The sequence below is a fragment of the Xiphophorus hellerii genome, chromosome 24, assembly GCF_003331165.1.
Source record: "Xiphophorus hellerii strain 12219 chromosome 24, Xiphophorus_hellerii-4.1, whole genome shotgun sequence".
Taxonomy (NCBI): Eukaryota; Metazoa; Chordata; class Actinopteri; order Cyprinodontiformes; family Poeciliidae; genus Xiphophorus; species Xiphophorus hellerii.
In genome coordinates, this window is record NC_045695.1 from 2812162 (window position 1) to 2956340 (window position 144179).

Sequence of the window (144179 nt, forward strand, 5' to 3'; positions counted from 1 at the left end):
TAGAACTTAATCAAATAGCTACTTGCAATGTCTCATTTTCCAGACATGAGAGGGTTTGGGGTACATAATGGTGGAACCAAAGCCCAGTGTTAGTCCATGCTGTGCAGTGAAAGGTTATCTAATTACCTCAGGTGAGGAACTTGAGATTATTGTTCCCTCCTTTACAATCTGGAAATTAATCCTAATGTAACACATAAACAATGATGCACATTTGCTCTGTAATGCATGAGCATGACTGAGCTGCACACATAATGAAAGTGTGGCTGTGATGATGCAAGGCAAATATGAGTTTGATCTGTTCAGCAAAGAACAATTATTTGTAAAAATAAGGACTGCTGGCGTGTTCCAAAAACGCACCGAGGTTTGGCGCTGCAAAGTGCAACACGTCCTAATCACTCTTGAGGCAGACAGAGATGGTGAAGATCAGATTACAGAAACTCCACTCCAGTTACCGAGCATTTTATTTCTTGACTCAGTTTCATTAGAGAGCAGCAGACCATCTGATAAGTTCCAAGAACTGCGTGGCACTAGATCAGCAGCCTGTGGCACCAGTGATAGGGCTGGAAGCTTCCAGGACCAGGAATTCTCTAAAGCGGACCCGAACTTGTTTCAAAGTTGAGGAACTTTGCAGAGGACTTTGAGTGGAAGCCGCGACGTCATCCAGGCCGGCTGGTGTAATTAGAAGCTTCGCCTGCGGCGCTCTTTAAACGGGCCAGACAGACGGAGAGGCCATCTGCTGTCCTGACCAGTTCTCAACCTCCTCATCTTCTGCCTCATCTCCGTGGAAGAAACAAGCTCCCAACTCTTAGTCACATTCACTACAACAGCCAGCTATTACACTCCGTTATGCTATTTTACAGTTAGTACTGAGCAGAAGTGGGAAGAAATTGTACTCAAGTAAGGCCAGCTCTACTTCAATATTCTACTGAAGTAAATAAAAGTATTTTTTCCCCACATAACTAGTTATTACTCACCTCTGGAGGGAATGAAACTGAATGTGGTAGCGTTAACCTAAACCTCAATATGGGGTAGTCTGGTTCTGCATGATGAGCACAAGCCTGTTGCAAAGGACAACTGTGCCCTCTAGTGTTCAGTTACCAGAAGCACAGAAGAGACTAACAGTAAACAGATACTTGCATAAACTAGAAAAAGAAAAAAACCCCGACAAAATATTTTTACATAACTGGTGACATCAAATTCATGTGTGGATGTGGCATAACTTTCCTCCAGCTGAACAGAATATTAAATGATTATATTTGGATCTAAAGAGGAACGATCTAGAGTCAGCACACAGCTTCAGTTGTTGCAGCTGGAAACTAGAGATCAGGTCTGAAATTTGAGTGTAATGACGAACCTGAACCTTCAGAGCCACATAGAGACGGTTACAAAGTCAGCCTTCAATCACCTGCAGAAGATTTCCAGAATAAACGGTGCTTTGTCCCAGCAAGATCTAGAGAAACTCATCCATGCTTTTCTTTTGTTGTGCTAATCAATCCAACAGTGCCTTCACAAGTCTGTCTAAAAACATCTAATCACTCAGCTGCAGCTGATCCAGAACGCTGCTGCTTGCATTTTCACTAAAACCAAAAAGACAGAGCACATCACACCACTTCTAAAGTCCTTACACTGAGAGAATAGACTTTAAAATACTGTTGCAAGTTTATAAATCACTGAACAGCTTAGCACCACAATACATTAAAGATCTGCTGTTGTTGTATCAACCTTCCAGACCTCTCAGGTCTTCTGGTTCTGCTCTGCATCCCCTGAACCAGAACCAAACAGGGAGAAGCAGCATTTAGCTTCTATGCACCACAACTCTGGAACAAACGTCCAGAAAACTGCAAAATAGCTGAAACACAGAGTTATAAGGCAATGCAACAGCTCTCTCTTTTCATCTTACCTTTCAGCCCACATTGTTTGTTTAATTTTGATGTATTTTTTCCTTCCTTCCTTTTTTATTTCTGATGTGTAAACCACACAAACTTTGCATTTCAAAACTCAGTTAAATACACTTGAGTGTGTGGTTGTTATTGAACAAAATGTGAAAAGTTTGCGTTTGTGTAATGGTGTGCGGTTCCTTTCTAGATCCAATGTCAAGAGGGAATTTGAAATATTGAAAATAATTTCAAGATCCACATTTTCTCTTAGATGGGAAGCCTTTGGATTCGGGAGCAAAGAGAACAATGAATCATTGAACAAACTGCACAATCACACGTCCATATAGTGCTAATTAGGGCCTGCCACTAGTAATGCATAAGGAGAGCAGTGACTGACTTGCGAAGCAAGCGAAAAACGAGCAAAATTTCCAACTGCCGAAATGCAGAGTATAACTGACACCAACTGCCGCTCCATTAGAGTGAGAAATGAAGCGAATTTTTGACCCCAAAACAATTTTGAAATCGCTGTCACACCCACAAATATCGCCCGATTGGTATCAAACTTGGTCATGACATTGATACGAACCTGCGCCTGTAAAATGTTTTCGAAATTTCTCTAGGGCAGGGGTGTCAAACTCCAGTCCTCGAGGGCCGCTGTCCTGCAACTTTTAGATGAGCCTCTGCTGCACCACACCTGAATAGAATAATTAGGTCATTAAGGCTCTGGAGAACTGATCTACACAAGGAGGAGGTAATTAAGCCATTTCATTCCACTGTTTTGTACCTGTGGCACATCTAAAAACTGCAGGGCAGCGGCCCTCCAGGACTGGAGTTTGACACCTGTGCTCTAGGGCTTACGGTTTTCTGTCAAGGTGCTTCAGAGCGAAATCATGCGCCAGGGTAACTGACAGATCTCACAGATTCACTTCCATGTATTTCTGAAAAATTTCAGAGCTCTGCACACACCATCTTTCTCTCATCACTGGAGTTACTGTGAGTGAGCTACAAATATGAATCGCGGTACTATGGGAGACGACAAATAGCCCTCTCATACGCTTCAAACGGTTTTCCAATACGTCTCTCGGTTCCTGAACGGCAAGGAGTTGTTCAGACTACTTTTTTCATATAAACTGACTGGGTGTCTCACAAAGATAGAATTCTTTCTCCACCTCTCTGTCTCACACACACATGACAGTTAGCAGAGGATTGATAACCATAGCAACGGAACACAGGAGGCGATTGGCTGCTGGTTAGGACTACAAAAACGCATCACTGTAGTTCAAACTAACACTCAGTTAAAACAGAGGGCTGAGCTGCCATTTAGAGTTGCTGGCTGTTTTGGCCAGTAAATAACTGATTTAACCCAAACACTGTTAGACATTTTAATTAGTGTGGTCATTTAATATGAAGCTTATGGGGTTTTTTTCAAAATAAAAGCATCCATATCCCCCTCAGGTGAGTGCAATAATATTAGCCTGCATTATCTTTTTCTCTCCGGTTCGGGGACTGCCTTGCACAGCAAGGCAGTTCATTAGCATTAGCCTTTTAGCTTAAATAAGCTATTAGCAATTGTTCTTACTTATTAGCCATGTTTAGTATACTGAATGCAGTAAGTAAAGTACAGACAACATGCTAGTGATGACCCACATCCGACTGACAGCATTCAAGCTAAAATTAGCATTTTGGCTAATTTTAGCTGATACACTTACTTTATCATACTGAATGGTGCAAGTCCATGTTAGTAAACATTCTTGTCATTCTCCTCATATGATTGCAGCTTTCTTTAGCATTGGTGCTAATTTTTAGCATCAGAACGATGGGTCCAAACCGACAGGCACACTTTGGCAGGCCCCGGTTAAATTTCTTCAGGAATTTTCTAGTTTATCTCTGTAATACATCTAATTTAGTCACAAGACGTTCACTGATTTTTAACCTCTGGTAATATTTACAAGTCCTGCTCCATTACAGAAAATAGTCCGGATCATTAAGCTTTGTTTTTCTGTTTTCCGAGCTGAGGGAGCTCAATGCATCTAACTTTATCTTCCTCTTTATCAGACATGCGTGCACTAATCTGTGGCTGATGCTGCAGCGAGACAGCTGAGCCATTTGTTTAGTTCCCAGAGGTATCAATTACACCCAGCCAGACAGCAGAACCAGGCAGGAGCTGGGAATTAATGATGGCTTCATGACTCAGGCTGGAGCAGAAACACACTGTGGGGAAAAAAACACTCTCTGAGCGAGAACTCCCCCTGGTGGACGCTAGTCAAACTGGACTGATTCAGATACTTTTTTTTTTTTAAATCAAGTGCTTTTAGAGAAGGTAAAGTCATGTATTTATGTCTATGAAAACAAACAATAATAACTTTAACCTAACCAACACCCAAATTACACAGCCGAACTCCCTTAAAAAGCTCAAAAATAGCAAAATAGACGTAGCAACTTGGAAAAAGACGAACACAAACTGAATCCAGAGAAATGACTATTATAAAATCTAACAAGAAATTCTTAATTCGAGACTCAAATTCTAAATATGCTTCAAAAGAAAAAAATCTGTATATAGAACAAGGCCACTTTAGATTTGTGCCTGGCTACTTTTCTCCCCAATTTGTTACGCAAGTCATTCATTATTACAGTTTATGGATGCCAATGATTTGATGAAAAATAAAATTTGGATGGAGGGGGGAAATTGAAAGCTCTCATGTGCATAAGAACAATCCATCTCCTGCACAAAAACGCATCGTTGCACATCTACCGATTCAGTTGAAAAGCTTTATCAATGAGAAAATGTGAAAACCAATTTAAAAGTGAAACCTTTTGAATGATTTGGGGGTTATTTTCTGAAAAGTCCAGCAGTATTTGTATGTAGACTGATTGTTGAGGGTGAAAGTAGACAAAAAGGTAGATAAATGAACAGAGGATGTTCATTTATCCTGTGTAAATTTATCATTTATCATTTATCTTGTCCCGAAACTAGGGACAAGACACCTTGTCCCTAGTTTCGTCTCAGCTGACCAGAGCAACTTCTTCCAGATTCTCTCTTTTTATCTATCACCACATTTAAGAGAGATTCTCCTACCTGAGGCGTGGATCTCTGCAGCTCCTCCAGAGTCTGTCAGGTGAGACGGTCGGCCATGTCTTTGTCCATCTTCTTGGATCTGTGTAGGACATATTTAGTTTAGACGCCGACACACTTCTAATGTTCTTATTTGTAAAAAAAATAAATAAAAGAAGAAGAAATTACTGCATCCTTATGCACAATCTGTTGTTGATCTATCAGAATTCCCAGTGAATAACATTGCAAACATTTTTAAGGTGCTGTATATGCTACAATAGCTTCTTTTTTTTAAAAAAAAAAAATCACCAAACCTTCATGTTAGACCCCCATCACAGCCCCCTCCTCCCTCAAACCCCTTTAGCTGCCTCCCTCCTCCATCTAGCCCCCAGAAACCCCTCCCCCCATGGCTCGTTGCCATGGAAGCTGATTGGAAGGATCGCTCCGTCTCCCCTGCACATCGGTGCCGGAGATGAACAGGACAAATCAGAGACCAAACCCGACAGGATTCAGCCGTTCAAACTGAAAAAACTGTTAGGCTCTGAATGAATTTAATATATCATTTGTATTTTATACTGATCTCAACACGCAACATAACAAGAACAGTTTCATCTCCTTAACAAGACCTTTTTTGCTCATTTTCATTTTACAATTGATACCTTTATTTCTGGGCTTTATTTAAAATCAAAATATGTCCTTTTTTATTTTTTATTTTTAATGAGGTTGTCAAAATGTATTTGTAAAACCATTTCCTCAGCGTCAGCACTTCACTGAAATACAAACACAGCCGTGTTCACAGCACACAAACTCAAGGCTGCGCCACTTTAATGAGAGGACATAGCATTCCGGGTCCAGCATCGCTATGGCAACAATATGTGTGGGGGCTGAGTGGTTAATCATATCATTTTCATTGACATTGTTGTGGATGTTAGTCATACGTTTGATTGATTACAGCGTTTACATTAACTTCAGATTGGACAAATAATCTGTTATAAACACAAAATAGAGGTGAATTCTGGAAAGTAAGGAAAAGGTTACAGATTTAAAAAATGTTTTACTCTGATGGTGAAACATGGGGGTGCAGGTATCATACTGTGGGATACTTTTCTTCACCAGGGAAAGGGAAGCCTGGCTTACTTAGTTTTGGAAATCTTGAGATTTTTTTTCTTCACATTTTTCTTTGTAAATTAACTCAAGCTCAGTCAGACTGGATGAAGAGACTCTGAACATCAATTCTCAAGTTCTGCCACACATGCTCAATTGGATTTACATTTGGACTTTGACTAGACCGATCTCTTAAAAAAAAAAAAAAGTTACAACTTATTGCAACTATAGTCGTAACCATCTCCTATTAAAACAGTAGCTTGCTATAATTGAATATATCAACTAACCCTCAGGTGTTTTTTTTGTTCTGTGTTTTAACTGTGGAGAAAAAAAATATTCTTTTAATCCTAAAAATTGTATTAATAAATGCATCAATATTTTTTCCAATGTACACAATAGTCATATTTTTTAAAAGATTAACTCATTAAATGCCAGTTAAAATGATAAAACAAGAGGATGTATAGTTATGAAGTACATACAGTACAGACCAAAAGTTTGGACACACAGTTGTGTCCAAACTTTTGGTCTGTACTGTATGTATTTATAGTGTAAAACGATAAGTCATAATATTGTGAAGAATAAGGTAACAAAGAAAAATGCCAATCAGAATGCAGTAATACAAAACTGCAGTTTTAATAGGAGTCAAAGGCTCACAAGATGCATAAATAAAAAAAATCTATTCACATTTATACAATCTGAATTAACAAAATCAAAGGAATGCAAAAATCAAAAGTCGAAAAGTCCAACAGATTTGATCCGGATTCTGCAGGTTCACCATTTCAAATGTAAAACATCTTAAGACATTATAGATGAAATTTAAGATACAGTATTTATCTCTACAGAATTGTACAAACTTCATCCAGGCCATTGATAAATTTGCACCTGTGATAGACAGAAAAAACCCTAGTTAGTTAGTTAGCTAGCAAGCAAGGTGGCCTCAACCGTGTAATGTAGATGTCTGAGTGCGACTCAGACTTTTGCCTGACAGAAAAATCTGATGAGAAAAGAAAAACTGTATAGAATATATGAGATTAAATAGTCCATTTTGTTTCTTTCTGTCAGGTTTTCCTTCTGCTTATTTAGTAATGCTGGACTCTGGATATTTTTCTGACCAGAGCAACATGATTGAGTTTCTTAATCATATGGCTAGAGATGCACCGATCAGATGTTAATTTCTGTATCGGTCCCGATATTGAAAAAAAATTCTAAATTGGGTACCAGTGACAGTGCTGTAATGGCAGATCTATTCAGTCTAATTCTATTCTTTGTGCTCATGCTTTATTATTTACATTATATTTAGAATTCCTAATTCCACTTTATGAACCAGTTTAAAGGAGATTTGTTACATGTTTGACCAACATAGGCAACCTATTGATTTTGTCAGTTTCGTTTTTTTTATTTATTATACATTGGCTAAGCAAATTAAAGTTTTGTTGTTTTTACATATTTGAACAAGCTCGTGAAACTATTTGTGTATTTAAGTGTGATGTACTGGGTTATCAAATACATTTTTGATTTTGGTACATTGTTGCTTGTGTTTGATAAAAAGAAAGGTTTTAAGTCAATTCAGCATTGCTTTTCTGTATCTGACCTGGTACTGGCCGACACTAAACCTGAGATATCGGTATCGGAAATGAAAAAAGCAGATCATGCATCACTAGATATAACCCGTTTCCTCTTATTTTTTTGGTTCCTGCCATTGATTTCAGCTTCAACGCAACAAGAAGAGTGATCGGACAAATAAAGCCCATCGCGTTTGCATTCTAAAAACTATTTCTCTTATTTCCCCTCCCTGCTTCACTGAGCCTCCACAGACTCTCGCATGTACTCCTTCATTGTATGATCTCGGCGAGCTTGCTTCACCTCTGTCAGGCTCGAGCGCTTCCAGCCGGCAGCGGCACCGAGCTAACAAGTCTTTGTGAGGAGCGAGGGAGAGGAAGAGGGGAAGGAGGGGTTGCGAAGCAGGAGAGAATCAGACGGCGAGGGAGCTGACAGCGTGAGCACAGAATGAGGGTGCAGCGGGAGCAGGCATAAGACAGCGACGGAGGCGGCACAATAGTGCGAGGCACTGCTGGAAAGAGAGAAATAAGGAAGAGCAGGCATCATGGCAGCGCTCACTCCATCGTCACGGCACATGGGGAATTCTGGCCGCCGCTGCTGAACATTGTGTGATGCAGAGGAGAGAGTCGGGAGGACCGCCGGGAAACCAGAAGCAAGAGATGGAAACAGGTCAGTGAAGACGGTCAGCGCAGCGGGGAGCCGAACCAGCTCGGCCTCCGGGAGGTTCGCTTACGTCACATGGTGGCACTGACTTCCATTTGTCAATGAGAAAATCTCATGTCAGTGTTTGGGAAGAGGACATGAATGAGGAGTGGGAGGCTGTGTGCGCATGGCGGCATCAGAAAGTAACGACGCTCACTCATTCAACGAGGGATTTCGGGCTAAAACGGGCGCATGGATGGGGATGGAAGGTTTTAAACATACAACACTCATCACTGATTTATCTACATGACTGATTTATCCCTTTCGTTTTCTTGTGGCTTCAAAAACGGGAAGCGCAGGGACTTTGCACTGATAAAGAAAATTGTATAACACTGTAGGAGGCGAGACAAAGCCGGTCCAAGAGGAAAACCTTGGCTCATCATTCAGCCCTGCTGCATGTGATGTAATCCTCAACCAGCCTAATGTCTCTACTGAATAACTTCTTCTGATTGGAAATGAAAAACAAACAAAAAGTCGACGAGGGTTCCCCTAAAGAGGCCCCTTTTTACGTCCAACAACTGACTGCGTCTAGAACTGCTGTTTCATTGCTCAACAACATAGAATAGGATGACATCTGGTTTGCCCAAATCTAGATAAGATCATTGCATCTTTGACATGACTTGTTTTCTATTTGCAAGGCATCACAAACAGGCAAGGTCACCCAAGAACACTCAACGTCTATTAGTGGAAGACCCATTTATAAAGTCAGTACATGAATCAACTCTGTTCTTCCGTAACTTCAACATATTTCACTGAGATTTCAAGTGGTAGACCAACATAAAGTAGAATGTTAAATTGAAGTAGAAGGACTGGTTTTCAGTCCTTTTCTGGTTCATTTGTGGATAGTGAGGTGGGGAAATAAGAGAAATCGTTTTTAGAATGCAAATGTGATGGATGTTATTTGTCTGATCGCCTCTGTGCTGTAAATTTGTGTTGCCTTAAAAGTAAAGGCAAAACGTTGCGTATTACCTTAAGCACAACATTCCCACAGTGAAACAAGGTAGTGGCTGCAACATGCTGTGTGGATCCCACATCAAAAAAGAATCGGCAAATAAATGTCAGTCTTTAAAACTTGGAAAGGTGTTAGAAGAACATGCTGCAAGACTTGATGCTGCAATTTCAGAAGTCGGTTCTGGCAGAAATAATGACTATGGGGAAATTAATACAAATATACTTTCTCTGCAATTATCAGAACTTGCCCACAACAAAATCTAAAAAAAAGTTGAAGGGTTATGAATATATTTGCAAGGTGTTGTATGGACATAATTCTTTCATGCTTAATTCAGGACATTTACCTTATTAATTACTTTTGATGGACCGGTAGTTAAGACAAAGTTTGTTTATGGTTTGGAAACGCCAAAATTTAGATGCAGAAGCATCACATGCCACATCTATATGCCACTACAGGTTTGAATTCACCACAGTTATACAACAGGTAAACAAAAAGGTGGTTTATTATTAGACTGAATTATGATACATTTCCTTTTTCTTAATTTTGAAATGTCAAAATACTTCAAATGCGAGTCAGAAGGCCAGGAAAGGTTTCTGTTATTGTCCCGGGTTAGCAGGCTAACTACTATTAGCAAAACATGCCAATAACAATGCTACAGTATATCTCAAACAAATATGCTTTTAGATGCTGAGCAAATTGTTCAGAATGTACAGTATGTGCAAATAAACATGTTAGAGCTTCAACTATCAGTGCATGGTAGCTATATTGTACTTTAAGGTCAGGGTTATAGTCAAACTTATTAACTAGAATATACAAAGCAAAATTAAGAGTTTTTATTGTCCAAAGCAAATTGTATGCTTTTTGAAAATAATGTAGTCAAATTTTCAGCATTCGTAACCACATTATGCTCTTTTGTAGCTTTATACCCGTAAAATTTGTCTCTTTTCGCAGCTAATGCTATGCTACATTTGCTAGCCTATTGCTACCTTTTGTTGACACTAAGTTGTTGGATTTTTGTGACTCAACAAAGCTGCCTTGTGACAGTGATAAAGATATAAAGTTGTGGACTAAAACAAACAAACAAAAAATAGAACAAAAGGACACAAAGTTGGTTTGCCACCATTTGCAAGCAACATGCTAGCTAGATAGATGGGTAGCTTGTTGTATGCAAAGAAATATGCTTGAATTCAAGCTAAAGGGTAAATCAAATTATTCCAGTATTCTGTCTGAAAGCTTTCAACAAATTAAAAGGTTAAATCAGTTTTTGAAAAGAGTTGTGAAGTGTCATCAAGCTGTTTTATGTCAACGTGTCTGTCGCACAGGTGTGACCAGCGGGACCTGCTCCAGGATGAGCGGGATCCTGAAGAGAAAGCTTGAAGAGGAACCCTCCTCCTATTTGTCTCTGCAGGGCTCAGAAGATGACGAGGTTTCCTGCAGCGACAGCGGCAACAGCAGCGATAGTCTTAATAATTCGGTCCCCTCCGGGATTCTAGATCGTAAGATCTCACCAACAAACCTTTCTTGTTTTATTAACCTGATTGGTAAGGGTTTTAAGAATTCAGGAGGCAAAGAGAATGAGCTTTAATAGCGCAGTACATCTGTAGGATACTGTTAAGGAAGTGAACAATTATGAAGTGGACCTAAAATAGTTTGTAAATAGTTTTTTAAAAAATTGACTACTTTCTACAAATATACTTAGCGTACATCTGCTCAAGCTCAACTTACTCGTCCTAATTATTTCTACTTAAGCTAAAATTATATCATGCTTAAATGTAACTTTTATTGAATATTTTAATTTTGAGACTTCAAACAAAAATGTAAAGTGATAGTTTGCCCATGAAGAAAAGACAACAACAAAATGATCAAAATTAAGGTAATGTTGTTTGTGATCCTTTATTTTCTAAACAATGACTGTTAATGTTTTTTTGCAACCAGACATACTTCCAATTATCAGAATTAGGTTTTTTTGTTGGTCATCTGACTGACAGCAACAAGTGGGGGAGGGAAAACGCCAACAAACTTTGTTCATTTGGTCATTTGTCTGGCATTTCATTCAAAGTATTTTAAGCTTTATCCGTGGCTTCATAGAAAATGTTTTAGTACTTCTAATATTAAAGATTTTCTGCTTTTGCTGTTTTTGCCACACATCAATGTTTGAGATTTTTCACATAATGCTTTCATTTACTGAAAGGAAAAGGCTCTCCAACCTAACATGAACAGGTGTTATGTTCGGACAATGGGGAAGAGATAGAGCCATCCTGTCAGAACGTCAGTTCCTGAAACCACAAAAAAAAACGCATGCAGGGTCCCGGTGGGACCACGCACAGGGTAAAATGATTAGACCCCAACCTTTAAAGAAATTCAGATGAGACAGATGAGAGGGTTAATGATGTCAAGCCATTTGAAAAGAAAGGCTACGAAGCAATTTCACAGAATTTGGGACTTTAGTAAACCACAGTAAGGTTCATTAGCAACAAAAAGAAAATATTTATGTACAGATATCACAGCACTATAGATACGATATATAGAGCATGTATGTGAAATACCCTTTAAGAACATGTTTTGTGTCTGCTAAATAAGCACAGCCACTGCTTCAGCTTTATCATTGGCTTGTGTCTCCCTCTTCTATTCTTTACCGTTAGCCTCTGTCCAGCGGCAGTCAAAGCGACTGCGGGGACGTAATGTGCACTTTGAGAGCGTCACTGTGTACTATTTCAGCCGGCGCCAGGGCTTCACCAGCGTGCCGACGCAGGGTGGCAGCACCCTGGGGATGTCGCCACATCACAGCGGGGTGAAGCGCTTCACCCTCAGGGAGTTTGCCATGGAGCAGAAACGGAGCCATCAGAACATGCTGAGGGATCATCTCAAAGAGGAGAAACTCAACGCCATCAAACTCAAAGTCGGTGGAGCAACCCATCGCCAGGTTTCGAATTTAAATACGTGTAACATTCTGGGTTCCATCTCTTCAGCTAACCAAGAACGGCACGGTGTCCTCCATGGAGGCCGACACTCTGACGCTCGACGACATCTCAGAAGATGACCTGGATGTGGACAATACGGAGGTGGATGACTACTTCTTCCTCCAGCCCCTCACCACCAGGAGGCGGCGCGCGCTCCTCCGTGCCTCTGGGGTCCGCCGCATCGATGTGGAGGAGAAGCACGAGCTGCGCGCCCTGAGGATGTCTAGAGAGGAATGTGGGTGTCGCTGCCGAGGGATATGTGACCCAGAGACCTGTGCTTGCAGCCTGGCCGGCATTAAGTGCCAGGTAAATGGAAATGTGGTGAGGCACATCTATAATACTAAAGTTTTGTAAATGTTTGTCTGTGTATGAAAACACATCGAATATAAAATGACCTCTTAGTATCAGGAGGATTTGTTTGTTCTTCCTTACGATTAATCACGATGCAATTATCTATGGATCAGTTATTTACAAGTTGGGAGAGAAAAAGTTAAGCAAAGATGGCTAACACTTTCTGGCAGATTGGCCAGTAGAGGATGTAGCGACATAAAATGTTACTTTATATTGAGTTGACAAAAACAGACACGGATAAAATTTTAACAATACTTTTTGGAAAACTAAGTATCCACTTTTTTATTTACCAATAAATAAAGGATTCATGAATTACAAACTGTCATAACTGGAGAGTCCCAGTGAACAACTACTGGATGAAAATACATTTAAACGAAGACTAGCTTAAATGTTTCATAGATGCTAAAGCAAAATTTGGTTTAAGTGATCAATGCTTAGATGTTTATTAAGTCAAGGACTTTCATATGTCATGTTTTCATTATAACTGCAATTACAATACTTTTTTTTTTTTTCAAAATACAAACTAAGCTGCTCCGTATCTGCCTTTGAGATTAATTTGTTAGCACTGTGTTCTGAGGGACTCGATAAAACAATGTATTTCTAGTTGGAACCTAACAATTCTTGTTACAAACTGAACTTTACCTCTGTTGATAGCAAGGTAGTGTCTTGGAATAAGATGAATTATCATTCTGTATTTGAGACTCTTATTTGGAAGTAAGTAAGGAAGTAGTATTTGAGTCAATGCTGTGCTAAATTCACACACGTGGTAAGAAACTTTGCTCTTCGGACACTAATATTTTCTCCGCTACTTTTATGTCATTTTTGTGGCAACATTTTGGATTCTTATAAATAATTCTTATAAGAAAATAAAATGAGTGACCTAAAAGATTTAAACTCGGTGACAGGCTAACCTCTCACTGCTAGGCTAACAAAGTAATATTAGCATCTTCTTCAAAGCTTCCCTTAATTGCCAAAGAGACATTTCCAAGTTTTTTCATGAGTCTGGTCTATATTTAGTCACATGGAGTTAGATATCGAAAATACTGAATAAACCTGAAATGGATAATTAAAACAGAGATCTTTTAAAGCACAGCCTGAAGGGCATTTTTAAAGCATTTATAGGACTTTCAGTTATTATCTCAAATATTGATGATAACCAAGATCACAGAAAGAGAGAGATTTGTGGAACAGACTTTATATAGATGCTTAATTTGCCATTTTAAAAAATTGGCCTATAAAATTGAGTGTCAACTGAATAAAAACCACTCCAAACATGTTTTGATGGGTTTTTTTCTGTTTAAAAAAGATTAAAATGATCCTTTCCTTCAGAACTGCTCCAAATCTAAAACGTTGGACAAATCAAGCAGATTTATAAACTCAGATCCTTGTTTAGTCCTTTAGGTTACCATAAAACTAAAGGATTATGCTTTACTATCATAGTAAAGCATAATGCAAAGTGCTCTAAATAGAACAGAGATGATACTATATTGATCCCAATCATACAAAAAAAATAGTTACAATCTCTAAAGGTGTTCTGCTTCTGAAACAAATGACGAGTAATGGGCATAATCATTTGTGCATCTTTTCCAGTAGAGCTGCAGATGAAATTCCAAATCATCCACAGCAGATTCTGAACTTCTCCCCAACTCATGACTGGCTCTGATTGGCAGCTGCCTCTCCTGTGTGTGATGTTTGCCCCCCTGTGCCCCCTCCCTTCAGGTGGACCGCATGTCCTTCCCCTGCGGCTGCACCAAGGACGGCTGCAGCAACGGCGCCGGGCGGCTGGAGTTCAACCCGGTCCGAGTGCGCACCCACTTCCTGCACACCATCATGAAGCTGGAGCTGGAGAAGAGCCGCGAGGAGCAGTACCAGCAAACGGAGCAGCAGCTTGTAACCAGTGGCAACGGTTACCACGGCAACACCACCTTGATCCAGCAGCAGCAGCAGCAGCACAACCCTCAGTCTCTAAAGATGAACAATCCCATCATGCATCTCCAGAGCACGGGTGACTCCGATTCGCATCTAGACGAGGACGAGGAGGAAGAGGAGGACGAAGACGACGACGAAGAGGAGGAGGATGAGGCTTACGACGAGGACGGCAGCAGCGTTTGCAGCGGGCTGTCGGACTGCAGCACGCACAGTCTAGAAACTCTCGACCCGGAGGACGCAGAGGAAGACGACGAGGACGAAGAGGAGGAGGAGGACGAAGAGGATGAGGAAGAGGATGAAGAAGAGGATGAGGAGGAAGACTGGGACTGCTCATTGCACGGACTGAATCCTCCCTCGTACTCCGTCCCCCTCCCCTCTGTTCTGAGTTACACCAACAGCCTCCTGGGCCTCAGCGGCCCGTTCCACAGCGCCTCCTCCCTGCAGCCCTATCAGCTGGACGTCTCGGCGAGTGACACGCCCGCCTTCCTCGGCGAGACCCTAAACGCTGCCGCGCCCATGCTCCCCTCGGTCGAATCCGCGCTGGAGTCCGAAATGGGCGCCGAGCCCCAGAACCGTTTCTCCGAGCTCGGCCCTGGCCTCCGCACAAACCCAGACCGTGCTGACTCACAGGCGGAGCAAGAGCCGCCGCCGATGTGTGGAGAAGTCAGCCGCACAGCAGCCTCAGAGAACGCCTGATGAGGAAGGACTGACATGGACTGTTGGCGTTCTTTAGAGAGGAAGTGAAAATATGTTCCACCCACTCCCTTACAGATTTTGTTAAATTTTTACTCTTTTTTTTTTGTCGCACGTACATGCTTCAAGATCAAAGTAATTAGTATCAAACCTGAGTCAATACAAAATGCAGTTCTCAATGATGACGTCATAGAAAGAAACCGTCCAATGAGTCACTAATCACTCTTGCCGAAATTACTCCAAAACACATCAGCACAGTCTGCCTTTCCATTAAAAAGGTGCGCAAATCTTTGTCTCCATTTTGCTAATGTCGAAAAGACACAACTTCACAATTGTGGTGTTTTCATTAAATAACAAATTAAATGAAAACCACGTGTAAACAAGCTCGTTTACACAATAAGTCGTGGCAGCGACAACTCCATGAGGTAAATGCATAATTCAGCAATGGCGCTAGCTGTACTGTCTGAAAAAAACTAATCCAAACATCCTCCTCCTACCACTTCCTGTTGTTTTCTTCATCGTTTCTGCCAGTAGTAACATCTGGTTGGTGATCATGTGACTCGTGTGATGAGAAAAAAGTGTTTCTGTTGCAGTTTTGCGAAATACATTTATTATATTTTGGATCTTTAAAGACATACAAGTTTTGTAAAAACAAACTAAAAAAAAAAATTCTAACTATATTTTGCATTTTAGATTTAATGAATTTTGACATGCCAGTAGTTAAATTTTACCTGGTTTGTCAAAGATTTGGACATCATTGATCTGAGACATGCAAGTCTGACAAAATTTTAAAAAACGAACCCGATAAAAACAATAAAAAGGCAAAGCCTTTTTCACAGCTCAGTACCTATAGAAGTTTGCAGTATTGTTGATAAGTGCACTTTGAGGGACCGTCACTCATTTCAACCCAGAATGCACCGGGAGTTGAGTCAATCTAGGTTGTCTTCAAACCCATTTAAGATTGTGTAATATGACAAACATGGATAATAAAACAATAGCACAGTGGTTAGGTTTGCTACTTTGTATTTGAACTCTATGTTTTACCGTTTGGGCTCCGTTTTCGACGTGTTTGCTGCATGTTTTCCGGTTGTGTCAGCATCTGTGACGAATCAGAACCGGATTTTGAGGTGCTTGCATTGGTTTGGTATTTTCTGTTGTGCTACTGTTGCTGCCAATGTTTCTGCAGCGCTTCTCTGTATCGCATGTGTTCAGTTTACTGGAGATGTTCCTCTGTGTGCGCATTCTGTACGATTAAACATCTGTTGCAGGTGAAAAACACACCTCTATTGTAAAGACACACACCAGTCAATGATCCTGTCGAGAATTTTGCAGTGCTTTGCGAACGTATTCACACAAGTTGAACTTTTTCATATTTTGTCTCAGAAAATGAAGCTAGAGACTTCTCATAAAGCCACAGTGAAATACATCAAAGTTGTGGTGTAAAGGTGACAAAATATGAAAAGGGTTCATATTATAAATACTTCTGGAAGGTACTATATCTTGAACCCATCATTAAAGTGTCCTCGTTTTCCAACAATATCGCTTTAATTTATTTTAACTAATGTTCGTCTCTCCTAAAACCCATCCAAACTGGCTTTATTCAGCCATGTCTTTTGCTTCCTGACAGGTGATTTAAAAACAGACTTAGCAGGGTGAATTTTAGGGTCATTCTTTTTATAAAATTAATTTAAAGTTCTTTTGTAGCTAATACAGTCGTTAGCACTTCCCTCCTTCATCAGTTTGTACCTTCACACCTGCCAATTCCTTCCCAACTTAGAGAAGATTGGGTTGCAGTGGTCAGGTACCAGATATGTGGATACGGCAATGAGCAGCTACAAAATGGGTGGAGGACTTAGTGAATTTGTGATTTTTTTTGGTAGGTGTTTGGTTCATCAGAATTGTGAACAGTGGACCACCTCTCAGCCCAACATGGCTCAAATCTATTTAAAGGTGATGAAAACTACAGCGCATATATGATAATTCAAGTAAAACCAAACCTTTGTCACCGATCATGGCCTAAAAAAAATAAAATAAAAAATACAACATGGCTGCCACATGTGTATAAGGTTAAAACAGTGCAGAAATTAAATCGGCATCTATTTCTGAGAATATTCTTCACATGTTTATATGTATAAAAGCTAAAAGAAATATCTTGTTGTCCACTGCTAAAATGAGTAAGCTTTGTGATTAGGCACAACATTTAGCAAATCCCAGTTTGCAACTACACAACCACTTGAACGTGAACTAATTCCAAGTTTATACTTTTAAAAATCAAGACAAAAGGGACACAAGACAGTTTAGGATTACCGTAGGCTTATTCCAATGCTCAACATCTTCTTAGGTTTGTTACCATGCTAGCATCCTTCTGTACGACGTAGCTAAGGTGCTAGTCAGCTTTTTGCTGTAAATTAGTTAAGTTACATATGAAGTGTTTGAGCAAAGTGTTTAAGCAAAGTTTATATCACACTAACTTCTACATGTTTACCAACAACAAGGTATAAATGCATACTTTTTAGGCTATCAGCATTTTGGATTTAATAGATGAGGATGAGCTGTTGCTATTCACACATCTACCTGAGATTTTCACCATATTGACAGAAGTGTAAGCAACTGTACACATATCAGTTGTGGACAGTGTGTGAATCAAAGTTGCACAAAGAAGTCATTCAAGCGATTTTTGACTTCGTTATTAATTGAAAAACAATAAACATTCAAAGATGCTGCATAAACATCTCACAGTTGATCCATATTATTAGCTCTTAACTAAAAACAGCCTTGATGTTTGCTAATATGGTTTTGCTTTTAGTTGTAGCTGATTATAAGGTGCTATAACTATAGAGAAAACTCACATTATAAAGGACGTTGTTAAAATGTATTTATTAAGACCGGTTGTTTTTGATAATAAATATGATTAATTTTTGATGCATTTAAAAACAGGTAGCCTAACTAGGAGATGCTCCTCAATGCGCAATAGCCACAGCAATAAAGGTGCTAAAAGTTGTTGACGTTGTAAAAGTTGTCAATACTAGTTTTAAAGATAGTTGTCATTTAACAAAATATATATATATTGATATTGTCAGACTCACCACTCCAGGTTATGTACTGTCGCTAACAGCTGTCCTATTCATTCCTCAAACTTTCAGTCACCCTCTGTGAGTCCGCGCGCACCAATCTTCTGTCTCCATGGTCACCTATAATCCAGATCAAGTTTTACATGAGTGAAAGACTAGAAAAATGTAACAGCATGGTTAGACAATGTGGTATAACAGCTTCAGAGGCTCTTACACTTTCTGGGGAAAGCATTTGCCCTAGGTTGTACATCCATTTTTCAGTACACAGAGCTATATCTGTCATGAAGTGCGGGTGTTGAGGTGGTGAGGCAGAGGCAGCGGACCCAGGAATGATGAGTATGGTGATTTTAATGAAAATAAGTCCAGGAACAAGCAGCAGGCACAAGGAAACACTGACGAAACATAGACGCTAACATTGACGAAAAATTGACGAGGACCCGACGAGGAACAAGGGACACAGGTGGAGTTAAATACACGGGAGGGTAATCACAGAACGAGACACACCTGGGAACAATCAAGGGGAGGACAGGACAACGAAGAGACTAAGGACACAGAAAACTCTAAATAAACACAGAAAAACACAGATCCTGACAATATCCAGATAAATAAACTATCGGCAAATAACCTGTAGAAACGTTGGCGGGACTTTTAGACTCAAAATATCTAAAAAAAAAAAAAAAAAAAAAAAAGAGAGAAGGATAACAACGGCACAGAAAGAAGCAACCAGTGTTGAGGAGCTTTGTTAGCACATTACCGTCTGAGAGGATTTCGGTCGCCAAGAGTAGCAGCAGGTGTGGAGTTTTGTTTGGTACATAATGGACCTTACCACAGGAGCCGCTTTTCATTGGCTGATGCCCGTTCTACGAGGTCACGTGCGTGGCCGTCTCACAAACACACTTAGCTTCCCGTTAGCTAAGTACAGCATAATGGCAGAACTGATACAACTTCTACACCTTGAAGCCTGTCTGCTACACAGTCTTACGTTAGCTAAACAGATCAATATGCAATGTGTCTGTATCTGACATACACTAAAGATTTTATTTTAGCAGAAAAGGCTTTGGACTAAACTGTTACTCGTGTTAGCCACGTTAGCACCAAGTACAGCTAGTCAATCAACCATCGCTGTGTTCAGGGAAGCGCTGATTAATAATCGAGAAATAAATATCAAGTCTGGAAACTTGATATCGTAATGGACTGAATGTTATGTTTTTAACTTAATCTTTGCTCATCTTGTGGGGAGCAGGCGGTTGCCACGTAACAGGTGTGCTTAAACTACAAAGAGAGAGAGAGAAAGGGTAAAAAGGTAGGAGTGGTTTTGAGTTGATCACCTGTTCGGGTTATTTTACCTTTGTTTCCCTTTGCTGTGGCTCATTACAGCCGCTGTAGTTTGTTGGACTAATTACCTCGTTCCTTTGTGAGTTTACGTCATTCACAACAAACATCAAATAGAACAAATACATTTCATAAAATTTTAACAAACAAATGGCTTCTACCGTGGTAATTATGTGAAATTAAATTAATTATATCCCAACTTCAGAAGATTTGCCTTTACCTTTACAGAGCTCTTTGGTTCCTCCTATCAGCCTGTAGCTTCTCATATTGACGTCATCAAACCAAATTTCAGATCTACCATAACTGACTGACCCCTGCTGGCCTCAGGTTTGCAACCAGCTTGTGACTGAGAAACCAGTAACCTCCTCCCAGATGATGACATGAACTTGCTAGTTCCTCTGTCCATGTAGTAGCTGATATATTGTGAAAATCCGGTAGAAATGATGCACTAATCGAGTCATGTTTACATGGAAACAACAGGCACAAGGCTTTGTTTGTGAGACTTGCGGTCACGTGGGTCAGTTGCGGGCGGAGCTTGGTAAGGTCCATTCCCACAAGTCTGAATCGGAATCGAGCCACCATATTAGTAGTCAAGCGCATGCGCAGTGCATATCGGACGCATGGCTTTGATCAACGCCATAGAGAGTTCCAACAAGAAGAATATGTGGACAGTCTTGACTAATGTCCGAGAAAGATACATGAATAAAATGGCTGCTGTCAGAATCGACCCGTATGAGTCAGAGAAGGAAACTATGTGGAAAAGCTGCTCCTGATAACATTTAGTTTACTGCTTAGTGAACATGAGTGCATTCACCATGGAGGAGCTTTCCAGCCTGAAATTCATTTACACATACAGTGAGTGTTTCCCTGGCTTTGTATAGGACGTACAAACTCTTCACATGAATAAAAAGGTTCTGGTGACTGTATATTTACATACACATAGGCTACATATATGTCCATCTTAGCTTGCAGATAAAAGCTACATTCGCTAAGCTACATTTGCTAGTCTGGCAGTAAGAACTGCAGTAAATATCCCTGATTTTTTTCTTAGTATCACAAAGAGGTGAATACAATATTGCGTACATTCCTCATGTAAGTTTAAATTTCACTTTGAAAGAATTCAAGTTTTAAATGGGGAAAAATGTAACTAGAAAAGGATTATTTCTGCCTGAATTTGGTACATAAGTTAACGGGTTTTTTAAAATTATTATTATAGTTTTTAAACTACCAGAATTTGCACTATACCTTTATATCTTTTTCTGTTATTTAATTCTTGGATGGGTACTTCACTTGTACTTGAATTACAATTAAGCGCAATTCGCAAAGTGCTCATTTTTGGCTGGATACAAAACTTGGCAACGTCGAGATAAACTGAATAACCAATGTAGCTACTTTGCTGCATTTGATTGCACCTCCAACAAACCAAATACTGCACCATTGCGCCGGTTCCCATGAGTGCGCATGAGTGTTTAGATCGACATATTCCCAACAGTTACTGAAATAATATTTAACTGGTTGCTTTGGTGTTAATTATACCTGACAAAATGGAAGTTTGCTCTAAAAGGTATCAAGTATTGTTCATGGGATGAACAAACAACGTGATTTTCTCATTTTCATCCAGCAGATGGCGTCTCACTCCTAAAGAACCTACTTCCTGGTGGAAGTTTCCTGGTGCCCTCGTGTTTAATGACGTCATTAAACACGAGGGCAGCCAAGTCATTCTTCTTGACTTAGGTGTATTTCTTCATTGCACTGTTTCTAAGTTACATTTTCAAGAATCTTCAACTGACTGTCACACAAACACAGAGACACACCGCAGGATTCTTGTAGTGGTGTTTTTGTGTGAACGAAACATGGTGCCTGTGATTGGATGTTGTTACGCCTAGGAACCTCTAGGGTGCACTGCTGAGCTAACCACAGTCATATGGACCCTATGGGTGAGGCTTGTTTGACCAGCTTGTTTTTAAAGCACTTTATTTATTTATGGCTCATTGTATAAATCACACAATAATAAGAGCTAACAGCAGGCGGTCTGCACAATATGAGCAAATAACGTAAAGCAAATACAGCTATATGATCCTCCAACAATGGCATAGCTTACAATGGATTTCGTTAGAAACACGAAGCCACCATCTGACCGCATATAATGCACGTCCGGTAAGGTATGCTGTGAGTTTGGAAGGGGAAGAAGGGAGCGCCTGTTTGCCTTTTTGTTTGCAGGCTGCTGATCAATCACAGGCAGCAGAGCTGTGATGTTGGGTCGCTAGGCAACAGGAAGGGAGAAGAAGCAGAAGCGTTTGAAGGGAGCTTCAGGGTGGGGGGATGTCTCAGCTTTTTGTCCCCGTCTCCTTCCTGCCTGTTACACCAAGCAGGTTCTCCTTCATCTCTTGTCAGACGGAGAACATCTGTACGAGCCTTCTTGAGATGATTTATCTACCTAGAAATCTCCTCATTCTAATAAACAGAGATGAAGATCGAGGTAACATCTCCATCTTAATCTAAATCCCTGATTTGATTAAAGAATCTCACAAAAGTATGCACCCGTTTCACCCCCTGGCAGGGGTGATTGACCTACTTTCACACTCCCAGGACGTCTACACCCTCCACAATATCTTCATGCTGAAAATGCAGTCACATAATAACCCATAGTGCCTTGCAAAAGTACTCAAGCAACAAATATTCTCACCTTTTGTCAAGTTAAAATCACATGGAGGCGTTTTATTAGAAGCAAAGCAAAATTGTGACATAGAAGTCTCACCTCTCAGTTTGTTACACCTAAATTTTGTTGGCCTATCACAAAATGACAAAACGCCTCTTACCTCCTTCCGCCACCGCTCTCTCCATCAAATGAATGCGTCTGGCATGCACAATAGGTTTTCCAAAATAGGTTTTATTTTGGAATTCTAGATTTTGTGTTTTGTTGCCACATCTTTGGTTATAACAAAAAAATAAATAAATAAAAATAAAAATAGTCACTTGTCACATTTTGCAAATCGATACATAGGTGTAACATGAGATTGAATCACATGAATGACCCTGACTGACCTCTAAAGCAATCGCATTTCATCACACTCCGGGACGTCGATGAACTCAAACGTGATGTGGGAAATTAAAAAAGGAAGGAGAAAATAAATAAATAAATAAATAAATAAAACAAGGATTTACAAAAAAATATGTTCTTTATTCTTTTGGCTTGAAAATGATATCATCATGTGAGCGGAGAGTAGTCACTTCCTGCATGCAGTTCACTAAAACACTAAAAGCGCAATGAGAGATGGCTACGGATTGCTTCATGGTTCCTATCTACAGACATGGGGGCTTAACATGTGTTTTCATCAGGTGTTACAGTGCAGGAAAAGAAAAAAATCAGAAATTAAATGCGAAGACGTGAAAATGCACTCATATCTACATGAAAAATGTTATTTATAATCGGCAGAACAGAGGCGACCATCAGAGCCCAGTGGCACACAAACACACTCGCTCAAATAAGACATGGACGGTGACATTCTTGCCGAGTCTCGCGCAGATACCAACATGTACGACAGCCACACGTGGAATTACATAGCAGTGGGGATAAAAAGTGCTCTTACATCAAATGTAAGTGTGATGCATACTGTGGGCCCAAATAGCTATAATATTTACAAACCGAACCACTACATTAAAAACCACTCGCTTCTCAATTGAAACAACATGAATGGCATACAAACATTTTGTGATATTACAGCTTTTAATTGTGATATATTGTCATGTTCTAGCTTGAAAGCAGGTAGAAAGACATCCTTTTTTTCCCCTTCTTTGTATAGTTTGTTTCTTAAAGACATTTTGTTTACAGGAGCTCTGTGGGATGTAGAGAGCAGGGGGCGTGGAGGATAAACGGGAGCACAGTGAATGCAACACGACAGCGGGTGAACAAGTAGGTCGGAGTGCTGCCTTAAAAGACAGATTTTTGGGGAAATTCGCTCAACTTTGCTGCCAAGAGATAGATGAGGATATTAATACCACTCCTGCAATGGCACACAGTGGAACCTTCTGTAGGGAAAACAACTAAATACGTTCTACTTCGAAGTACTTAGAAAACTACTATTATCCATCAAGGTCTGGTCAACGTATCTGGCACGAGTTGCATCCACCTATTGCTGAGAGGTCTAGTTTCAGTATTTCTTGCCAACATATGAGATGGTGCCAAAAAAAAAGCCAAATCTCTGTCAACAAGATGTGCAAACTAAATTAGGAAGACCCATTTTTTAATGAACAGAAAATTGCATCTCAGCTGCCTCAGGTGCTGGGCCGTTTTCACGAGTTTGCCATTTTGTACCCAACCTTTTTCCAGGTACGAAACGAGCCGTGAAAGAGCGGGTGTCTCACACCAATTGTGTTTTAATACTCGGCAGCTTTGACAACCGAGTATTTAAAGAAACTTTTTATAATTTACATACATATCATTTACAGAGTCGACTGTCAGGAAATCAGGACTGTTTTGGTTTATATTCTCTTATATTTTCTAAGAGTAGGCAAAGAGTCTCCAAAACCAAAATCAACGGAAGAGTGATATAAAATCTTGATAAACTAATATACATTTGAAATAAATTAGTTGTCGTATTTGTACTTTATCATTATTATAATTTGTAATTATTCAAAAATATCTAAGCAGACAGAAAAATATATGATTACACAATGGATTAAGCATATTTGTTGAAGGGTACAAAATGGATGGCATGGTTCTGAAATAGCATAACAAGGAATTGACCACGTTCCTAGCTAACTCTAGCAACTTTAACCAAGGTCAATGCTTGAAATAAGCAAGACATTTTTACCAAGTTGATCTTTGGAAAACACAGCTCAGCTGCTATTGGTCAGTTTGCCATTAATTATTTTGCACCATTGGTCTTTAACCACAGGACATTTAATATGTAATATCAATCCGTGCCCACCAGGGGTACGTTCCGTGTCCACTTGAACAACCAAGAATCTATAGCTATTTGACTCCAGTAAATAATATCACGACCGATTTAATGTGGTCCAAACGAATCCAAAAATGTTCACACACATTTAGTCATCCATGCATGTTGTGTGATTGACATATTCTCCATTTCTCCCATTTATCTTTAAACCGCATTCACACTTTGCTTAGTCAGAAGACAAAATGATCTTTTCCATGTGTTTTTGATGAAATTTAGTTTGGATGGTAATATAAACAACAAGATATGCACTTATGCTAATGACAATAGCAACATTTGTCAGGGTACCTGCCACTCATTAAAAATATATCCACAAGTGGTCGAACCTTATATTTGACAAAATTCTTGATTGTAGCCACAATCTGAAACACGAATACTAAACAACGCCACAAAACATTTATCAGCAGTACCTTACTGCCGATAAGGTAGCTAGTACTAGGAACTAGCTTGCTATTTAGCAATCTAGTTAGCTTGCTAAATAGCAAGTTCTTAGCAGTTCTTAGAAAGTACCTTTTTACTGTTTAAAAAAGTGGATGGTGGTCTTCTTCTTTTCTCTACACAACTACAACAACAAGACCGATGATGAGAAGTGTTAAACATTCAGCACTGAACCTTTTGACAATCTCAAAGTATGAAAATATGATTCAACTGACAGTTTCCACAAAGCAGATATGCTAATGAAGGGAATCCATTATTGCGGTGAGTTTAGAATGGCTCAAAACAATCCATAGTTTAAACCATTACAAAACTAAAGGACACAAAAAGAAAAAAAAATTCTTTTGGTGTATGAATATCAACACCTACTGTTAAGGACAGACACATAGTTTGACATAAAGACTTGTTTAGGTTTTTTACATTTAGATTAAAAACAGGCACTCTGATCAGATCAACAGTCTGATTTAGGTTGGATTCTGCCAGACAGACGTCAGATGGGAACACTCCTGGACATAGCTTACCTAGAAACAGAGTCTAGCCTAGGCACAAGAGTGGTGCCAATTGTGTCATCGAAATCTTGGCAAAAAAGCAACCAAGAATATTTCCCAAGTTTCTTTAATTGTGTCTTTTTCCTCCAGATTGCATACATTCAGCTCCTCTGTTTTTAGAGGGATTTTTCTACTGAAACTGGAACATGGCATTAGACAGTGATTTTAGCAGTCACCAATGGGACACCAGTGGTTACAAGTTATTCACTCATTCCACTTCATCGGTATGTTCCAGTTTCACATACTGTGTGAACCACGAGCATTTTGGTACTGACCCTGCACTGTGCGAGTTTCAGACAGTTGTAGTTTCCAGCATTGACTTTTTCTGCCCTTGGTGATTGTACGTGAGTGAAAGCAGTGGAGACATTCTCAAAAATAAAGTAGAAAACATTCTTTTTCATTAAAAAAAAAACCCTGAACCGAAACAAAAGACAATGCAGAGAACTTGATAAGTGATACAGCAATTTTTCAATTCAAGACACTGGATTTATAGAAGTAGCAGCAGCACTAGCTACAGACAAATTAACAGTACACTCAAGTGTCAGATAGTAACAACAACCAAAAGGAAAATCACAAGCGTTTTGCAGAGAGGCTTCACTATGTTCCACTCAACCTCTGGCAGTGTCTGCTGGATAACTTGCTTCCATTTTCCTTCTCTGGGAAGAACCCACATTTTTGTATTTATTATAACAGCGCTCCCATTTTAGGCCTCCCTGGCACAGCAATCCTCATCTCCAAACAATCAAAGCACACATCTATCTACCTCCTCTAGAAGCTGTAAACAAATTTCCCCCATATAAACTGATGCATTGTTTGTTCCGTTTTGTAGAAGTCTATTTTTTTCTGTCTTTCAAGTCTTTCCCTTTGTTTTCCTTTTCCCTGTTTTCTTTTTCGTATTTGTCTTTGTCCGACTTTGTCACGCTGTTGTAGGAGGGTGGGGAGGCGGTAGACGGAGTCATGTCTGTTTTGTCTGAGGTGGAGTTCTCGTTGAACTTGCTGATGACCATTACATCCTTGTCTGGGTCACGGACGCCCTCCTTTAGCTGCTCTTTGTAGAGAGCGGAGGCCTTTTTCATGGCCTGTTGGATCATGTAGCGCCGGAAAGCTCTCTGGATAACTATGGCCGACATTTCCTCCTGCTTGCGGCGCAAGGTTGTGGTAATTGGCTCATAGGACACTTTAGAGGGGTTGGAGGCCATGAAACGCTCCTCCATCTGTCCACGCAACATGTCCATCTCCCCACCTTCGCCCAAAACTCGTTTGGTGAAAGCGAACAAGATGTCTAGGCAGTGGATGCGTTCGCCACTCACCATTGGCAGATCCATGGCTATGAGCTGGATCATGTTGGGTTTGGCAATGCGAAGCGGTGGATCGAGGGCATCCGCAAAGTCAGAGAGCTTGTTGTACTCCACAAACTGAGTGGCATCAGGATCAAAGCGCTCCCACACTTCGTAGAACATCTCAAAATCATCCTCGCTTAGTGGTTCGGCGCTCTCCTCAGTGGCCACGCTGAAGTTCTCCAGGATGACGGCGATATACATGTTGACCACAATCAGAAAGCAAATGATGATGTAGCTGACAAAGAAAAAGATGCCTACTGAAGGGTTACCACAGTTGCCTTTGTAGGAGTTCCCAGGGTGCTCTATCTTGCTGTCACAGTCTGGCTCTCTTTTGTTCAGGATGGGCGCCAACAGGCCGTCCCACCCAGCTGATGTTGTGATCTGGAACAAGCAGATCATGCTGTTCCCGAAGGTCTCAAAGTTGAACATGTCGTCGATCCCTGACTCTCTCTTGACATATGCAAAGTTGGACATTGCGAAGATAGCATAGATAAACATAACCAAGAAAAGAAGAAGGCCGATGTTGAACAAGGCAGGGAGTGACATCATCAAGGCAAAGAGGAGCGTCCGGATGCCCTTGGCACCTTTTATAAGGCGGAGGATGCGGCCTATCCGGGCGAGTCGGATCACTCGGAACAACGTTGGGGATACAAAGTACTTCTCGATAACTTCGGATAAAAACATACCTGCAAAAGGAAAAATGATCAGAATGATTCAAGCGATTTAAAAAGAAAGAAAATGTATGAAAAAATCAAATAAATCTGAATATTCTCTTACCTACAATTGAAAGAATCACTACCACAAAGTCAAATATGTTCCAGCCAACAGTGAAGTAAAAGTGTCGCAGAGAAATCATTTTGAGCGCACACTCCCCAGTGAATAGCACAATAAAAACCAGGTTGATCCAGTAAAGGATTTTGTCCATTTCCTTTGTTTGGTCATCCGTCTCCACCATCATCGTCACCATGTTAAGGCAGATGAGGATCATGATTACAATGTCGAATGCCTGCTTTGTGACACAGTCAAACACAAAGCCTTGAAATGCATTCTGAAAGAAGACGGACAAAGAAAACAAAAGCGTTAATTTTTCACATCAACATTTTCAGTCCTTTCATACTAACTGAGCAAAGTATAGCCTTACCGTTGGCCGAGGAATCGGCTTTTGTGGCTTCTTTGAACCCAACTTCTTCATGGCATTGTAGTATTTCTTTTGTTCTTCTGTCATGAAGATATCTTGACCTCCAAAGTGAATGAGAAACAAAAAAACTGGTTATAACCTCACTCTGCAATGTTTCCCATTACGAAGTAGAAAAGGGACAAACATATAAGTGTGCTAAAAGTAAATGCATTAAAAAGGTGTTGTATTTTCTAATGAATTTTCAGAAAGTCCACCATCTGGAAGATCATTCACCATGCTCAGTGATCACCCCATCTGCTAATCCTCTGTTTTGCCTTTCAAAAGTATTTGTACACTTTGAAATGTTTCACATTTTCTCTGGCTACAACCACACAGTTTGATGTGTTTTCTTTTAATTTTATGTGAGAGGCCGACACGAAGAAGGAAGGAAAAACATGGTTTTCAATTTTTCCTTCAAATAAATAACCAGAAGTGTGTGGATTGTGCCCAGTTTAGTTAAAATCATGTGCTAATCATAGTCTTCAGAAATACAAAACAGTGTCAAACAAACTATGTTACAAGTATTAACGGTTTAGCATTAGCTAAGATATGTTTAGATCCTAAGCAGGCTGATTGGTGCACATTGAGGGATTTCCAGGAGAACATGTTTACACGGCCAGTTCAGAAAATCAGCTCACCACAAGCCAACTCATGCTTTCTAATCCACAGCTATGCCTGCTTCTTGCCAAGCAACAGAGCATGTTGCTTGGCTGTATAAATAATGAAATGAAGCATGAATAATTTAGTAGTGTTGACTATATGAAGGTAATAATGATGTTTTAGGATGAGATTAACAAAGGAAGTGTAAAAGTCAAGATGAAGCTGGCTCACATATCAACAGAAAATGATGATTATAACACATTTTTGTTTTTATCCACACCGACCAAATCCAAATAGAAAATATGTTGAATTTCTAGGACTTTGGGACTCCACTTTGTATCTACTCCTGTTTTCTTGATCCAAGGGGCAGCATTATGTTTTTACCAGGCACATAGTGCCATTTTATAGCATAATGAAGTAACTATACTACCTTTGTTTCTTATGAAAAATAAAATACTATACATATAGTACATATATACATATCAAATATGATTTAAAGAAATGTAATTTTAAATTGGATGCCTGTCTCTTTAAAAACTCTTGCTCTGACTCATGAAGACATCACAATATGGCTCCTCTTTTAACAATGTTTTTATCAGTGTAGCACTGAGAATAGTTTCTATAATGAACTCAGCAGTTGCCCAATTCCCCCTGGTGTTTGCTAATTGCTGCTGTCTAGTCTGAAGGAGTTGAGTTGGGCAGTTGAGGGGGAAGGTTGCTCTCTGAAGTGGAAGCTTGGAAACTGCAGCTCTGAGGAGGAGCTGTGTCCAAAGGCAGGCGGTGTTAGGTTCACCCAAACATTTTGCACAGCTGTATGGTTGCCACGGGAGATTTAAAGATTTGTCAAACATGCATTAAAGAATAAAAGAAGCAACACTCCAGGTACTTTTTTGATGCGTGAACAACATCATAACACAATGAAAAGCCCAAAAAAGTCGATTTCACATAATACTGCCCCTTCATAACACATAAGCATGAAAGAAAAAAAGGAAATACTTTATCATTATATTCATTTGGCGTACATTTCAGCCAGCGCAGTAACTGAGCTGTCACTAATGCAGTTCACCGAGTGCATGTCTGCAGGGAAGACTGGTGTCAACCATCTGTGTGAAGTTGTGTCTGTGGGGTTGGATGCTCCACTCTGACTGATCCTGACTCTGTTAAGTCATCAGGCCAGCCTGCAGCAGACACAGAGCAAGCCCTCCACCCGTCTCTCTCCTCACCTCCCCCACCACTTGGGCGTCGCCAGTCCTTCTCGTTAGATCCTGGCTGAATGAGAAGACATAATGCCAGACTGCATTTGCTGTTGGCGCTGCATGTTTTGAGGGCACAGCTGTGTTCAAGAAAGACACAAACTAATGATCGGCTGCTGCAGGTCCTTCTCTGTGCAGCAGCCGATCATTAGTTTGTGTCTTTCTTGAACACAGCTGTGAGACTGTGAGCTAAATTTGGGGCTCGGGCTGCTCTGTGTGGAGGCTGCTGCCTGTGTTTGGCCCTGTGTGACGCAGCACCAGTACCTGCTGCTGTTCTGTTTCGAAAATGGCAACACCGCGGAGCGAAATGAAAGGCGCCCGTGTTGACGTTAATAGCAGCCAGCACTGTAAGGTAAGCAACAATTTGCTCTTCAGCTTCTTGTCAGAAATGCCAGACTTTTCAAAAATATTGCTGCCTCTGCCACTGATGTGGGGAACAAAAAGCAGTTTTACTATTTCACTGAAATGTAAGGAGTAGAGATGAAGAGATCAGGAATGATTAAACTTGTGGCATCAGATTTTAACTACACTGCAAAAACACAAAATCTTACCAAGAATTTTGTAAGATTCTTGGTAAGAATCTTACAAAATTCTTGTTGTTCAGTAACAATATCCACTCTAGATGTCTTTATCCACTCTAGATATCTAGTGCAAATATCTTAGTAAACTTAAATTAAGACAAAACTAACTTAAAGTAACTTAGCGAGCTTGTGTTGGTCTATTCTATTCTATTCTATTCTATTCTATAATAACTCCTTGATATTCATAAAAAAAAGAGTTGCAATAGTAGATTATTTTACTTATAACAATGCATTTTCCCTTGCTGTTAGTGAAATAATCTGCTTTTCCATCAATATTAAAGAATTATTGACATAACTCAAACACCTGTATTTTTCAAAAAGTCTCTTGTCTTAATTCAAGTGAACTCAGATATTTGCACTGGAAACTAGACAAAAACACTTGGTAAGATTTTGCGTTTTTGCGTTGTATTTTAACACAACAATCAAACAATGATATTTTTTTTTGTATTTTTACAAAGTAAATTTTCAAATTCCTTTAAACCTTGAACTGAAATATTAACCAATTTGAAATCTGTAGTTGTATCTATGCCAAATGAAATTAATTTGTGTTCTCATTCTCAATAAACTAATATGGAAATGTTCAGATTTACAGATAAAATTCAGTTCCGTTTCTATTTAAATCAACTTTCCCATCTATGACTGTTAGGAAATGCAACTTATCTTTTTTTTCTGCTGGTTGAAGTTGTCGATGATGACACCAATAAACAGATTTAAAGTGAAGAAGGAGCCAAAGATGATGAAGATGACAAAGTAGAGGTACATATACAGGTTCACTTCGTAGTCAGGCTGCTCCTCCAACTACAAAGGAAGAACAAATGAGAAATGATATTTAGAAATAGTGGGATGTGAGTACCATAACAAGCAGACTTACATTTCTAGAGTCCACAGCAGCATACATGATGTCCATCCAACCTTTAAATGTCGCCTAAGAGCAGAAAAAGGAGAAGTCTAGTAATTTTTGGTTTTATTGTGAGAACAAGACAAGGTAACTTTCATTGTTTTAACATTGTTACCTTCTTAGGGAGCAGTCTCACTCTATGTTTTAAAGCGATTGTGTGTACTTTCCAACAAATTTAGTACATGTAATTTAATATTATGCTTATAAGTAACACAATAAGTATATTCTTATCTGATTTAATGAGTCAAAAAGAAACAGAAAACTTTTTTGTTACATTAATTCCACCGACAGTTTTTTTCTACAAGGGAAGAGGTTTCTGAATAAAAACAAAATCTAAGACTTTTTGAACTCTAAGGAGTTTAAAGAAAGAACTCATAAACTAATTTTAGAGTTAACATAAAGGTAATATGAAAAAAGGAAGTAGGTATTCAAAGTAAAGCATCTAAGACATCTGGGTATAATCTGGTTTGAGCTTCTCTTGTTGGTACATCCAACAAGAGAGATCGAACATGTAGGCATGTAGAAATGAAAACTTTGCAGGAACTTCTCTCAAATGTGACAAAAGTGACTAAGCTTGCAGTGCACAAAAATTGATTGCTACCAAAGTCTTTAAAAGGGTTATTAGTCTGGGTTCTGAATAGTAAGACGGGTGGAACATCTGGGAGAGGAGACGTCACCAGTTTTGCTCAGCCAATCAGACGTGGAATTTAAGAAACATCCTAACCACATTGCAATACACAGAAAATAATATTTTCCTTCTACATTTCTTTAAATCCAGAGAGGAGAATGGAAGATAAGACAGACGTTAAAGACAAAAGTAAGGTCATTTATATGCAAAGGACACTTTGACATAAATTTACAGGCAACCAAAACAGCTCTTAATCATAAATCAAACTTGCCACTTGCAGCAGAGCCAGATAACCAGCTCCGACGTTGTCAAAGTTGATTTTGACGTTCTTCCAGCGGGCGCTGTTGTTAACCAAATTCAGGCACTCTGTCCTGTTGTTGACGACGCTGATGGGGAAGAGCTCGTCTGTGGTGGTGTTGATGCAGTGGTAGTACTTCCCCGCAAAGAGGTTGACGCCCATGATGCTGAAGATCAGCCAGAAGATGAGGCAAACCAAGAGCACGTTCATGATGGAGGGGATGGCGCCAAGTAGAGCGTTCACCACAACCTGAAGGCGATCAAGTACATGCCTGGATTTAGTCGTCTGTAGTGGCTCAGTTAAAACTGGTCTGATTTTAAAACTTTACTGCTTGATTTCATAGAGCCACAGAGGTTATACTTTACTTACAAACATCAAAATTATGTGAAGATTTAACAAACTATCAAAAGCTATTTGTCATCTATTTTGTATAGACACATAAAGCACTTAACCCCACACACAGATATTTACAAAGAAAATTATAGGTGACAATTTGAACGAAGAAGGTGAGCAGGTGAAAAATCTTAACATTTGATAGGTAAAAGAGCAAAACAGAAAAAACCTTAGAGAGGCGGGATGAAGTCACAACATTTTGTCTGACTGTAAATGAAAAAAAGACACACAACAAAGAAAAAAATTACAGGTTAAAGGCACAACACAAGCAACATCAGAAACCAACGGCCGAGGACAGCAATAAACAGTAATCCATTGAGACAGAGTGAGCAAAGTCATGCATACAGAAGAGTTGAGTTGAATTGCAAGGAGAGGAAATGTATAGCAGAAGTAGCAGTAGGCATGCAGTCTTACAGGCAGGCGCCCTAACCAGCCATTTAAAAACATTCTGTCTGGAAAACAAGATGCCACAACGGAGATCAAATTATGAGAATGAGAACAGAAATTATACAGTGTCATCGTCCCTTTGGCGCACAGTTTTTGTGGATGACAAACAATTGCTAAGAAACCGGATCGAAAGCTTTGCGACATGGAAACAGAATGATGTGATAGGAATGCTTTGTTTCGTGTTAAAATGGTGGGCGAACTAAAACAAAAAAACAGCAACAAGCAGTCTGGCAAACAGGTTAATGGGTTGAAAAGTTACATTTTTATAAACGTATTCAACAAATTAAAATACTGTGGAGATTATTATGATTGTGGGCAGAAGCTGTTGTGATACTAGCTTAGCTTAACACTCAAGACTTAGCCTAGCTAACAGGAAATACATATTATGTATAAAACCAAGATTTTTGACATTTTTACTGAGTTAGACAGACTGTTTGCCCTCATCTGATTTACGGGTTAAACTAAACTACAATTACAACTGTTTATTTTTTTATTTCAATTGAGTTTGTTTCAGCTAAGACACAACAAATGCTTTCTTAAGGCGGCCGTTGGTCATTTTGCCCCTTGGTCTATTTGTACTCTTTTTTTTTTTTTGGAGTGGTTTTCACAGCCACAGTGGTTTTCATACCAACCATGCATCAATTCCTTCCCACATCGAAAACTTATTTTTCAGTAATTGCCTTTTGTTGTTTTTTTCTATTTCAAATGTATGTCTTGTCATCTTAAATGCAAAATGTAAATCTGTTTTGTGTAGTTGTGACTTGATCACTGCTCTTGTGTGTTGTTCTGTTAGTAAATGTCATGTTTTAGAGTCTGTCAAGAATTATTCGGTTACTAAGTTAGTTGACAATTATTTCAATAATTGATTAATCACGATTAAAAGTCACTAGAAATTGTCAAAACCTCACTGATTATGTAATTTTAAAACCTGTCAAATCCACCCTGGGTGTCTGGAAAGGATTGTAGTTGATTTAAAAACTGCTTTTCCTACAACCTTTGAAAGAAATTGTGGCTAGTTTTATTGGTCCGTGGTTTGAGAGAACCCAAAGAGTCATTTTGAAGTAAATGGGTTTGAAATGGTTTGTTTTAGAAAATAGAAGCTGAAGAAATGTCAATAAAGGGTACAAATTGGAGAAAGGGCAAATTGACCCACAGTCTCTAAAGGTTGAGTTTTATATCTGATAAAAGACATTTTAGTGGAAATTTATGAGTCAGTCTGACTCAATACCGTCACCACTCATTTAGTACAAAGTAAATGACAGTGGACTGTATATTAGAAAAGAAGAGACATAAATAGAAGAGAAACATATTTTCAGTTTGCCCACTGACAATCGTTACAGAAATACGGTTCTGTGCCGCTGTAGTCCCTCCTGTTCTTACCCTCATGCCCTCAAACCGAGACAGGGCCCTCAGGGGCCGGAGGGCTCGCAGTGTCCTCAGAGTTTTGATGGCGCTGAGCTCAGAGTAGCCCAGAGCATTTGCTACGAGGCTCACCAAGGACACCTGGGAGACGATAATGTCACAGACAAGCAGGGTGAGGGATCAAAGGGAGCCGTTCGCACACCACACCGGCGTAGAGATTTCAAGAAGATGCGTTAGAGTTAAGAGAGTAAGTACAGATTTTTTTCCTAAGCATTTTTCTGAAATTAAGGAATAATAAGATCCTGTTGAACATCAGGTTTTAACACAACACCAGATTTTAGATTCATCCACATTAAGTCTAATATACTTACATCTACAATGAGGAAGTCAAGCCAGCACCATGCGTTGGTGAAGTACTTAACGAAGCCGTATGCCACCCACTTCAGCAGCATTTCCAGGATGAAGATGTAAGTGAAGACCTTGTCTGCGTACTCCAGCACTGTTTTGATGGTCCGCCGCTGCTCAATGTAAACATCTTCAAAAGCCTGAAAGATTAAAACTCTGGGATGTAAGCTTTGATCTAAAACACATGCCAAATAACTGCCCAGAATAGAGAGTTCAACACTCACCAGCGCTCCACTGCTGAGAAGGATCATAAAGATGATGAAGGACTCAAACCAGTTGTGCTCCACAATGATAAAGCAGGTTTTCCTGAGCGTCCACCAGCTCTTGAACCAGCCAACTTCCTCGCTGACCTGGCAGCACTGGAATCTGCTCACACAGCCTGCAGACAAGTAGGAGAAATTAGATGACAGGCATTTGAAAAGGTGCAAGTTGACCTAGCTGACTAAAGCCATCTAAAAATCCCCTCATTTCATGTTATATTTCCCTCACTCAGCAGCAATCTGCTAAAGACAGTTGTATAAATCTTGAGCGACAGTGAAAAGCTACCTGCTATCCAAACATTCCTCCAGCCATGTGAAGAGGCTTCTGCTGGGATTTACGTGGGTGTGTGTGTGTGTGTAAGGTGAGTGATCTTTTACGTAGATTGCTGTATGAAGAAAACAACTGTGAAATCACAGCCTTTGGGATTCACCATGCTGCTTGTGGTTATGATACAACCACAGAGATAAATTGGGGGTAAACACTTTTTCGCACCACTGTATTCCATGAGAAATCTTCACATGGGAGTGAGTGTTAACAGAGCTCTGTGACCTGTGAACTTCTGTCCCCAAATGAATCCAAATCATCATATGAAAATAGTTTTATGTGCTTATTCTTTGTCCGATATCAAAACCTACTTGATTAAGTGAAACATTCAAGTGCGGCCAATCAGCAAAAAATAAAAACAGAAGAGATCTGGGAAGCAGCAAGTGATATTTGTAACACAAAGCGAATTCACTGCAGGTGTTTTAGACAAAATGTCATCTTCTGTTCCATCCCGGTGACTATTTCTTGCCTGTCTCGCTGAGCATTTGTGTTCACTGTCACTCAGCTACAACAGGCTGCAGCTAAGCTAAAGCAGTTATAACGATTTCCTCTTTGACATAAAATGCGCTCACCTATCCCAGTCTAGAATCCCCCGACATCCTCACCTTCTGTAAAGCAGGCCTCAGGGTCCAACGACTCCTCTGGCTCCAGCTCCACAGATTCGGCCCCGTCTCCAGGGGGTCGAATATCCACTGTGCTCCCCTCTGACGAACTAAGGTGTTGGGGCTCTATGTCGAGCTTCTGCATGGACGGAGCAGAAGGCGGTAGGACACAGTCACACGATGCTGTTTGGGAGCATTGATGTTCATTGGTTTTAGGAGCCAACCGTCTGAGCTGCTAATCATGGTCATTCTCCGTTCATGTGCTCTCCACTGCGTACCTTTACTGAGAAGACTCTTATAGCTCACAGAGTTGGGCTCTTCTGAAACTAGCATCGTCATCGTCGCATGCAGCATCGATCAAATGTACCGACAGGCTTTGGCGTTAGCTTTGCCAGATGGCTTCGAATTAGATTATGCGGTGAGGCGGAAGGTTGGGTTTACAGAAATGCACTGTGGGTACGTTTGATGTGACCTCGCTTCGAGGACGAGTGCATGCAGTATTCCAGTGCATCATCAATCAAAGCCTGAAATAGTACCAAGCAGAACGTGGGGTCAAGTATTTTCATGTCCACTGAAAAAGGGATCCCAAATATTATCTGGTTGCTACACCATTTCCAAAGGTTTCTGTGGCTTACATGATGGAATGTTTTACCAAGTCTCTTTTATAAATCTAAAGCCACTCCAATAATGAGGAGACAGAACCCTTTCCTCAGTGACATGAAAACACATCATTTCCATTCCTTGAAAGCAGTGTAAAAAAGCTTCTTCTGTTTGAGTTGAAGTAGACGGATAACCACATTAGCTTACCAGCAAAAACCAGTACTGTGCACTGTTTGAAACACAGCATGTGCTGTGCAGTTGGTTTTGTGTTTCCTGTTTGGAAGACCTACCGAATTAGCACCGGTACATACCCAGAAAACACGCAGAACCTAATAGAGGACTCAAGCACTCTTTGGTGGTAGTAAAAGTAACACATAAAAGGACAACAGTGGCTCCTATTTTCAGGATTTTAAAAAAGTTATTTTAAATCCTAAAATGTTTTAGTTATTAACTAATGTACAATCTAATATCATCTGCATATTGTGAGACATTTTGGTGACACGAGGCCCCCTGTCTGTTTTCTTTGGGTGTTTTTTGGCCTCATGTCGGGGGTCTCTGAAGTTGGGGGTATTGGAACATGTAAACCTAGACAGTGCAGCAGCCCTGATTGCCGTGGGACCCAGCTAATACGGCATGGGAATGATGGAAGCATGCTGCTTGCAAGTGCATTGTTTTTATGGAAGGGTGTTTCCCTCCATCTCTCCGCTTCTCCTTCGCCACAGACAAATCTGTTTTAGCTGTTAGCCTCACATTTACAGCTTAAAACTGGCAGAATTTTTTAAATGTTTTTTTATTTTATTTTTTTTAGGAAAGTTTACCTTTTTTAACATGATGTAATCACAGTGAGACAAAAGTGGATAACACAAGCACCAAAGCCAAATGCTAATTAATTGTGTTTACATATTCTGTTTGGTTGTCTTTTTGTTTGTTTGAGATTTTTCATGATACTCGTCTAAAATATTATAACAATCAGCAATGTGTTATCTCTTTTGAAACTCTGCAAAACGTTTTGTTTTTTTTTAATTCATGTTTATGAAAATTAACTTGAATCTTTCATCATTCCACTATCGTTCAGGTTAAACAGGTAAATACATACAGATTTTCAATGTGTGTATGCATGGGGTCTGAGCCAGACAAATGAATTTTGTCTAACCACAGCAAAATTCATTCCTCCATTCCTTCTTGTCTACTGCACATTCTCCTCCGCCTCCTCTCTTCCTTCATTCTCAAGCTCAGAGTGTTGGATGCCAATCAAGTCCCAAAACCAAGTCAAAAACCAAGCAATGAAACCAAAAGCAAACATTATGCTTGATGAGTTTGTCTATCAATGGATATAAAAAGGTGCTCATTCATTAAATGGTTTGTAACTGCAATACAGCCTGATGCCTTGAGGTTAATTATGAGAGGGGAAAGGGGATTAAGGGAAAAGAAAATGATCACAGCATTGGGTGTGCTGCTGAATGGGGCAGGGAGGGGTAATAAAGCAAAGACGGTGGGGGTGGGGTGGTGGCTGGGGGTGGTAGGGGTGGGGGGGGCGGAGGGCAGACCAGGCAAAGAACGAAAATGGGCAATCCATTGAAGGTATGAGAAAAATATGTTTGTCTGTAAATGGCATAGGCAGTCCTCATGGTTAGTGCAATAAAGTGATCTTACAATTCTCTTCTCACTGAAAACCTTGAGAGCGTCTGTGAAACAGCTGGAATAACAAACGGGGGGGTTAAACAGAGTGAGTTACACACACCAACGCCAGCACATAACCTCATGCCACTGGCCATTCCATAAGGTCACAGTTAGAAGACTTAATCATCTCAGAGACACAAATAGAAACAAAATCTATTCACTGGTTATACTCAGTAAACACATGCTGGTGTCACTAAGCAAATATACATCTGCTAAAACATGAATATGTCCTTTTTTTCTTTGTTTTTAGCATATACAATGTAAAGAGCAGCAGTGATGTCAGGCAAATGATCCATATATGGAGCGTGTGGTGTCATGGACAGAAATAGACTCCTGGGTTGTTTTGAATCACAGGGAACTGGCACCACACCCACAGTGACAGATTCCCGTCACCAGGGAACTCAGTCCCGATGCTCTGTCAGCCAGACAGCAAATCAGGCTTTTAGCTCCAGCACAAAGGGCAAGCAGTTGCAAAAAAGGTTAAGTGGAAAATGTGTCATATCCTCCTGAAGTTTTATCTCCAGTACAGTCACAAATTTCTATGTATCTTCAAGTTTTGTGGGATAGATTGACATAAAGCAGTTCAGAATTGTGAAAACCATCTGTTTTTACCTCATGTGATCAGCTTAACTTTTCACAATTATTCTCTACTCTGTGATGGTCTGTCACATAAAATCCTTATGGGAAACAGGGAAATTTGTGGTCATATCGAGACAAATGTGAGAAAATGTATTTAAACACAAAGGCATAAATCACTAATTATGCCGTTAGATAAGACTTAGATGTGTGTTTACAAAGCTTACTGGTAAGGCAGCCCTCTCCAAAACAGTGAGTCATGCAGCTTGATGATAAAACATAAACCTGTTATTCTGGACAAAGACTAATTTGAGTCTCTTTTAGGCTGCCATGGCTGCCAGGATTCTAGGCTTGAGATAAGACTCCATTAACACAGCATGATGCATGTACATATGAGTCAGCACTTGTGTTATTTTCAAACTGCTTGACTCTCAGATAATTGTCTGAAAAGGCCATTTCTATGCAAACCTTTATATATTCACGCTCTCATTTGTATTGCGTGTTAAATAACGCAGACATCACGATTTAATCAAGCTTTAAGAAAAACGGCGACATGATTTTCTAAAGCTGACGGAGACGTCAGCCGCGTGGTGACCCGTCTTACCTCTTTGCTGCCCTCCACGTCAGAAGAGTCGCTGCTGAAATCCTCCGTGTTTAGGTTTTCAAAGTCCGACTCGCCCACAGCGATGGGCACGGTCACCGTAAGGCTGGGGTTGTGGATAAAGGACATGTAGTCGCATTCTTCCATTGGGTACTTGCTCGTGGTGTCCCCGCCTACCCCAACCACCAGCCCCCCTGGCTTCCCATTGCCCTCCATCATGTACACCCCACTGGGGTCTTTGGTGATCTCCAGTGGCGTGTGGTTGGAAATGCAGTTCCCCTTTCCGTTGCTTTGCAGGTCGTCCAGGGGTTTGCTCTCCTCGGCCAGGCCGGAACCCTTGCCTCCATTGAAACAGAGGCTCTGGAGGAACTGCCGCACTTTGGTTTTGACGTAGGAGATGCCCCGCTGGATGCGGCCAACGGCGATCTGGAGGTTGTTCATCTCGCTGTCGTCGTCGGTGGCCGCCAGGTTGTCTGCGCTGAACGAGCTCAGGAGGAGGGCCAGGAAAAGATTAAGGACCTGGAAGGAAAGTTATAGGTGAAGAATAATAGTATGAAAAAAAAAGAGTACAACCTACAGAAGAGGATTAAAATGATCACAAAAGATAATTTTCTGAATTCTGAGATTAAAGTAGAAATTCTAATAAAAAAATGTCAGATATCGGAGAAAAAATTTAATGTTTTTTTTTTCCCTTTGTGTTGCCCTAATCCTCTTCCGTAGAAACCAGAACTTTAAACACAGAAAACAGTTTGTACCACGAGGTTTCCGATCACCATGACCATCATGAAGACGATGATGCACATCGTCTGCCCCGCCACCTCCATGCAGTCCCACATGGTCTCGATCCACTCCCCGCACAGCACCCGGAACACGATGAGGAAGGAGTGGAAGAAGTCGTGCATGTGCCAGCGCGGCAGCTCGCAGTTATCCGAAATCTTGCACACGCACTCCTTGTAGCTCTTGCCGAACAGCTGCATGCCCACCACGGCGAAGATGAACACGATGATGGCCAGCACCAGCGTCAGGTTGCCCAGAGCGCCCACGGAGTTACCGATGATCTTGATCAGCATGTTCAGAGTGGGCCACGACTTGGCTAGCTTGAAGACCCTCAGCTGTTTAGAGACACAAATTACAGGTCATGTATGGGAGGAAGATCATAATCCAGTATGTATTTATCTGAACAGTAACGCATTATAATTAATCATCTTATTAGAAAAGAAATAAAATATAAAGCAGTTTTTCCTTTTGAATGACACCTGTACTCATATAGTGCCCTCTATAAGCATTAGTAATCATAGTAAAAAAAAGTAAATAAATTTGGCTTTCCTTATGTTTTGTGGAAGCCACTGATTGGTTGATAATCTCACACAAGAACAAAGGATATTTTGAAAAGGCAGTATTTCAGAAAGCTTGGTACTGCTGAGCACTTATCAAACAGTGCAAGTTTAATAAAACAAAAAGTGATTCACAAACAAACAGGTTTTAAAATGAACCACATCACCTCTATTTTTTTTAAGGTAGGGTAAATTGGTCTTAATCTACCTTATTTTAAACTCTCCTCAGCTGGTTTGAAACTAATTTTAGAATTTATTTAAAACAATTGCCATATGACTCATTTTACCTAAAACGCTGATAATTACACAAAGCTACTGGTCACAAGATACCATACTTATTTTAAACTTAACACAGTCCTGTTGTGACTGTGTTCTCCAACTAAACATGGGATGTGTTAATAGGTGGCTGTTCTAACAACTACTTGTTCTCGTCTCTGATACAATGTCTGCTTTTGTGATTTTCGTTTTTGTGTGTTTAGCTGGTTAAGAAGTTTGTGCACTAGCCACTATTTAGTATGTGTGGTGCCATTGTTTTTAGTATTTTTCTCAAATCTAGTCTAATATTTCTATCCAATCTGCTGTTTTTGGGCAATATTTAGTCTGAGTAAGCTTCATTAGAAAAACATGTCGAATAAAATTAGGTTGAAAAATTAAACAGGTTGTCAAAAACATTTGACTAAACCATCTAGACACAAGAAATACATTCCTCGCAGTCCCTGGAATGACAAGAATGTTCTAGGGGTTTCCCATTAACCTTTATAGATTTAAATAAATGACTAATCTTACCAATCTGAAGGATCTGAGTACAGACAGGCCTTCTACATTAGCCAAGCCAAGCTCCATAAGACTGAGACTGACAATGATGCCATCAAAGATGTTCCAGCCCTCCTGAAAGTAATAGTAGGGATCCAGGGCAATGATCTTGAAGCACATTTCGGCCGTGAAGATCCCTGTGAACACCTAAAATGGACAGAAAGAAAAAGCTGAACCCAAATTTGCATTATGAAAGGAAGGGAAAAAGATTCATAAAATTCTTTACGACATTAAGTGTAGCAAACACTCACCAGGTTTCCGATTGAAAGGAGGTTATCAAACTCTCTGGTCATGGGGTAATGCTCCATGGCCATGAAAAGAGTGTTGAGGACAATGCAGATGGTGATCGCTAGATCCACGAAGGGATCCATGACCACCATGCTGACAAACTCTTTGATTTTCAGCCATGCCGGACAACAGTCCCAAATCAGGCAGGTGTTGGCGAATCTATACCAGCAGGGTGGGCACTTCTGTCTCGACTCCTCCAGCTCTGGAAAAGGAGGAGTGTTCTTTGAAAATCAATCAACAAAAAGTGAAAAACGTAAGCTTGAAACGAGAAGCGCAGAAAGACGCTGACCTTCCATGGTGTTGGTGAGGATACTGGCTACGCTCATGGCTCTCTGGCGTCCCCCTGGTTCATCTAAATAGTCCATGGAAGGCTGGAGGAATCCTGATCGGCGCTTCTTTATCTCAGTATCTGTTGTTGTTCCCTAATAAATAAATAAGAAAATCTCAATCAGCCCAAAACTGGTTTAGCTGTTGGAAATTAGTAGAAAAAAGTTGCAGTAAACCAACGTGAACAAACCAAATGCTAAGGAGGGAAATGTTAAAATAATAACCCATAAAACAATAAAGTCACCTCAGGCAGCAGGAGACCTACAGGGGAGGTTGTTACAGGTGTCCCACTGACCAGCGACACCACGCCGTTGCAGTCTACGGAGCAGTGCATCTTTCCGTTGGCGGGCAGCACGATCCGTGGCGCCCCCAAGCTGGTCTGGCTGACGGCGCTGCAGCGCCGCTCCAGGCGCCGCGGCAGGAACAAGGACCCTCGGCGACTGTCGTTCTCCTCGAAGGTGCTGTGCTCGTCGTCGGCGAAGTCGTTCTCGGAGCCCATGTCGCGGGCTCGGCCGCGGAAGCTGAAGAGGCTGGCGCGGCTGTTCCTCCGCGGTGAGAAGAGGGAACCGCGAACGCTGAGGAGAGACTAGAGAGACGCAGGAAGCGTGGAGGTACTGGGATTTGTAGGCCAGGCAAAATCCCATTTGTGCAACAAATTGTTGTAAAAATCTTTCAAGTCAGAACACAAGCATAAATAAGAAAATATTATTTAAATATTTGCATCCTTACCCTTCAGATAGTATATTTTTAATATTCCCCATTAGCCAGTTTAACTTCAGGATGAAAGCCATTTTTCAAGCCTTTTTAACCCATTACTGCTGTAGAATCTTACCCATTTTTTGGACTTGAATGAACATTTTGTCACGTCAAATGTTTTTAACTTTACTCATCCTATTCATAAACCTTTAAAGTAATAATATGTGTCAAAATCAGAAACTGAGGACTTTGCTGTTTGCGTGTCTCAAACCAGCCATCAACTGGAAGAAGATGAGGATGTGAGACAGACTGAGACTCGTCTTAACGATTAGCGTTAGCTTCCACAATGTTTTATGTGTTTAGCTGTTTAGCGTTACCTTCTGCTGATTTTTTCTATGTGTTTCACTTTTAATGTTAGCTTCTGCAATTATTTATGTGCATGTGAAAGAAAGATTTTGCTGAAATATTCAATGATCAGTTGCAGTTCATGTCAAAGGAGGTGACACCAGGTTATCTTACAGGGAACCAGAGGAAGAGGTGAGTGAAAACAAAAGCATGCCACACTTTTCAGATTTGTTTTTGTAAATGTACCACTTTCTCTTCCCTTCACAATTCTATTGTTTACCGATCTATAACACAAAATCCCACAAAAATGAATTAAAGGTTGTGGTTGTAATATGGAAATGTTCAAGGAGTGTGAATACTTTTGCTGGGTTTTGTCTTTTCACTTGTCAAGTTTAATTAAATTAGCTTTTAAATCCATGGTCCATATGGATCTGCCATGTAAAGTTGGAACCTACTTGGTTGGGTGAGGAGCATCTTTTCTCATAAGAAAGACGGTTGGCATCGATGGAGAAGCGGAAGCTGGACCTCTTGATGCTGTCCTCGGACATGGACTTGTGGAACTTGTCGCACACGCCCCTCTCCTCCTCCTCCTCCCGCTGCTTCCTCTTCTTCCGCCTGTTGCGTCGCTCCTTGGCACTTTTCGAGCTCAGCTTGGACGTCCCCGAGGAGGACTCGGAGGTGGGGCCCCCTCTCCCGCTGTACTCGCCGCTCTCCGTGGCTGCTGCCGCGGCAACCTGCCAGCCAATCAGAGCACAGAGACAGTTGTCATGGAGACCCGGCGCCTGTCTCGGAGCGGAGGAGAGAGCCTGGCATGAAGAGCCGAATCAGCCTCAGACGCCTTTCTATAAATGGACGTCTGAATGTTTTCACCCAAACCAAAACATTTGGTACAGATGGAGGGGTACGACGGTTCCTCTTTGCTTCCGAAAAACAAGAGAGACAAAAATCTTAGGCTCTAGACAGCATTGAACAAAACGCCACACATATTTTCCTTCTGATTTACTACAAGATGGAAAGAGCCTCAACGAAATGCCAGAAGCTGCTCCCACATAAAACTGAAGCTGGAACCTTCAGCTGCTGTAAAAGTGAATGCACTGCCAAATATGTCACGCACTTCTTCAAGTATTTAAGCATTCGCTCCAAGAAATCTTTTTTTTTCCTGTCGTTTAAAACACAATGCAAACAAAGCGAAGGAACGAGGATTTAAATGTCTGCTGCCAGTGTGTGTATTACAGGTAATAACACACCACTGAATTAAAGAATGTGTGTCATCTGATGTTTTCAATACATGCTAAACTAGAGAGTCAAATAAGCAGTGACATTTTTAAAATTGATTTTCCCTGCAGCATCTTTTCCATTTTGGCTCCATCTTTGTTTTACAAATAAAGACATTTTGGAATATGTTGTGTGTTTTGTGCACTTGGGTTTAATTAAATACTTTCACAATCTGGTAAACATCAAACAATAAACCCCCGGGTCTCCAAGGCAACTCTGCCTCACGGTGAAAGAATCAGTCTGAGCACTTTGCATCTACTGAATACTAAACAAACAAATCGGAGCACTCAATAGGTTCTGCATATGTTCCGATTTTCAAACCAACAAAAACAAAATGTTTGCCTTGATGTAAAGTTGAATGTGGCAGGGGGGAAAAAAAGAAGCTTTTTACCTGTGCCTCCTCCTGCTGCCTTTTCAGCTGCTCCAGCATGGCTTGGAACTCCTCCTCTTTCTGCTGAGCCTCCTCGATGGTGGCCTGGTTCTGTTCGTCGTAAGCCATGGCTACCACAGCCAGGATCAGGTTAATGAGGTAAAAGGAGCCCAAGAAGATCACCAGCACAAAGAAGATCATGTAGGGTTTCCCTGCAGCACGCAAAGTCTGATTCCACCAAAGCAAAGCAGAAAAACTAAGTTGGCTTTTTTTCTTCTTTTACGTTTCTCTACATTATTTCAGTAGACGATAATGTAAGTGTTGATGGTGAAATGTACTTTCTGACAGACCTGCTGGTAGAGGTTTTCCCAGAAGTCCTGTGTCATGAGTCGGAAAAGGGAGAGGAAGGCCCAGCTGAAGGTGTCGAAGCTTGTGTAGCCATAGTCTGGATTACGGCCCGTTTTCAGACACATGAAGCCCTCTGGACAGAGTCTTCAAAACACAAAACAGAGTTAAAAATGACCTAATTTGAAGCAAATGCCAGCCAGATTTACAGGAAACCCAAGGAACTCAAGCAAAATAAAAATATTGACACCTTTGGTCATATTACAGCCAGTGGCAGTTTTTGATCTTGGCAGTTGCCCAGAGTGTCATTGGAAGATTGGGAGGCTCAGACAAGCGCCTAATGTTTAAACACCAAGGCATCTGTGAGGTAAGCAGCTGCTTATGCCCCCCAGACCACTAGGGGGACCCCAAAAGCATGAGGCTAGCGTGATCATTTTAATATATATATATATAACATTGAGTAATGCAGCTGTTAGTTGGGAAAATATATTAAACTTCTTAACTTGCTTAATGTAAAGTCAGTGGGGTTTTTTTGTTTGGTTTTTTAACTGATGTTACTTTCAAATAGTTAAAATAACATGGCCCACTTTAAATTCCACTGCGCATTAAAAAAATCAAAAATATAATTTTTTTGTTTTCTAAATCAATAGCCATGATGACATCAGTAAGATGTAGGTTAATTATAAATGGTGCTAAAGATAGCCAGTATGTTTTATACATACCACAAGAGTAGCTTATGAATGATGAAGCATCTGGTGGAGACATATTGGTATAGGGGGACCCAAATAAAAATATGCTTAGGACCCTAATAATGCTTAGGCCAGCCCTGCGTAAAAAATGTAACACCTGTGCCCTGAACACGTTTTCTTTTTTATTTTTGAATGACCAACTGTAACTCGCAGTACTTCTTCTCTGAAGCTAGCAGCAAAGCCATGTTTTAATCTTGAAAACAAACGCTGTCCTTCTTAGTATGAACAAACAAACCCAGTATTCAGAAGGAGTAGTTTGGAAGCTTGCTGCACTTTCTGGACTTGACTCTAACTGGGTCTGCTCCGCTTTGCTGTGCATCTAATTGACCACATAAATAAAACATGTCAAGTCTTACCCGGCACCGCTGCCGTTTCCACAGAGCAGAGCATCCCTACGGCCAGGGAGGTGATAGTAATTACCTACAGAGGAGGGCAGACAGAGGGACAACAGTCTGAGCCGCATCATACAGGATATTAAAGAGACGGAGCAGAACAGGCATCCTGTGGCTTTTGTGAGCGAGGATTAATACATATCTATGCAGAAATATTATGACTACTTCAACCCTGTTCACATGTTGTGATGTTTTGAAGAATTTTATTGTATTTCAGTTGATAGATCAACAGCTGCATAAGGCTGACTCAGAAGAAATTAGACGTGGTTTACAGTAAAATATTACAAATCTGAAATGTGCCTTTTTGTTCAGCCAATATCGCATCAATTACATTTGCTTCTGTTGGGCTGTCTCCGCCAATTTTTTTGACATCTAGGAACATTTTTTGTGTTCATATTGAAGAAAAGCATTCCCACAGCATGATTCTGCCACCACTATCTTTCAGTGTCTGGAGAATGAATTTTCCCAGAGTTGTTTGTTGCGTTTCTTGGTCTTCCTGTTTTGGTTTGTTCTCTAAAAAAACCTCTGAGGTGGATGTATACTGATACACAGAAGTGGACTCTATTTATGAAATAATTTATTACTCAAGGCAATTTGGTTGCAGTGGGTTTAATTTCAAGTTTTCAGAATTAAGGGGGCTGAAAACAAATGAATGCCACATTTTTTTAAATCATTTTTTTTGTGAAACAATTTTAAAATGATGTAGCATTTTCTCAGCTTCCTAAGATAAATGGCTTAAGTCATCTTTTGCCAAAAAAAATTTTTTTTAAAGTTTTTTATTTAAAAAAAAAATCATTTTGGCAAAAATGACTTAGAACATTATTTTAGCAAGGTGACTATTTTCCTTCCACTTCACCATCACTGACTATTTTGTGTCGGTCTGCTACATAAAATCATTACATGAAAATTGTGGAAGTAATATCAAGAAAATGGGAATAAGCTCAACAGATGTAAATAATTTTAAATGCAAGTCCACTTTTTATATCCATCTAGATTGGATTTCTTCTTAGGATTTTCTTGTTTCTCTGACTGTAAATTAAAATCTCGCGCCCGTTCCAGCGGCTGAGCTACATCCCAACAACTTGGTTCTAATCAGCTTTGTCTGCCTCTGTCGCCTTGTTTGTCTGCGACTCTGCCTCGGCTTGTCATGTAGCTGGTGCGTGTCTCCTTGGTGTCCCGCTGGCGGTCAGTGACTCACTCTCCTGCAGCACTTTAGGCTGCTCATGCCACACAGATGGGCTACGGGAGAATGACGGCTGCTGGCGAGGGGGCGAAGAATGGAGGGAGGGGGAGGCTCTCGTTGTCGGGACGATTATCCGCCCCGCAACTCGCAACTCGCAGATCGCTGCGTCCGACATAAGCTAACCCAGCTGCATGTTGGCTTACTCTCATCGCTGATGAACTCGGTCCAGTTCAGCGTGGCGTTGAACAGGCCAGTGTCGTTGCCCGTGATGCTGGAGTTGCTGCTGCTGCTGGCGTTGCTGAAGTTTGGCACGCGCACGCACTTCTGCCTCAGGTTGCCCATGAAGAGCTGCAGGCCGATCAGCGCGAAGACGCTGAGGCAGAACACGGTGAGGATCATCACGTCCGACAGCTTCTTCACCGACTGGATCAGAGCGCCAACGATGGTCTTCAGGCCTAAACCGGGAGGTGGGGCAAAGTTAATTAATCGCAGTTTGACCAGAGAAGACACAGTTATTAATAAATTACAGTAGCAGGCAGAGAAAGTTCCTGTATTAATTATCTGCTGTCATCCAGGAATCAAGGTGACAAAGTTTGTTTTTTTTTTGCTCAGTTTTGTTTTTTGAAACATATAAAAGATTCCAATAAAATCCACTGATGAATCTAAAAAATAAGTGGAGGTGTGAATACTTTTGCACTCCAGCATTGATTCATTTTCCTTCTGATAACTTCCTGTTGCTACGGCTTCTATTGTTTTCTGTTGGTTTCTTAATGTAGAAAACAAATGTGCAGGTTCTGGTTCTGTGTGCTTTGTAGTGCAGCAAAACCAAAACAAAGAGAATTTAAAGTCAGACTAAAGCAAACGTATAGGTTCATGTGATTAAATGGCCAACTGCCTTCCTAAAAATGGTGATAATCGCACTGCAAATAATTTTACTGGATTTTTAAAGGGTAGAGAAAGAGTTCAAGTAGTCCTAAATAGGCCTAACAACATGTAATCCACGAGCTGGTGGGCTAAGTTCTCTGGCTTCAGGTCGGCTGTTTAGCAGAATTTAAAGAACATATTTGCAACGTTAAACATGATATGGATCAGATTTTTGTTTTTGAGTTTTGTGGATGTTCACAGATATCGACTGTCGCAGAAATTCAGCTCTGTATACAACATCATTTTGTCCAGAACACACACCATCCCTCCTATTTATATATCCAAACCATCTGGTTACATTCTCCTCTGCTTTACTCAAACTCTAAATATTTGTTTTAACAGCTATTTAGTAGATATTTTGTTACAGTCATCTTTAAGTAAAGCGCTAACGGTGTGTTACAGTGCCATTCAAAAGGTTATACACACTCATCAAACATGAGTGTCACTGTTTTGGAGTCGTACATGATGCACTTGAGTTGCTTTTTTTCCCCCACAATTCAATGATGATGAATTATCAAATATGGCGTTAGGTGTACAACTTCTTAAACAAGTAATGAGGGTGTAGGTAGGCGTGTACTTTTCTAACCATTTAGATTAGAGATCATTTGCATTCGATTAAAACTTGCTGTAAAATCATTTCATTTATCTCAGAGAAAAAAAAGGCTGAAATGCATCATAAGACAAAACCTATCATGACACCCAATTAATGTATGAGTATGTAAACTTCTGAACCTAGCTATGTGTGTTGTGTGTTAATTTGTGATGTGAAGTACCATTTTGTACCACTCACTGTGTATTTTTACCATAAAAACACACAACATTGAACGAGACATGCACAGGAAAACAAGGTAAGGAGGAACCCTGCACACACACACACACACAGGCACACGCGCAGAGCTTGCCACAAGAAAATCGGCTTTTGCAATGTCTCATGCAAAAAAGGAAAGAAAGAAATAGTGCACAAACTCTACTTGGAAGGCTCCCAAGGCAAGAATAGATTTTAACCAAAAAGAATTCTGCCTTAAAGGATGTGTCTTAAAAGCAGAGAATCCTGTCAATCTGTGCAGATTGGAGCCAGATTCCAGCTTTTACTGGCCTTGGGACGAAGGCAGCATGAGGGACGGCGACAAGCGTCGTCAGGCTTAGCTATAGTGAGATGAGCTGAGAGGAGGGGTGGGGGGGGCGGGGCGGGCGCATGGGTTTAGATGTTAGCGAAATGTCAGTTAGCCATTAGCGTTGTATGTTAACCTTATGGGCCTTGATGGCTCTCTCACCTGGGATGACTGAAATTGTTTTCAGGGCTCGCAGAACCCTGAAGGTTCGCAGTGCTGAGACATTGCCCAGGTCCACAAACTCTGTGACATATCTGTAAGGGAATGCAGTGGAAGGGAAGGAGGGGGGGTGGGAGGGGGAGGAGGGTTTTTGGAAGGGGGGAAAGGTGTGGGACACACACCCCACATACGTACACGCATACACAAATCAGACATCCACCCACGAGGCGTTACGAGACAACAAGGAGGGTCACGGGGAAAAGAGGGGGCGGGGAGAGGAGGGGGACGGCAAACGGTCACACACAGAGGACAAATGGCAGGAGTTGCTGGCAGCAGGTGCTGGCGCCCTTACCTGGGATTACTGAGATAGTTTTCAAAGCTCGCAAAACTCTGAATGTGCGCAGAGCTGAAACATTGCCTAGGTTTACAAACTCTGTTATATACCTGCAGGATCAAATGCACAGTTACTGCAAAGCAATGCACAGGCAAACCTACTGCTCAAGACATAACACATGGGAGAAATAGTCCAGCTTCGGAAAATGTGGGATAATAAATGGGAATCTGGAGCACAACGCTAGAGATGCACCGAGGAAACAGCTGGTGATCGCTTAGAAACTCAAACGTCACGACACTACCAGGTCAAAGTAACAATATTCTTCAGAGTTCTTCTGAAAGAGGGAAGAAGACTGCTCCTCTTCCTGATATTAGTCATTACATATCTTAAAAAGTTCTCTCAAAGGAATAAGCACAAGCTGCGTTTTCATTACAAATGTGCACAAAATTTGTTGAAAAAATACAATCTTGCAATTGTGGCGTTTCCATTAAATAAGAAACACAATTAAAATCAAGTGAATAAGTTTGTTCACGTGATAAGTCACTAAAAACCATGGTCGCCCAACTACCTCCTGTCAACTACTTCTTTGTGGTTTCCTCCAGTGGTAACATCTGGTTGTCAATCACGTGACTCATGTGATGTGAAAAGTGTTTCCATTGCAGTTTTGTCAAATAAACCATTTTCAGTACAGCCAAAAAAAAAAACACATCTCATCCTAGAGCCAAAACTTTTCAAAATTTGCAGGTTCCTATTAATTAAATTTATCAGATTGTGAAGCTGTATGGTCAATGGAAATACGACTACTAGACAGAATTAGCATTAGCATGTTAACCCTTGAAAACAAACTCCCAAGAGATTTGAACTGAGCCATAAAACTCTGATCGGTGCATCTCTACATGATACAATATATAAGATACAAAATCTTTACCAACAAAAAAGCATGCACTGTAACACTCAAGGCTTTGTCTTGCACTTTAAAGACAAATAGCTGGAATCGCTGAGGCGTGATTCAAATATGGGCCAATGTGCCTGCTTTAGGGGCTCACATCCATTATGACAGAGTACATTTATGATTCCTAGCCATGCTTTCAAAAGGTACACTACTAAGCTTCAGATTACATTCTGTTCATCTTCTCACATTCAGGATGTATTAATCTTCTGGGCCGATTAGCATTAAAAACCTTTGACTCTGTAATCTGTGGCAGATAATTTCAAGATAATCCTCACAAGACTCTGTGGTCATACTTACGCCATGAGGATGACGCTGAAGTCCAGCCAGTTCCATGGATCCCGCAGGAAGGTGAACTTCCCCACACAAAAGCCCCTGGCCAGGATCTTTATTAGGGACTCGAAGGTGTAAATCCCTGTGAATGTGTACCTGGGCGGCAAGGTGAGGAGGAGAGGAAATGAAAACACACGCAGAGAGAAAAATTGGATCTGGCTGCAACCGGCAATGAGAGAGAGAAAAGCTAAGTCAAACACAGAGCAGAATTCAACCTTCATGCTACACACAGTGCATTGCAAGAGAATGCATCCCCCTTGTGACAATCACAAATTTCAATGACAAGTATTGGGAGTTCATGTCACAGACCAACACAAAGTGGTGAATAAATGTGACGTGAAAGGAAAATGATACAAGTTGTCCTAATAAAAGTCTAAAAAGTGCAGTGTGGATTAGTATCAAACCCTTGGGCTCACATTCAATCAGCACCACATGTACCTGGCAAATGATGAAGTACCATGTGTAGTTGGTCAAAAATGAATAATTTGGGTTATGTAGCCTGTCACAGGGGGAGATGGATATTTCGAAGTTGTATTTTCACCATGTAATTCATTCATTCTTCGAGTTTCAAACTAAACATTTAATTACCATGATAAATAATTTATAAGCAAAGCATTTAGCTCCAATTTAAATATTTAGTTAGCAAGCTAAATATTTAGCACTTGCTAAATATTTAGTTTGAACTAAATACTTAGTACGCAAGCTAAATATAATTGAAACAAAAGTTTTAGTTACTTAGTGAGATAATTTTTTTTGATTATAATTAATTCATTTTGTTAGCTAATTATTTGGCTTCAAAATAAATATTTTGGCAAGTTAAATATTTTGTTAGTCTCAGTAACTAAGTAGTTTACAAATGCTTGATGGTGAAAGCTAATAAATTACCAACACAATTTCATTAACAAACTCCGTATCTAGTTTACAAACTAAACACTTAGCTTGATGTGACATTTATAAATGAATGAATAACATGTTGAAAAATGGAACCCCATTTAAAATCCCAAATTAATGCTGTTCATTTTTCACTGCTTACAAATGAAACCCTATATAGAACAGGTCAGTTGGTGCTTAGTTTTGTGTTTGCATTGTGACAAACAGTGGAAAAGCTGAAAGAGAATGAACACGTCTCACTATTATTATAAATCTTAGTGGACATCTGTGCACTTACTCTACATTCTTTGCCCACTCTGGGGGGTTACTCAGGGTCATGAAAGCACAGTTGGTCAGGATGGTGAACATGATCAACATGCTGAACATCGTAGAAGCAAAGTTAAGGTGCACAAGGAAATCGACTGATTGAAAGAACAATAAAACCGGTCAAACAACATCTAGCCAGACAGCATTTAAACTAACACTGACTGCCCTCTGGTTGTATTTTAGTGATGAGTAGATCAACAAAGCATTCAGAGCCACACAGTCTTTACCAGCAGCTCCTTTAACTCCCCTTTAATCCAAATCGAGCTGCATCCACCATAAACTCTGAAAGGATATGAGTGCACTAAAACTTTAATAGCTATCCTCCTCAGAGGGTTGAAGGGGTTTAGGATGTACAAGGCAGAAGTGGCATTGAAACGGAAAATTGCCTTCCCACGATTCAATACTATGAAGGTCTGAAAGACAAAAAAAAAAGAGCCAAAAAGGTTAAGATTGCCATAGAAAACATTGTACAGAATGTGATGCACAATGACCATAAATACAGAAACTGAACATGGCTGCTCCTGAAAACGTCTCCATGAATCAAATTGTTACAAAATAAGATAAAGAAAATGGATTATTTGTTTCTCTATTAAATGTGATGCTGAATGCCAGGTACATACTTCCATAAAGAATATTAACACTTTATCTTATCTACTGCTGTGCTATGCAGGAAACAAATAACTGGTTTATCTAAATGATGCTAAATTGCCCAGTTTTTATCGGATTTATTGTAGTTATTACAATACGAAATAGTCATGCTTTAATTGAGTTTTTATCTTTACTAGAGAGAGCCATATGCCTTCAAAAATGGTCACTACAGTGTTGAGGATGTTATTGAATATGGAGTAACTTTCCTACTTCATTTTATGGATTGAATGAGTGACATGAAAGCCTTTTTGTGTGTAGGTATATGTTTGGGGTTATGTACTTTGTGCATCGTAGGATTTATTTTTGTAAGGTAAAACCATGCAGGGTTTCTTCGTGTAAATAAAACACTGTTAAAAATGCATGTGATGTCATTCCAAGATCTGAGTCTTGACGCTAAATTAACTTCATAGTAGGTAAAACTAATCATATGCTGGCTTCAAGAACATCATGTTCATGTTTACGTGTGATAAGTGTTTTAATTCAACAAGATGTTCATTACTTTACATGCTCTGATATGGAATATTAACTTAAACAATCTGAGAAGGTAATTTATTTCTGCTAATCCACTCAAGTCAAACTCATTCTGTTTTATTACACAGTAATAGCTTTGTTTGTGGCAATTTTGATGATTGGATTTTGTGCTGATGGATGGACAAAATCCAGTTTCTCTGGCAAATAAATACTAGAACTAAAACGTATAATTATGTTTCAATCTTTCCAAGTTTCACCTTCTAAATGGAATTGCTGAAATACATGAACTTTTAATAACGGTCCACTGAAATGACATGCATATGTATGTTAAGTCGGGTTATTTAAATTTTTATTTGCCCTATCACTAACTAAAGGTGTAGCTTGAAGTGGATATCATGTAAATTTCTTTGAAAGGACATGGATGAAACATGAAACTCCTGGAAATGCAGCCATTGATTTTAATGAAGCATAAAATTATTACTTTTTAAACATGACACTAACCTTGAGTTACAGATGGATTATTCTGACTTTTTTTTAATAGAAACCAACATGCTGAAAATGTTCTGTACATAGTTCATGAAACTTTCTTTGCAAATAAAAGTTTGATCACTGGAGAATAAACGTCAACCTTTCATGAAAAGCTGGAGTCTGAAGAGTTACAATCATTCAAACTTGACTGCATGAGTCATTCCTTATTCTGAAGGACAAATGAATGTTATTATGGGAATGTGTTTATGCTCCTTTGTTTCTCTTGCAGAGACTGAGTGAAACAGACCTTCTGGTTGCTGTAGAAGGGGTCCAGGTCCTCCAGAGGGGTTGACACCAGGCCTGGAGGGATGTCCCCGTAGATGAAGGGCAGTGACTTCCCCGCCTCCAGGTCGCTGTTGGGCTTGGGCCCATTTTCGTCATCGTCGTCACTGCGGCGCTCCGCCCGGGGTCGCTGGGCCTCCTCCTCGGCGATGCGCCTCTCGATGGCGGCCAGCGACTCGGGGACGAAGGGGCGGAAGCTGTCTGGTCCGGGCGGTACAAGCAGCTGCGCCATCTTGACATCCTGCTCCTTCAGAGGGCAACGAGGGGCTCAGCTATGGAAGAGAGCTGTGGAGAAATAAGTGTTGGAGGGGTGAAAAACACAGGGTGTTGTCATCACTACTCTATTAAAAGCTCTTATTTTGACATGAGAACCTGCCATCACATCTGGATAGATATTAGAAGTGAGAAACAAGGACGCAGCGAGCCTGTTTCACATGCTAATGCTTCAGAGTGACTAACACTCCGGGTTGCCTTTCTGTTGAACACAATAGTCTGAACATGTTCGGTTTTATAACGGATGATGATGTGAGCGCCACGGAACATGAACCGCTTCACATTTATCCATAGTCTTTTTCAGACAGAGCCCTGAGGAGAAATAAACTGATACAGCCCCGAGGAAAAATATTCTCACCCACTGATTGTTTCCACTCCGCTTTAAACAATGAATGTTTTCCCTCCTTCATACATTTAAGTGCGACTTTATTGAAGATTCTTCAAGAAGTTCAGAAAAATAACAGACAACCCGAGCTGGGAGTATTCTCTTTGTGACAGGGTCTTCAGTTAGAAGCTTCAACAGATTTGCTGTATTACAAACTGCTACAGGAAATCGCAGCCATCAGCATCTATAAGAACGTTGAAGAAAATGTGTAATATTATACATTAAGTTCAAGTTTATTTGTATATTGCATGTCAGAAACAAGGCAGCTCAAGACAGTTATTAATTGTTAAACAAGCAATAAACATGACATTTTGTCAAATGCCATCAGATAAATCATCAATACACATCAAATATTTTAATCAGTGTTCCATTTACTATTGACTAAAAGGTAACTCTAAACCGGTGGGGGTTAAAGCCTTGGTTTGAAGGAACTCAGTGTTTCAGCCGTTTTGCAGTTTTCTGGAAGTCAGTTCCAGATTTGTGGTGCGTCATTATAAAATGTAACTGTCCTCTTGGACTGCTAAAGCATTTTAGAGTAGAAATGAATTCCAATCTCTGTGCCAAAAACTAAAATTCCAGTTTGTGGTCATATTGTGGAAACCTTGAAGGGTTGTGAATACTTTTGCGAGGTCATGTGGACAGTGTAAGGAGACGGGTAGCTGAGGTAACCAACGTTACATGTTGTTAACTTCCTAAAATAATCAATCAATTTTTTTTATTTTTTTTTGCTAAAAGGGATTTTGGCAATAAATAAATAAAAAATAGATAAAATCACTTTGGCAAAATTTTACTTCAGCCTTTATTTTAGGAAGGTAATGATATAAGAGAGAATAGAGGTATAAATGAACTGTACAGCAGCATTAATCTAACTAGTCCTCCCTATGCAGCTCTATATCTTTGTCTTTTTATCACTGTGTTCTGCCTCTCGCTACCAGTGCTCTCTGTAGACTCAAAGGACATTTTGTCCCGCAGTAATTAACAAGTAGATGGCTTCAGATTAGAACAGGAAAAAATTAAAACCTCATCGAAAACATTTAGAATAAACTAGCGCGATGAGCTGCTGCCATTTTCTTAATCAGTAGCAGCACCAGTTCTTCCCCACTGTCCCCCCTCCCCCTGTCAACACCCAGGCCCGGTTTGCTCCCACAGGACAAGTGGTGAGAAGACACACAAACAAGTTCCTCAACAAAAGAGAAAAAAAAACCCTAGTGAGCCATTATCACCGGCTGCTTGGTGCTTCCCCTTGTGTGTGCAGTATTATTTCTAGAAATCTCCCCATCGGCCGGGACTCAAAAGAAGTGATCCCTGCTTGATTCGTCACACGCCGTCAGTCAACGGGTGTTTCTGTTTTAAAGAAAGACAGACAGTCGATACGAACAACCAAATGCAGCCAGTAAGCCTGTCACGATCAGCAATCGATCAATTAATCGCATCATAAATGAAAAAATGAAACTGAGCGCGATAATTCCCAACAATCGTCAGAGATGCTCCCTGTTAATATCGTTGAAAAGCCACCATTTTGAGAAACGGCGCAAATATTTGACAACCAATATGAAGTATTTAGTCTGCACTACCTGCCACTTGTGCCTGTTTTCCCTGTCTAAGATGAATAACTATTATTTTTTGAAATGCAATTGTGGTCACAGACACCTCGTAATCCATTTTGATTATTGTTGTTTTATTTTGGATATTTAAAATGTTTTCTGGTTTCTGCTTTAGAAAGCAGAAACTTGAGTGGGTGTACTCACATTATCATGTCATTATTACTATATTAGCTAAAAATGATCTCAAAAGGACAATATTACAGTTTATTGTAATCATTTCCAGGACAATTTTAACATCCAGCAAAATTTGTTTTCATGACAGACCTAGTAGTAACTATAGATAATGTTCAGATAGATACTAGAGATGTCTGGTAATATGGTATGAAATGATAAAAGAAATCTATTTTTCTGGGAGTATTGTGATCTGGGGCCAGAAATTCACTGACTAGAAATAGATGATCTTCTGTTTGACTAGACTAACTGGTGATTACTCAGGAAATTAGAAAAAAAGTCTGATCTTTCTCTCTATTAGTGCAGACATCTTGCCAAATAAACACTTTAAGGTTGTGATTATAACAACACTCTTCTGTGTGGAAGTGTTTACTGGAGGAAAACAAGTCACATTTAGCCATTTTGTACATCAGTCAGGGGATTTAAAATGAAGTCATAATTGTCATAGCGATTATATTGGTAAATATTGTGATGATCAGATCCAATATGTGCCTATTTTCTTTTGTCTTTCTCATCTGTGCTTTATGGGTCTGACAGAATGAGGCATCTTTTTCACACTTAAATCTGCTGCAGATTTCAAACTGTGGTCAATGAGGATCTTTGCGACAGAAGATCCATTAAACACATCCATGTGTCCTAAAATCTCCCAAAGGATCTTGTGTTGCAACGTGTGGCTTCATGGCTTGTCCAGCTGTTTGTAGACGCATTAGTCCTCATCTTCACCTCCGACCCTACACCTCTAAGCGTAGCTGTCATGGTGGCCGTCTGTGCAGTCAAATTTAACATGACAGACTGGTAACATGGACGGCCAGAAGATATTTCTGCTTATGGAAAGATTACATAGTAAGATATGATCTGACTCACACATACAAATACTAACTACAGATGTGAGCGACATACAGTCATCCATTAATTGTTATTCTTTATAGAATTAAATTATTACAACAAAAAACGTCAATGCAAATTTCAGGATAATTTGTTCAAACTACTGTAAATAGAAGCAATTTGCATTGACCTCATAAGAAAATAATAAAATGTGAAACGTGAAGTTTCAGAAAATCCACTTATCTTAATCAGTATTCCTAATTCTTCCAAAAAGAGTGATCAAGTATCCAGCTAGGTGTGTGACTTGCTAAGAAGGCTTGAATCAAATATTAGTGGTATATTTTCAATCATACATTCTTATGCGAATGAAAAATCTATTAGAAATTCAAAACTTTTCCACTCAGTTAAGTCTAAAATGACTGCAGCTGTCTATCGTTTGGTCATTCCACCCAGGAAAAAAAAAAAAAAAGGTTTGAAGAAACTTTTTTTTCGTGAGGATCAAAATCGTCAAGTTGAAAACTCTGGTTGGCTTTTTCTATGTATGAGAACACAAAAATGAATGTTTTGTGTTTTTCTTCATCCCCTTGATAACAAACAAAACAAACAAGGTTTTACTGAATTGAACAAAATTTATTTGGGGATCGTTGTACATCCAAAACACACAGTCTGCTCATTTCCTGGATGGATTTTCTCATAGCACAATTCTGCTTCTCGGTAAAAACTGCTGGATGTTTGTAGTTTTGTTTACTGTGATTTTAAGAGAAATGCAAAAACCTGCTTAATAAGAATGTGACATCTTTGTGAAAGTAATGATAGTTTAAGAACACCTAAGATTTAAGGGAAGGTGACCAGAGTCCTGCTGGATCCTCTTGAAAATAATTTATTACTGTTATAAAGGTAAAGCTACCTGAAAGTATGGTTGGCATGCTAAAAGGCTAGAGCATCATGTCAGCAGAGGACTGCTTACTTTAGACAAGTTTTACTGAATAACGAGCAGAATGCATGTTTAAAGTTAACTAAAAAATAATGCTAGCAAAACATCCTAATGTTAATAATAATCACAAGCCAGGCCGGCATTTGAAGGGTAAAACTTTCAGCACATTACTGATTATTTATTATGCATGGAGAGAACGACGTTTAATAATAGCATCTGATTTTTAAAAAAAAAATATATATACATAAATACATAATACTTGTGTGAATATTTTTCAAAAGTAACAACTTTTGAAGACAGATGGAAGCAGTTAGTCAAAAATGGTAACTACATACAGAGTCTCAGGGTAGTCTTCCTCTCTTTAACATTACGCCTCCTTTATCAGTCTTCATGCTCATGATTTTCCATGGACAGATGGTTCGCTGTCCATGGTGCTGAAGAAGAGGAAGGCAGCTGTCTCCAAAACAAACAAATGGAAACCTCGATTAAAGTCGCTTATTTTTCTGCTGAGGGTTGTCTAAAGCCTGCCGTAGAAACCCAGCAGAGATGGGCCGACATGTACAAGAAGCTGCTGCTGGCGGAAGAAAACCCGTTAGGTACTTTTAATTGGCTGAATTTCAGAGAAAGTGACCTTAGAGCAACTCTGACAACGTTTCCACGCGCTAGAACCTGACACGCAATCAGGCAGAAACTCCGCGCGCTGATTTCTTCCAGCGTACACGTGAAGGTTGACGAGAAAGAAGAAAGTCGGACGGTACCTGAGTTGTCGCGACTTCACAATGAGCCACAGCAGCAACAGCAGCAGCAGCTGTCGCCATGTTGACGACGTCTCCGTGTTCACCTCAAAAGCGTCACATTCGCCACTAACGAGAAGCACCCTCTGGATACTCCCACAGCAAATACACGATGAAACCTCCACAAGAGTAAACACTCAGGACGGTATAAAACAAAAAGCCCCGTAAGCGTGGGTATTTGCACGCGCACACAGGTGGGAGACTAACCGAGGTTGAGGGTTTCATTGGCTTTAGAGACGGAAGAGGCAGCAGACACCCTCCACTGCCACCTCCTTCTGGAAACCGGCTGAAGTTGGCTTCTGATTCAAACCACTGAATAAAGAGCTGTTCCGCATATTTTGCTGACTCCTATCCTCCTTGTTTCAAAACATAAAATGCCTGAAAAATGGCTAAGTTGTTCTGTGCCAGATTGTTTTATATTTGGCTATGTAAACAGTGCTGTTGAAAAAGTATTTCCACCTGTTCAGAGTTTTTCCTATTTCCTCTTTTGTCACTTAAAAATGACAGATGCTGCTGTCAGAAATAGATAACGGTCAACCTTTATTTATTTGTTTTAGATAAACATTAAGTCTCACCTGGTGGAGGTCATTCAGGATATTTTATTAATGCAAAGGATTTCTTAAGAGGCATAACGAAGATTGCTTAAATTATTGTGCAGCAATGTTAGCTTCTATTTAGCAGAGCATGTTTTCAGTTAGTGGTATCAGATACAAAATAAAACTTTTTTTTTTTGCTAAAACCTAGCCTGAAAAAATAAAATAAATGACACCCAACGGTAATATTTATATACTTTTAAAGATAAATACAGTTGTGGATGTTTCATTATGTGTTTAATCACACAGGCTTTTTCATTTTTCAAAATAGCTGATATATGGTCAAATACATTACGTTCTATTATAGCTATTTTGTCTGTTTGTTTCCTGTCAAGCTGTTAAGCATGGCAGTGGCAGCGTTTGTGCCAGGCAACCAATCAATGTTAATGAGCTCTAGCAATATTGCCAAAAAGAGAGGTTGTTATCCAGCCAGAATCATGTCTGAGCTATCTGCATCCATAGTTCTGAAAGTGAGTGAAATAGCCCTTTAAAGGCGTTTCGAATCGCAAGGCAACTTCACTGTCCTCTAATGACCCGATCTGGAAAGTGCAAAATGACATTATTGCCAAGCAGACAGAGGACGACCTTATTTTTGATAGTTTTAACCTAATGACACCTTATGCGTTATTGACGAGTTTAAAGATGGCGACTCTCAAGAATGACGAGCAAGGGGGAAAACGACTGGTTTGTAAATGAGTAAACTATACATGTGAAAGGTGATCTAAAAGTGACAGTCGAACAAATGGTTCTGAATGAGTCTGGGCGTGTCCTTCCCAGATGTGTGTGCACTGTTGTCATTTCCTTACACACACGCACACACACGCACCCACACACACACGCGCGCACACTGATTTTCCAAAAATAGATGGAGGAGCTTTTTTTTCTTTTTCTTTCTCCCCCTGTCACCTCACTCACACGTAGGTCTTGCCTACCTGTTCGAAACCTGGATGAATGTTGTCCGTTTCTGGGTCACACACCCTCGGGTATAATTTCAACAACAACAACAAAAAAAAGATCTCGAAAAAATTCGTTACCAGCACGCGCAGGTCGTGAAAGATTCTAGTTTTTGTCTCACACAGGTTTGTTTGTCACGACGAAAAGACAATTTGATTCGTAACAGGGGTAGATTTCCTCTTTAATGACTGGCTGGTTTTACATAGAGGAAAAAAATATACATTAACCTTTGTTTTACATTTGAAACCTCATCACTGAAGGAGAAAAATATGCAGAGGAACAACGCTGAATATGCCTGGCGAGCGCGCAATTAGCGGAGGGATATCATAGAAAAAAGATAAAAACACCACACCGAAGCATAGACCATTGATGTTACATGGATTAATTTATCACAAAAACGCTTAAAAATTACGTCACACAAAATTGGCAATTAAAATGGGAGAGAAACCACATATTACTGAGTCCCAATAAACTGTCAGGCTACATATTTTTTATGTTCAGTAAAAAAAAATATGTGAATACTTACCACCATTACGGTGCCCAGCAGGTGGGGACCCTGAAGGTAGAGCCCATATCCAAAAGAATAATCCTACAGTGATTAAATGGGTGGTCAGTCAATGCGAGATTTAAAGGCTTTTCCCCTTCTTTTGTGAAATCCCGTTAGGCGAACGTATAATCATCTAATAAGCGACTCTTTGAAGCTTTTTTCTCCCCTCCTTTTTTTATCCGCCCTTGCTTGCCGTGGAGAAATCATTCCGCGCTTCCGGTTGGTTAGCACGGCGCGGCGGTCTGGGAGCGAGTGTCGTTAACACGGGAACCGTCACAAAATGGCCCGTACGTGCAGCACTTCTAGAACATTTCAAACCACGGTTCGAGATGCGAGCAACCTGTTGTCCGTCACCAAAAGAAAAAGCCAGAATTTCTCAATATTTTAAAGTTCAGGTGATATTATATTTTATAGGTCGATTATTATTATTATTATTATTATTATTATTATTATTATTATTATTATTATTATTATAAAGTTTACTGTTGTGTTATTATTGTCTACTTTATTATTATATTATCATCAATTATTATAATATAATTTTTGATAATTATAATAATAACAATATATGTATTATTGGTAGTATTATTTATTGTTATGTTTTTCTTAACTAGCATTTTTTATTTTGCTTTCTTTTCACTCATAGTTCTTTGACCATATATATAAAAAACAACATATGAATTATGATGTATCAATGCTCATTATTTAATTTTTTTTTTCTGATCATCATAATTCACAATGGTTTAATAACGTGTTCGATACTTGTTTAGGTTTTCAGACACGTGCAACCTCACGTGGCGACCACCTTAGTGTCCACAGACCACGTATTCTGCGAACGAGGCGTTTCACTCTGTCCATCTTTTCTGGAGAAACACTGCTACCTGCCGGATAATTTGTGGAATTACACAACCTATGTTACGTAAAGGGATATGGGACGTTTATTCAATGTGGCTGACAGGAAACATGGCCTTTGTAAAGGAAGTTATGTCGTTAGAAAACAATGACGTGAACAAAAATAAATACAATTCTGTATCTGGAAAACAGATTTTGTTTTATGTATTAACACATACTGGAAGAGTTTCAAATCAGTCTGAAACTGACAAACACACAATTCTCTACATGTTTTATATTAATCAATGCATTAAAAAGCAACGCCACTCTACAGTCTACCAGCTTTTTCCAAATTATCTAAAATCCTTTAGTCCATACTATGCACAGTTTAAGAAGTATTTATGTGTTTGTCTGGTCCAGAAAGGTTTTTATTAAAACAGTGCCAAGTGAGAAAAGCCATCAGCATGACCTTTGAGAAGAAATTGTTGTTGAATAAAAGACAAATTTCAAACAAATTGAAGTCCACTACTCTAGACTGAGAAAGACTGTAAAAGTAGAAAAAAAATGTAGACAGACACTCCAAGAGTGTACACCATTGTTTCTGAAGCAATTGTTTCTGCCTATCAGTTGGAGAAGTCAAGATGGCCACTTTCAAAATATGTGACATCCATTACTCCAAACTGTGCTCAAAGACGTAATAGAAAAGATCTATCTAAAAAAAACAACCTGAAAACAGAATGCAGAAGTGTGGAAAAAGTAGCTTCACTTTTGCTGTATGACAGTAGGTACTGTGGAAACTCCTTAAAAACTTTGTATGCAAAGTTAAAATTAAAACCACAATTTTTTATTTCCTCCCAATATTGAAGAACAGTTACAGGTAATATTTTTTTTTTCAGAATTTGGCAGCAGGTCTTAGGTTTGCAAAGTTACATCTGGCATCTCCATTGAACGCTTGGATTGAGAAAAGCAACGCCATCTTCGCACATAACTGTACAGCTGCAGTTATGCATAAAGTATTGTGCCTACAATAATAATAATAATAAAACAAAAACATTCAAATATTGTCAGTTGAACAAAACCCCTGTTGTAGAAAGGGGAAAGCGTCATTCTCAGGGTGGACACACACCCTTGTGCTCAGTGAACCACGTCCTTCTCACATGGCTGAAAGGAGTTTCACTTCAGTATGGGAACATATTTGACACCTCATATAAACACACCCTTATAATCAGGCTTGATGAATGCATTTCAGTTAGTGTTTTATAACCTTAGAATTTTACAAAACATATCTCAAGTTTGCTGCCATGCTATTATATAGAGTTACAGCATGGGAGAAAGTAGACATAGTCAAAGTCTACAAAACACCATATTTCTTAGGTATTACTTTGTGTTTTTGACGCTATACAGAGAACTGTAAGCTATCAAGTTATGGCATGTGCTAAATCTTTATGTTGACTGTTCATATAGTCTTATACACACAAAGCTACAAGACTGCTACAAGGTAACATATCAAATCTACAAGGAACACGTTTATAATTCCAGTCTTCATGCTCAATGCTAGCACCTATTAGGGAATCCCAACTGAGTTAAGTCACTTAGAAATATACTATCAGATTTATGCAGGGTTGTAAAATGAGTCAATGCAAACATCTTCTAAAAAAAAAAACCCAAAACATTATGTCATGTTTTCCTTGAGCGTCGTATTTCACGGCTCTTTGTGAATTTGCAGTCTGTTTCATTAGCAGCAGAGGGAGAAATTTTGAAGCCTTGTTCGAACACTGGCTAAAAGTGGCTTGTACTTCACATGTCATCGTCCCTGTTGTCTGCTGCTTTATGTGCGTGAACATTTGAGATGCTGAAATCGGAGTAAATGTGGGAAAACACAAAGACGTGTAGGAAATCCTAATGTGTACATCACTAAAAAAATTCGTTTTACAACCTAATATTTAGAGAAAAGCTTGATTGTGGGGGAATGCTATGCTGCAGTGAAATGCAGAAATATTAAACCGCTTTGGGCCTTTTTAATATTCTATGTTTATTTGGGAGGATTTGACAAAAGAGGGTTGAATAAAGCCACATTTCACAATTTTCTGATGCATGTCTGTGTGCATTATCTATTTGTTGTGGAGTTGCTCCTTCCAAGAAACAACAGATTTCGCCGTGACACATGGAAACAGCCTGGATGGTGACTAAACAGGTTCTTTGATTACTTCACAGTCGTCAAAGAAAGCTCATTATAGCAGACAGTCACACAGTGATCTGTTTACCGCAGCCAGCCCCCGTAGAAACCCACCGAGTCTCCAGTGACAGACTTCATCATGAGATTACGAGATTACAGCAGGTGTGGACATGTGTTCCTCAGACTTGATTTGATTAAAACAGCTACTTAGATACTCACATGTTCTCAGATGAAGATCACTTTGTGTTTATGTCACAGCTGTGCGACTCCCTTTTATTTATTTTGTTCCTACTCAACCAGACTGTGTTCGATTTAATTGAACATTTTCATTATCGTTATGTCCCTACGTTTACCTTCAATATTTCCCTTCAACTCTGATGAACCTCTGTTTTCCTGTGGTCTCCACATCATGATGATGCCACCATCCGATTTGTTACATTTCTCTAATGTATTTATTTATTTTCTTTTTTTCCCCCCCATTCAGTTGCATTTTTAAGAGTATAACGGAGCTTTGCTTTACCGGGTCACCAGGAGCAGATGCATCTCACTCTCGGAATGAGGCACACACAAACACAGACATGTAAAGTGCTGTCATGTGACTGGGCAGGGCCTCATAGGTGTGGTAGCCTTAGACTGCTGAACAGGGATTAGAAGGGAATAGAAATTTCTCCATCTCCAACTCTTTCTATCACTTCACAGAGCAGAAGAGACCGCTGAAGGAGAATGAGACCAATCGGTGGGCACAGGTTAGTGAGCAGCGCATAGGTGGATTTATTAGAAGAGTTTCTGAATGTGACAGCATGGAGAGGCAGTCTTCCCGCAGCTCTAATCCCTCTGCTTTAAGAAACACAGTAAGCTTATTTAGAAGCTAGCATTACAGAGAGCTAGCCATGTTTACAAGAGTTTAGCTGAAGGTGTTGGTATTATCAAGTATTTTACTTCTTAAATTAGTACCTTCTTTACATATATAAAAACAGCACATTTCTGTGTAATCCTTTTTCTATCCATATTCCATATCATTTAAACTTTATCATATATATGTTTTTAATACAACTTCAGTCTTCAGTATTTTTAATGAAGCTTTATGTGACTAACCAAGAGCGCAATTGCGAACCTTTTGGTCTTTGTGCAAAACTAACAGATCATCACAAAGGTGGAGCATGGTGGTGGTAGGATTATGCTGTGGGGATTCTTTTCCAATTAGGTATAAGGAAGTTGGTCAGAGTTGGGAACCATGCAAATCAGAATTTTCTATGTAAAAATATCATTTAAAAACTCTTTATTTTCCTTCTTTTTCACAATTAAGTGCTATTTTGTGCTGGTCTGTCACAGAAAATCCTCTGTTTGTGGTTGTTATGCAAAATGTCGCTTAGCAGATACCTTAGGATTTGATGTATTCAGCAAAATTACAAGATGTCTTGATAATATCTAAAGGAGAAAGCAAGTCACCGCTCCACTGATTCAGAAATAGATCGATTTCTAAGGGAGGGGCAAAGGGGAAGTACGCCATTCTTGTAAGGACCGCACCTGATACAAGCTACATTATAAATTAAATAGATACTCTTTATAATATCGGCTATGTAGACAACAAAAGTAGCTGTAGGTAAAAATAAGCAGTGGTGGGTGGTCGTGTGCGCGCGCGTACCACCGCGCTGGGAGGAAAAAGAGGGCAGGCGCGTGCTGACGAGTTGACACACAGCTGTTTAGCTGGCACGCCCCACTGACCTGATGTAAAATCCAGTGAGACGGACTGCTGAGTTTAACCGAACTGGTTGACGAGGCCGAACTGCACCATACTGAGTTTAAGCTGAGCACAGAGAGCCATTAAAGAGCGACTGGCAAGGACGAAGAGTGACGAAGTAAAACTTACTGAGGCAGCCGACGGTAAGTTGCTCCGTCATTCCCTGGGAAACGCTGGAGTTAGCAGCTGTGGTTTCAACTGAGCTCTACCTTTACTTCTTTAACTTTTGAGGAACTTTACAAGGCTAAACTAGAAAAATAACATATTTTTCAGCATTTTATTTAGACTTGAATTTGATAAGCTAAGTAAAGGAATTGTTTTGGCGTACTTGAAACAGCTGCGTTGCTGCACTTTAAGTGAAGACAGGGCCGATCCTAGATTTTATGGGGTCCTATGCTTGATTTGTGTGAAGGGCCAAAGGTGCCACACTACACTATATAAATAATTAGCTTTTCTTATTGAAGTAAAATTATAAATACATAAATATAAAACATGTCTAAGTTTCTTAAATATATAAATAATTTTGGGACTTGTTATTCAAACACATTTTATGTAAAAATCATTCAATATATTTCAGGTTTTTTTTAAATTGCTCCACATTTTATGTACTATAGTCTATCTTGAAATAATTTAATCTGTCACTTTGGTTTGTCATGTGGACATCTGAACGAGCAGATCAGTTTAACTGAAGGCCTGCATCATGAAATAAACATGCTGCAAACTCAGGAGTATGAAATATTTAAAGTAAATGAATCATGTTTTGAAATATTTTCCCACAATGAAATATGTCCCCATATTTTATTAACCTCACACCCTTCCCTCTAAAAAAAAAATCTATTTTAATAAATTTCTATGTTCTGTTAAATTTTTTATGAGCTTTCATTTTTCTCCCCAAATTTTCTAAACTTATTTTCTACCAAATTTTAGTTGTACAATCTACACCCATTTTAGTCATATCTAATCACACTAGTAATATATATTAAAAAAACTACACTCAGTCAACTTTAAACATTTATTTTAAAATAAAAAAAGCTGCTCTGCACATTTCATGTAACAGTACATGAAGGTATTTTCACAAAATAAAATCCCTCGAGACAGAAACTATATTTTTCATGATGCATTTTGCTATATATTGAAGTTCTTGAAATCCTTTTGCAAATCTTACATTCCGTGTATGAACTGCTTTTTATTTGGTGTACAATCTGTGTTTCAGGAGGTTAACCTGATACTGGACGCAGTCTCCGATTCCCAGTGGACCCTGAGTGCTCTGTCTGTCCCCTGAGATGGATGAAATAAATCCGCTAGAAAGGGAACACTCGCTGTGCGTCGTTCTCCCAGCGGGGATTGAAAAGAACATTACAGTGCATGGAAGGTGAGCTTTATCGCTTTTTTTTTTTTTTTTTTAAACACATCTGCTGGAATCTGTAAAACCTTTATGTGCTACAACACATATCACAACTGCATCTTAAGTAGGGTGAGAACACTAATGAAAGTTTTTTTTCTCTCTCTCTTCAGTAAACCAGTGATGGACTTACTCGTGACACTGTGTGCAAATTACCATCTCAATCCTTCTGATTACACTGTTGAGTTCCTGTCGCCTAACAAGAACAACATCAGCTTCAAGCCAAACTCTCCTATCGGCTTGTTAGAAGCTGAGAAGATTTTGTTGAAGCCTAAATGGACTGAAGAAAAAACGAAGAAGCCGTACATGCCCGAAGTAGGAATTATTAAAAATAGGGGGGGAAGGGATTTAGAAGCAACATGTGTTATTAAAAAGTATTTTTTATTTTTTTTACATTTCAGGCAACCGTACGTCTACTGATCAACTACAATAAGTCCCATAAGACAGTGTTGCGGGTGAATCCCAGGCTGCCGCTCGAGACGGTGCTGCCGGCAGTGTGCGACAAGTGTGAGTTTAACGTGGAGACGACCGTCTTACTGAGAGACCTGCAGTCCAAAGAGCCGCTGGATTTGACCAAGACCTTGAACGACCACGGATTGAGGGAGGTGTTCGCTAAAGACACAGCAGCTCAGGACTCCGCAGACTGCCAAAACAAGACAGCTGGAAGAGGTATGTTGAATAGTAGACACACAGAGACCCTCTTTTGGCTTTTATTTAAGATATAAGGTGTGTATCGTCTTATATTTCTCCATAGATGGGGGCGGGGGGGGAAAAACTGCCAAAAGTAATTTTTTTTCCAATACTTGTCGCTTTACAGCTATAGCCTTTTTTTCTTTAATCGAATGTTATGGAATGGATAAAGAAAACCACCTAATTGCCATTGGAAAAAATCAAAATAATGACCATAAAATTGCAGTATGTACATTTTATAAAAAATATTTTTCTAAGTATTTGTTAAAGCTGTCAGCATGTCATAAAGGTTTAGCATGAGACAAAAGACCTGTAAAAAAGGCAAGCTCTTCTGCCTTCTCCCAGTGCTAACTAGAAACGACCAATTAGAGGCATAAGGAGGATCTTTGTGCTGCCAATCATGCCTGTGTTCATGCCGCTTACCTCCCACCCTCCTAAGGCTAGCTAGCATTGCCACTGATGATGGCGGATAAACGTTATTTTTTTTTCTGTAACGGTGAGTGGTCTCTCCACCATTAGCACATTTACCAGCGCATTCACGGGGTTGATTGACAGCGCTATGACCTTCCTCCTGGCTCTGATTGGTTGTTTTTTGTCGGGACCACTTCATTTCTTCAGACGGCAATAGTAACACGGGGAGGAGGTAGCGCCGCTCCATCTTTTCTCATATGAAACTGTCACAACATTGTGTTAGTTTTAACAAATATGTTTTGTTTACCAACTTGTTCTATAGGTTGACTTATGGAAGTTAGAATATGTGAGAAGGAAATTGAAAATAGCCAGAAGTTTCTCAATGAAAAGCATATTTTTCTGTTGTGTAGAAAAGATTTTTCTGTTTTCTTGTTTTAACAGCTGGCACACCAACAGAGGTCATCTCACCAACTCCATCACAAGGTAGCACACACACACAAACAGACGCATATCATGACTTAACATGCACGACCCCTAATTATGTAGTGTGTAATATGCCAGTTTTTGCTCTACTAATGTTGGTATTTCTTAGACTTGCAAAGGAAGGAAAGGAAACAAAGGAAAAGAGGCTTCTTTAGCTTTTTCAGAAGACGCAAGAAGAAAAACGAAACGGTATTTATTCTGGGTTTTCTGGAACTTGATTGAAAGTGTTTTATTTTTATAAGCTCACGTTTTACTTTTCGGTAGAATGGGTCAGTGAGTGCTCCAACGTCTCCTGGCCTGGGGAAGCAGGTGAGAGTCCGTGGGAATTCAGAGAGCGTTTTGTCAACCAACACCCTGCCGGCCGACACGCCCAAAAAACGCCCAGCGCCGCTGCCACCTGTTGCCGTGTCCCAGAGCGTCCCTAGCAACCTGAGCACCTGCTGTATCCAAGGAGCACAGGTATATCAGGAAATATGCATTCTCTTCCTCTCGTTTTAACAACTCCAAAACATTTTTTATTGTATTTTGAAATGAATTCAGGCAAATAAAAATTCATTTTGCAAAAAATGTCTTCCGTAGTCATCTGGAGAATTTACTTTAAGGAGTACGAAGAGGAGGGCTCCACCGCCTCCCTGTGCAAGCACACAATATGAGCGGAGAGAAGAAACTAATGCGGGAGGTAAGATTTTTCAGTTGTTGTCTTTATTTTGCTCCTTGGTGTTTATTAATAAATACCGCTTTAACAGTATTTAAAAAGAAATCAACGGGTTCCAAACTCTCTGAATTACCAATTTTCCCTCAAATCCTCGCAGCGTCACTCAATGCCAAAAGACATCACATTAAATCAAGATTAAATGTCACTGCAAATGGCATCAAATGGAAGATTTAGCAGCTAAATCCGTAGCTTTTTATCAGTGCTGAACAGTTTAACCCCCGTTTGGGGCAATTAAAGTAACCCTTGTTCATAGAGCGTATTGGTTCCTGCCTGTTTGGAGATAAATCCCTCTATTGTCCACGCTTTCATTCCCTCTGTATTAATCTGCCTGCTGTTTCCCTGCTGCTTCCCCTCTGGCTGCATTGCTCCCTCTCATTGATTCGCTTTTAGACACAGGAGGTTTTAGTTTACACGAGAAGCATTTGATCATGGCAGTTTTTCTAAGTGCTCCAATTAATGACCTAATTGCTTCCAACTCCAGCTTTGTTTGTGTTTGAACCCACGTGTCGCTTTGCTGAGCTGGTGTTGGTGTAAGACTGGAAAAAACAACTCCCAGCCAAGACTTTACGGTCGGCAAACATCCTCCTTGCACTGTGGAGGCCTCCCGTAATCTAGAATTCCCTCTCTGTTGATGGATTTGCTGGTTATTTGCTGCTGCTTGTTGGAGGTTTGTGAGCATCTTTATGTTCAATGTGAAAACCTTTCAGACTGAAGCTGAGCTCTTTCTCCTTCCTGCTGCAGACTCTGTTCCCTGAAGGGGGTGATTGAGGGATCTGCTCTTCCTCTTCTCCTTCCACCACCCCCCTCTTCCTCTCTCCGTCTACTTCCTGCGTTGGCTTCTTCCTACTTCCCATTCGTCTGGCTTTCATGGATATTGCCTTTACATCATAAAATCTGTTTTCAACCTTTTTGGCCTGAACATATCTGATCTTTTTTACTTCAGTTTCATTATGGGTGGTATTTTACAAATGCATCATGGTGCCTCTTAATCAACAAATTTGACAAACTATGAGAGCATTATTATTTTTAAAATGATAAATGTTCTGTTTTATTCAATTCCTTGATATAGTACATATTTACTTCTGTCATTACAACTTATAAGTCATTTTTATGTTTTGTTCTTGATTAAAAGCTTTTTTTTGTAATTTTTTAAATAAAATTTTTTGCTTTCAAAATAAAAGTAAACAGAATTTCAGTACTTGAGATAACACGAATGCCTTTGTTTTTAATTTTTCACAAGCTGTCGAATCAGCAAGCATTTCTCCTCCACTGAATTTTTTTTTTAGATTTAATTTATAAAATGAATTGCTAAAATAATGACTTAATGTGGCAGCAAGCAAAACTGAAAAAAAAAGCTTTTCTGTGTAACATTGGCGATGGAAGTTTAGGGTTTTTACAATAGATCAACACAAATTTGTGCATAATTGTTTTTGTTTTTTTTCTTAAGATTTTCTTTCAATAATGTCTTTTTTTTTCTTGCTACTTTTCCATAAATGCCAAAACGTTTTAAACACACACTGGATTCCTGTTAGGTCATAAAAATAATCCAAGGTGTGAAAGCAGTAAAAAAAAAAAAAGGTAATGCTATCTACACCACAAGTATTTGAATCATGAAGAGCTTCACGGAAACAATTTCAACCAAATTGGCTACATATTTTTTTTCTTCCAATTTTCCCTTTTCGAGAAGAGCTCATATTTCAATAAAATTCTTCAGATAATTGTTTTCTGTTTTTAACCTGTAAATAACTTGAAGAGAGCTTACTGAGAACCTTCTAAGGCAATACAAAGATAATTATTTTTCACTGGTATTCCACTTTAGAAGAGAGGAAAGTGTTCTTTCTTTCTTTTCTTTTCTTTTTATAAATTGTCGATTTTTCCCATATTCCCTATCGTCCAAAGAGTCCCTGAAGACTCTGGAAGAGCTGAGAGAGACTGATGATTCCTTGTCCTCTTCAAGCCCATCACTGACTCGTCTGCAGGAAGCGCCCGACTCATATCGCCCTTCGTTTCGAGGGAGAGACATGTCTGACGCCCGCTCGGCTCTCGCTAAAGTCCTCACGTCCTCGGTCTCCAAAGGGACGCTGGTGAGGCGTTTGAGAAACTCCGCCGCCTTCCCAAACTTCAACATGTCGTCCTGCGTGTCTACGACTTCAAAGTGTCTGGATGAGGGAGACCGTTGTGCAGAGCGTGAGTCTGTTTTCAGATCTAACCTCCCGACTGAGAGCGAGTGGACGGAGCCAGGACAGAGGACTGGATGGACTACCTTTAAAGTCATGCCCCTAAAGAAACCGGCTTTCTCTGATCACAAGATGACGCATGACACTCAGGACTGCTCTGAATTGCCTTTCATTGATTGCAAAGAAACAAACAAGAAACGGAAGGAAGAGGAAGAACCAGAAGTTCCACCAGCGCCAGTGGATGGTTGTGATGGCGAAACGGCCAATGATAACTCAGAAAATCAGAGCGAGTTTGGTCTGAGTCCTAATGCAGACATGGTTCCATGTAGTTCATGCACTGTTGAAGAGGATGTTTCACATGAAGAAATTGAAGAGGATGTTTCACATGAAGAAGATGAGGAAGCTGCCTTCCCTCCCCCTCCTCCACCTGTTGTTTTTACAGAGGACATGGAAACTGTGGAGAAAGAAGATTCCCAAGCTAGTCCTTTCTTCAATGGGCACATGAAGGCATTTAGCGTAGCTCACAACAACGCTTCCTCCACTGTATCTGACCAGACGACTGTGGCGCCGTCCAGATTTGCCCAGGCAGTAGCCCTGGCTGTGCAGAGGGCCCGCCTGAAGAGCCTGGGCCTCGGCGTGGGCTCAGGCCCTCAAGCCTGCAGCGGTCCAAACGGCACTCTTCCATCGCCTTCCAGGTCCTCATATCAGTATGGTAAGTTCCTACTCTTCAGTGCCTTGCAAAAATATAAATATCCTTTTTCAGTATAAAACAAACTTCATTATTATTTTAAGTGCAAAATGTTTGTATATTTTGTAAAGTTTTGGCTTAATTGCTGCTCTGAATATGTTGCTCTTCTAGCAAATCTCCTTTTGTGATTCTGAACACTCTAGTTAACAATTAATCGATTACAAAATTAGTTGGAGTATTTCAATAATTAATCACAATTACTCCAATTAATTGTTTCAGCCCAACATTGATCTAAAGCATAGTGTTGTAATATTGGTTGAGTGTTTAGAGTTGTCCTGTTTATTAAGGCAGTTTGTTTCATTGGATTTGAAGTAGTGGTGTCAGAATAGAAATGCAAATTTGTGCCACAATTTTTAGACTTTTGTTTTGTAACTGAATTTAAAACCACATATTTTCCTTTCCCCCCCTCACAATTACTCTATGTTCTACTTTGTTTTGGTCTGTCACAGAAAATCCCAATAAAACACATTTGAAGTTTGTGTAATGTGACAAAGTGGAAATGATGACAGGTATTAATGCTTTTGCAAGGCACTGCAGTATTACCTGTTGGTTGACTCTCCACTTCTTAAACATGTTTGTTTTTTTTTCTTTAGGTGCCTGAGCTGCGTCTGTGTCCAGCTGCATATGAGGCTCAGCTTTCAGCATGGACTAAAGACACCGGGTTTAGGGTTTGACCTAAGCTAGACTAGCTCATAGTTTTCCATAAGCTATGCTGTTTTTCTTTTTAGTTTTCATTTAATGTTCATGTGTTTAAACAGAAATGCTTTGCTCTGGAGAATGCCAAATGTACAGGTTCGAGTCGCTGATGGATTTATATATATATATATATATATATATATTTTTTTTTTTTTCTTTTCAGTCAACATGTGCCAAAGTGGATATAATGCTGATTTGAGAGCTTTTAGTTGTTTATTTAAAACAAAGAAGAAGTAACCTGTATTAATAGTCCTTTTTTGAAAAATATATTTTTTTTTAGGGTGGTTTGGTTTTCAGCCAGCAGGTGGCAGAAGAGTGTTGCTTGTAAATTTACAATCCAAACAGCATATCTTTTTTTCTTTTTTTTTTTTTTTAGTAAGATTTTCATCTAATCCATTCTAGTGGATTTATCCCTGAAAATACGCCACACAATTTTATTGCAATTTTAGTCAAAAATGATTTGTTAATTGTGTTTACCGAGTAGCCATGAAAGCAACATCGGTTTCAGGGACACGCCTAGAATAAAAAAAGTCCAACAAAAAGCTGCATGTATTATTGCATTTTTGATCATTCCCAGCAACAAAATAAGGGGGGGAGGTAAAAAAAAAAAAACCTCCAACATTCTTGTTGGAAGCATCAGTTTTATGCCAAGCATTTCATCGCCCTTGTGAGTAAACTCGGTCCACTTTGCTCACATGCACTCGCTGTTGTCTTCAGCGGACCCATACCTTGGGGGAATGCTGCGGAGCTATACTTGGGTGCCAAAAGAATCCGTGCTACTATATGTATTGATCCAGCCGTGGCCTTGGAGGAACAGCGGGGAGCTGTGTGAGCTGGAGACCCAGCCAAAACCGCCTGTGGCTAAAGCTCCCAGTTTGCCAGGCCTGGACTGAGTGGGCTCGCTTCAAGACTTCCTCTTTCTCTCTGCTTGCTCTATCTGAAGGCACAGAAAGAGAGAGAGGAGGGCCGGTTGCTAGAGGATGATGGGAGGTGACCATTGACCCTGTCGTGTTTCTGAAGTGCTCCCCCCAGAGGGGGCTCCTGGCCCTCAAGGGCACAGTTGTGTTGCACTGCCGTTGTCATGAAGAATGCCATCATGGCCCCTGAGGAGGAATGCCACACCCAGCATTTTATTTAAGATATGTGTGTAAATATACGTAGCGTGGCCTCTGGAGCCTCTTTATACTTGTATCTTGGTCTAAACGTGAAAAAGTTTCTACTTCCAGCTCAGAATTATGACGTCCAGCGTAGCTGACAACTTTGGCATTATCGTTTTATGCATGAAAAGGTTGAATCCCAACATGAGCACAACTATCCCTGATCATACAGACACAAGAAAGCCTGGTCTATAATGCAGGAGAACATTTAATGCTACCCTGTCATGGAGAATTACTGTAACAGTACTAATTGATTAACAGTACCAAGAGATTATTTAAGAAACTGGGTTAATATCAGGTGCAAAAACATAAAATCTTACAATGTTTTGTGTAGTTTCCAGTGCAAATATATTAGTTCACTTAAAGATATAGAAGCTTGTTTTAAGTCAATAAGTCTTTATTATTGATCCATTGGCAGATTATTTCACTTACAACATGGGGAAAATGTCTTGTGATAAGTGAAATGATCTTAAAACAAGCTCCTATTTCTTGCTTAAAAGTTACTTGTAAGTCAGTTTTGTCTTGTTTCAAGTCTAGTAAGATATTTGCACTAGAAACTAGACCAAACCTATTGAAGATTTTGTATTTTTGCAGTGTATGGGTGGACTATCGACATAGACGTATAACAAGGTTTTTAACTCACTGCAAACTAAATAGCCATCTAGTAGCAGCTTGTTATACTTGTTTCTTGAAAGTGTAGAAGAGACAAAAGACAGATCTATTCTCCACAATAAGTTCTTGAAAACTACTACAAAATTAATTGGTTTTCTTTCATACTTCAAAATCTAAAGGTTGAAAAAAACCAAGGTAGTGAATGTTTTAGCAACAATAGAGAAAGTGCTGCATTTATTTCATTTTAAGTGAAAGCATTTAAATCAATTTTTATTGTTTCTGTATGTACAGTTAAGCTGCCGTTCTCAAATCATAAATCTGGAATGACCCTGTTTGGAGGATGTGCATTCAGTAGTTTGACTCTGGTGCAACTAAAAACAAAAAGTGACACCAACTAAACAGTTGTTATGAACTAATCATCATTTGGTTTCTATGGGTAACAGGTATACAAATTGCAGGTAAAATTAAAAAAGAAAGATTTGGACAAAAAAAACTACTCAGTAAGATGCTTATTTGAAATAAAAAAATTGAAGACAATGTCTTTCACCCTGTAAGAAAAGCTTCATAATATTACATCAATTATTGACTTCAGTTGTTTTTTTTTACTCAAACCTGCAGATTAAACTCTACTGTTCAGTCTTTGAATGCTGTTGGATAGAAAAGTTGTATCGTCATTAACTACCAGAACTTTGAAAAGCTTTAACTGAGCAAGAGCTCTGTGAATATCTCTGTGATTCACTCTACCAGAATATTCCTTCAGAAAGAAACTGCCCCTTCAGAATTTTTTGGGTGATCCTAACAATGTCTAGAACATATTTAATATTACATTTTCATAAAACCTAACAAAAACCACAAAAATCTCTGAAAACATTTTTTCATATCCAAAGTATTTCAATAAAACTATCGACAAGGTTAAGCTGTTTTTTCAATTTCTGAGTCTTCCAAGGATAAAATAAAGGAAACAAAACAAAAATCAGCAGCACCAAATTCACACCATGAAAAACAAGGTTGAAACAATTAAGATAATTAATCATTACAGTTGAGTTTAGCTGAGTGTTTTCATCATTCATTTGGAGGAAATTCTGATCCAACCCCACAGTGACATTGACACACTGAATCAGTGACTCTAATAGAATGTGGTCATACAGGAATCTGTAAAATCTAAAGAGGCCCGAGAACGCAGCCTTGAGGAACCTCCCATGTGGGTTTTGTTCTTTTCAGTCCGCCAAGTAGGATCTGAACCAGTCACAGAAGTTTTTGATGCACAAATGTTAACAGCATCCAAATTAAACTGAGCTTCCAGAACCTTGGAAAACATGAGCAAAGAAAAAAAAAAAACCCTCAGCATCTAATGGGAGTTTTCAATTTTTTAAAGTTTTTGAAAATCAAGTAATTAGTCCAAGTGAATTAATGGAAGATTGCATGGTTGCCATCACTGGGCGACTGATTGGTGCCACACTGCACCGGAATCTCATGTTTTCATGGACAGAAAAACTTCATAAAACAGTGAAACTAACTTATTTAAGCTCGCTGTAGAAAACTTCACAAATTTTCTCTAAATTGAAAAGATTTCCTGTTGTAAAAGTTTAGAGGTTATTTTATTTTAGTAAAAAAAAAAAAGAAAAATCTGATTTGACTCACACACTGCACTGTGAGTACACTCCAAAAACTCAAACTTAAATCAATACCATAATAGCCGGCCCACACAAGTGGAGGTAATGCACATTTAGCATTTATTTATTCCTTCATCTTTTCATTCATCTCTATTTAGTTCTCCATCTGATGTATCTGGATTGTGGTTTGAGAATGCCCACGAGCTGCTAGGAGTCGGAATCTGATTATAAAACAGCAACCAGGCCCGAGGCGAGCTTCGCTGGATCCACCATGTCTGATGTGTGTCCGGGGCGCACATGTGCAATTCGCAGACTGCTAATATATGTGTGTTTACATGGCACCTTCCATGCCTGGGTAGAAATAATCAATAGATGAATCACCCAAAGCAGTGCAGCTCTCCCCAGGCAGTGTGGTGCAGCTTAATGCTATTCTTTTCATTCACCTTGGGAACGGCATCCATCAGGCCTCCCCCCAAATTGAGGCACTGTTGCCTAAAACATCACCAGCGCTTGAGGGGCTGCTTGGAAAGTGATGCAGGGAGAGCGCAGTTGACCTCTCACCTCCTCCATGTTTTCGCTTGCTTCCCTCTTCTTTGGCGGAGCGGCAAATCACAGAGTTCCAGCCTCATTGGCATTGTCAGGCGCTTACAGTAGTGTTTCTCCGTATTGTGCTGGTGGTTAACTGGTTCAAATGTTATGGAAATGATATTTACCTCTTCTCTGATCCCGTAAACTCCAAACAGGCAGGCTTCATTTCTTGTTTTTTTTTTTTTTTTTCTTTTACCCCCAGATGAGGGGGAAAGCGCTTAAAGGAGGCACTATGTGTACGATAAGAAAAAAACAAAAAAGCAAAAAAATAAATAAAACAGGCAGGGAAAAATAGAAACGGAGCAGCGTGGTGTTAAGCAAAAATCAAATAGTTTGTGAAACTGGATCTGCAGCGCCTTGCAATAGGTACTTATACCTATTTCAAGGTATGAATAACTATTCATAAATTGGAATAGTTTTTCCAATTTACGTTGTTACAACTTAAAATTATTATTTAATGCTACATGGCTCCTTTTTTTGTTTTTATAGATTAAAAATCTAAAATGTAGTATGGAGTTGTAGCCCTGAATAAAATCCAGTACAATCAACTGCCTTCAGAAATCCTTTAATTTACATAATTACACCTTATTTTAGTGCCGTAAAACAGAGAAACAGAAATTGACAATATTAATGATAAAGATAGGCTTTAAAATTCAATAATACAGGCTAGGATTGATGGCAATATGTGGGTCACCATTAATTGGAAAAACTTTAAAAAGTGAGGGAGAAATTGCAAATTGGTACTTAAACATATTTACACTCTTAAACATATGAGTATTTTTTTTCTTTGTATGGAGAGTTGAGAATTATTTATATTTTATATTATTTTCTTTTAAGAATATCCATAATGTCCCACAATGCTTAAAGGGAACTGCAAATTTTTATGGTATAAGTATATAGAAATATATATATAAATTTGTCCTTTCATTTTGTATTGAAACAGGTGCCATCTTGTTTATTTGAAACAGAACCAAAAATAATTAAAATAGAGAAACATATGTATTGATATTTATCCAATTAACTGTATTCTAGCTTGCAGAATCAGATATAGTTTTAAGCCAACTATGCTTATTTTGTCTTGAGCTCACAATTGGAATAACTGGAATAAGGTAGTGGCAGCATTATGCTGTGGGGATCCCAAAAGTCCAAACCTAAAACCAAATGAAAATCCGTTGTAAGGCCTGAAAGTCCCATCGACTGATTGAAGTTGAGACATTTTTACAAAGAGGAATTAACAAAACTCCTTCTCTGATTTGAAGTGCATGCCACACTTTTCAGATCAAAATGTTTCCTGAATATGAACTATTTGGTCTATATAGAGTCCAAATAAGGGGTATGAATGTTTTGGCTAAGCACTGGAAATTAGATTCCAGTTCTACCTGCCGGTCGTGTCAGTTTGGACCGTGAGTTTGATGGCTGCACGTCCGTGGGTCAGCCTGTGTTGTTCTGGTTAAAAAGACTTATTGCTCAGTCATTTTTCCTCATACGTCCCTTATCACTGATATCACTGACTCCTCAGAGAGGAGGAGAGGGGGGTAAACACAGCTTTCCTCTCTGATAAATGGCTCTCTGTCTCCTCTTCTACGCAGTGACAAACTGACACAATCATGGCAGTTAATTTGTCACCGGCAGCTCCTCCTTTGATCAAAACAGATGCCCCTGCCCTCTTATTCTGTACAATAAAACAAATGAGCACTCGAATGCAAAACAGTATTCCCCCCCTCCTCCCCCAAGCCTCTTTCCACTCTGATGTGCCACCAGCGCGCTGTATCTTTGATTCTAATCACTCTGTGGCCGACTCCTGAAATCATTAATCTCACTGAGAACTCGCCGGGAAGCTAGACAGGTCAGGTGCAATGCCGGTTTGCAGCCAAAAGGTGGCACACTGATCCCTGGTTGGGATTTGGTTTACGGGGACGGATGTGGGGACACACTGGATTTAGCGGGACGGTTCAAGTACAGGCCCGGGACGGCTAAATGAATAAAATGTGAAAAAAGTTGTTACGTATTTGTTTTAGATTTTAAAGAATTTCTCCCGTTATCCTCAAATTGCTTGTTTTCTGCCTTATTAAATATTATCTAACAGCCTGGTGATGGGATCTGCCCCAGTCCTTTAAAATTTTTTTAAAAAAAACACACACACACACACACACACAAGAAATCTTTATTTTGTTTGTCTGTCATCATTAATAATTCATCTCCTTTCTTGGATACTAAAACAACAACAAACAGAACAACAGCTCGGATAATGTATTCAGTCAAAAGCTCCATGTCTGGGGGAGGAGGCGAAGGGGGGGACAGCAAAAATGTGCAGCGGAGTGAGACAAGAGAGAGCACCCCGACAGGGAGAGTCTCAATGTCACTCCGCAGCATGGCGGGAAGGAAGAAAAACAAACGCCGGAGGGGGAAAAAATAATAATAATAATAATAATGGAAAAAAAAAAGAAACTAAGAGAGTGGAAGACACAGTTTGTAAGTCATAAAAGCCCAATTAGAGGCATTAGGCTCCTCAAATGGAGGATTACAGTGAATAATTTGTGGCTGCAATTTTTTCCAGACTGATTGTGCCATTAATGTGGGTGACAAAAACGCATTTATTTTTGAGGAGGGCTTGCAAGGAAAGCTTTCAAAGCAGAAGAGAGGGAACAAAAAAAAACAACCAAAACAATAATTCAAGGTTACATGTATGTGGTGCCAAATCTGCACCCCAGCTGTCCACTGACTCAGCCTCCTTACTTTAAATCTCGTCAACCTCCCCCTTCACACACACACACACCCCCCCAAGCACACGAACACACATCCAGTCACCCCTTCATTTGGAGTAGCTCGACCTTGAATGTCTCTGGTGTGAACCGGTGCCCCGGCTTTCACATTACGGCAGAATGGATCCTGACTCATTCAATTTAAACCCATCAAGAAAGCACAATACAAGGCAAATTAGCTGCCATTATTTGGACACGTTCTTAGCCCCCAACGCAAGGTTGCGTGACAATTAGTTACATTTGTCTCCGATGTCTTCTTGGCTGTCCGGTTCTTCTCTAACATCCATAAGCTGCTAAGATTATGACCAGATTTTGGATTATGCAGCGTAGAAAAGGCTTAGAGCCTAATTATCACACGTAAACCCATCTGCCTTGCTTTTTTATTTTATGTCTAAAAAAGTAATTCATAACACAATCATTCACAATCTGTGAATTTGTCATTAATTGGATCTTACAGGTGATTGACTGGTCAAACGCTGACCATGTAAAATTTCAAAAACCTGTGTTGTGCTTATAGATGTGGTATTTAACAAAAAAAAGAAGAATGAAAACTGAAGAAAAAAAACTTTGCAAATTGTTCTGTAGAAAGGAATAAAAAAAATGCAACTTTTGGTGGGCACATTGTCAACACTGCCAAAACAAAATCTTTCCAAGTTTGGTCTAGTTTCTAGTGCAAGTATCTCAGTATTCCTGAAGTAAGACAAAACTCACTCAAAAGTAACTTTTCAGCAAGATGGGAACTTGTTTAGAGTCAATAAATCCTTAATACTGATGAAAAAAAATACTTGTTTCACTGCCAGATTATTTCACGTTTAACTTGGGGAAAATGTTACAAGAAAATAATCTGTAAATGGAACTAACATCTTTTTGTCAATATTAAGGAAATGTTTACCTAAAACAAACTCCTATATTTTCCGAAAAGTTACTTGTAAGATAGTTTCGTCGTCATCCCAAGTGTACAAAGATAGAAACTAGACCAAAATTATTTGGTAAAATTTTGTATTTTGCAGTGAAGAAGTAGCCTTCATGCCCAAGGCCGGCTGTCCAAGCTAGTCTACCATGAAGGCAGACCGCAAGGTGCTAAAAGAAAAGTCTCCAAAACCCACAATATATCATCACAGTGTCTATAACAGGATCTTGCAACTGTTCTTCTGGAAGTGTCAGGGTTTGGTGACAAGTTCACCATCATAATATCCACCATGAATGAATGTGAGACCATCTGTGAAAAAAGTAAAAAAGTTGAAGCAGATCTGGAACTTGAATCATGACAGTAACCCAAAGCATCTCCATAAACCCGCCAAGAACTCATTGAGAATTAAGAAATGGAAAGTTATCTCAACTAAATTTAAACTGTAGGAGGTGCAGTGCTAGAGAATGCTGTTTTGTTGTTGTTGTTGTTTTTTAAGTATAACTAAGGTGTTTTCTTTCCCAATTGCTGAAAAAAATAAATTAGAAATTGGTATATGAAGCTTTTCTGAGTAGCATCTATACTTTTTTGCCTGACAGTATATCGCAACGACGAGTCAGTCAGTGTTTGAAATCATCCAACTTCCATTTATCAACAGGTCAAATACTGCAAGATAAGTAATTTCTAACAAAAACCACAAAATGCAGAATTTTTTTCACCAAGCAGAAAGTTCTCTGGAATATGTTTTGTTTTAGTTTTGTAAAAATCTGGCAAAGGTTAGGGACAGATGCTTTGATAAATAAATGGGATGTCCTTGGATTCCCGTTATTTGCTGCTGGATTCCACTACTACTTGATACACGTTTATTCTTTGTATGGTTTGTGTTTGCCATGTGAATTTATTTATTTCTTTTTTTGATAAAAGCCTGATTGGTGCATCCATAAATAATTGGAATATAGTTTAGTGGAGATAGAGCATAAAACAACTGCGAGAATAGCTCTCAGAATGAATCAATCAGAGATCACAAAAAATGGACAGAAAAATACTTTTTCTTTTCTTTCCTTTTTACAGGAATAAAGACATAGAACTTTATTTTTACGGTACGGTGAGTGTGTTAATCATATTAGCTAATAGTCCAGGAAAACATTTTAGCTCAACCAAAATAGTTTACTGCAAGTGTATTTCCACAGTAAGCTAAGAATCCCTTTTTAATAAATACCACTAATTTATCACCGTGACAAATTGTTCTGGATGATTTTGCGATAAACGATAATATTGTCGCTTTGGGACCATTTTCATCAAGTTCTATGATGGTAATGACGTAATAAATAAACTTGAACTTCTAATGAAAATTGGATACAGGAACTGGAAGACATTTTAAATATCCAAAACAATATTTTCAGCCACAAAATCAAGGGGCAGCATAGATAGATAGATAGATTTTATTACAGACTCAGAGTCCAGATTACATACAAAAAGCATCCATAGCTTAATTATACATCGTGAAACAACTATAATAGCCTTTTATTTTAGAGTGGCAGTCACCAGCAACAGGTGTGGGAGGGGAAATTGAGTTGAGGTGTGTGTGTGTTGTGTTTCTCTCCTTCATTTGGGTAAATAAAATTTATATATAAACCAGAAATCATGACTCTAGTTTGAGTCTCACAAACTTTTGCCTCGATTTTGACTTATTCCCTAAAAACTTCAGACTTGACTTGGACTCCTGATCTGACACTCAAGTCTTATCATTTTTTTTTTTTTTTTTTTTTAATTATTATTATTTCCGGTCCACCTTTACAACAAACACGAGGTACACCTGTTCCTTTCTTTTCTTTTCTTTAACACGCAGCTGCTTTTTTGGTTGTTGTTCTGTAGAGAAATGCTGATATAGCGCCGTGAACGCTCTCGAGTTTCGCCGAAGAAGAACCGTCAGGGGCAGCGCCATTAACAGGTGCAGCTCCGGCTCTTTTATGGAGCCTAAAGGGAGCTTTAACCTCCGCGCCGCAACACTTAGGGTAAACAAACATGAACTCCACGCAACAGCGGCGGGAGTCTGCAATTCTGACTCAAATGTACTTCCAGCACAAAATTGTTCCCCCATTATCTGCGGAAGCTTTTAGAATTCTGGCACAAAAAAGGCGCAATATGTAAAAAAAAAAAAAAAAAGGCTTCTAACAAAACAGATGCTATATGTTGAGGGGGGGGGGGGGGGGGAAAGCTGTAGTTGTTGGAACAACAAGCAGACAGTGTCTCCGTGCATCTGTCAGAAGCAGTTTGGTGGGAGTTAAATCTGTATTCATGAGTCCGAGTCCGTCCTGTTCCACACGCTTTGTTTCATCCAGGAGGAGTTAGCTCGGCCTAAACGCTTTTCCTTTCCAAAACAATTTCCAGCTTTAAGATGAAACCTCCGTTGTCTTCCCTCCTCTTAAACTTCCGCCGCGGCTCGTAATTGCCACTGGCATTTCCCCCCCCCCCCCCCCCCCCCCCCCCCCCCCCCCCCCCCCCCCTACCCCCCGTTTTTGTTTTCTGTTTTTTTTTTTTGTTTTTTGTTTTTTTTCGTCGCCGAAAAATAAAATCACATTATAGGGAGAGAAATAGTTAGCAAAGGAGCCATTAAGAGATTAGATGTTTTCAGGCGCTTGAAGGAAAATCTCTCTCTTGTGTGCCCTTCATTTGTCAGTGTCAGTAAAAAGAGATGTTTTCCCAGCCAATTGAGTGATACATGCTGGAGCCATTGATTTCAGAGACTACAAAAATAGCACCTGGCTGCGTGTGTGTGTGTGTGTGAGAGAAAGAGAGTCTCTACTTTTTGTCCTCACCGTCTATTTTCAAGGTAATAACGAAAGTTCTACATTGAAGAACACGCTTTGAACTCGTTCTTAATTGTATGTTTTTCGGATATTGTAAAGATGGAGGTGTGTTGAGAGGGGGAAGCGGCGTAGCGGGCTCTTTTTTGTCTCCGACGTAATATGAATTCATGGTATGATACCTGGAGTTTATTAATTCAGGGCCACAGAGACAGCTGAATAATGAAATTTAATGAAAATTTTAGACGGACTAAAAGTCAGAGTGCTTCTGTCATTAATTTTAAAAGCTCACATACCGTCAGGCTTCGCTCAGTAATGATAAATTCCTCCAGTGGATTTCATCCTATATCCTAACACTTACCAGTGTGTGCGCGCGCGCGGTTTTTTTTTTTATCCCCTGTATTCAAGGTTTTATTAAGATAAAATAATTTCAAGAAAATTACATATTTGAAAATGATTCACCTTAAAGTAAAGGTTAGACGAAGAAAAGTATTTGTGACGACGGAAGAATCTGCCGCTAACGCTTTGCGTGCTTCTTGAACGTCGCCTGTCGTGGAAATAAGCAGGCTCGTCTTCCGCCCGTAAGTGTCTCTTTATGTTCTATCTGGGCGAAGTTTTATCCTTCAATAAAACATATTAAACAACTTCTATGAAAGAAGCCTTCACTTTAATACCTTGTTAAGGGGAAAGGTTGCCAAAATGCCTATTGGATATTAGCTAATGCTAGGATAACGAGAGTTTTTCAACATATTCCTTAGGAGACGGCTTACATTTCCTGAATGTTTGGTAGCTACAAGCGATTTATATTCTATGAACTGGATTAAATGGTCAGCTTGGTTAAACCAGTTTTTCTACAAGGTCTTTTGCTTTTGAAGCAAATTTAATAAGCACATTTTTCATCAAAAACACAATAACCTTTGGGACTCAGAAAAAAAACTCCTTCCTAAACAATAAATCGGATTTTCGTAGTTTTTATTCTATGTCTCTGAATGTGACACCTGAAAATGATGCCCAAACATTAGCCACACACCAGAAGGTCAATTCACTTACCATCGTCCTGCTTTTTACAATATTTCCTGCAAAAGAAAGGTTTTCTCTGTGGGTGAAAACCTTTTAGTTTAAGGAAAGTGAAAACAAATGATCCCCTTAGATTTTTCTGGCTTTGCAGTCCTAACCAAACTAATCATTCCATGACACTAATATGTGCATTTTGTGTTCTATTGATCTTATTCATCATATTTTGTAACTTATTCAACCAATTTCTTTGTGTTCATAACTGTACAAAAGGTGTTGCCATGTTCATTCCTTTGTATTTAGTGTCTTAGTTTAGATTTTTGTTATTTCAAAAAAACTCTTCACTTTTCTGCCTGCATGTGGCATTTCAAAATTATTTCCTTATACAAAATTCCTACAAACTTCCATATTTATTCAGCCAAATATTTCATGTAACTCCCATTGAAGGGATATATTAAACTCAATAAAGCAAAGCAAGTAGGATCCTGAAAATATGAACAAATCAACTCATTTTGCCATCCAGTATTGTAAAAGTAGCTAACAGCCTTCAGCGTTTTAAAATTATTTGAATCTGTTTCAAAATAAAGGTGCATTCTCTGCATTGCACGCCTCTTCAGTTAATGGGGTTATCAGCTTCTTTTCACACATGTTCAATTGCGTTCTGATTGAAATTAAATACCATTATGGCTGAAGCTTCCTGCTCAGTGCCTCACAAATATCATTTCCCTTCTCTTGTATACTTTTTATTTTTTTTACCCTTTGCTAGCAGGAGATTGCAGCCTGTTAGATATTATCTAAAAGCACCACCTTCAATTTGTCTGTTTTTGCTATCCCTCTTTGTCTCATTGTTTCACGTAAGATATTGAGCCCATCGTTGACCAAAGAGGATGCTGGCAGGAGTGTAAATCCAGTCAGATCCCTGTGGTTTGATCATCCCATCTCACGTCCTGCGTATTCGCCGTTATACCTCAGCCCCAGCATGGGCCGCATTCAGCCAGGCATGGTGCTTTTGGACCGGCCACGGAAGCCCGAGGTTCTTTGACCCCAGAGGAGATTGGCTGCTCGGTAGCCCTGAAACGTATTGCTGTATGCCTATGGAGACCGCAATACGACTCCATACAGTGGGACAATGTGTTAGTTGTGGAGGCGTAACCAAATAAAAGACTCAATACGGGATAAAAGATGATCCTCTTTGCTTTTTTTTTTTACTTCTTTTTGATCAGGGCTTGTTGTGGTAGTGGATTAAATACTCACACCGGTAGTGTTGTTTCTAGAGAAACTAATTATAACATTAAATTAAATCAATTTTGCTGCAAAAAAAACCTAAGGAAATATGTTGGACCAAAAGTCTTCTTCTGTAAGATGTGCTGTTGTCTAGAAGGAAGGCTTTTAGTTTGATTTTTGATATTCAAATTAAGCTGTACTATTTATCCAGATGTGAGTTCCTCTTCACCAAGTTTTGACCATATTTTTTGGCCAAAACTGTTTTTCTTATTATTTAAAATTTTTTTTTACTTTCTACCTTAAAGTTGGCTTTACGTCGTACACATATCTCCACCTCTGTCTCGTATCAAAGATCAGAAAGTATCAGTGGCACTGGCAACAAAACTATCCTATATCATAATGTTGCCGCTGCTATCCTTAACAGTTGGTGCATTGTTGGGTGACACGAATCCCAAACACTCTCTTCTCAAATAATGTCTTGTCCTTGTGACCAAATAGTCATATGAGACAAAGACCAAATATCTTTGTCTCATATGACCATAAACATTTTCTTGAGAAGAGATTTAGATGTGTTCACATCAGGAGTTCCAAATTTCAGCCAAAGGTCTGCAACATTGGTCTTTTTTTTTATCTGTTTGTTTTCGTTGGGTTCCTCCTACTCCAGCAGATAGGTATCCCTACACTTTCTGAGTGGGTTCATGCCGCCTCTTTTGAAGGTGTTTGTCTATGGACTGTCAAATCTGTCAAACTGATGTACAAACTAGATTCCTATGGAGGATTACACTGGCGTTCCAGTAGCTTCCAGTTCATGTCTGGCTGTTGGTTCCTGTTGTGCTCCTGAACTTTTCAACCAATTTAATTTAATCTAAGTGGTGAAACATCTCATAAATTTGTGTCAGAACCTACGTTGGACTCAGAAATTGTTTAGAAATTACTCCAAAAATGTTCCCATCTCAAATTAGTTAGACTTCCTCATGGTTCTAACTTTTAATCTATTCGTTTAGTGCAAATACTTAGTTGTGTGTATGTCAGAGTTGTATTTTTGCCTTCACATTTGAATTTCATCTCCATAGATAGCGAGTTCCTCTGGTCACCCAGGCTTCTCTATCACCACCACCAACACTCACATATTCACAGTAAGTATGCCTTTTATTTTTAATATGCATGCTTGAAAACAGTCTATTAGGAAAGTGATGTTGCCTTAAAGCTTAGCCCGAATGAAAACCGAGCATTCTGGGATTTGCTGATCACTCAGAATAACAAAACCAATCTTCCCTGAAAGAGTTGCAGCAGAAGAATTTTCTAGTTTGTTTTTTTTTTTTTTTAAGCAAAAGCAGAGAGAAAAGTTGCATTCATCGTCAATGTGATGTTGAAATTTAAGTCTGATGTCCTGAAAGAAATTTTATTCAACCAGATCTTTTGAACATGACTGTTTTGTTCCCCCCTCCCAAAGATTTTCTTTGTGACAGCTGTGAAAGTTTGTCACCTCAATTTTGCCATGTTTTTGAACACGTTCAGAGCAGCTAGAAAAACTACAACGCCAAGTTAAAAGATGTAGCAGAAAAAGATAACAAGGAGATGTGTAGAGTTGAATGGAAATTATTGATGTTTAAATCTGAGGAAGACAAAAGTCGGGAACTAGAGTGAGAGAGAGCATCTTCCAGAGGTGATTATGCTTCTTTATTCCACTACATATATTTAAACAATATCTGCATTTTAAAATTTCTGATGATATTTACATTTCGACAAAGAAGAGGAAGATGGTTTGTTTTCGTGTTTTTTCTGACAATGTCACAGCATCGCACAGTTCATAAAAAGTTGCATGTCATTCCACCCACTTGAATCTGTAGCTCTTCTATAAAATTGCAGACTACAATATCCCCGAAACGCTGCTTACGTGGCCGCTCATGTAACTGTTTACATCCACTTCTGCCTTTGATGATTTTTAAAGCTTATTCACATGTGATTTTAATTGAATTTCTTATTTAATGGAAACACAGCAATTGCGAAATTGTGTTTTTTCGACATTAGCAGAATATCAACAAAAATCTGGGCATATTTGTAATGGAAAGGCAGCCAGTGAGACAGGGTGTTTACTTTGAGCCTTTCTCTTGTGTATTTATTGTAAAAAGCGATGTTAGAATGCTATATTAGAAAGTCAGTCTTACAGTAAGTTGAAGTAAATCTAATCCAAATGATGTTTGAAGTGAACTCCTCTGTTTGTTTTTTTTTAACAGAAAATTAGCCCGTCAACTTTGTGTGCATTTCGCAGCAGATAGGTATCCCTACACTTTCTGAGTGGGTTCATACCGCCTCTTTTGAAGGTGTTTGTCTATGGACTGTCAAATCTGTCAAATGATGTTGTCACATAAACGTGTCACTAGCGAGATCCAATATCTAGCCCTCCCCCCTCCTAAACCCCATCCGGTGGCTGACAGAGCGACGCCTCCTCTGTTAAATCCTCGCCTTGGCAGCACAGTATGACTCTTTATAAACAAACAAACACAGACAAAAGACGGCCCAATTTTTACATGTCGAGACGCGGCTCTTTGAACGCCGAAAAAGAAGGAAGAGCTTCCATGTAAGCGACCGGGCAACTGTCTTCCCACTTAGCTACCCGTAGCTTTTGAATCGCATTAGAATACATGAGGACTCGGAGACAGAGAGGTTCTCTCCCCTGGTTCCTAATGTATGACTATTTCATATGGACAGGAGAGGGGGGTGCTGAGAGGGGAGCTGTCTATGGGGGTGATTGACATGGGCCCACATTAGGAGCAGCTTTTGGAAATGGGTCCGCCGAGACTTGGCGGATGGGGTCTGCCGAAGGAACGGCATCTCCGCAAGGAGCCGTGCCTTCTTAACCCCACTCATTGGTATGCCGATGCGCGGGTAGCGGGCCGTGCTCCAAACGACACAGCCTTCCAGACTGCCACTACCGCACCCCTTCCCCAACCCGCACCACCTCCGCCTCATTCCCCCCTCACATCCTACACACACCGCAACTTGGACACAATCCCACCGAGAACCGGGTGACGAAACACGGTGCGGAATACTGAATCCAAACACTCGCATCTCTAATCATGGCTCATTTTTAGGCCTGCAAGTAGCAACTTTCAGCGGGGAAAAGTTTGACACACACACACACGCGCGCATGCACATGCAAGGCGTCAAACACGTCAAGTTTCAACTCGGTGCGAATAAGACGACACGGGCCCTCGAGCGCGTCCCTCCCACATGTGACAGAACAGGCAAAGTAAAAATGTTTAAATTTGGTTTCAGATCTCACTTCTGGTCTCCAGAATGAGAGGAATAACATGTCAGCATTGAGACATACTCTGCTGTCAGCTCAGAAGACAGAAGCTCACTTTACCCTATTGTGACTTTGAACTATATGACGGTAAGCAGACAGATTGTTTTTGTCAGAGAACCAACTGACCTTGAACCCGACTGTTCTCTTTTCAAACTCTTCCTCCGTACATCTAAAAATACTCCCATCAGAAGCAAACTGATAGAATTTACAAGACCTAATGTCATTGCAAAGAAGTATTACCACAAACATACAGTACATATTTTTGTCTTTATCATTCGGAGGGAGTTATCATTTAGTAAGCTCCGAGGTCCAAGGTGAGACAGGATTATTTGAGTACGCCTAATGAAAGGCAATATAAAAGGTGCCTCTTGTGTTGTTTGAAATCAGCTTGTTTTGTTTTTACGGCTATGTTACATGTGCTGGCACTAATTATACAAGCTAGGTAGTCCTCGCATATTCAAAAAAGAAAACTCGACCATTTTTGACATGTTCATTTAAAGTTACTAATCAGATGTAAATATGCAAAGCAGGTCCCGATGGGATTTCTTTGATATGCAAATAGAAAGTGCAAACAAAGGTGGAGGAGATGAAGGTTTTGTTCTTTTTTTTTTTAAAGGGGAAAAAAAATCCCTGAGATGGTTTTTTTTATTTTTTATTTTTTATTTGTATGACATTCTGCTTGGAAGAGAAAAATGTAAGATACTACAACTGATAGTATTTTGTAAGACCAAAGTCCAGTTCTGGATACATTTTGCCACGTCACAACTTTTGATTGATAAAAATTGGAAAACTGTGGTGTGTGCATATATCCCCTTCTTCGATTTGAAAACCTATTAATAAAACCCAGTGCAATGAAATGCTTTGGAAATAAACTGACATGGAGTGGAGAAAAAGAGAATTAAATGGGGTTTACAAGATAATACCAGAAAAATGTGGTGTGTAGATAAATTTAGTTTGTCTTTACTCTGATATGAAGTAAATGTGCAAGCAAATATCTGTAAGGAGTCACCTTTAATAGAATATAGAAGCAGTTGCTCTATGAAGGCCTCAGAGTTTGAAAAAAATGATGAGGGATATCCATGTCTTTGAACGGTCCAGTCAAAGTCCTAACTTCAAATAAAAATCTTTAATTGGTTAAAGAATAAGCAGAAACCCCCCAAAAGTATGGACTCAAGTCCACACCAAACAGTCCATGTGTGCATTGGCATTTTCTGAAATCAGTATCCAGTTCTGGGTACACAGGTCCAAATATTGCACTATGAAAAATTCGCCAGCAAAACATAAGACGACAGTTCATAAATCAAATGGTAGCATTTGATATGGATCTAGTCCTGTTTGCCTTCTGGCTACGGCACGACAGGCAAACAGGCATGACAGTGATCTTACCCCCCTCCTTCCATCATAGCAGCAACTTACTGGCCGGTTATCTGTTTGATGGGATGTAAATGGAAGGTCAGTGTTTCCATAATTTACTCCCGCACCATAAATCACATTATATGATCTCCTCTGCACGTGGGAGCCGGCGTGTGCCGTTGATGAATGCCGAAAAACAACCAACTCACCGAAGTATAATGGGATACTTACAGGCCCAGGTGGAGAATTTAAAGGCTTTGTTTTCTCCTTCTTGTCACTTACTGTCAGTTAGCGCGTTCAGAGTAATCGGCGAAAGCAGTCGTCATTTTCTGCATGCAGGCACGACGCCAGCCGTCCTCCTCTCTTACTGTACGCCGACAGAAGTCCCTTTGTGGTCAAGCAATGGGAAGCAGTGGAGGGAAACTGACTTTTATTGACACAAGGCTGTCAGAATGGAGACGGCACCGCTGTTCATTTCCAATTTCAGCCCGCAGATTGGAATCTGCCACTGGGCTCTCCAGTGTCTCAAGCACCATTTTCCGAACCTATGGTGTGGAAAACATGATTTAATTCCTGTTCAATGCTTTTCATCAGATTCTCCATCTCTCCAAATCGTCTTTCAGTGGCATCATTTTGAAGGAGTAATTGTGCATCACTGTGGATGGAGGAGTGCAACATCCTCTGGTAAAGCATAAGGTAAAATTACAGCTGAATGACATAAGAAAGTATAAAGATAAAGAGAAAAGTTAAGGCTTCATCTGATATTTCAGACCTTATAGTACTCTTTTCTTTGACCTAATGATATTCTTTTTCTGCTAAAAGTGACTCAGAAATGGGAAAAACAGGAGTGAGCACAACCATAACTTATGGATCATTATTGACCATGTTTTAAATGTATCTCTGCAGAATGGTGCATTAAACTCCGTCACCAATTACTTTTAGGAAGACGTTACAAGTTTAGTAAAGATGCACTTTTGTCATTCAAATATAAAACATTTTTTTACTACAGCTTCTGAACAAAATGGGATTATTTCACTGTTTTTATTTTGTTATTAAAGTTTTTATTATTTTAGAACACACATGTATACAACCCCCCCCCCCCCCCCCCCCCCATGAAATAAAAACCACAAATAGAACAGAGCAAAACAAAACAAAACCATCAGGTCAGCGCATATCTAATCAATGAAAGTTTATATATTACAATATTACATATTATATTACAAATATCCTCGATGTTAGCAGAAACAACCACAGTAAACAGGAACCATCACTCGTTAGTACTTTCCAAAACAGCAGTTCATCAAAAGAATTTACTTGTCCCAGTATTGCAGGAGAGGAAACCGTTCCAGGATTTCGTGAAGTTTTCTATGTCATTATTTAGCTTAGCCAGCATTTGACACTATTTCCAACATTAACTCCAACCAGTTTTTAATATTCGGGACAGTTGAAGATTTCCATAGTCTGAGGATTATTCTGGCAGCCGTGACCGTCCCCACCTGCATCACGGTGCTTTGGTGTTTTGACATATTAGGCATCACTATTTGGTCTCCCAATAAGCAAAGTCTTGGTGACATGGGAATCCCCACACCTATCCACTTTCCAATGTGTTGTAATACTGCTTTCCAGAATGGGGAGATGCATTTACATTATCTCACTGTTTTATAAAATTGACACTAATCTAAGAATTTAAAATTAAGAGGCTAATTGGAATTTGCCAGCTAAAAATGTGTTAATATTAACATTAATATTATTATTAACTTTAATAATAATATAATTAATATTAATGTTATTAGAATTATTAATATTTCTGTTAAATAGTGCATATTGCCTCACCCTGAAAGCTGAATGTATTATCACACCTCTAGAATGTAGCATTTTACAAGAGAAGCCAGAGAGCTAGCGGTGTTGGTATGGTAAATGAGGGGCTTTCAGGTGCTTCAATGCCCCTTTTGTGGTAGCAACTTCAATCAACACCTAAATGATAAATGTTATGCTCTGTTTTTGTCCAGTTTTTGTTCCTGGTTCAGTAAAAGCTAGCGTAACGCTGCAGGACTGCTAGCTTAACTTAGCAGCTAAAGAAAGCTATTAGTGAGCCACTTCTTCAAAGTCTTGAGGCTGTTTATGATTCATAAATTGATTTTTACCATTTACCATTGTGGCAGTGAAGAAATTATAATGTGTTATTTACAGCATAGCTGTTGCTGTGGATGTTGTTTTAGCATTGATCGTTAAAGTTTCTCCAAAAAATAGTGATAGCTTGCCTTTTTCTCAAATGAAATCAATGCAATTACAGATAATTGTGTTGTGGACCGTCTCCCCAATACCACTGGACTGGGACAAGTGTTTATTTGATTCAGTGGAAACCCATGAAAATAGTTTGATCTTCAACAGAATGTCAATTTGATGTGTAGAGGCATTTACAAATCTTGAGGGAACGCTTTCCTTCTGCAGGGAGAGGGAAGCTGGAAGAAATACATAATTTAAGAATCATCTAATATATTACTGTATTTGGATTAAAAGCCTACATCCTGAATGAAGCATGTAACTAGCATTGTGTGTCGTCCTACTTGTTGACTTACTATTGTGGCTCAGCCGGGCCTGGAAGTATAGGGAGAAAAATAGAGAGGGATTTATTATCCTGTATTGAAGTTCATCCCAAAAGAGCTAGCATTTCACAGGAGCTGCATGCTGACCTTTCCAACAGCCAAAAATGTCATTGAAGGTTTAAGGCAAAGAAATCCAGTCGTATTTAACCAAGCCTTCAAAATCTTTGACATTTCTTCTGATGTTGCCACAGGATGGCACCCTGAAGACTGAGTGCTGGCCTCCTCATAGAGAGCTATAGCTTTCTACACATACAGGCTTCACATGGAAGCTGCTCTTGTGCAAACACCAGTCTCCACTATGAAAGGAAAGGATTTAGAGATATGGCATTGTGGCTGATAGGAGATATGATTTTATTCTTTTCCTAAAGCCTCTCTTTGTCCTTTTCTTTTCTTGCCTGAATGGATTACTAATTAGAACAGACTTTGAGTGTTTTAGAGGTTTTATATTTCTGATGTCTTTTGTCTTTTCCTTTGTCACATACAGTCTGTAAACAAACTTAATATTTACCTTACAACTTTGTTTTTATTTTTGACTCTCTTAGAGTTGATCCAATATTAAATTACCCCCACTGAGTCTGTATGAGAGCCTCATATTATGTTTACCTTGGGGAACAAATACCATTGTTTCACAGCATGAAAATATTCAGACATCTAAAATAAAAGAGGACTATGTGATCTAAAAGCTTTTATTTAAAACAAAAAAGCAAAGATAACTCATACCACAGCCAGAACTGCAGTACAGCTGGATTACTACAATTATAGAAACGTTTTAAGATTAACCCAAGCAAAAATTTAACGTATACATAGATTTAAAGTCCATTTATCCATCCATTGCTGTCCACTTACCTGAGATTGGGTCATGAGAGTAACCGGTCCGTGAGGGAAACCCTGGTCTCTTTCCCTAATGATGCTCTCTAGCTCATATTGGGAGGTTCCAATGGGTTCCTTGGCAGGAAAGCAAAAATGGTCCCTCCAACTAGTCCTGGTGTTGTACTAGAGTGTCCTTCCAGTACAATGTGCCCTAAAAGCCTCTAAAGGGAGGTATCAATGTTAGATTTCTGTACCCAACTCAGTAGATTCCTTTTGATACAGTAGAGCAGCAAACTATTACTTAGAGCTCCCCCCAGATGATAGAAGACATGGTGGCAACTGATTCTATCTGGGATCTTATTCTTTCAGTGATTATCCATATCTCATGACCATAGCTGAGTGTTGAAACATTGGGAGGTGGTCAAACATGTCTGTTTTCTACTATGACAGAGTGAAGAAATGCTAGCAATACTGCAGATGGGACCCCAGTCTGTCTAACCATTTCACACTTTGTCCAACTATCACTTGAGATATTGGAACTGATCACTTGACCCAAAAGGAGCAAATAACCTTTCTTCCAGGTAAAAGACGTTGAGAAACTGACTCTCATCTAACGCCTGTGTCTATCGAAGTACCCCATGTCCCTGGAACATTTCCCATGATGTAATATTTCTTCACAACCCCAAAACACATACGTTAGATAACAAAAAATAACCCGCTTAGACAAATCTGCATTGATTCCCTATTACCTTTCCAGGACAAAAGCCACTGTGATCATTCTGAATCCGAGGTTGGGCAATCTGTTGGACACCCAGAGTAGAGGTCCCTAACCACCGAGTTGCTTACTGGTCTGTTGATCTTTCAGAGGCCTGCCGAGGAAAAGAAATAATATATGTGTCAATTTTGATAGTCATGATCATACTGTGATAGCAGCTTTTTTTTTTTTTTTTGAAAACCTGCAAGCATACGTCTATTTCCATTGGAGTGGCACGTAGGAAAATATAGAAAATAGTCAACAGGGAGCAGAAGGACATAAATGTGAGCAGAGATGGAACAGGCGGTGTGTGGCCCAGTACAGGTTGGTTATTTGTTTACTTCGATTGCCTTCGTATCTGTTTCAGTTACAATCCTATCAATGTCCAGAGCCTTCAGCGTCTCAGGGTGAATGTCCACTCCAGTGTCCCTGTCAGCTTCTTACAAACCTCTGTAACCTTTGCCATGGTGATAGTCTCACCTTCCCCCCCGAGACCTCGTGCTGCTTGCACCACCTAACATTGTCCTCAATAAGATATACCTTTCCCCCACAAACCATGCCAAGTACTAGATTGTCTTGACTTTCTTGTGTCTGTCCAGAACTTCCCTAAGGCCAACCAAAAACCCTTTTCCGTAGCTTCTCTGTACATAAGAATTAAAGATGGTTATTTAGTCAGACTATCTGTTGGGAAAAAGGACGTGCCTCTTGTAGTTGGCCAACTGTATTTAAATATCTTTGTAAATGATGGGTGGTGCTATTTTAGATTCTGAGTAATGATGTATATTTTGCAATTGGAAATATTTTCAAACCGCTAAAGTCGTCTTTCTTGTAAGACAGGGCAAAAAAAGTGTTTAAGCATTAGTTCAGCCAGCTGACCAGCATTATGCAGCAACAGGTGGGGAAGGGGCAGCTGTTCCCTGAACAATAGAAATTAAGTGATGGAAATTTCTAGCGGTTTTGAAATTGTTTTGCTTACACCTTAGTGTACCTTGATGCCTGTAACCAGGGCATACTTGTCCATGCCTTCCCACCTCAACCGCCTCCACCCAAAGAAGCACACACTTACAAAGTCTCCCACTGAATCAGTGTGGTGTCAGTCCGCATCTTCCCTGCCACTCACTAAATTGGAGAGAGAACTGCTCTGCGCTCAGGCAGAACTAAACTCGGATGTGCTAAAGCTGGAGGCAGAAACAAGGGATGGCGATGGGGGAGACAGGAGGGGAAAGGGTGGGTTGTGAAAGAGAACAGAGGGGAGGAGGTGGTGAAGGTGGAAGAAGAAGGAGTTGGGGTTGGAGCGGGGGGTGACACACACTCTCAACACCACTGGATACCTCCACGGTGGTCCCTCAACGATTCACATTCCCCTAATCTCAGTTGGCAACCTCTTGGACAGGCACACTAAACGCTGACATACACACACACGCACACCCCTCCACTCACAGACACACTCACCACCCCCACACAGTTCTAACTCTCTTTCTCTTTTAGAAAATGAAAACAATGGAGTGGATGCTCTAAGGAGAGGCAGAGCTGCAGATTGAAGTCTTTCCTCTTGTGCAGTAATCTCATAGGATTGAGAACATCTCAAAGAGACTGACAGCAAGTGACAGAACTGCTGAAGAGTTAACCCTCAATCAAAGAACACTTAGTATAAAGCTATTCATCTACTCATCTAAACACAAGCACAATACTTTTTTTCATCTTTAAATTTGTTTACACATTAACACAACTTGCTGTTGTTGACATTGTTAGTTGGATTTACCCTGTATTGTTTTTTTTTTTTGGATGTCTGGCACCAAAATCAAAAAAACATTTCTGGCAGATGAGATTTCAATAAGCTCCACCTCTTAATCCTCACCCTAACTCTCTGCATATTTTTGGTAAAACTGTCCATTCAGAATTTCTTGGGTCGAACACAGGGCTGTCGCCTGCCTGGATTGAACAGAGAGCGTGTACTCAAGCAAGAAGTTTCTTTATTGCATATGCAATGGCCATACCATCGAAGGGATTTTCCCTGCATCTTTTTCGTAACTGTGTCCTGCTTGAGTTTTCGTCCCATGCCTTTATTCTGATTGATAAATTAGAAAAGTACTGTGCCAGATGTTTTTATATTTTAGCTGTCTTCTTTGACTTCTCTGTGTCATTTTATAAGCCTGAACAAAAAAATATCACATGTGGAGTTTCTCAGGGCTCCATTCTCGGGTTACTTTTGTTTCCATTGCTCAGATTATGGAGTACTTCAACATAATGTCTGATGTGTATTGAGTTGACACGCAACTTTCTATTTCAGTTCCTAAGAGTCGCTGAAGATGAATATCCGTAACGTCAATTGGTGGCATTATGGATAAAGTTGCATTTTTTAACTGTATGACTTAGTTCAAGCACTTAGTGTATTATTCTACATTGCTGGGATTTTGTCCCATTCTTCTTGACAGGGTTGTAGGACACTTTGCTTGAATATTGACTCATCTGGACCTAAGTATTACCTTCCATGCTGATGTACTTGAGCATTTCCAAATAATGTTCTGTCCTCGTGATAGTTTGCATAGGACATCAGACCCTCCTGCAGCAAAACAGCCACAACATGATGCTGCCAGCTCCAAACTTCAGTTAGAGTGGTGTTCTCTCTTTATGTTTTATTGCAATGACTTCTTCTTTTCTGAATGGTGTTTCAGCTCATGTGGGTAAATGACTAATTTGACTCTGTAAAATGGCATTTTTCCTTTTTACCAACTTTAGGCAACATTGTATCAGCTTTTTTGCTTTTGCGTTGGGGTTGATGTGCACTTTTTACACCAAAACACTTTCACTTTCTTCTTTCTGAAAGCTATGATGACTGAATAACCCACTGTGTTTAAACTTTAGAAAATTCACTTTAAGAAAAACACTTTAAAAAATTACAAATATTTTCATGGAGTCATATGTTTTTGACACAGAACCAGTGCTGAACTTGCATATTCAGTCCAATGCTTAAAATCCCATTTATCCCATCCTAGATAATTTTTTTTTGTATAAAGATATAACATGTTAATTTTTTTCAAAACAGTATGTTGGCCCACTACTGGTATCACCAGTTTCCCAAGTGTGTCAAAAGCACAGTTAGATGCTGTAAAGGCAAATATAATCGTCGAACTGCCACAGCAGCCGTTCAGTCCAGTGGCCTTCCTAGAAAATCTATCACATAGACTTAAAAAAATTCTTGGCTTTAATCAGTTCATAGGAGGTTAAAAAAAAAAAAAATAGATCTGTTCTCTGAACTAACGGGCAGTTTGCCTTCTTCATGGTAATCAACATCTTCCAGTCATAACTTTTGCGATTTGAGCTTTTCATGTTGATTTCCTCTGAAGTTCTCCCTCATTTTGGGCAGCTTTCTGCCCCCACACCCTGCCTGTGGACTCTTGCTGATTGCCATGCCGCAGAAACCAAGCTATTGGCACTGCTCATCCAGCATCGGGATTAAAACGGTCCGTGTCCATCTGATGACTGGACATCTACAGTAGAACATATTGTTCTCCAAGCTCTCTTTTATCTCCACCAAACACTTTGGACGGTTACGTCGTCTCCATCGAGTATCCACAAACCCTTACCCTGGAGGCCTACGGGTTTTTGGCACGGGCAGACTCGTGTTGTGCTAATTAGTAGCTGTTACTGTAGCAGCAGAATCTGTGAGCCAACTGTTGCTCAATTGAGCTGTTTACTGGGAAGTGCTGGAGGCACATTTTGATATTTATGATTTCACCAGCAAAACAGCTAAAACCTCGGAACTTTTTTGCTGTGTGTCTGTCACTTTGCAACTCTGACCTTTTGTGGAAGTGCGGGAAGAAGGAGGCCTTTGCTAAAAGAAACCCACAAGGGAATAAAGTGTTCTGGTCAGATGAGAGAAGTTAAACATTTTGGAGAAGACTGCGGAGCATTGTCTAGCAAAAAACTAATGTGTGTTCATTTTGTATGAACACCCCATTACCATCCCCAAAGAAAAACATAGTGGTGGCAGAATCATGGTATGAAAAAGGGTTTTCTTCATCAGAGACAGAGGAGCTGATCAGATAAGAAGATGAATGGAGCTAAATACAGGGCAATCCATTTCCAGCCAGGGCAAAAATATTTATTCAGATTAGTATTTGTAAGGTCACCTTCCTGAAATGATGGCTTTTTGTCAAAAGTGATTCTGGCATAAAATAAAAAAATTATCACCAACTTTTTCTTTCCAAAAGATTTTCAGGCAATTTTGGCAAAAAAAAAAATTTACTTAGGCCATTATGTTAGGAAGATGATGATATGATAGAGTGGGCTAGTCAAAGTCCAGACCTAAATCTAAATTTAAATTTTTTGATACCTGAATTTTTATAAAATCCCAGTAAAATGCAGAATTTGAATAGGGTGTGAATACTTTTGCAAGGCACTGTAGAGTTTTTCTCTTCAGTTTTAAAGATATTCAGAATATCTTCTTTCCTTTGTGTCGTGCCAAGGAGAGTGGCTTCAGACTTGATAGATCCATCACACAACAAACTAGGTAAAAAGCCTGTGTTTTAGGGATTAATGTCAGGAGTGTTTTCTTAATTAAAATGGATACGAGGTCTGACAAAGTCCGACGCACACCTGCAGGCTTGGCTCCCTGTCAGGAGCGGTGACATGCGGAGACACGCCGGTCTCACCCATCTGGACGAGCTCTCGCATTTTACTTTACCTGCCGCATCTTCATTCCCGTTCAGAATCCCAAAACTTCTGTGATCGTATTCAGAACCCGACCGCCTGCACGAGATCATGCCTCGGAGCTTGAATGTGTGATACGGCGGCGCCTAGAAAGCTTCGACTTGAATACATATACATAAATAAGAGAAGGCATCATAATTGAATTTTATGCGAAGTATAGGGTGTAATTTTAACATTTTTGTCCTTTGCAGAAACAATAGCCGGACGAGAAAAAAAAAACAAAAACGGGCCAGATTGTTCCCTTTTGATATAGACAGTTCGTGGCCAGTCATTTAGGCAAAGCTGGGAAAGATTTTCTATATGAATTAATTACAAATGCTTGGAAATGTCAAGTATAGATAAAGCTTAATACCCTGTCTCCTCCCTTCTGCAACAGAGAAGCTTTTAAATGGCTCTCTGCCAGCCCCTATCTGCCAAACGACACCAAGGTTACTGGGAGAAACTGAAATATTCATAATATATGCAAAACCACCGCCGTCCATGGACAGTGTTCATTGGAATTCAAGAGCAAGCTTCAAACCTTTGACAACTGCTTAAGTAATTAGTTGCTGGGAGAGCGAACGAACCCCCACCCCCCCACAACCCCTCTTCCAGCTCCACCAACCCGGCTCCTCTCCTCCCCCTCCCTACCCATAGTGCCTGAATCTGGCAAGTAAATATTAGAGCATTTTATCTTTTCAGTTTGATAGCATAATTGAATGTGTTAAAGAAAGGTTGTTAGGCATCTTGTAATCTAAATTCATCTAAAGATTGTTTGATATGAAACAAGCTGCTGATTTAAGTCACAAAGATGGCAGATGTTTGTTTTTTTTTGTGAAGAACTTCAAAGAGACGCTCATCTGTATTCAAACTTAAATATGTGATAAAAGTAAACAATTGGAATTAGCAAATCTGCATTTTTGATTAATGGCGGCCATCTTTAAAAAAAAAAAAGAAAAAGAAAAAAAAGTGTGCCCCGGTTAGTGTTTATTTGACTTACAGATTTTAGCCAATGTATTATTAATAGAAGACAACAAAGAACAGCATGTTTTTATGCTGCAACAATAGCAGAATCCGGTGTCGAACACGGGCCCGGGCGGCTCGTCTGCTGCATCTTCACCCCCCTCCCACCCCACCTTCCTCATTCTCCTCCACCACTGCTACTCACCGGTCACTTTCGTCAAGGCTGGGGAGCCGCTGCTCGCACAATGGGAATCATGCCCGAATTGGAGCCGAGCCAGAAGCCCATTCAGAGCAACTCCCCGTGCCTAAAGCATTACCCCGGCTTATTAATCTGAAGAGATCCTGGCTTTTTTTTTTTTTTTTTGTATGTGTTTACTAAGCACGATTCGCTCCTAATTACAGTGAAATAATTATACTTCAAAGGAGCAGGGAGGCAGGATAACTGTTCAAAGACGAGAGCACCTCTCGTCATGGGGAAATTTGCTCGCCACAACAATGCAGGACAGCAAAATTAATCACATGGCTTGCCAGGGATATTAAACACTATTTAGTACAGTAACACAATCAGAGAAATTCTTGTAACAAACACCTGGACATTCTAATTATTCCACAGTCCTGCCATATAGCTATTAATAATTATTATTTTATACTAAGTTAGTATAAAATGGCCCCTGCAGATTTAGATTTAGAATTATGTTTGTTTTTGGTAGGAAATGAGACAAGAATCACTCCAAAGATAATAAAATAATGAAGTTTCCTTAAAAAATAAATAAGTAAATAAATTTCAGATTGATTAAACTCCACTCTGGCAAGGCCACTCCACTCCAACATATGAAAAGTCAGAACCAACGTGGTGGTGGAATTAAAACATTTGGCTCAACAGTTGTAGGGAACATAAACAGAAACTGGTTTGACCTTTCACATTTAGGTAACAAGAGCAGTTCTTCAGGCCACTTTATATAGTGAGCAGACCTTTTAGATGAAGCTTTTTATCCAAAGCTGATAGCTACCTTGAATCTTCAAAATGTGTTTTTATGACCTCAGTGTGTTGTGGTCATAAGAGTTTGTCTGAATTGCTTAGAAATTTAGAAAGCTCTAAGACTATCAATAAAAGACAAACTTCTACAACAGTTGGTTTTGCTATAAATAATTACAAATAATTGCTAAGGGCAATTATTAAATGATGGATCTTGTGCAAAGTTGAGATTCTTGAGCTTTATGTCATGTTATAATGTTATTCCTTCATCAAACACATAGCCAGAATGTTGCTTTGACTCATTTATGCGTGTTTAAAAAAATTTTTGAATCTCCCGTAGCAACCTTTCGGGGCTGCCTTACCGCTTGCTCATGCAAGCCACCACCTATGTACCAAAGCTCCGCCTTGGCGCTTCAGTTCCTAGCAGAACTCCTGCCCCTTTTTTCATATTACATGAGTTACATGATTGACAACTGGATATTACTTCTGGCACAAGCCACAAAGAAGAAGATGACAGGAAGTGGCGTGTTTTTTACAGAACAAGGTAATTCACGTGTGATTTTAATTGCGTTTAATTGCATTTTTTCGACATTAGTGGAATAACAAATACGTTTTGCGTGCATTTGTTATGGAGACACAGCAATTGACTGTTGCAGGCAACAACCGACTAAGGATGTAGAAGCGCGTTAAACTTAAAAAGAAGAAAATAAATCTGCTGAGTAGGAGGTGACCAATTGGGCATAACACAGACATATTAAGCCTAACTCCAAGGCTTCATTCAGCAGCCACGGCTGGTATGAAGAATCGGACCTCCCCTTTTTATGAGCACAAGTGTCCTTGTCCTTGGTGAGGCGGAGGTCGATGCATTCCCTCCTCTCTCCCCTGCTGTGGTGTTTCCACTGGCCATTCATTTGGGCCAGTGATGGCTCTAATAACATCTTCATCGCATTAAAGCCCAACCAGGCTGAGGAGATGTTAATACTCCCCTGCACTCGCTGCCGGCAAATTGGTCATGTATTACAACAAGTGCTTTTTAAGAGCTGCTGTGGCCAAGTCTGTGGTAGCGACAGATATTCACGGCTGCCTGTGTGTGAAGCTCTTAACACAGTGGATTTTCAAGTTGTGACAGTTCAAGGGAAGCGGCGCTGTTAACATATTCAGAATGGTGCCGTAGCAAGGCCATTTCTCCAATTCCTCTTTGCATCTCCTCTGCTCGTCTGACAAGGTTGCCTGGGATTTTTTTTTTTAAAAAGAAGATTACAGAGGAATGCTTTAAGCACTCAATTCAAAGGCAGGGACCTTTAACAAGCTAATACTAAGGTAAAAAGATAAAGATGGTGTCAACTTTCTTACAGCAGGTATGCTTGAAACAGTCTTTAATTAAAGGTACATTCAAAAATGTAACTTTCTGAATTAAAAAGATCGGATAAACAACATGTTGTACAATATTTTCAAAGTTTATCCTTCCATTGTTTTTGTAGGGTCACTGGAGGGAGGTGAAGGGGGCGGGCTGGTGCCTATCTCTAGTGGGCATTGGGCAGGAAGTGGGGTCCATCCTAGACAAGTTGCCAGTCCATAACAGGACACACAAAACCAAGAACTATGCACACACACTCTCACACAGTTTATAGGGACCAGTTAACTTAAGAGTCATTTTTTTAATCTTGTGGGGAGGCCGGAGTACTCAGAGTAAACCCTTGAATGCACAAAGAGAACATGAAAACTTCATGCAGAAAGATTCAAACTCTCTACAAGGCAATTGTTTGACCAACTGCATCACTGTGCGACCTCTCCTTGCACTCTGTGACTTCCTGTGTGCTTCTCTAAAATGTTTTGACTTATGAATATTTAATATATATTAGAAAATACTGGAAAATCCAAGGAATGTACATCAAAAATAGAAGTAAAACTAAAGAAAACCTTTAAACAATTTCTGCACAATCCTGTAAAAAATTGAAAAATCAATTAGGACAGTGTCACAACTCTTCCCATTTAGAAATGGCTAAAATCAGACACAGGTGTACACATGATGAAAACATTGTTAATCAGCATTTTGTTGAAGATTTGGCCTGTTTAAACCTGACACATTCACTTTGGTGAGCTCCTGATTGTTGGTCTGAGAGTCAACCCCTTGATGAGACTGAAACGACTGAAATGACTGAGACGACTGTAGCCACAGTGAGTGAACCAAAGACTACAAGATGCTAATAGAAGTCTACATAAAGTGTCTTCTTCAGCAGGATCTCGCATCTATTGACATTGAATGGCATGCTTTCAATCAGAAAAACATTGACCAAGTCTCACGTTCAACGAAGAAACCTTGTGGTCTAAAGTTTTCTAGAGAAAGTTTAAACTCCTACACTACATTATTTAGACACAAAGGTAAACATGTCCAGAGCAGAGGACATGTTTGGCATAAACAAAATGTAGTATTTCAGAAAAATAACCAGAATGCTTTTATTGTCATTGTACGGAAGCACAACAAAATTTGTTTCTAAATACTAACTGAGAAACATGGAGTGGAGGTGTTAGGGTTTGTGGATGCTTTACTAAAGTCGGACCTAGCTAGCTCACCATCATAGAATCCACCATGTGTCATGACCTGGCAACCGTGGAGTCCACTGGGACAATAAGCTCTTGTCTTGGTCAAGTAAGAGAAACAATTTAATCAGTATGAATGGTGCATTCTCCTGCTGGGAGTGGCCATCACATTGGTACACTGAGGTCATAAAGGGATGGATGGTCCGCAACATAACTCAAATAGCCAATGGCATTTTACCAATGCTCAGTTGGTAATAAGGGACCCGAAGTGTCTCCAGATAATATCCCTTACACCATTACACCATCAGCAGCAGCAGCAGCAGCTTATATTAGTGCAAATCTACGACTAGCACTGACCTTTCTTCAGTTTGTAGAGTTTATCACAGTCAAACATCTCTTCACCACCTCCAAGGTAGTCTCAGACTTTAACCCTTTAGTCATGTGCTCACTATCTCAACTTCTGATCAAGAATATGACTTTCTGATTAATTAATTTACAATGTTCATCAGTAATCCCTGTGCTTTTTCATTTAATGTACAGCCTGGTACAGAAGCCGTCTGTGAAAAGCTAAAAAGATCTTGCCATTTGCTTGTTTTTTTATTATAAAGAATTGGCTTTTTTTTGTTGTTGTTGCTTCCATTAGATTGAGGCTGCGGTCCTTGGCTAGCTGTCACTGTCGGTCACCATGGTGAGGGAGGGATTGATGGCACCCGTTTGCTAGTGAAGACGTATACATCATGTTGGTCCAGGGCTGCTGCCTCCAGATGGACCTGGGCCATCCATTGTCTGTCAGGGACACAGCTGTCTGAGGAGCGTTGTCCTCCCTTCTCCTTCTTTCTTGTGCCGCTAACGAGTCTTTCATTCGCTGCGTATGATGAAGTCATGGAGACTAGGGTTGTTTTTTTTTTTCATTTCTGTCAGTCTACAAGGCTTTTTAACATTAAGACGTGTTCCTTTGGATTTCTGACATCTCTGCACATCATCATAGCCACATTTTGTTGCAGACGCTTCAAAATCTGAGTTGTGGACGAGAGATTAACATTTATACTGTTATATTTATAACTGAAAAAGCGTTGTCACGTTCCACAACAATAAAGTCCAGCTAAGTAGTTTTTTTTAAACCTCACAGTCGTGAATGTTGGATACTCATCACTCCAGTCACCACTCGAAAATATCATCTCAAATTTTGTCCTTCAAATTTCTACGAGGGAGGGGTCTTGTTTACGTACAATGAGCCTTATTTGTTTGGGATAAATAAAAGAGAATCCATAGTGTTAAGATGATAGTGTGATGATGTGGACTCTTTAAAGACTCACTGTTTTGGTTAATCTCATTCACATAGCACAAAGTTTACAGGAAGATGAATGAAGAGAATGTAAAAGACCCAAAACTCAGGAGGAAGTTCAACTTCCAGTAGGACAGCATCTATAAACATACAGTACTACCAGAGTTGTAGTGGAATAACTTGGAGGAAACTGTATTCATATATTCCATAGTCATACATTCATCATGTATTATATTATTTTGTGTGGTCAACCAGAGTAGAAAAGACTGGGTGCTCTATGATGATTCCTTACTTTCTCTTTAGAAATAACAACAATAGCAGCACTGCCACTTCTAACCTGTAGCATGTTAGCTAATCTACTTCCTAAACCATAATATCATGGCACTACCAGTAGTCCCCTCTAATTCCTGCCAAGAAATTGAAGATCAGGCTTAAAATGTCGAACCTTTTCTTTAACAGAAGTATGTGGGATAACTGTAAACACACACCTACACACACACCCACACGCACCCACACACACCCACACCCACACACACCCACGCACACACACCCACACACACACACATTCCAGCCAGTCAGCCAGCCAGCTAGTTCATCGCTTCCCCCCATGGTGTGAGGTGGGACCAGGGAAGCATGGAGTTATTCACTGTCTGCCTCCTTGGTTCTAATAGTCTGGCACAGCGTGACTGACGCTGCCCCTCTCAGCCGTGATTGAGTGTATTGATCCTGAGCTTCTGCCGCCGGCTCGCTCCCAGGACGCCATGCGGGAGGAGACCGACAATCAGATCCTTCACTGGGGGAAAAAGCCCTCCTCATCTGCCTTAATCATCCGATCGATGATTAGCGCGCCGGCCCACTCCCATCTTCCTCTCGCTGACAAAGACATCTCCTCAGCCTCTGCTCACTGTTTATTTTTTCCTCTCTTCTTCTTCTTCGGTTTGTGTGTATATGTGGGGGTGTGCATCCTGATGTTAAATAACAATATTCTTCAATAAGACAGCCTTTTGCTGACCAGTGTATTTGTTTGAGTGAAAGTGAGGATGACAGAGAGAGAACTTGATTAGGATGGGGGGAGGATGGAGGGAAACCAGGCAGGTAACGATGAAGAAGGCTGGTTGGGGGTGTATGTGTGTGTAATGAAATTTAACAACAGGAACTGTTGAATTACCTTCTGCTTTCAGGGCCTGGGATGCTTCCAATCCCTTCTCCTCACCCTCCTCCCTGCCAACTGTAGCTACTGCCGCAATTCTCCCTCATTCCTTCGACGTCGATTGGGCGGCAAATTGCTCCCATCACCTGGCATTACTCACCAGTCAAATCTCTTAATCTGATCATTATCTAGGTACTAAGCAGTGGTGGCACAGATTGGGTTTGCTGGAGCAAGACGTTAGAAATGATTGAGCGAGGTGCGAATTCCAGCTCCATCACAGCAGAGCCGTTGAAACGTGGGGACTAGAAGACACTGGTCTCGTGAAATACCTGCTTCCAAATCAGTTTCAGCGTCGAATGTGTTTTGTTATTTCCCTCTTTCTTATATGAAGTTCTCATCTGACTCTCTAGCTTTGGGGTCTAGACAAAAGGGTCTTCGGGTTTCATTCAGAATGTCTTGGAAATTGATTTTTAGCTTGCAAAAACTGAGCTGAGACTTTATCTAGGGAAGGAAAAAGCGCAGTGTCTTTCAAAGGACTCATTCAGTTTTGATCTTTTTCACTTCTTCAACCATGTCTTTATGGGGTGTTATGTGACAGATTAACATAAAACAGTGCATAACTGTAAAGTAGAAAGAAAAGGGTATAGTTTTTAGAGCAGCACAACATAGTGAAACCCAGTCAATGTAGCTGCAGAACTGCAAGGATGCAATATTTGGTAGACTATAATATTTAATGTCCCATGCATTCAGACTCTCCTCTTCAATAACATATCCAGGCATTTTTTTCAGGCCTGGCATAGATTTGAGAGAGAAAATGGTGCATTTCAAGGAAAGTGGTGGAAAAATTTTAAAAAGAGAGAGAAATAAAAGTGTGTTAATCAGAGTTGATGTTGGTATTGTGAAAATGTCTGACAATAAAACTCCAAAAGTGTGGCATTTGGACTGCAAACATTTTTGAGGGAGTGGGTCACTTTCAGAAGCTCGGTGAGTTCCAGCATGGTACCATGATAGAATACCAAGTCACTAGCTACAGACCTTGAGATTAGCACAAGAACTTTGCCAGGACAGCTTCATGGAATGAGTTTCCATAATGGAACTGCTGCATCCACGCTTTGCATTACCCAATGCAAAGCGTGGGTAATGCAAAGAGTCAGAGGAAGTGGTGTAAAGGAAGGGCCACAGACTGGAGAACCAAATGGAAAACTTGGGCTGGTTTTCAAGAGTTTGCCTCTGCCTATTGGTTCTAGTGAAGGGAACTCAAAATGTCATAGCATACCAAGACATTTTGGGGAATTTGATACCCCCAAGTTTGCTGGAACTGTTTCAATGGAGGCCTCTTCCTGTTGCAACATGACCACAAAGGTATAGATGACCAAGTTTGATGTGGAAAAACTTGACTGACTAATACAGAATCCTGACCTCAACCCGATGGAACACCCTTGGAATAAATTAGAGCACTGTGAGCTATGGCTTCTTGTCCAACATCAGTGTCTGACTTCACAAATAGGTCATACACTGATGTTGGTTTCTGGAAGTAACACCCAGAGTTTTCCAAGCAGTTGTAGCTGTAAGGAGTGGCGAGACATCCACATTACATGTAAGGGCCATTACCCCACTACCCTGCGTGGATATATCAGGTACAGAATATGGATGATGGATGGATTTTATTTTGAGGGATCAGAATGAAAGGGCATGAGTACAAATGCATAACACTTTTAGATTTTCATTTGTAAAGAATATGAAAAATCCTGCATCAAACAGAACGTGAAAAATGTTCAAGGAGTATAAACAGTTTTACAAGGCGCTGTAGCAAGACACAGGGGAAACCAATGGAGGCATTGACAGATACAGCAAAAGTGAAAAGATAAGACAAAGAGAGTGGGAATGCTTTAGTAGAAGTGCTTTCTCTGAGACACCCACTTAAGGTGCTCCATCATCACTTTTTGTCACATTCCAGTGAAACTTTTCAAGGCTGTTGCTTTTTGCCCAGGCAGCAGAGACAAAAAAAAAAAAACTTCAGTGCTACATCTATGAAATAAAGTTGATGGAATGAGCACCTGCTTTCTTTCTTTTAACTGCTTCGTACAAATGTGGACCTGCACAATCCTCAGTACCCACTAATGAGACCTCCCATTGCATGCCGAGTATGACGGAGCACATGATTGCTGTGCCCCTTCATCGTGCGCAAGGACAACATCAACCAACGGCCTCTAAGTGCTCATTTCAATTACTTTCTATTAGAAATTCCAGCGTGTACAGGCCCCAGCAGAGAACCCACTCCTCCTGCCCACCCACTAACCTACCCACTCTCAGTTCGGCACCCGAACGGGCCAAGAGCCCGTGAAACATGCCGGCCGGCAGAACAATGTGTGATGTAAGTTTTGAGAGCATCGAGTGCCACTTCACGGAGAAAATCAGCCTGCACCGTCTCTCGAGGCGTAAGGGCCACAGGGTGGGGGGAAGACACGGGGAAACAAAATGACTGTTTTTAGAAGATCCACTTCTTCTCGATGAAGCAAAATCATTCTTTCCCTCTGCGAAAACGGCTCTTGTGGAACCAGAGGATAACTAACACTAGAGATGGGTTGTAATTGTTCAAGTGGCATTCTCTAACTTGCAAATAGCCCCTCAAATCTGGGTGGAGGGCTTTTTTCTTGAATATGAATGATGAAGTGCTCCCTCAAAGCAAATGAAGTAAAGAATTTAGAAGCAACAGTAGACAATGGAGGCATTTGCAGAGTGTGAGAAGTTAATATAACACTTGCTGGAAGCAGAAGCAACTGATGTATGTCTGTTTTATTTTTATAATGAGGCCTGAGGTGTGGAGCCCCAACAAAAAGGAAAATAAAGACGGAGCAACAGACAGAAGTGGATCTCCTTTGTAATTAAAGCACAACTGCAGTCTTCCCTAGTGTGACAAGGTCCAACCATTCTGTTGTTTTTACACGCCGCTGATTGCTACATGGTTCCAATGACAGAAAGGAGGCTGGGGAACTCATTTACTCAGATGCCTTCAATATTTCTTTAAATCACAATGAGACTCAGACTTGAACAGACTTAGCTCAAGTCTTCCATAGGGATACAGTGTTGGAAAAAGGTATTTCTTCTTAAGCTTTCTGAGAGGACTGAAGAGATGCAGTGTATAGTAAAGATCGAGGTGGCAAAGGCCAAACAAAGGGTGTATAATGACCTGTATGCTAGGAGAGACAGTAAGAATCAAGAGAATGATTTGTACAGATTGACAAGGCAGAGCGATAGAGATGGAAAGGATGTGCAGGGGGACTATGGATAGGGATGGAAATGTACTGACAGGTGCTAAGTGTGTAATGGGAAGATGGAAAGATTCCTTTGATGAGCCGATGAATGAAGAAAATGAGAGAGAGAATGTACAGCCGGAGAAATTACCGGTGTGGATAAGGAAGTACCTAATTCCTTGTATGCAAATTAGTCCTGATGACACACCAATGGAGGTGCGAATATGTCTTGGTAAGGTGCTAGTAGAGTTTTTGGCTGGATCTTGAGGAGTGAGAAGACACCTCACTGGAATAAAAGAAAAAGTATTCTGAGGCCAATATATAAAAACAAGAGAGACATAGAAAATTGTGGCAACTACGGGGGAATAGAGCTCATGAAATGAAGCCGTGGGAAAGAGATATGGAAGCTAGGCTTAGGTCAGAAGTGATGCAATTTTTACTTTAAGGACTCTGATGGAGAAGGACAGTGACATGTTTGCAGTCCTTGTAGATTTTGGTATCCTTTTAGATTTTAAAATGCGAATGGGTACCAATAGAGGTGCTGTGATTTGGAGTGGCAGAGAAGTATATTAGTCAGCAGTAAGTCAGCAGTGAGGTGTGCTGGAGGAGTGACACAGGAGCTCAAGGGGAAGGTGGGAGTACATCAAGGATCCGCTCTAAGCCTGTCCTTGTTTGCTTTGGTGATGGACATACTAACAGATGAGGTTAGTCTTCATAGACTCTTATGTTTGCAGATGACATTGTGATCTTCAATGGGAGCAGGGCAACGACAAAGGAAGAGCTGGAACCATTATCCACAAATGGAAAGACATTGAATAATGGAGAACCTGCTCAAGAATTACCGACCTACCAAAATTACTCCAAAGGCACATCGACAAATCATTCAGGAGGTCCAAAAAGAACCCATGACAACGTCTAAAAAAACTCTCCTCAGTTCAGGCCAGAGTTGATTATTGAACTGTAAGAAAGAAATTGGGGGAAAATGAGAGAAAACCTCAAAAACCTTAAGAAAGAACTGTCTCTCATTTGTCAAAAACATCTTAGTGATCCACAGGAACATATTCTGAAGTAGAAGACAAAAGGGAAACATTTTAAAAGGTCTTCGTCCCATTTCATGTGGTGTCTAACCAAAACAGTATGTAAGTAAACCTGGTGGTCAGGTCTTGAATGACTCAAGATTTGTTCAGTTCTTTGGTATCTTAAATTCCTCTTGTCCTGTTGAAATAAATTCTGGAGGATGAATAATCTACCCTCCCAATAGAAATATTCATTTAAAGAAGTAAGGAGATTCATCTACATTTCTCTGATTAAAATTTATTTTACATCAATAAATTATTAAACTAAATCAAGGATTATATAAGAAAAAAATAACACCAGAGATGATCTTTTATTGTTAGTCAAACCTCTTTCCCCAAAACTACATATCATGTAATTATTATGGATTTCTTTCAGCCCAAATATGAAACGTTTAACTGTAAAAATGTTCTGTTTTAGCTTTAAATGCTTTTTTTCCCTCTAAGAAATCATCTGCTGGGGCTGTTGCTGACTTACTGGACTTTGCTGTGAAAATGGTTCACCACATATGGCAGCTGCAAGCTCATGGGCCGACTTGCTGAATTTGATGGATAGTGAAAAGGCCTTTGGGCGCCGCTTTTTTGGCCCTCTCTGCACCGAGCATCCGCTCCCCTTCCCCGTCTCTGTCTCTACCTCTACGACTTCCCCTCTGCGCTTATTGATTATCAGAACTTCTTCCCAACAACTTCCTCCTTTCCTCAGCGTGTCTTTCCTCCGCTCCGACTGTTGGAGTTTCTCCAGCTCCCCCCGAACAGGTCTGATCCCTAACAAAGGTGAGGGATGGGGAGGGAGGGAGCGGAGGCTTGAGCTTGTTGTGTTCCAGAACGGCACAGACGAACGGAGAGAGGTCTGTGTTTCTGGCACATGATTCCTTCAGCACACTGTCATGTCTCTTCAGCTCTCCCCTCCTCTGATGTTACCTGACAGGTTAGAAAGTGTGCACAGGTGGGTGTATGTGTGGACGTTTCATGCATTCTGCAGTTGGAGGGGCTGGGAGGTGGGGGGCATCAGTGAGGAGGACTTGGGGTGAGGAAGGAAGGGAGGACAAACATCAGGATATGGACGGGGTCGAACTGGAGGGGGCACAAGAGGAACAGATACTGGGAAGGGATGAGGTGAGAAGTATGCCGAAGATAAGGAAGTGTATACGTGCAGTGAGGCTGTATGTGTAAGTGTGCGGGCTTATGTGTGTTTGTCTATTGATTTGTATACTTGCGTGTGTACCATAGGCAGGGTGGGTGTGTGATGGCAGCGCCTTCAGGCTCCTCCAGGCGTAAGAATCAGTGAGCAGGTGGAGCGCACCGGCGGTGCTGTCTTCTGACGAGTCCCCGCCGTCTCCTATTTTGTCAGGACCCCTGGAGCGAAGACCGGTGGAGTGTGTATGTGTGTGTTTTGCGTCCGCGTGTGTCTGTGTTTGCGCGTTGCGGCGCTGAGATCCGCTGTGATCATTAGGATTCGCAGTGGCTTTGACAGCAGGACTCTGGAGCGGTGGACACAGCATATGTCCAGGGAGATAACTGGTTGGCTGACTGGTTATGTTACAGACTGGCGTCTACGGTAACTGTGTCCACCAATAAATTCAAAGGCTTTGATTCAAACAGACTTCACTCTGGATGCGAGGTCAAGGCCAGGAAAAGCCCATGAGTCTGAATTATTTGCGCGTTCTCGCAGTTGTGATTCATTTTGCAGCAGCCTCGCTTCTCTTCAAGTGATTTCAAAGCTACGGACAGGAAGCACGTTTTTAATTTTGTATCATGGATATACGGAGTGGCTGCAAGAACATAAATTAGGCTTCAAGTTCATCCAAAACACTTAAAGCAAAGGATTCAGAGCTGTTTTAGCATATTGATCATATCGTTTGAGTTGTATGAGCTGGTTTTGCCTATTGCTCCTCAAATAATAATAATAAAATCCTTGAATAATGACCAACACTGAATACCACTCCCCCTCCCAGTGTTGTTAGCTGTCAGCCATCTGTGTATTGTGGTCAAACTAGGCAACCCCCCAAAAACTTTGTCTCCCTTTCAAAAAATAAAAAGTTGTATGTTTGGAAACTTTTGCTGCAGTAAAAATAACACACCTTTAATATGTATAAAAATGCAAGATGTTAATGCAAGACAGAAGGCAAAATTTCAAATACAGAAATTTTTTTTTAAATTTAGTATCACATGTGGAGCCAATGCAATGCCAAAATTAGGCTTGAATTTTATTTTATTTTTTGAAAAAAGTAATAAAAATATCAGATTCAGAACAACTTTAATTTTCTGTAATAATGTTCCAGTGGTGTATGCCCTTTTTACTTATTCCAACTCTAATAAAGAAACTCCTCAAACCATATGCAGCATTGGTTACTACTCCCCTCCTCCCAGTGGTGCTGGCTGTCAGTCAGCTGTGTATTAAAACTAAACTAGTTGCCCCCAACAAACTTTTTCCCTTTTCAAAAAATAAAAAAAAAAGCACAAAAAAAAAGAAACAGAAAAGTTGTATATTTGAGAACTTGGAGTACAGAGAAAAACACCTACACACTGTCTACAAGAAAGCTAATCCAGGAAGTAAAATGCAAATAGTTTTCAGCTGCAGGACGAAAAGTTAAATAAATAAATAAATATATCCATGTGTTCAGGTCTGTTTTGTTTGCTTATTCTCGCAGTTATGATTATCTTCCAGTAGTTTCACCTCTAATGAAATAATGGTACATCAACACACAGAAAGCATGCTGTTTATTTTGTCTCTTACATTTGGAGCCACTGTAACAAAGTAAGTAGGTATTAAGGTTTAATAAAAACGTTTAAAAACCACCAAATGAAAAAAACAACAACTTAGATTTCAGTCATACCTTTTCATAAGTGTAAGTTATTACTCAGCACTATATACAATCATGTGTGGTCCTTCTTGCTATTGCTAACCCCCTTTGTACACCTCAGGGAAAGATTGCCTAAGATCATGTGACGTTTGTGGAACATCAAGTTTTGGCACGTCCCTAAAGTATGTACAGTATGTTGCGTTTGACTTACAGTAAACCTGTTATGGAGGTCAAAGTTCAATGCTCTGTAAGAACCCTCAAGTTGTCTAATTATTATCAGCTGAAACAGTCACAAAGTAGGTTGGACTATCATCAGTTGGAGCTACTCTTGAAGTTTTGTCACCATAAGAATAATGAATCTACCACAGTGCAGATAGAGTGTCATGATTGGGCGACTCCTATAACATTTTAGTGGCACTCATTTAGATTCTGTTGCATTATAAGGCAGATCCAGATTGGCTAATCGCAGGTTGTGGATGAATTCCAGTGTTTGGGTCAGAAGTGCCGGTTTTATCCCTTTATTTATTTATTTATTTTACCGGCCAATGTGCATTTATGGCACTGGGTTGATCACGATGCGATGTACTTGGCTACCGCCGTTCCTTGGACCACGTTCGCTTTAATTGTGGTACATTGTGTTGAAAAGCAGTACCTGTTGTAATGACTGTGACCACTAGGTGGCAGAATGCTCTCGGTCAGTGGAGTTTAAAACCTGGAAAGTAGAAAGAGCAAGAATGGCGCGCAGAAGGAAAAGAGGAAAGCACGTGGAACATGAAGCTAAACGTACAAAAAATTGGCAACTTTTTCACAAAAACAAGCTGGGAAATAAAGACGATGAAACGGGGAAGGAAAACCGCTGTTCACTCAAGCCAATGAATTGTGTGGCATTGTGGCTGATAACATAACATTACGTAATTTAGATCATTTTTTGGATAGGCGCATTATTGTAGACTTAACATGTGAAATTATAAATACATGTTATTTACTTGTTATTTAAAGTAGGCGAGGCTGAGACATGAAACCCAAACTTTTATGGATACTATTTTTTTAAATTAAATTTAGATTCATTCTTTTTTTTATTGTATATGTAAGTTTGGAGTGTTCAGAATGAAATGATGATAATTAAATGTTTTTTATGAAGTAATTCTAGTTTGACTTTTCTTCTACAGCCATTCCTCGTTTGATACTAGACCAGCGTTCTTGGGAGTGAGCCCCTGCTGTTTGAGAAAGGAACTGCGTTAAATAGCCCAAAGTAAAAAAAGAAATTTCTGGACCTTTTCTATTCATCACGGTCATGTGGACCAACTTCCATTTGTGAAAAGCAGCTTATTGTATTTCTACAGTTCCACACTTATTTGGAGTTTTAAAAACCCCTCTCTGAAAGGCAAACTTTTTTTTATATCTATAATCTAAAAAATAAAATTTTCTGCTCTTTATTGAGCTACTGAAAGGATTCTTGTCGCATGGCCTTCTTGTTAAGAGCTTTTTTTTAATCATGATTTAGTCACTTCGGTTTAAAACATAATTCAGTTGCTTGCTCCTATATTTCACACAGTTGAATGAAAGCCTTGGCACTCTTCTCTAATAAGCTGATGTGATTTGAAATATTTCAAATAACTTCTCATCTTTGTGAGCCAGTCAATGTTATTTGTGCGTGGCTATGTCTCTGAACGGCAAAAACTTCTCTCTTTAGAAAGAGACTGGTCTGACTGGCAGCTCACAGCAACAGGTAGGGGAGAACTTTCTTCATCATTCCATTGAAACTGAATTACTTTATTTTACAAAAAATCAGATTTGATATATTTGAAATATTTAATTTTGTGTTTGTACCTAATTGAGACATTTTATCTGTTCTAACTGTTTTTGTAAAACATTTTCACAAGCTTCTCTTGGTCCATCTTTACCATATAGGAATAATTAATTCCTCTCAATAGAAGAGACGTATTTAATTTTGCGGTTTGGGCAAGAAGGTGACTATCTTAAGCTTGTAAGTGGCTCAGGTGGTAAGGAAAGGACATCCTAATAATAGCCCCTTGTCTCCAACTGGTCCACAGGCTGTAGCAGTATCGATCCTGCCTCTCCATCCTCAGCAGCAGCATTGTTATAGACCGGATAACCGAGGGTTTACTCTGAATCCTCTCGCAGTGCGGAGCAGCAATTTCTACGACCCGAGCGGGGGGGAAAGCCGGCCGCCCCTGGGGGGCCGGGGTGGCAAAGGGGTTGGCGGCCGCGGGGTTTTTTAATTGTTTGTACTGTTAGCCGGCCACGCTGGAAGCGAAGCTCTCTGGGGGACGAGCCTCGAGCCCGGGGTCCCGACCTCGCCACTCGCACGTAAACACCGGTGACAGCAAGGAAGCACTAATTCACACTGTGTGTTGAATAAATACGGAGGCAGGACGCGAACAAATACAAATATACATACAAGCTCATATTAGTGATCCACAAAGGTTTCAGAAGTCTTTTTTTTTAAAAGCAGAATTCAACATTTCCACCTATAGTCTGTAAAAAAAAATTTTTTAATTGTGCAAATTGTAAGCATTAACATTGATGATGTTTAAGTGCTTCTTAATAGTTCGGGGAACGGTACCGATTCGCCGTTAGAATTCAAATGGATTTCTCAGTAAAGAACATCTAAAATCTTCAATGCACTTCACTATTTTTTCCCCTCATCTGCACAAGTGGATGTTTTATCCTTTGATCTACAGTACATTAAAGTAATACTGATGGGTTGAAAAACCATTAGATGGCCTTTTGCAGGGCAGCAGGTCTCTTTTAAAAGCACAATGAACCTCTGTACAGATCGGGTTAGAAACTTAGTTACAGGCACAATAACACATAGTCTCAAATTAGTCTTAAATGGTGTTAGCCCTCAAATAAGACCATTGACTCTTGACCTGTGCTGCTGCAGTCCAATTACACCTACGGCTTTTTCCCGGGTTTTTAGCCGTTTGGAGCAAGACGGCGAGTACTCGGATTAAAATATGCACATGCGGTGTCTTTTGTCTCTTCGCCTGCCTGTCTTGCTGTCTGTCTGTCTGTCAGTGTGGCAGGTCTTGTTGAAAAGAGAGCGGGTCATCTCCCTGACAGAGCTCAACTGGTAGTTATGGCAGCCTTTCCACGGCTGGCTGGCTTCACACAGTCACCAGGAGACAGGGGGATCATCAGGTCTGTCCTCCTGCTGGATTACACACACTTCAGGGTCCATGTGCTGTCATAAATACACAACATGCACCCATAATTGTTCTAAACTCCCTATATATGCAGCAGTGTGCAAAAGTATTCGCACCCCTTGAGCTGTTCTGCAATAGCAACCATATATGAAAATTAAAGTAAGGTTGCACCAATCCACTTTTTTTCCATTTCCCATACCAATAGCTAAGGTTTAGTATCAGCCGATACGAGTCCAAAACAGAAAAACAGTGCCGACTTGACTTAAAACGTTTCTTTTAGACATAAATGTACTGAAGTGCAAAGTTTGATAACCCTGTACCAGCACAGCCCATATAAATACACCAATAGTTTCACAAGCTTGGTCAAGCAGGTGAAAACAACACAACTTTAATTTGATCAGTCAGTGCTATTAGGAGTGTAACATGTAAGACAAACAATAAAGAAAATAGAATGAGACTGAATAGATCTGCCCTTGCGGATCGGGCACATCGTCACCGATACCTGATCTAGAATTTCTTTTAAATATCAGGACCGATACAGATATTAATATCGGATCAGTGCATCTCTAAATTAAGGCTCTGCTCATCAGCCATATATGGTGGTGGAGGCATTCTCCTGGAAGCGGAGACAATTCTGGATAGAAACATGTTAAAGGCTGCAAAAATGCAGCCAAAACTACAATTTAATAGTTTGGATCAAAATAAGTGTGGAAGAATGGCCACGTCAAAGTTCAGGACTAAATCCAGAAGAAAAAAATGTTCACAAACACCCTGTCTGATCTGACAGAAGAGTAAGAAAAACGCTACACAAATGATAGTTTTGTTTGTAAAACAAATTTGAAACCTTTGTATTATGTCATAATTATACAGCACAATTTTTTGTTGTGCTCTAAATATACAATTTCAATGAGATTCATGGAGGTTTGTGGTTGTAGTAGGAACAACTTAAAAAATATTAATAATCTTTGGGGAAAAAAGCCTTCAAGTCTACAATTGCAGCTAGAAATAGCAACTCCTAATCATTTGTGTTTTATTACCTCTGGAACTGCTCTTGGGCTTTGAACTTAATATTCTCCCTCTCACACTTTATAAAATATATCTATTATTTTTTAGCATAATTTGCTTTTTATGTAGCACCAAAATTTGACTTTTTAGGCTCACAGCAGTTCCACATTTATTTCTCAACTGAAAAGAAACCATTTTGTGCACAAATCCCTGCAAAATTTCTGGTGAAAATTCAAAATGGAAAAAAAAAAAAAATCGGGAGTCCTTTAAAGACTTGATTGATTGATTTTAGTCACCAACGTCTGACAGCTGATACTAAGTAGACTCTTATATCAGTGTTTGCAGGCTAAACATGATGATGTCCTCCGTTTCACCCGCGTGTGACTTGACAGCATGTTGACAGCTGACAATTGGAAAGCATCCCCCAAGCCTCAAAAGCTGGGGAACTGAAAAAAAAAGCCTCAAAAGCCACATGGCATTATCATAATTCACATTCGCTTACATAAAAAGTGAAGAGAACTCAAATTCCAGCTTGACTTTAATATATTTTGATGCAGCAGGATACGTTTAAAAGGGAAGAAAAATCAAAGAGCCATAACTCGGCTGGCAAACGTTCCGGTTATTCCACAAAGCCAATAGTGTTTTAATATTCTTTGCCACTTAATGTCCCATTTAAACGTTCTGCAGCCCTCAAATATGAATCATGAATATCTACACCCGGAGGTTGGCCGGCACAGTCTATTAGAATACATCACTATCCTACCAGGGGACCACTTTGTGCATCCCACTAAAATGTATCATATCTCCACTGTAGAGAAGGAGACATGACTTCATGTGTCTTGTGATGTAAGTATTATTACAATTCATGAAATTCAAACACTTATTGCAGGGCCATTAATTTGAACCATAAGCCATTGGGGAGAGATTTACAGTGGAGTTAAGGGCGATCACACCATTAAAGGACCGGGGAGGAAGACTGAGAGAGATTAAAGCCGGAGTTCGGCAGCGGCAGCAGCCGCTCCAACTCCTCCGTGTGTTCGGCGGCTCACAAAGCTCAACACGTTGCTGATGAAACGGCTACATTTTGGGGATGTAAATAAGTTAGGCTGTGATAATTTAGATATTCACCCATGGCTCTAGTGCAGTTTACCTGAAGAACATATCTTCTTAAAGGAAAATTTGTAAAAAAAAAAAAAAAAGTTAAAAAAGACGTAAAACTTGGTGGCAGGTAATTGTGAGAAAACTAAAGCAACATCCTGAAAATATTCAGTTCTTTAAAAAATAAAATGTTCACATGTTGGTGTCAAATCTTTATTATTTTTCTCTGGAAAAGTAAACAATTTAATTATACTTCATCACACTGTTTTTTTTTTTTTTTTGTCACCCCAAAAATACAAAAGATATCACCAAAATGTGTGTTTTCTAGCTCTCAGGACGCATTATCCTTTGGAACCCGCTGTTAACCCCGTGACTGAAATTTTCCCATTTCTTAATTCTCAGACAGACTTTCATGGATTTATTTGTGTGTTTTGGGTCACTGTCATGTTTCATGGTCCGGATTAGCTTTAGTTGTATATTTTTATTATAGATGGTCTCACATTTTCACCAAGCACCCTCTAAATCCCAGTAGAATTGATGGTGGATTCTGTGATGGTGAGTTTGCCATGTCCTTCATCAGAGAGGAATCCCTAAACCATGACACTCCCACTGCTAGTGCGATCAAATATAAGTGATGTGACTGGTGAAGCTGAATCGGAGGGCGCTTTGAGAAGTACAGGATGTTGTGTCACATTTAATGTAGGAAAAAGTCTGGAGAATTTCTTAAAATTGTTTTAATACCAGAAAGACCTGGCATTTTAAGAGGTGCGTGCACACTTTTCAGAGCCGCCAGAAGTGCAGCAATTAGTATTTCTGTTTCACGCTCCGAGGTCACCTTTCGGGAAAATTACGGCCAGGATTAGATCGGAAATTGCTGAGTTCTGAAGCTTTCCCAGTTAAAACATGACCCCTGCCTTCTGCCTCGCCTCCCTCTCAGTGTACGTACGAGAGCGCTGAATTTTGCATGAGCGCCTGAGCATATAGCAACTGGAACCCTATAGTGTTGTTTACCGATACTTCCTCAAGGCGTCTCATTCGCGCAGTCCATTCTGATAAGAGTGCGAGCAGCTGAGACCCGTCTCCCGTCGGTGCTGCTTGATGGTCTTGTTATACAGCCGAGCATGAAGAAACAACGGGCAGAGGTCAGGACATGCAGGCGTACTCCTCTGCTTCAAAATGGCCAATCAGGAAGTGTGCTCCCAGCCAATATTTATTTCTACAGAAGTGTAACAAATTGATATGTGACTCGCAGCACAAACGGACCAGGCAGTCCTCTGTAGTGCAACAAAATTCCTACAAAACTTAAAAAAAAAAAAAAAATTATGAACAATCACATAGTCTGGCAAAGTAATTTGTTTTAAAAAGGCAAAATACAAAGAGTATGTAAAAAGATTCATTATTGGATTCAGGTCTGGACCTTGACTGGACCAGTCAAAGACATGAAGTTGATAGCAATGCTGCACAGCTAGCTCCAACAGGAAATTAGAAAACTTGTTGGATGTTGTTTTGAACCTTGAGATATTGTTGGTGTATTCAGAACTTGTAGCTGTTTAGGTAGATACAATGGTTCGTAGTGGTTTAACTTCACTAGGGACAGGGAATCTGGTCAGAATTGACAAGAAGATGGATAGAACTAAATACAGAGTCATTTCGAAAGAAAATCTGGAATAATAGTAGAAACCCAGCTGGATATCAACTATAAAACATGCATCCAAAGCACATTTATGTATCCCAATGTCAAGATTTATATCCTGTAAGAATATTTTGCAAGAGTTAAAAAAAAATTTCTCTATCCAATCAGACTTAGTTTGAGGTATTTTGCAAAAATGATTTAGGCAAAATTTCAGATATGTAATTCCACAGCATGCTTAAATCTGAAAATTAGGTATGTTTTCATGATTCTACAATTACAAACTACTTTCTATTCATCTACCACATAAAGGTCCAGTCCTTTTCTACAGGTCATTTTTGTATCAAAAGTAACCAACAGTCACTCCATGGAAATGTTTCTGTTTTCACAATGTCTGAGTCTGACTTTAATTATGGCGCTACAGTTTCTATCAAAACTCGCAAAACTATTAAAGAGGGCCAGATTGCACGAACCGTCACGAGGACATTCATTCATCTAACTTACCTTAACTTTGACAAGCAGCAGAGGGACTCCAAAGAGACTTTCTGCGCTTTTTTTTTTCTTTTGAGAGAAACAGATGTTTCAAAGCGACACAGTGCGTTTTGTGCAAATTCCCATTTCAACTATCACAAAAGCATCATTTATGGCCGCTGATGGAAAATACGTCAGCTTGAAATAAACTGAAATTATCCTTGAAGGTTACCTGACTTGATGGGTTGTTGCAGAAATACAAATAGAGTGTGGTCAGCTGAACAGGGCCTAGAATGTAATTGCAAACATGAACAGTGAACACCTCGAGCTGGAAAAAGAAAGCACCTTCACGAAGAGGGAGGAAGGGGGGAGGGCTCAGTTTGTGTCCATCTGACTATAATCTTCCTCGAATGGCTCAGGCTCTGTGTTTGCTATCATTTGTCACATGGCCACAGTGTTATGGGTTCAAACAGAAATTTGCGATGGCTCAGTGCACTCCAACAGCACAGTTTTCCATCTCCGCTCTCCTCTAGCCCACTTTCATTATCCTCAAGGTATTCAAGGAGTAATGGCTTCTTGGGGTACGAACCTACTGGCCATTCCAAGTACTTCGGCCAGACCTTCAAAGTTATTGTTCAATACCTGCGTGTAAATGTTTGGAGAGGCGGGACGGCACAGTCGGCCGTGGCTGTATATGTTGAAATTCATGGCATCCTTTTGTGTTATTTGCTGTGAAAACCCTGTGATATTTGCTTTACGTTAGTATTTCCTCCTTTATGCGTTTGATGAATGAGTCTTTTTACTACGCTGTGGAGGAATGTTGGCCCACTCATCTTTGCGGTACTATTTTAAAGCAAACACAAAGGGTTGCTTTGGAGTATGACTTGCTGGTTTAAGGTCGTCTTACTTGGCCACTTCAAGATTGAGGTTTTATTGTTATTTGTAGTTGAACTTGCCGGTATGCTTTAGTTAATTGGGTAATTGTCCTGCTGCATAACCACAGATGATCTTTTCCTGGTGTGAGGACCAGATGTAACGAGTCAAACACTTACCAGAATGTTCCACTGTTATCTCATCAGTCCACAGGATATTCCACTTCCGCTTATTGGCGAGCCAATTTGCATGTTTGCTAAATGTTTAGCTTTGCCTTAAATATTTGGCTATGAGCTAAATATTTAGATAGTAACATAAATATTTAGCTAGCAAGCTAAATTTTTAGCTTGCTAACTAAATCTTTAGTTAAATATTTAGCTAACTCTTGATAAAGAGTTGAAGATTTAGCTTGCTAACTAAATATTTAACTATTATATTTAGTTTGCACCTAAATATTGATTTACAAACTAAATATATAGCTATTAACTTAAATATTTAATTAGCAAGCTTAATAATTAGCTTGTAAACTAAATATTTAGCGTGGAAATTTAATATTTAATTTAATTTTCAACTTTGAAATGGTGAAAATATAAGTTTGAAAAATGAACACCTACATGTTTTTCTCTCAGAGACTAAATAAACCAAATTATTGCTGTTATTTATTTTATTGTTTAGGTTTATAAACAGCACCCCATGAATTTGTGTCTCATCTGTTTTTAAATTTCTTGCTTTTGCTATAAGCCAACTTCATGTTCTCAGTTGGTTTCAGTTTAAGTGCTTTCCTAACAAAAACTATACTCACCTCTCCAAAAATATGTGGCTAATCAGAGTTAAATTACCATTTGATCAAATGGATCTTGTATTTACTCAGTTTATCTTTGTCTGATATTCTAATTTGTTTTATTTGAAACATATAGGGGTGATAATAAAGCAAAAACAGACAAAAACTACACTTTTGCAGCACTATATTTATGTCTGTTTGCGTTCAATTATGCCTGTTCTTTTCTTTAGCTTCTGAGAATCGCCTTGTCATTTCCACACTAAAAAAAGAACAGCTTTGCTGTCTTACTTACCCTCCACCCACTGACATCAAGCATGCTTTTTAATTTAGAAATCTGCATAACAATAATCTGTTTACTTGTCAAAAATAACTATATTGCATCAAGATAAACAATATCTCTTTTTATGTGGTTAAAATTCAGGTCCGTGTTGTGTCTTTACATGTAAACACTGTTTGAGAACCAGCCTGTTTTCTCAGAGGAGCTGCTGTTGAGTAACTTCAGCTCCACTGAACATCACCCTTCACTGAGTCTGAGGTATCTGATTGAGTCCGTCCATGTGGAGCACTATTGAATCAAAGGAGTAAACCTCAAGGACATGGTCCGCCACACACACACACATCAGCCGTGTGTGAGCCAGAAGAAAAGTTCTCACTCATGTAAATCAGAGTCTATGAAAGACGGTGTAAAGTGAGCAAAAATAAATGCATTAAATTGGTATTCACACATGGATGTTACGTTGGGGCATCTTTGGTTAAGAGAAGGCAGAGAAGCAGAATCTTTTTTTCTTTTAAATGTATTTCACTTTGCTCATCAGCAGCATGGATAATTAAAAATGAACTGAGAGATGGTATCATCACCGCATAGTTAGGAAACATCACCAATACATAACTGCTTCACATTAGATGTTTTTGAACAGCAATAGACATTTTCAGTCCTTACTACCATTTGTGGTATATGTTGTCTCTTTTCTTGCTCTACTGCTGGAAAAGAGATACGTTCTATCACTTCTGAGGTCTTTTACGGCACTTCAGAAAAGTATTCACAACCATTTAATTTTTTTTCTTTGCTGAGACTATGATAACAAATTTTCAGTAGGATTTGGACCACTCCAAGACATAAATGTCCTTTATTTTGACTATTCTACTGCAGATAGCTAATCACGTCAAATGAAGCGTGCCCCCACTGTTCCATACTGTCGCAGACAAACAACTTTCATAATGTCATGTGATATTTGCACATCAAAGCATGTACTCTGATTGGTACGTCCCCTTGTGCATGTACTCCATCTCACTTACCAAGTAAGTAAAGGAAAAGGTTGTGCGAAATACAACCAAAAGCAAATAACGGAGCAAAGAAGGAAGGACACAGTGATGCAAGGTAGGAAAGAAAGGTGTGAAAAAGAACACAAGCAAGAAAGAAAAGTAGAACAGGATAAAAGAAGAAAATGAGGAAGTAAGAGGGGACAAATGGTAAGTCAGAAGGAAGGATACAAATAAGTATGGAAGGATACAGAGAAGGAATGGAGGAAAAATGAAAGGTGGGTTGTAGGGAAATACACAAAGGTGGTGGTAAGAAAGAGGAAGGAAAGATGGATTGAGAGCAAGGTAGGAAAAAAGGAAGGGAGGAACGACCCGAGGAAGGATAAAGGACACTTCTAGATGATAGGGTATATATATTTTAGCTTTGCCATGACGCCAAGTTTCACTTACAGTGTTTTCCTGAATTTCTTCCATTGTACAACCATCCAATTTGTTGGAAAGGTTCCCCTATTTAAAAAGTAATTATAATCCAGACATTTCTACTGTTTGATTTCTGATTCTGTTTTTCTTTTCTTCCAACTCCCCACCCCCCACCGACCCCCCAAACTGCTGCTTTTGACTTGGAAGCTGTACAACAGCCTGTGATTTATCATTTATTCCCAGCATGTGTAATCTGTTCCTGTGCCGCCGTAGTGAGATAATTTTCTGATAATTTTATTACACTTGATTGTCAGATGTTGGTTCACATTAGCGTTACGAGGGAAATATTCCCACTCCGAAGGAGATTTATCCAATTTCAAAGAGCCAATAGAGAGAATTGCAGAGACGGACTGGTCAGCAACAATCACCTCCTCTTTCCCCACTGCAGGACACAACGGAGGGCCGCTGCAGACTCTGCTACACCTCTCAAGTGGTTAATTAAATGAATCCACGCACAGAGCGCGCACACGACGCTTGGTTTACCATAAACAATGTGATTAAAGCGTCCATGGGCCAGCCAGAACACAGAGTTGGTGAAAAAAGGAATTCAGATCACCATGGAGATGTGTGAGGAAAAAGAGGTATGAATGCAGGCAGGGATGTCATTATTACTTTTTTTGTTCGTTATTTTCATAATGACTATCATTATGTGGAGGCTCTGATTGAATTCTATTTTGTTAGTCAGGTTTGTGGTGAGCAGAAATAATTATCACTTAAGTGATATTAAGATTCATGTTGAACATTTTTGTAGCCAGAGCCTGCGTGTTTGGCAAATAGGCTCTCGCTTTCATTAAAGAGACGGGGAAACTATCGGCAATGAGAAAAACCCCCCAGAAAACTCAAATGCAATATTTTTCTATTTTAATTCGATTGCTGCATTCTGACCTCATATACCAAATTTTAATACGGTATAGAACTCCTGATTACCTCATTGGGGATGGAATCGTCAGCGGACTTATTCAGCACGTGAAATATAACGATTGATTAAATCTGCGCAGCCATAAAAGAAGACAGTATGGCCTTTTAGCTGCAAAGAGACTTTGTGTATCTGACAGAACAATCCAGGGGGAAATGGTTATTGACGAACTTAGAAAATGGGAGTTTAGACTCATAATCGCTCTACATCCCTTCCCTATTCCTTAGCTTTTTCGTTTACAAAAGTAAAAGTATTTCTTGCTGTAAGAAGTCTTCTGTACTTACTTACTCGACTTAGAAATTAATTTTTTATTTAATTCAGCTGCTTATCTATTTACTGGAGTTGTGAGCACATTACTCCTGGTGTGACTTCTGTGCATTACCTTCCACTCTATCATTCAACATAAAAAGATATTACTGTGTTTTTATGAATCTTGCGGATCTTTGAGCTTTGAATAGTCAAGCTGGCAGCTTTTCTAAGTTACGAGGATCATGCTAAAAGACAAAGTGAGCAGGCCTTTTCAGCTGTAGCCCAAACTTCTAGAATAGTCTCTTTTTTTTTTTTGTCAGGTGAGATCTACCTGGGACTATGAACTCTTTGAAAAAGCTCTCAAAAACATCACTAAATTTTCTTTCTGGTACCATTGAATCAGATATGCTGGTTTTAATGGATTGGATCACTGTAATTTTATTACAGAGTCTTTGTTGTGGTACATTTGTGCCATGCACCTCTTGAAAAAGATCTCAACAACATGTTTTTATCCGTTCAAGTAAAGGTTATTGTTAATTACAGTTTGCTTGCACAGCTATGGTTGTTTTCAATTGCGCTCTATGAACAAATTGGTGAAGTTTCAAATTTTATCAATGCGTCTTAACTTCTTTGCAGTCGATACACAGATATACCGCCGCACTCAATAAGTCTGTGTGTGACTGCCGTTCCATCTTGTCCCATCTCTCTCCACCTTGAAGAGCGGCGGCAATAGCTAGCGGGGCCTGCCGCCTAACAATGCGTTCTGTTGGGTGGTGGGGGGGTGAGGATTTGGCCGGACTCTAATCAATCACTGACAGATTACCTCCAAAGCCACTTCCACGGCCATTAAAGCAGGACAAATGCAGAATTGCAACTGAACAAGTTGGAGTTTTTAAGCCAACACCAGGACTTCCTGGTTATTTGTCAAAGTCAGTGCAGCCGGGCCGCATGAGTGGCCGTGCTGGTGTGTGTGCGGGGCGGCGAGCCGAGCCAGCCAGTCGTTCACACTGGGTGTCGGGGAGAATGAGCGAGAGAGCAAGAGACAGTAACAGAGTGAGTGAGTTATTGTTAGTGTTTTTATGCTCTCAGGTGTGTGTGTGTGTGTGTGAGTGTGTAGACGCCGGCGGCTGCGTTTCTCTTGGCCCACTGGAGCTTACAGTAAATCACATTCCCTTCATTGCCAAATTTAGCAGCTTACGCTCAATAGGCTCTGCTCAAATCTACGCCGCGTCCCATCAGGGCGCTAGTCTGGGCTCATGAAAGGGGATTGGCCACACTCAAGCCTCTGAGCACAGGCGACTCATCCCTTCTTCTATTTTCCTACATTATTCTCTCTCCTTTATCTGAGCCGCTGGAAACACTGTCTGGGCTTTTCTAATCTCTCCTTTTTTTTTCTCCCCATGGATTTCCTGGCTTTGAGATACCTCCTCTATTGTCCCCCCATTCACGCGGGGCTTTGTTTACATCGGGGTATATTTGATAGAAGACACTATGAAATTGGATATCATCATTTTCATTGCCCGTATTACCAAGGGAACACATCCTGCTTCAAATGTAACATAAGAGAATAGACATTTTATCCTATAAGCTCGCCTCATTATCCAAATGGATTCTGGCATTTTTACGTCTTGGCAGGCATGACAGGTTAAGTGCTGATAATTATTGGGAAGATGAATAGAAAAGATGAAAAACAGAAGAGGTGACATCAAAGCAGTTGCAGTTTTTCTCTCCCCTCTTTCTTATATGTGGCAAAAGGTAGCACAGGCTTGATTTGTGTGACGTTCGGGGATTAGACATTTTGTTTCTGCCTCGCGTTTAAGATTATTCTCCTCGCGGTGCTGCGTTTTCGTAAATAAATCCGATCTCTGTGCTTTGCGCTCTGTTTTTGAGCGGTGTGTCTGAAGGAAATTTTGCTGGTCATGTAGCTCAAGCAGCCCCCTCCTGTTTTTGACCCCTGATCGAGGGAGAGAGATAGAAGGAGGGCGAGAAAAGAGAAGAAGAAAACATTCACCACATGAGGCAGAATTGTATCTGTAGGTGTATGTGTGCACTATTTATATATATATATATATATATATATATATATATGTAATCCCATTCATATATATAGATGTGTGTGTGTTCTTCTACCTCCTCCTTTCAATTAAGAGCTTAAGCTCATTAGTGACAGACCTACATCATTACCTCTCCAACGGTTAATGAGTTAGAATCTATTTAGATTTATGTTGTCATTAAATCAGACACACAACGCATCACAAATCACAAAACCTAAAAGTATTCTTACACAAGGCTTTTCCATACCTGTGTGGGAGCCTTTTATAGCATAACTGCATATTCAACACTCTCGAATTATACCTTTCTGCCTTCAGTATGGAAATCAGAGAGGACGTAACGCGGCGCCCGCACACCGCAATATAACACAAAGGGCTGTTTTCTCTTGCTTAAACATTACGGGCCTGACGCGCTGAATGGCGGCTAATATTTAGCAATGCGGTACAAAAAGAAAACCCCTATTCACGAAGCCATTAGAGGGCCATTAACTGAGTTTTCAATCAAATCTAACTACTGGCAAATCACTGTTTGCATTGTGGGCTGGGCTAATTTAAATATAACAGCAGAATAGACATTGAAAGAGGTTCATCAATGCGGTCGCAGACCTTCGTGAGTCCTTCAGGACAAATGGAGAGTTGTACAATAATCCATGGCATTCAATGTTGGAAGAATACAAATGGTTAAAATCAATCGCTTCCTAAAATCTGTACATTAAGTGCATAAAACAATATCTCTCTGAAGTAGGCTCTTTTAAAATCCTTGTGTTGACTTAACACTCGGTTACCAATTCTTCTGCCCATTTGATGCATGATTGGTATAAAACTTCCCACTTCCAGGTCTAAAAAAGCAGGTAGCTTTGCTTTGTACCTGAATAACAAAACAACTCCCTGTGTGTTTTAATAGATGTAGTTTCCAAGTCGGTTCAATACATCTGGATTGAGAATTTTACAACTTCATATTTCTTAATAGCTATCTTTTTAGATGTTTTAGGGAGTCTTTTCATGATTTATTTATTAAATTCATCATTAATTACATAAAGAACGTAGGCACATTTTTCTCATTTATCCAACCCTGCATTTTTGTCACGCCTTCACAATCAAAATAATGGGGAAAGAGAAGCAGGTGGAGAAATAAAAGGTGTAAGAAAGCAAATCACCCACTCGGGGTAATTCAAGGACATCATGCTGAGATGTGTTTGCACGCATGCTGACCTACGCACCGATAAACAACTAAGCCAAAAGGATACACACATATATATATATATATATATATATATATATATATATATATATATATATATATATATATATATATATATATATATACTTACATAGTTGAGAAAATTTTGTATGTTTTGCTTTGTTGTATCAACCATATACAATTTTGTCAATAAGAACTTTTCTTCTTCCTTTCCTCCACAGAACCCACACACACTCACAGGCTGTCAACCTAATGGGGGTGTCACATGTACCAATGAACTGACAGCTCTTCCATCTTTGATATCTTGTTCAAACCTGGTCTCCCTGCTGATGCTTTGATAAGCCACTAACTGGGACATTTCCATTCTAATTAGAGCCTCATTTGCTAATTCCATCTAGCCTCGCTGTAATTATCACTGGGAAATATATGATTTAGGCTGCCGCCGAATGGTTTTCTCACCTTATTCCAAGGTAAGTGCCCATGCTTGTCTTATGTAACTTTTTTTTTAATGCAAAGATTACAACACCCACATGTTATTTAAATTTAGATGAAGACTTGTTGATGTTGATGAAAAGGGTGAACCTTTGAAAACATTTATTATTACTTATGCGCCGATGATATTCAGTTATTCGTCATATGCTTTGCCAAAGTGCAGAGACTTTGTCAGTGAAAATCCTTGTTTGTTCTTGGGTAAGGAAAAGTCTTGGACCTCTGGCCTCTGATGCTAAATATTCTATAGGGAATCCTTGGGTATATCTTGATTAAGGTTTTGATTTAGATCAATTGATAAATCATGGTGTTACCATCATGAGATCCGCTTTAGTTGGTTATGAGCTTTAGAGTGCATTTTAAGCACTTTATTTAAAACAGACAGGTTATCGATGTTAAAAATTGCTATTTCAAAAGCAATAACGTTGTCCGTCATAACATTCCAACGAAAGAGCCAGGTTTTTGTCCGTTTGTTTGGTGCATAGTGGCAGTTGCTGCATACTACTGATAAGCTGGCTGAAAAAAAGTTACTCTCCAAGTATTATCCAAATCAGGTCTGGATAAGTATCGTAAGAGTGCGTCATCCGTCCACCCATCCATTATAAAAAGAATGACAAATTTAGCAGTTTCTAAGTGTTTTTTGTTGGACTTTTATAGACCAGTTCAAGGACAAGCAGGGTTATGTGTTCCAGATGTTTTCAATCTGTACGTCTCGCTGAGATTCTGTGAGCAGGTCTGGTTGACTGTTCCATGGAGAAGCCTGAACACAAAGCTCAGACAGAGCATCTGGAGCCTTATGAAATCCAGAACTCTCTCGAAATAAAATTGACATTTGTGGATTAGCCGTTTTGCTGAAATCCTGAATTATATTTTCCATATGATGTTTTTTCAGGGGTTTTTTTTGCCACCAACTACCATCTACAAGCCTTAGAAAATATTGTAAGTGTTAGAGAATCCTTTTTCTCCTTTCCTTTTATTTAATGGTAATTGGATATTTTACCAGATAACAATCGACTAGATTATTCAGTGTTTCCCCCTTTTATATCATATTTATACAAGAGACTTTTGAAAGTCAAAAACACATACATACATAAACATGCATTTCAAGCATAAACACCACTTATTGCTTTTATTTTACGAGCACTTTTCATTTTATAGATAATGAGGGAAATATTTAGCTGTACTTGATAGAGTTGGTTTTTGAGGAAACAACCACAACTCTCATGACTCTGAGGTGTTTTGGTTTTCATCTGTTTGTATTTTGATTATTTCCTTGTCTCGCCTTTCCAGTTGATTCCTTTATATTTAGTTTGTTTCTTTGTTCATAGTATTCTTCATGGTTTTTTGAGTGCTATTAGTGTTCAACCTTTTCCACTTGGTTATTGTAAACTTTCTCCTAAGCATTCTTCATGTTAGCTTTCTTCCTTCAGTCTGTGTCTCTACCATTGTTCCATGCACTAGTGTCCTTGTGTGAACTTTAGTAAGACAACTTATCGTTTGTTTTTGTTAACATGCAGTGGTCACAGAAATACCTCCTGACAAAAATGTTATGTTCGGTGTCAAAATTGTAAAAACAATCAAGAATCTTTTTGTTTCTTTTTTTTTTGTATCATAAGTAATACAGTCGGCCATCATAAGGGATTTGTTTTGCAAGTATATAAAAAAATAGAGATGACACTTTCAAACAGAACTTGGCACTTGGCAAGCATCATGATTTTTTTAATTTTTTTTTATTTTTACTTGTTTTGATCAGGGGTGAATGAAATCATTCAAAACAGCCGATCAGTTCTGACCCAAAACTTTCAAGTGTCTTCTAGACGGCTGGAGAAGAATGGAAAATTCAGTTTTCTACATTAGTTGAGGAACTGCCTAACATGGTACAATGCACAAACTTCCGCAAAAGAATCTGCACAAGAGATTATAGATGTGGGAAAATGTTAGGAATGTATATAAACTGAGGAAGAATGATTGCTGAAATGTGAATGAAGAGACGTATCAGCTAAGTCTAAGTTTAATGATGTCCAGACGTCTGCAACCAGGTTAAGCTACTTATTCCCTTTTTTTTTTTTTTTTACAGTTTAAGTTCTTGTTCAATTACATAGGATGTGTCACGCTAAAGGTTTCACAATAAAAAATTTTTTTCTCATCTTAAAAATTTCAGTATAGATGCATAGATAGCATTTCAGTAATGCTATCTATGCATTTTCGATCCATTTTGCCTAATAAGATCCCTGTTACTCTGTTATGGCTTTTGGTTTCGGTTTGACAGCTAAAGATTATTAGTTGCTCCCCTCTCTCTTCATATCTCTCTCACTCTCTCTCCTCTTACTGGCGTAAGCGCATGCGCACTGGGCAGCGCACTGGTCAGTGTGAGAAGCAGCTGTTCGGGGCTGGTGAAATTCCAACATGGCAGTGGCTGTGGTCAGTGTTTCCTGCGTTAACTTGGGATGGTTTCAGCTCGAGCGCAGCCCGGCTTAACCTCGACACCCGGCAGAAGCCCCTCCTCGGGATCGATGCGACCTCAACTCACCCCTGCGTGAGGGGTCAACCTGTCGCTGAATAAGAAAAAATATTTATAAAAAAAGGAGGAAAACACACAGGTAAGGGAGGACGGTCCGGCTGGGCATCCGCTGCGGCTGCAATTAGAGCAGCCAAGCGAGCGCGCGCGTCTATAGAAAAGCTGGAAGCGGTGTGCGCACGCGGCTTAATTCGGAATAATGCACACGCGGTTAGCTATTTAAGAAGTTTCCACTAGCCTCAGGTGCGCGAAAGGCTTATATTTCTATTTTTTCCTTCAATTATTTTATTTTATTTTTTTACTGGTCCACCTGCGCCGCGGCTAAATTAGAGGACAGACACGTCTAGACTCACTGGCCGTATTCTCTCTGTGTGTGTCGGCTGCGCAGCTCTCCCCCACTGTGGTAAAACACGGAGAAAATATCCCCAAGTTGTGGTTTGGCTACACCGTGGATAGAGCAGCGTCCAGGAGGGCTGCAGCTGCTGCGGCGCGGTCACAACAAGTTGCCCCGCTCTCCTCGCATCAAGCCTGGACATTTTGAGGGCGTCATGGGGAGATTTAACTCCAACCTGCGCCGCACCAGTTGATTTATTTTTCCTGCTCCGCTTTGCTTCGCCGCTACCTGTCACGCCGGGTTCCACTTTCTAATCATTTGCATGTAGGTTAGAGTTGCAAGGGCCCACCTTTTACATCACATACTGCTGCAGCTGAAAACAGTAATAAAATGCAGTTTTTTGGAAAAAATAAAAATATATATTTTACTATAACATGCTTTGTTGTTTTGTCTTGAAATGTATTCAAGTTTTCTCCCTTTTCTTTACAGCACGACATGATCAGCAGCAGCAGCGTCTATGGTAAGTGATCATTTACCTTTTCACTCGTGTATATAAAAAAATTAATTAAAAACAAAAGTACGACCTTGCTGGAAAAAATAGCTCCTTTTCACTCATACATAAAAAATGCATTGTGCTCAAATATGTGTTGTACATACCAACTTGGAATTAATAATCAGTGACTACAGTATGTGTGGTCCAGTTTGCTGTAATCCTATTAGATTTTTATAAAGCAACAAAATCTCTCTCAGGAAATTGGACAGTTTTTAAAGAAATCGTCAAACCTGGATCTAAAGAGGGATATTTTTCTTCTTTTATGTTATTAAACCATCCACATTTCCACTAGCAGGTGGGTTGCTTTGAATGAGGCCTTGGCTGCTGCAAAGAATTTAAAATTAATCTGTTTTATTTCACTAAACCATTGCTCACTTATCACTTCAAACATACTCACGCGAACGACCAAAGACTCAGTAGTAACGTTTACGAACAAAATCGCCGCTGCAGAAATCTGTATAATTCTAAACGGCAGGTATTTTGTGTGTGTGCATTTAAAAAGAGACGCTGCTTGGTGCACGTTCCATCCGTCAACAGCGCCCTGCTGGTAGCGAGACGGCTGTACTTTTTGGTTTGCAGCGGCTATTAGCCAAGACTCGACCTCTCACCTTTGATCTCACTTTCTCCTCCCGCACAAACATATTTATTCGCTTCTTGACACGAGCTCTCACCTGCTGCTGCGCTCCGGTTTGTATGTTGCAACCAACGCAGCAGCACTTTTTCCCCGCATTGCATGGTCACCCTCCTCCTTTTTATCATACGCCGAAAAGGTGTTGCATATTATTATTATTGTTATTATTATTATTATTATTATTTTCTTTTCCTCCTTTTAAGCGTAAACTGTAGCACAATCTTCCGGGTTTGAGAGAGCAACAGGTTAATGGTGAAGGATTAAAACTGTGCCTGCAGCTCTGACTTGTGGGCATTTATTGGGAAGACTGTGGCGGAGTGATGCAGAATTTTTAAAGAGTGAATAGTTTATATTTTTTTGCAGTCCTTTTACTGAGAAGGTGACTTCTGTGCACTGCAGGTCAGCTGGCTAAAATCACGTTGAGCTTACTTAGAAGGGAGAAAAGTTTGGCTCTAGATATGTCAAAGAAAGATGAGCGTTAGCTAAAAGCATGGAAGTGGCAGCATCATGCTCTGGGGCTTAAAGTAACAGTGTATCTAAATAGCCGATGTTCATTCTTTATTTTTGTTTCATATTAGAACTAGATTTAGGCGATATGTACTTAGAGTTTCATGATATTTTGTGGTGTTATTGTGATAAATGATGATAGTAACTATTTTATTTCTTTTTTGGTAACTATATGACTAACTGCATGAAGCAGCATTCATAGTCCTACAAAAACAAATGCTGCTCTTCAAAAACAAACTCTTTTTTTATGCGCCTCTTTAGGACACCAGTCACAGTAAGAGGTGCAATTTGTATCACTAAACTGCACGCAGTAACTGAATTTAATCATATTCTCAAATTTATTGATACTTTCATAGAGCAAACAAATTGATATTAAAGCTAGCAATTTCGACTTTGCGGACATTTGTTGGGGGGTTTTTAAAAATCATTAAATGGAATTTATCAAGACAACGATAAATTGAAATTCATTTATGATGATAAATGATAAACGATACAATAAATGCCCACCCCTAATGTTCATTTATTAAATATCTTCAACTAGTTGCTGTGTGGAAAAGGACAGCGGTCAGATGGTGTTCCAGATTTCTTATTTTTCTAAATTACTGGCCGACTGTTTTTATTTGACATTATGAGAATCACCTAGTGTGATAGAAGTGGTAGAGCGGACTTGTTTTTTTTTTTTTTTTACGTGAATAATCCGATTTGAGTTTGTTCCTTTAACTCTGACCTTCCGTAGCTTCAGATCTTACATCTGCTGCGTGCGAGTGTAGCAGTGACAGTAGCAATAATCCCCCTCATTATACACATAACGTATTGCCTCACATCTCTGGCGGACCTCCAGTACAGTTAATAGGGACAGAGGGATAATAGGGAGTGAGGAAAAAGTGCCGCCTTTATTTATCTAAATGTGGACCCTCAAACGAACACACAGAAAGAGAGAGAGAGAGAGAGAGGGTGCCTCGGCGTCTCCCAGAGGGGCCGTATAAATAAATTATCCTGACACTTTCTATCACTCCGTAATGTTTACCTTTAAAAAGCCGTTTCACCGTCCCGGAGCCATCGGCGCACGACGTGTCGCCGGCCCCCCGCGGGACTTGTGGCGGTCGTGGGGAAATATTGTGTTTTATTTTATTTTTTTACACACACGCACGCACGCCGATGGAAGGAAAACCTCGGCCGTGTCCGTATCAGCATCCTGACAAAGGGGCCCCTTCAAACGAGATCCAGGCAGGGTTGTCATCTTTTAGCAAATATGTTAAGTGTTATCTTTTGTGCTCTCGGCTTGCCGAGCTGAGCACGGACCCCCATGGGAGCCCGGCGCATGCAAATAGAACAAATCCCTCTCGGAGCTGTCTGTCTGTTTCACTCTCCTCCGTCTCCCTCCTCGCTGCCCCCATCTCTTCTTTTTCTTTCTTTTCCTTCTCTCTCCATGTTTGCTCGACAGTGCGTCAGCCTGTCTTGTCTCCTCACTGTTTCCCTCTTTGTCCACTTATTTCCCCTTCTCTCCATCCCAGAAGACAGAGCCGGGGCTTTGTGTCAGCTAACTGTAGCGAGGCTTGCCGTTAGCCCTCCCCTCTACCCCCTCGCCTCCCTCTCCTCACCGATCTAAGTTCTCCTTCCCAGAGATGGCAAGCAGCTGTCGGTAACACTGCTGCCTTCACTTCTTTCTTCGTAGCTGAGCGAACGGCAACTCCTAAAAATCCTTGACACCGTGATCCTCTCTGCTTCCTTCTCACTGTATTTTATGTAGTTTGCTGTTTTGTCATGACAGTCTCTGTTTCTCTTGTTTTGTTTTCTCCCTTCTTTTTAAACCATTTCCACACACTCCTCTCTGATTTCAATTCATTACTCTTACAACCTCTCTCTCTCTCTTCCTCTCTCTCTCTCTTTTAGTGCTGACAGGTCAAAATCTGATGGCTGTACTTAAAGCTCAGGGTATCTGCACCAGTCTGAGTCCAGGATAAAATAATGCTGTCGGCTTACCTCAGAGCTACGTGTAACCTCTGACGATTGGTGCCACGACAACGCTTTAAAACTTGAGAAATCGGGTCGTTTCTTTTTTTTTCTTTTTGTGCACAATTCCGTCTAAGTTGTACAAAAAACATTAAGGTCAGTTTCCTTAATTCCCATTGAGCGATCTAAGATCACCAGATCCCCACATTTTTCCTCCATCCCACCCAAATTTATTCCCGTGTTAATTTCCAGCATTATCTGCCTCTCTTTGAACTCCCGATTCCTTCCGGAAGGTTTTGAAGTCCCCCCATTTTAAGCAACGTGTAAATTTCGTCGGGTTTTAATCAAATCAAAGCGCTGGATAATATTTTACATATTTCTTTTTTCTCCCTCCTACCTTCTTTTGCGAAGAGCTGGCCTTTTTTTTTTTTCCTGAATTTTAAACAGACCCCGGCGCACCTCCTTTTACTCTTCAGCAGCAATCTTCACCACCCATGGCCCGGATTCTCTGGTAGATATTAAAACATTCGGCTGGTGAAAGTGTTAAATATGCTAAGGACTTATTAAAAAAGGCAAAAAAAAAAAGAGAAAGAAAAACGGAATATTTCATGCCATTAGTCCTCAATAGACATGGCGGCAAAGAGCTTTATCCTTTACATTGTGGCTTCAAATGAGAAGGTGCCATTTCTAATTAGGTTATTGCCATGCAAGTCTTAAGTTAAATTGTGCATTGATATGCGTAGACGCTCGCTAGTCATTTGGCCCGACGACGGAAGAGGCCGTCGAGAGTCTCTCTTCCTTTTTTTTTTTTTTCTTTTTAAAGGAAGACCCACAGGAAAAGACAGAAAAAGAAAGAAAGCGAGAAAAGAGATGAGTGTAATCTCTTGTTTTTTGTTCATGAACGTTGTTTTTTTTATTGTGAATTTGCTGGATTGAAGCTGAATTGCTGCTTCAGATAGGCCAGTTGTTGTGGTGTTCTCCAAAAATAAAAATGTAGTTTTGAAATTAGTTTGTTATCCAGCAATATACTTCTTGATTCTATGTTTTCTGTACATTAGAATCAATTTGTCTTTCCTACATTATGAGTATATCTGCTTTTCACCTTCCACTTCTCAGCTACATTCAGAGTGCAAAGGCGACTTTTTTTTTTTCTATTCAATTGCACCTAGATTTTTTTCAGGTCAAAGGTCATTTGAAGCATTGTCAATTTTATTGAATTTTCTGACCGCAACATCAAACAATGTTTAAATGTGACTTGTTTAACTGCTTTAAAACCTTTTTTTTTTTTTTAATAAAACCTAACTTCCGTCTCTTATTGGTGCACATCTCACCCGTCAAAACCAAAGAAATTCTCAGTATAACATTGTGTAAAAATACCTTAATATAAGGCAAACAAGAAAGAAACAAAACATCGGCAACCAGCCAAACTACTTTAGAATAATCCATTGTTATTCTAATAACACTACCTATTATTTTTTTATGCTAAGCAATAGTTTAAAAAGGTGCTAATCTTTTCCTAGAGTTCAACATGATGCTGCCTCTACCAGCTGCTTTTAATTTCACCATCTTCACTGTCCTTTTTTTTTCTTTACACGTGAAAAAATAAAAAATGTTGTTGAGTTTGCCTTGCCTGTTTGCTGTCTTTCCACCTGATGACCGGCAGAAACAAGTTGGGGGAGGGGCACTGTTTTATTGCACTACGCTCCGTGTAGTTGGAGGGAAAAAAATCCATTAAATGCTGCTCTTTCTGACTCACTGAAAGAAATCAACCAGCGTGATTGTTAAAATTTTACAGTTCTGACCCCAAAACATTTTCAAATCTTAGCATACTTTAACACCATAACCCAACCTACATGCCACAATAAGCAATAAATCAGTTAATTGCATGATAAATTAAAATGAGTGCGATAATTCCCAACAATCGTCAGAGATATTATTGGAAAGCCGCCATTTTGAGAAATGCTGCAAACATTTGACACCAGTGTTTAGTTAGTTTGCACTACCTGTCGCTTGTGCCTGTTTTCCCTGTCAAAGCTGAATGATTATTGTTTTTCAAAATACAATTTTGGTCACAGACACTTCAGAATCCATTTTAATTGTTGTTTTCTTTTATTTTGGATATTTAAAATGCTTTTGGTTCCAGTGTTAAATGTTCTTCAGAGATTGAATCTTTGAGTAGGTGTATTCGCATTATGATGTCATTGTTATTATAATTACTAGTTGACAAAATGGTTTCAAAATGACAATATTAAAATTTCTGGGACAATTTATTGTCCAGACAAATTTGTTATTGTGAGAGGCCTACATGTAGTCTCCGAAATGTCCTGCTTTGTGTTTTAATTCCAGGCTACAACAAAACAATAAAGCTTGTCATTTTTTACATTTTGCCTCCCCCAAAAATTAGAAATGTGTAACTATTTTGAAAAGGGAGAAAAACAGCTTGAAATTCTTTTTTAAAAATCTCATTTCAAATGGTTTATAATACTGAAGCCACTCCTTTTGGGAAAGGAAGGTGTTTGTATTCATACATGTGATTATGTTGTTGTTACGTGTGCATGCGTGTGGAGGTGGGTGTGTGTGTGTGTGTGTGTTGGGCAAGATTCCCCACAGGAAGCAGACGAGAGCATTAGGATGTTTCTTGTATGGCTCCGCTGGCAGGACGGACACATGTGGTACATAGCTAATGATAGCACGCCGCGCATAATGAGATCCTACTCTCCGTCTGTCTCCACTACCTGGCATCATGCATTAACCATACCAGAGGAAGAGGAGGCACGCATGGTATTGACTTTTGAGTGGGTGTCTGCTTGTCCATTGCTGGGTTTTGTTTAGCACTCGGAGGTCAGCATGGCTGCAAGCGCCGCACATTTATAACAAGTTATTTATTTATTTATTTCGGTGGTGTTTTCTGGTTTTGTTTATGCATTTTATTTCCTCCCTTTTCTCTCTTTCTCTCCTCATCCACACCTCCTGAGCTCTGTTAAATGGTTGTAAATTGATTTTGGATGCGATGCAATGTGTACACTTAACAAGCCAAATGGGTTCAGTTTGCGGGTTAGTCTGTGTGGTCGGAAGATTATGCTATTAATGTATTCCTCGCACTGTAATCCACAATATGTTGTGTGAAGGAGGGGAAGGCGCTGGCAGCGCTCCATCTTCTTACCCAGTAACATATATTTATCCTCTTCACTACACAATCCTCTAGGCTGCTCAAATCCCCCAGGGGGTCCCAATGACATGCCTACTAATGTGTGCTTTGGAAACCGAGTGCTATTGTATCCCCTAAATCTCACAAAGCACTGTATGATTTGCCCATTGTCGCTAAATCGCTTTGCTTGTGCCAAGTACTTGCATCTCACAGAGGCTTAATGCTTTGAGGGTTTCAGGGACAGTTTCGAGTTCCTCTTTTGTTGCTTTCGGGGAAAAGTGCCAAGACTGCTGCGCTGAATATTGTTTTGAGTACTGGGGGGAGGAGGGCCACTGCCAAGCGACGGCATTGAGCCTCGTGAATGGGCCATTCATATTTAGGAGAATCACCCAGATACCATATTGTTGGCTCAACAACGCTAAATATTCTCCAACAAGGATTGGATTGTAACAGGTTTCTGAATTGTGAAATTGTGGAAAAAGGATGGATGGATGGTGGGGGAGGAACTTAGAGGAACTCTGTCAGAAAAAGTAAAACAGAGAGCTTTTTTTGTGTGCAGTTGTGTTCCAGTAGTGGGAGAAAGCTTTTTGTGCAATAAATTTGTTTAAGAGGTAGTAGTAGTAAAGTATGAGATTCTCATGGTGTGATTACATCAATTAAAAACATAGTTCAAACAGGAAATTTAAATCAAAAATGACTGAATTATGTTATCAGAAACATTTATTTTGATCCTGGTACATAGACGAAGCAACAAGTGGGAGAAAACTCTGATTTTTCTGTCACTTAAATGTATTTTCAACTGCAGGAATGAGAGGGAATACATTATTTTAGTCATTGTGAAGCTTTTACTTTATAAAACTTTCTGAAACTCTGGTACCACGTACCTGCCCACGTCAAAGAAAAGGCAGGAATGTTGTCAAAATAATCCATTTCTCGATGTAATCGATACTAGAGAAATGAATTATTCATTTGCATCAAAATCGATGCAAACTGACCCATTCACATTTGCCCAAATTGTTGCACTTCTGCCAACAGGAGGAATGTAATAGCAATCAACCTTTTCCTTCACCTGATCAAAGCTAAGAGCTGCTGAACGTTTTAAACTCAGTTGGCTCCAACAAAAGAAAAAAAGTCAACTGCCCTCTTTAGCTGGCAAACAGCGTACTTTGGTTGGACTTTCTCTGTGAGGCAGACGGACTGGAAATGCTGAAGGATGCATCATGCTAACTATGCTAATGCTACAAGCTAATGTATTGACACTCATGTTTGAGAGCAGCTTAAGAAGTTAAAGTTCCTGTATCTGTAGCAGTGAAGTAGTGAATTTCCCAGTCAACTTAACTAACACTATCTGGTTTAGCATTAGCTTCACGGGTAGCCCAAACTGTCAGTTTGAGATCCCTCGTCAAGATGCGCTTCCCAGTTCTGAATCCTGCAACGCTCCGTTCTACTGTGGTACGAGTACATAAACAATTTCAAACATTGATCTTCTAAAGAAAATGTCTTGCAAAATTGCCAGAAAGACAGAAATCATACATGGCAGGTGCTCAATACATCTGTATGGACCAGATATTTGTTTGTACTGTGGAAATGGTTTTGTTTGCTCCAGATCCATGTTTGTTTGTTTTTGAAACAATTCATTTTTAGTATAAAATTATCCTTTAAAGTAAAGACAAAATTCAACAATATATGAGCAGGCAAATGATACTGTGAAGCACAGTGAAAATAAGCAATTATAATAAAATAAAATAACGGCAGAACTGAGTCAAATGTACACACTTCCTTAAAGGATATTAACATTTATGTTAACTTTTTTGGATGGATGGATATAAACTTTCTGTGGTTCAGTTCCTACAGTCACTTTGTATAACATATCAGAGAAAGTGAGTTTTCTATAATTGCCTAAAGAATGGAATGTCACTTTTCACACCTTCATGTTGTACCTTAATGTTCCAAATTTGTGAAAACATAACTGAGAATGTCATTCTAGTTCATATCTTATTTTCCAGTTTCAATATTTAGTCGTAATATTGAGCTGTTAAAGACTTTCTTCACGTGAAACAATAAAATGGAGGGCGTGCCGGCAACCTTTGTGGCCTTTGAGGTAAACAGAAGTACCAGCGACATTTCACACCCAAGTCGGCAAGTCTGGAGAATATAAAGTTTACAGTGTTTTCTTGAGGCTCTAAAGTAGCCACAATATTGTCCCCGAACCATTGTAGCGATCTTAGCAAAATGTCATTATGTTCCTTTATGTCTTGCATGCACCAGGTATTAATCACGGCTGGTTCTGCGCCTGAGAGGCTGATCAAATTTATTGTTTGGCTGCACGGGACAGTAATGGGTGTTTAATTACTCAATAAAAGCCCTTTTATAGATTCCCAGGCCTCCTGTGTGTTGAGCAAATGGTATTGATCTGTCTCCGGGCTGCAACACGATAGGCTGTGAAGGAGAATTAGAGCCGCTAGCCTGCTAGCTCCCTCATTCATTAGTTGCATTAGCCAGAGGGTGGTTAATACGCAGCATCGCCGTTAATACTGACGTCTGCCTTGTGCTACAACGTGTGCTCTTTCTCTCTCTCTCCAGCTCATTTAGGGAAATCTAAATCAGATCAAATGAGTGATAACGTCTGGAAAGAGAGTAAATAATTTCCTGGAGTCATTTTCTTTTAAACTGAGCCATCAGTAGAGGTTTGTCACTTCAGTAACTACAGTGTAATCCACGGGACTAAATGCGACAATGCCCTTTAGCTGAGCTGTGAGCTGTATTAGTCGGGCTGCCTTCTAGTCCGCATGTTTAATCCCACCACTTCCCCTCCCTCTAATCTATAATCTGACTGCTCCTCCTCCTCTCTCTCCCCATAAGCCTAATTTCGGATCTCTGTTCTCCGGCTCAACTTTCAGTCTCAACACTCATAAGAGTGATGACAACAGGCAGTGATCTTGAGTTTCCCTTCGCTTTCTTTCATCTGTGTATTTGCTAAAATTCAGGTCTGCATGGTTAAGCCTGTCACTGAAAGCAATAAAACAATTAGTCACACAATAAATTAGAATGAGCACGATAATTTCCATATCCACAACCATCGTCAAAGAGATTCTGCCCTTGAATATTGTTGAAAAGCCGCCATTTTGAGAAACGGTATGATGTAGTTAGTCGGCGCTACCTGCCACTTGTGCCTGTTTTCCCTGTCGAAGCGATTATCTTTTGAAATACAATTTTGGTTACAGAGGCTTAATAATCCTTTGTAACCAAAATTGTATTTCAAAAGATAAAAATGAGGCTTAATAATCCTTATTTTAATTATCATTGTCTTGTTTAATTTTGGATGTTTAAAATGTTTTCCCATTCCAGTGATAAATATTCTTTAGAAATTTTTTTTTCCTCCTCTTTGAGTGGCTGTACTTGCGTTGATATGCCATTATTATTATATCAGTTGAAAATGACAATATTACCTTTTGACAGGCCTATGCATGGTGCTCACTTTCTGTTTTTTAGTTGTTGTTTTTGCATAACTGCATCAGCCTTGCATCCATTGTTCTTTTATGTTCAGAGCATCTCTCTTCCTCTGTGAACCAGCTCCACTTTTCTTGATGCACGCTGAAACCACTGCAACATCTCCCTTGATGTGCCTATATCAAATGAACGTGGCCTATTACAGACGTGGCGGAGTCAGTTGGGTGGCTTTGTGGACCAAAAAAAAAAAAAGGGCCCCACCAGGGACCATGAAAGAGACATTGTCCGACACAGACCATACAGTCGCTTTGTAGATAAATGGATTTTCATGCTTCTCAAGCGGGACAGTAACATGAGTGAAAACTGTGGAGAATGTGGGATTATTCTCTCTGTTCGCTCGTACACACGGTCAGCCGGAGCATCAAGAGTGTGTGGTCTCCTTTTTGTCTCGGAGCAAGTTTTTTTGTTTTGCTCTGGCTGCTAAAAATCACACGCTGTTAATGCAGCAAACATGCATCACGAAACATCAGCTGTAAGGCACACATCGTTTTTTGATTTCTATGGGGAGCTTGTATTTCTTGAGTGTCATTGTGTAGGAAGCAAAAGTAAATAAAGCAAACAAGACGATAGACGACAGTGATGAATTTAGTGAACAGTTTAATTAAATCTGAGAAAGTATGACATAATATCAAAGAATATAAACATCTAACACCCACTGTTTTAATTTCCAAATGAAAACCAAGAACTAATTAGCGAGTCAGAGACCAGATAATTAGTTTGTTAAACTAAAGTGGGCTAGTTTAGATTTGTTTTCAAGCTCATTTTACCATAGAATACTTTAATTAGGGGTGTTTGATATTTACATACAGTGACGTCACTTTTCCTTATAACAATATTTGGCTCTAATGAATTGAATAATTACCTTCTTATAGTACAATTAAAATGATTGCGTCATTTTTACAATGCACATATGTATTATTCCTAATTTCCTTACTTTCATCACCAGCTGCAGAAAGCAGCAACAGAAAGCCTGTGACATAAACAATCTAGAAACTTTCAGCGAATTAAGACAACTGCAGTCTAACAGATGAAATTCTGTGGTAATTTATGTCAATAACTTACATTGGAAACTGTAAAAAGTTGTGAAATGAGATAAAGTTGCTTAATTTTAGGAACCTTTTGAGAAGCCAATGTGAATTGTTCAAGAAGTTATCATTAACTTTTTCTGTCGTTGTCAGCTATAATGTTGTAAAAGTCACTTTATTCAGGCAAAATATTCTTTTTAAAGTGAAATGTAATATTCTTACTATTAAGACAATAAAATATTGTACTGGTGTATAGTATTTATACCTGTATACTTATACTATAATACTTATTAAGAAAACAATAAAAGTGTGAACTT

At 39.7% G+C, this 144179-nt stretch overlaps 3 protein-coding genes and 1 long non-coding RNA gene across 10 annotated transcripts; 2 read left to right on the forward strand and 2 right to left on the reverse strand.

Moving 5' to 3' along the window:
* Positions 1–2351: 2351 nt before the first annotated feature.
* LOC116716187 (uncharacterized) lies at positions 2352–2844 on the reverse strand. The gene is made up of 2 exons (XR_004338405.1): positions 2716–2844; positions 2352–2491 (listed from the first exon to the last, which is right to left on the reverse strand). It is a non-coding gene; the product is annotated as an uncharacterized LOC116716187 (long non-coding RNA).
* Positions 2845–7776: 4932 nt separating this feature from the next.
* On the forward strand, positions 7777–16715 carry LOC116716215 (cysteine/serine-rich nuclear protein 3-like). 2 transcript variants are annotated; one of them, XM_032557115.1, is made up of 5 exons: positions 7777–8262; positions 10570–10743; positions 11890–12146; positions 12217–12528; positions 14278–16715. In XM_032557115.1, exons 1-5 carry the CDS (start codon positions 8205–8207, stop codon positions 15181–15183), a joined length of 1707 nt encoding a protein of 568 aa, XP_032413006.1. In that variant the 5' UTR covers positions 7777–8204; the 3' UTR covers positions 15184–16715. The 2 variants fall into 2 exon arrangements, with proteins under 2 accessions (XP_032413006.1, XP_032413007.1); XM_032557116.1 differs by having other exon boundaries at positions 7779–8262; positions 12217–12513.
* A 6034-nt stretch (positions 16716–22749) lies between these two features.
* Positions 22750–61954, reverse strand: LOC116716214 (sodium channel protein type 2 subunit alpha-like). 6 transcript variants are annotated; one of them, XM_032557113.1, is made up of 27 exons: positions 61664–61948; positions 54570–54889; positions 52970–53088; positions 52647–52736; positions 51446–51574; positions 49866–49957; positions 47871–48122; positions 46449–46512; positions 45349–45490; positions 45020–45226; positions 43809–44087; positions 42578–42898; positions 42275–42407; positions 41949–42187; positions 41671–41844; positions 40306–40662; positions 39554–40069; positions 36097–36232; positions 35131–35285; positions 34873–35046; positions 34520–34642; positions 32273–32548; positions 31347–31400; positions 31136–31273; positions 28006–28110; positions 27642–27912; positions 22750–27550 (listed from the first exon to the last, which is right to left on the reverse strand). In XM_032557113.1, the coding sequence occupies exons 2-27, from the start codon at positions 54834–54836 to the stop codon at positions 26358–26360; spliced, it is 6006 nt and encodes a 2001-aa protein (XP_032413004.1). In that variant the 5' UTR covers positions 54837–54889; positions 61664–61948; the 3' UTR covers positions 22750–26357. The 6 variants fall into 6 exon arrangements, with proteins under 6 accessions (XP_032413004.1, XP_032412999.1, XP_032413000.1 ...); XM_032557108.1 differs by having other exon boundaries at positions 42557–42898; positions 61664–61947; XM_032557109.1 differs by lacking the exon at positions 49866–49957 and adding an exon at positions 50215–50306 and having other exon boundaries at positions 42557–42898; positions 61664–61947.
* Positions 61955–66352: 4398 nt separating this feature from the next.
* Positions 66353–74296, forward strand: LOC116715600 (cordon-bleu protein-like 1). Its single transcript, XM_032556075.1, has 10 exons — positions 66353–66575; positions 67646–67804; positions 67948–68149; positions 68236–68503; positions 69377–69418; positions 69528–69607; positions 69683–69877; positions 69998–70097; positions 72033–73022; positions 73652–74296. The coding sequence occupies exons 2-10, from the start codon at positions 67716–67718 to the stop codon at positions 73657–73659; spliced, it is 1974 nt and encodes a 657-aa protein (XP_032411966.1). The 5' UTR covers positions 66353–66575; positions 67646–67715; the 3' UTR covers positions 73660–74296.
* The last annotated feature ends 69883 nt before the right edge of the window (positions 74297–144179 follow it).

What these genes read in the sequence shown, in the direction of transcription:
- LOC116716215 (XM_032557115.1), top strand. Translation starts at nt 8,205, where the DNA reads ATGCAGAGGAGAGAGTCGGGAGGACCGCCGGGAAACCAGAAGCAAGAG. An exon ending in GAAGCAAGAGATGGAAACAG is followed by an intron (nt 8,263 to 10,569) that starts GTCAGTGAAGAC and finishes TCTGTCGCACAG; the next exon opens with GTGTGACCAGCGGGACCTGC. An exon ending in TCAACGCCATCAAACTCAAA is followed by an intron (nt 12,147 to 12,216) that starts GTCGGTGGAGCA and finishes CCATCTCTTCAG; the next exon opens with CTAACCAAGAACGGCACGGT.
- LOC116716214 (XM_032557108.1), bottom strand. Translation starts at nt 54,836, where the DNA reads ATGGCGCAGCTGCTTGTACCGCCCGGACCAGACAGCTTCCGCCCCTTC. An exon ending in GGCAGCAGGAGGAGGCACAG is followed by an intron (nt 44,088 to 45,019) that starts GTAAAAAGCTTC and finishes ATTGGCTGGCAG; the next exon opens with GTTGCCGCGGCAGCAGCCAC. An exon ending in CTCGGTTTGAGGGCATGAGG is followed by an intron (nt 32,549 to 34,519) that starts GTAAGAACAGGA and finishes GATCGCCTTCAG; the next exon opens with GTTGTGGTGAACGCTCTACT.
- LOC116715600 (XM_032556075.1), top strand. Translation starts at nt 67,716, where the DNA reads ATGGATGAAATAAATCCGCTAGAAAGGGAACACTCGCTGTGCGTCGTT. An exon ending in CTCACCAACTCCATCACAAG is followed by an intron (nt 69,419 to 69,527) that starts GTAGCACACACA and finishes GGTATTTCTTAG; the next exon opens with ACTTGCAAAGGAAGGAAAGG. An exon ending in GCAAGAAGAAAAACGAAACG is followed by an intron (nt 69,608 to 69,682) that starts GTATTTATTCTG and finishes ACTTTTCGGTAG; the next exon opens with AATGGGTCAGTGAGTGCTCC.